Source organism: Procambarus clarkii, chromosome 88, assembly GCF_040958095.1.
Source record: "Procambarus clarkii isolate CNS0578487 chromosome 88, FALCON_Pclarkii_2.0, whole genome shotgun sequence".
Lineage (NCBI taxonomy): Eukaryota > Metazoa > Arthropoda > Malacostraca > Decapoda > Cambaridae > Procambarus > Procambarus clarkii.
Window position 1 is genome coordinate 1,702,114 of NC_091237.1, and position 123,969 is coordinate 1,826,082.

General features: G+C 44.6%; 1 protein-coding gene across 1 annotated transcript; it reads right to left on the reverse strand.

Moving 5' to 3' along the window:
• Positions 1-37,473: 37,473 nt before the first annotated feature.
• LOC138358970 (uncharacterized) lies at positions 37,474-121,133 on the reverse strand. Its single transcript, XM_069317463.1, has 3 exons — positions 120,893-121,133; positions 98,258-98,401; positions 37,474-38,113 (listed from the first exon to the last, which is right to left on the reverse strand). Exons 1-3 carry the CDS (start codon positions 121,019-121,021, stop codon positions 37,976-37,978), a joined length of 411 nt encoding a protein of 136 aa, XP_069173564.1. The 5' UTR covers positions 121,022-121,133; the 3' UTR covers positions 37,474-37,975.
• Between the last annotated feature and the right edge of the window lie 2,836 nt (positions 121,134-123,969).

Here is a 123,969-nt window from a genome sequence, read left to right on the forward strand (position 1 = left end):
TGGTATTGGTGTTATGTGAGGTAGTTCCTGCTGTTGGTGTGGTTGTTCATGTTACAGTTGAACAGGTTGCTGGTCATGTTCCCTACTTGACGACGTGGGGCGTCCTACCACACTAACTGATGCCTCCTGTCCAGCTCCCTGTATCCCCTGTTGGTATGGCGTCGATGTTATAGGTGGGGGAACCCAAGACGGCACCCCCCCACTCTTGGGACGAATCCTCGAATGATTCTACACTCATGTCTATAACCATGTCTGTACTTGAATGGGAAGATACCCTCGACTGCCCAGTCCTATGCATAACCCGTGACACCGTCGCCCCAGTCCCACTGACTCCACCTGTGACGTCAGCTAGGCTACCTGAGCGGTCCACCAGATCCCCCGTAGTATCGGAAGAGGTGCTCTCCTCTAAGCTTGCACTCCCCCTGGTCCCTTCTGACTGGTCACTGTCTGGGTTAAATATTCCCTGTAATTCCCGGTGCGCCATGCCTCTTGTAACTATCATTTAATTCACACTCGACAAGGATTCTCACTACAACCGAAATCTGACACAACTAACAAAAATTCACATCTCTTTTCCAAAAGAGAAAACTACTAAATTCCAAAAAACAGGAAATACACGATTAATCGAGAGAATCACTGAAGTGAATCCAATGAATGAGCGTCTGCCCCGCACTCGTGTCTAATCATGAAATAATCCGCAGTTCTATTACCGAAAACTAAACCTGTTACGTTAAAACAAAATAAAGAATATAATTTATATGAAACCAATTAAAATGATAAAGTAATTAACGCACAGCACTCGTGATGGATTAATAAAGAATATTTACTGTATACTGAATTGAATTTTCACCAAATTTAATTTTCACCAAAAACTGCGTTTTTACTCAATGCTGGACTGACAAATTTTCTGCACCCGGAAAAAATCTATCACCCAAATATCGCAAAACTCCCTTAATTCGCAAAAATGATTTTTTCGTTCACAGATATAAATAAGTTATTACTTAATACTGGCGATGTATACAGAACAATACTGACACTTCGGGCGGTTTCAACACTCATTAATTCGATTTTCCGTCAAAATCCGAGGTTTTCACCTCAACTGGACTCTAACAAAAAAGTATCACAACACGATTTTCTCGAAAAATAACGAAATTCGGCAAAAATGTAATTATCACTGTCTAATGCTTAAGAACAAAATTACGTCCCTTGCACGCACTAGAGAGTAATACTGGCCCTAGATTATACACAAAACATGCAAATTCGAATTTTCCCAAAAAGTCCGATTCTAGCACAAGCAGGACTTAAAAAAAATTCCACTTACGTTTCTACCAAAAAAAAAATCTGTCTAAAAATGCAATTCTAACGTCTTACTGGTAAAAACTAGAAACCTATCACTCGCATCGACTGGGGAATCCTAATGATGCCCAGATCATATACGTGATCTGCAAATACAAATTAATCACAGTTAACGACTTTCCGACGTTGACTCAGCCGAAAACTTATCCAAAAATACTTAGAAATATTTCCACGAACTGTTTCAAACATTTACAACGAAAATCACTATCCATTAACGTAAACTCCTTCACTAACTATGGGGACTGACATATAGTCCTAAGTCCAGAGGATTAACTACTCTCTAGAAACCACGCCTCTGACTTAGACTAATAGAATAGGGAATAGAAATAATAAATGTACGGACTTAGCCCAATGTACAAGAAAATTACTGAACACGTGGGAAAAATTTATAACAGGGGACTGAATTTAGGGGAAAACTTTAATCTCTAGAAAAATGCCATTAAGGGGAATTTCTTTATATAAATTTAACCTATACTTAATTAAAGATTCACTCGCCTTAATCTTATAATCGGCTAGGCGCGGTACGGCGAGCAACCATCTAGGTTCCAACAGAGCAACACGCAGCTTTCAGCCTAGATACGATTAAGACTAGATACGATTCAACCTCCACTAAGTGTGCGATCACTTAGTCGTTGAATCGCTGCTAAGTAGTATACTAGCCCGTCCCTCGGAAGCCACAACCCCCTTCACTGATTTAACGTTTTTTCCTAGCGTTTTGGGTCGTTTACAACGCCCTTGGATAAATCTCCTGGCGTCCCACAGATATATCCGCCCAGACAGCCCACAAGGAACTGCTGTTGAGAGTATGGTGGCTCCCAACACCTCTGAATCAATTGCAACTGGTCGAGTAAGGTACCCAGTCCAATCAACTCGGAGCGATCTCCTTAACCAATAAATCTTAACAGCCTAACATACTAACTAATCCTTAATCGTATCAGCCTCCACGACCCCAACACTCAACCGCACTGTTGTGAGGCGCACTGCTAATCCTGGCTCGCGACTGTCCGCCCTAACACCTACGCACGTGTCCAAATGGCAAGATGCATGAGCCTTTCAACAATTTCAAACAAAATTGTTGAAACCACCACTGTGCACCATTGTAACACGGGGAAGGGCTTCGCTCCTTCTCCACCCATCCGTATTCTTATTCAACTTTCTTCAAACCAAGGGACCCCAGGGCTATTACTCTAGCCGAATCCCATGCCACGTGGTCTTAAGCCGTTTGACTGGCTTAAGATTCTACAACATTTATGACATGGAAGTAGACCTCTAGCAAAACTCTAGAATCTCCTTGCGCTGCCACCACCAGATCATTAACACTTAGCAATAACCGAGGTCTGGATCGATTATGCTCTCAATAAACCTTAAGGCTTGATCCCCGACTAGTTCGTATGGGAGGGATGAATTACGTTAAAGTGTGGAAATATTACCAATCAAAGGGATAAAGAATTCTTAATTGGTGTTAGAATCTGCGGCCCAACGAAACTCGGCCTCATGGGAGCCACGTGGCCAGGACATGTATAATAGTACATAAAATGGAAATTAATAAAAAGGCAATTTACTAGCTAAATGATTTATTCCAAAACTAAACAAAATGTAATTCAAAGCACTCCCTGGCTTAACACTCCTTGTTTTAAAAGACAATGAGATGACTAATGTGGGAGTTTTCTTTTTTTGCTTTCACAACTGCATTGTGTACGTAGCCAATGTACATGTGGCAGATGCTTCGAAACTGTCGGAATTCGCAGAATAGAAAATACGAGAGCAACCGTACAGGGCCTGGGAGCAAGGTCGAGTTAGAGTCCTTGAGGGTCTCTTCTCAGACTAGTCTCACCTGGTCCTGCTCCACGTTGATCGTTGGAATCTCCTCAATGATTAAACACTTTAAGGGACTCCTAGGGTCCTCATCACATTTACAGTTTAGTGAATATAGGCAACTCGGTGTTGAAGACACCTAGAGCTGAAGGATTGAGTAATATTGGCAGTATTCAGAAGTGGTTCAACGGAAACACCACATAAAGCTTAACAGTAGTTTATTTACTAGCTTAACCACTAATACAAAGGGTGCTTGATTTACTTTCGATTGGCGTCAGAAAGTCCATGGTTGCATTAGCAAGACTCTTGACGTCTGGTTAAACGACTCGGATCCACTTGTGGAGTAACACCTAACTTAACACAGTTGACAGCCAATCATTAACACGGCAACCTAACTGCCGGTATGCAAAGGGATCACAAGAGTTCCAACCGGATACTCGGGTAATGATGATATGCAATAAATCACAAATACACTGTCAATGGGATAGGCAATAACATGCACAATAATAATCACACAAAATAACTAAATGTGTAGTGTATGTGAAGCTCACATTCACAGATGGGTGAAATGCCGTGATACCACACAGATAACCACGCATACACCGTCGATTCACCTATAACCTGTGACAGGTATGAGAAGGTGAGAACTGTGGTTGATCCCTCAGATCAACACAGACACAATAAAACAATGACAAGATCTTGTACTTACAGATGGGGGTACCTCTCTTTATTCACTCACTCACTCAGGCACATTTATGCCAGCACTCGTAGGTGGCCTGATAGCAGGTTTCGCTCGTAGACACGGAGGGTACTCGCAGTAGGGCGTGCGGTATGCTTAACAGACAGACACACGCATACACACTGGCACTGGCGGTGAGTTAGGTGGTGACGTCACGTAGTACAGTGACGGCGACGACGGGCGCTCGAGGCTACACACTCAGGACAGAGTGGCGGCTGGCGGCGGCTGTGGTACCATGCAGGTACACTTGTGGTAAAGTCACGCACAGGTTACTTAGGCGGCGGTACTGCCTTAGTTCACTCTAGGTCACTCACAACGATCTGTGTCACCAGGGGTTACCTGATACCAGTCTGTTTCGCTCTGGCGATTTGTCACTTTAGGCTTCTGAACAATATATTCACAATCGTGATTCTGGGCGAGTGTGGGTATATCGAAAAGACACTGAGTTAACTTGACGGTGAGGAATGGACGGTGTTCAGTCTATTGGCCGATAGACAGAACAGGACACGTCTTCTGTGTAGGAGCTTCCTCACGAGAATGCTTTTTCCTGAGGCTCAGAGCATTTTGTGGGGCACCATACAAAAGAGTTACAATTTGACCAATAGCATTGCAGCAAATGAGCAGGAACCAATCATAATGACCGTTTGATGATCAGTAGGAGAGGGGACGTCATGAACACGTCACGACCATGTCATAGCTGCTATTCTTCCAGCGCCGGTTGACCCCAGAGGTCAGACGGTAGCCTTGTTGGCGTCTCCCCTCTATGTCACGTTGGCACTTCCTGTGTGTATTCACTGACCCTTTGTTGTGGCAAGTATGCTTAATTAACTTCTCTGTATCTACTTCCTGCCTGGACATACGGCGGCCTCCGTATTATGAAAGTGTTCCTGGTTAAGTGGGCGTTCTAGAGATACCCAACATGCCAGGTCACTATCCAGGGTTAAGAGAGATGGGCTTGTGCATGAAAGTCTGTGCACTGTGCACTGCAATGAGCCATTCAAGTCAGCTGTGGGAGAATCTTGAGAAACCATTCTCTGACAACTAACTTCCTATACTCAAAACCATAGCAACTATACCTTTTATGACGACCAGCGGTGGTAGTGCTGGTCTAGGGGAGAGGTGGGTAGAGGTCACCTTCCCGCGTCATTGCTTTTTCCACACTGATCTTCCCTCTCGCTCCTCTATACAGAAGGCCAGATGGGTATCCCTACGCCTGGCTTCACTAAGTTCACTCATAGGGTTTTAGTTGAACAACTAATCTCTGTTGTACTGAACGACCCAGATGGTTGAATTCTTTTAACTGAAGGTAATTACACAGGCATCTTAGGGAAGAGCTATTTCCGATTACAAATTGACTATTTGACATTTGAGAAATACTGAATGTGGAAACTCTGATGACCCGTGACCGCCAGGTCGCTGAGGTCACTCCGCGCCAAGGCCTAGTCCCGGCTCGTGACGTCACTGATGGTGACTTACTCATTATGCTGACAATTAGGATACTCTTGATACTACTAACAGGAATACTATTGAATACAATTTGAATGAAGGCTAATATCTCTAAATTACTGAATTCATTATACGATACTATGAGACAAAGGCGCCCGTCATTTTGTATTTCAACTGCCAATTTCCAGGGGATGCCCCGTGCTCCCAGTCAGGTCCCTACACGTGACTCCAACTTCCCACTCCCATGTCTAAGAAAGAACATACTGGAACATTCCTACAACAACCTAGCTTGTTACAGCTGAGAGGTTCATATGTACTCTAAAAGATAAACTTTACAAGTTTATGACGGCGCACAACACTTCACACCTTACTCAAACCTTTAATATTGAAAAGGTATTTGGCTAACGCAGAGCCTCTGGTAAACTTCAGTATAAAGTCAGATACGCCAGATATGATCAAGTATTCGATCAATGGATCGATGCTGGTAACATTACATTTATAATGAAGAAGCCCTTAGTTTATAAATACAAGGAAATGATTCAGCTATTATCCAAGCTTCAGTATTCCACGAGAAAGCAGCTGATTGAAAAATTTAAGAAACCACATATAAATTGTTTATCAGAAATTTTTAATAACTTTTAAAAAAAGATTACCTGTGTCCGACAAGGCAATTAAGATGTTGGAAAAATATAAATTGCTTATTCGGTCACTAGCCTGCAAGAAGCCTTCTGTAACATGTAAGAAATAAATATTAATCAGAAAATTGGGGGGGGGGGGAGTATTTTATCCATTATCCTGCCGATATCAGCTAGCTTAATTACACTCTTGTTCAGCAAGTGAAAACAAAACAAAACTAACAAAGAAAGAGTATTATTTCATACCACGTAAAATAATAGACGGCAGGAAAGCCACACTCAGTCCTGCTCATCAAACTGTGAAACTCACTCCTCAGTTACATACCAACCCTTCCATAAAACATTTAATAGATTTGAAATTTAAAGTAAAAGACCATGAATATGTGAGATCCTTGTTAAATCATTATGATGGAAGTGGGATGGTTCGATGGGATCTGAATGGAAATTTATTGTCCCCCGTATCTGGCATTCATATAATAAACGACATCATACATAAAATGACAGTACTTAAATCAGTTTTTTACTTGATAAATTACCCATTGTTCAACTATTTTTCACACTAACTTCTACACCTCGAGATTTATTCCGCAATACTACAGCAAGCAGTCAAGTGTATGAGACTCCTTCAGTTAAGAGACAGGCAACTGGGAAGATTGATCCACACAGTAAAATGTAAGTAATCCAGTAAATATACTTCCTGGATCGCATATTAACAGGTGAGTGTATATATATGTGTATGTAAGTAGGTTTACTCGGTAAAAAGCATTCTAAGAGCGATGGACACTCACGTGATATATGCCACCAACGTATCAGATACGAATTTATTCCCAAATAACAATCCAGCATCTTTCCAAAATCGATTGTTTAATTGCCTAGAATTAGATCCGAGGAGATCTTATGAAATGTATGTACAAAAATTACTCCTCCCCCACATATCATTATATTATTAAGCGTAATAATCCTGAGGCATATATACGTATAGGGCTTACATATGAAAATGAGAGTTGGGAGAGTTATTTGTATTCAAAGTATGTCTTATCATCCAATGTTTTAGCTTGAACCATAAAAGAAATTAATAACATTATTAATTCAGAAATAGCCATCATATTTTCAAATAATGCCAAACTGAATTTTTAAGGAAAGACACTTAAAAAAATTTCACCTAAATACAAATTAAATTTTATTAAGTATGATTCTTCTTCCAATCGAAACAAGCTCATTATTGTGATTAGTGAGGAGAATATTAGCTCATCAATGGGGCATAGAAACGTCTGTAGAGTTTCATTATCATTTGGGACTACTCTTGGGAAAGTGCTAGGTGTATGTGCATATGACATATTCGCAAAAAAGACGGAATGCCTCGAGTTTAGTTGATACGTGCCTATTCACACCAATGCTTAGAGGAGGGGTTCATATTCTAGGCATTTATTGCGATAAGATCACTTCTACTAGATATGGGAATTAGTTCGTAAATATTTTGGATGTAATCCCCCTAAATGGAAATGACAACAGCAACAATAAAAAACTATACCTACGACTTAACACCAATATGATAGATAGAGTCAGTATCCCTATCAGGGATCAGGATGGTAACCCAATACATTTTGATGAACGTGGGTTTACCATAGCGGTCTTACATGTACGTCCTGTAGCAGGAGGTATATAACACAAACACATAACACCCACTAAACACTCGACAGAAACAAGCGGTGAAATGCATGTCAACTTTATTCCCCCCCTCTGTTGAGGAATTATACATTCTGTTAACCCCCTCCTAGAGGAGGTGGGACTAATGATATACGAGTTTTCAACAGTAGACGTTATACGCGTGTAGGAGGAATAGTATCCTTTTATACCATAGTATCCTTTTTATAACATAGGAATGTGCCTAAATGCCAACAGCGACTGCCCAGACAGGTACAAGCAGAGTGTTGTTAACGCTTATGTCGACCGTGCTCTCAGCCACAGCTCAGAATGGAAGCAAGTCGACAAAGAACTCTGTAGGGTAAGGCAGGTCCTAGTCAATAACGGCTTCTCCAATGGTTTCGTCGAAGACATCATAAGAAGGAAAGTGAAACGCCATGCAACCTCTGAAGAGACAACCAACACAACACCTATACCCCCTATTAGACTATTTTACAGGAACTTCTTTTCCACAGCTCATAAAACGGAGGAAAGGGTCCTGAAAGATATTGTTAATAGAAACGTTATCCCAACAGACAAAAATCAGAGGATACAACTGACGATTTACTATAAAACCAGAAAAACGGCCAGCCTACTCATGAGAAACTCTCCAGACACAAAGCAGAACGCTTTAAAGGAGACCAACGTCGTCTATGCCTTCAAATGCCCTCTTGGGGACTGTAAGCTCCAAAAAAACCAGTATATAGGCAAGACAACAACATCTCTTTCTAGGCGTTTAACGATGCATAAGCAACAGGGCTCCATTAAGGAACATATAATCTCTTCCCACAACCAAACCATCGCCAGAGAAATCCTAGTAAACAACACAGAAATCATCGACAGATACAGCGATAGCAGGCGGCTTGACGTCTGCGAGGCTCTACACATCAAGAAGTCAACACCAGCAATCAACAGCCAATTAATGCACAACTATATTCTACCCACCTCAAGACTCCGCTCCAATAGAGAAGCATCAAGAAATATGGACTAATAGGCTTTCTACAAATCACTTTCATTCAATACCCATTGTTTCGTGTTCTGTCTTGTGTTTAGGAATTTAATACCCTATTAATACCACCTCACCCCATCCACCTCACTCAAATGTAGATATAAACAAATCGAAGATGTGTAAGTTCTATTCAGTTGTGTATGTGTAAGCTAAAGTCTTTGAAAATGTAATATGTTTTACGAAACGCGCTCGTGTCGCGTCAGACTAGAAATAAAAATGAATTTTGGAGAATTGATTTTTGAATTACCACCAACAGTGAAAAGAAACGTACGAAAGATCGAGAAAATTCGTGTTAGAATTATTAATCTTACTTTTTCGGTCATATTTAATAATATATGTCTACAGGAAAGACTGCAACCAAAATATACTAATATATATATATATATATATATATATATATATATATATATATATATATATATATATATATATATATATATATATATATATATATATATCTATATATATATATATATATATATATATATATATATATATATATATCTATATATATATAGAGAGGTGAAATTCTTGGACCGTCGCAAGACGAACTACTGCGAAAGCATTTGCCAAGGATGTTTTCATTAATCATAAACAATTGTTTTCATTAATCATAAACATAAACAGAGTGGGCAGTCACTGCCCACTCAGCTAAAGACCTCCCACGGCTCATGACCCGCTTCAGCGAGGCCTCTCAGGCTTTCGAACTCACCATCAGTCTGAAGAAAACACAAGTCATGGGACAAGGAGTGGACTCCCCACCTGACATCGGCATCTCTGATTCCAAACTGGAAGTCGTTCACGACTTCGTGTACCTGGGCTCCACAATCTCTGACTCCCTCTCTCTTGATACGGAGCTAAACAAACGCATCGGTAAGGCATCTGCTACCATGTCCAGACTGACAAAGAGAGTGTGGGCCAACAATAGGCTAACTGAGTATACTAAGATTCAGGTTTACAGAGCCTGTGTCCTGAGCACTCTCCTTTATGGCAGTGAGTCTTGGACACTCCGCGTCCATCAGGAAAGACAGCTGAATGCCTACCACATGCACTGCCTTAGACACATCTTGGACATCACCTGGCAGGACAAGGTGACAAACAACAACGTCTTGGGGAGAACAAGAATCACCAGCATGTACACAATGCTGAAACAGAGACAAATGCGCTGGCTCGGGCACGTTGTGCGAATGGGCGACGGCAGGATCCCCAAGGATCTCCTGTATGGAGAGCTGAGGCAGGGAAAGCGTCCAACAGGCAAGCCCCAGCTACGGTACAAAGACGTATGCAAGAGGGACCTGAAAGCCATGGAAGTCGATCTTGCTATATGGGAGACACTGGCTGCAGACCGTTCAGCCTGGAGGCAGTCTGTTCAAAGAGGTCTCTCCAAGTTCAAGGAGTCACTTGCCAAGGAATCGGAGGCAAAGAGACAGAGAAGGAAAGCCGGTAGCCAGGAAGACAGACCAGAATCAGACTTCGATTGTGTTCGGTGTGGGATGGACTGCCACTCTCGGATTGGCCTCATCAGTCACACCAGACGCTGCACCAGGATTGACAACTAGGGCGCAACTCCATAGTCTCCCGAGACTGAAGGGAGATAATAACATATATATATATATATATATATATATATATATATATATATATATATATATATATATATATATATATATATATATATATATATATATATATATATATATATATATATATATATATATATATATATATATATATATATATATGTATATGTATATATATATATATATATATATATATATATATATATATATATATATATATATATATATATATATATATATATATATATATATAATATGTTATTAAATATGACCGAAAAAGTAAGATTAATAATTCTAACACGAATTTTCTCAATCTTTCGTACATTTCTTTTTACTGTTGGAGGTAATTCAAAAATCAATTCTCCAAAATTCATTTTTATTTCTAGTCTGACGCGACACGAGCGCGTTTCGTAAAACGTATTACATTTTCAAAGACTTTTGTTTACAAATACACAACTGAATAGAACTTACACATCTCCGATTTTGTTTATATCTACATTTGAGTGAGGTGGCATTAATAGGGTATTAATTTCATCAACACAAGACAGAACAAGAGGTGGCATTAATAGGGTATTAATTTCATCAACACAAGACAGAACAAGGCTGCAAGGCAGTTTGTGTCCAGGACTGTCAGAGAGGACAGTGTGTATGGATGGCAGGACAGTGAAGAAGAGGCCCTCCTGTGAGAGTGTGGGACTCCTGTCTTTTTGCCCAGTTGAAGGAGTGTTGGAGGTCGTGGAAGAAGAGGCTGACGATCTCCAGACTTATTATCCATATTTCCATATTCATGTATTACTTGTGATTGTGTGTGTGTTCATGTAATTTGCATCAGTAAATTCACACATTTTATCACTGTGTTTAAGTGTGCCTCCATTTATGATAATTCTCTATGAGCATACACGAAGGTTATCATAGTACCACCTAGGGGACACAACGCTCTCTATAGAAGTTCTTATCGCCTGGAGGGTGGTAAAGACAGCACAGACTTTCATAAAAGTGTACCCTTAGCCATCCGATCAGTATCAGTGCCTGAATGGTGGCAACTATTAACGTAGTGGCTAGAGAGAGGTAAAGCCACACAGACCTTCCTGGGAGAGTACCCTGGGTCGACAGTCTAGTAGCAGATCTATGGGAGTAGCAATCTTCTGGCTACAAACAGTATATAATACACCCACTGAACTGCATTGCTGGGGTGCAGATATAATAACCCAGCTGGCGACCTTGCTAAGAAGAAAATAGAGAAGACAGGCGGGAAAGGAGTTCCTGCAACCTTTTTTGTCTGGCAGGAAAGACTCAGGGAGGTTATGGTTATAAGGTAAGCCTGAGTCTTCCTTCACTCCCCCACGGGTCTAGGCCGGAACTGTTAACAGCAGTTTCCCCGTGTCTGACTGAAGGGCTTCCAGGGTGAATCAGTGGCACCCCTTTTGTGGTGGAAGCAAAGACCTGCGGAGGTGGGCATTGTTGGTCCTCTCTTGTGTGACCAAGGAGACTCCGGTGAATCCAGGGAGTCGGAGGGGCTGAGTATTTGGGCCTTTTGAGCCCCTAGCAGCTAAGTGTTAGCAGAGCCCCGGCCCGGACCACCCCCACGTGACAGAGAACTGGCGACCTTGCCAGGATTCGAACCCCGGTAGCCAAGAACTGGGAACTTCGCCAGGAAGCGCGGATCAAGCTACAGTGTGGCCCAAATTTCAAGACAAGTGTTGCCAGGGTACTAATACAGTGTGGCCAGTGAATTCAGTAGTACTGTTACTCAACCGGCTAAGGGACTGAAACGGTGAAATTAGTGCCTACTAACTTGTCTGTGCTGTCGTGTATGCTCAATGATATAGAGATGGAGGAGGACAAAGTAAAGACATTTATTGACACAAGGGACGAGAGAATTTTGGAGGAGTGTACCAAGGTCCAGCTCCAACAAGTGGCAAACCACTTTGGGATCAGGTTGAGGACGACTAAGGTAGCGGAGCGAAGGATAGAGATCATGGCACAGCTCACAGCTCGAGAGGAGGCGACGGGAGAGGAGCCATCTCAAGAGGAGCCGTCCCGAGGAGAGCCGTCGCAAGGTGAACCGTCCCGACTAGAGCCACCCCAAGCGCCTACCAGTGTGGAGAGAATTCACAGTGAACATGGGAGCAGTGGAAGGTCCAGCTGTAGTAAGAGGAGCCTGCAACTGGAAATAATGAAGATGCAACTGGAAGCCCAGCTGCGACGAGAGGAGAGAGAAGCGCAAATGCAGCGAGAGGAACGTGCGGCTGAGCTGCAGCGAGAGGAGCGTGAGCGAGAGGCACGGCTGCAGCGAGAGGAGCGTCAGAGAGAAGCTCGGCTGCAGCGGGAAGAAGGAGAGAGACAACTGCGACTGGAGGAGATAAAGGCAAAGAAAGAAGTCGAATTGCGTCGCGTTGAGCGTGGTCTGCCCTCACTACCTGCACGGCGAGATGACCTCAAGGTAAGGGAATGTGACTTACCTACGTTCGAACCACAAGAAGCTGAGGCGTTCTTCGAACACTTTGAACGGATAGCAACTCTGAAGGAGTGGCCAGAAGATGATTGGGCTGCTCTGGTCCAGGGCAGGTTGACTGGTGAGGCCCGGGAAGCCTATAACATGCTGAACCTAGAGGAGTGTACTAGTTACGACGCGATTAAGAATGCGGTGCTCCACTCATTCCGGCTGACTCCGGAGATGTACCGGAAGCGGTTCAGAGAGTATACAAGAGCGTCGGGAAAGACTTACGCCGAGACCGCCAGAGATATGGAACGGAAATTCCTACGATGGTTGAAGGCGGAGGAAGCGGAGTCGGTGGATGATATCAAACGACTGATAGTGATGGAGAAGTTTATGTCAGTGCTCCATCCTGAGTTGCGAGTAAGGTTGAGAGAAGCAGGTATTAAGGACCTGAAGGCTGCAGCGGACCGAGCCGACATGCTGGAGGAAGCACTACATCTCAGGAGGGAGGGGCCGCCCAGACACTCGCCTTACCCCAGGTCGGGAGTAGGGAGTAATCCTTAGGAGTTCAGGAGGAGCGAGGATGGGTGGGGACTCTACCAAGAGTAGTGTACCCAATGAGGTAACCCAGTTCAAGAGCTCAAGGGATGCGGGGAGGAAGCCCCAACCTGTGAGCAGTGGACCTAGCTCGGGAGCGAGTGCTGCTGCCCGGGAACCGACGACAGAGTCCTAGGAGGACTCAGGGAACCTCTACCATTGGTGCTACCAGGAAGACTGGTAGAGGATCGCCTAGGAGAGGCGGTCGGTGTTACAACTGTGGGGGACGAGGACACCTTGCAAGGGAGTGCGGTCGCCCCAGGCACGGTGGAAACGTGGCTTTCGCGAGGATGGAAAGCGGAGAAGCCAACGATTATTCAGGTGATATGCCGGTGATGAGGGAGAAGAGGATCCACCCCTTTGTGTGTGAGGGGACGGTGAAGATAAGGGGAGCTGATCCTGTGCCAGCGAGGATGCTGAGGGACACTGGGTCCGACTTCACCCTTGTTAGTGAATCCCTCTTCCCCGAGGACTATAGAAGTTCCAGTACAGGGGAGGCCCTGATAAGGACGTTGGGGGGGACAAGTGAGGATGCCCCTCCATAGGGTGACTCTTAATTCAGACTATGGTTGTCAGACTCTCTTGGCAGGGGTCTGTGCTTTACTGCCGAGGATGGACGCTCAGGTGATCCTAGGGAATGACTCCTGTGGGGGATGTGTTCTCCCGAATTTGATTAAGGGTGAGGAGTGTGTAGAACCCTATCGACAGAGCAGCAAGACGGGCGCCAGTAGTGGCGAAATGGAAATTGCGAGAGTGGCATTTCCGGTATGCGCAGTGACGTCAGGACGAGACGTCAATGAAGGTGATGTGAGCAGATCCAGTCACGCCGAAGAGAACATGCCGGGTGACTTGGGGCTCGATCATTTGTTCCAAGAGGAGGCCAGAGGATAAGCGACAGGTGAGGAAGCGTCGGATAAGAGTGTCCAAGTTACTCTCACCAGTCCTTTAGGTATTGACCGCACCCGTCTAGGTGAGCTGCAAAAGGAAGAGTTTCCTGAGTTGGTACGGGAGGCGGAAGGAGGTCTCGCAGGACCCAAGTCACCGACTCATTTCTTCGTGGAGAAGGGAGTGCTAATGAGGCAGTGGAGGCCGGTTAGGGAAGAAGCGGGCGATGATATGCTGAGAGTGAGGCGTCAGGTGGTGGTGCCAGCGCAGTACAGATGCGCGGTGCTAAAGCTTGCGCACACAGTGGATCCCGCGGGTCACTTGGGAGTAACCAAGACCTTAGGCAGGCTTCGGGAACATTTTTATTGGCCGGGCATGGACGCGGATGTAAGAAGAATTTGCAAGACGTGTTTCCCATGCCAGAGAGCGGGGAAGAACGTCCCTGCCATCCCGAAAGCACCTTTAGTTCCAGTTCCAGCATTTGGCCAGGCGTTTGAGCGCCTAATAATCGACGTCGTGGGGCCACTACCTAAGACAAGAAAAGGGAACAATTACTTATTGACTATCATGTGTGCTTCGACGAGATTTCCAGAGGCGATCCCAGTGCGGAAGGTGACATCGAAATGCGTCATGGGACACCTTCAGCGGTTCTTTGCTTGGGTAGGTGTGCCCAAGGAGATCCAGTCTGACTGTGGAAGTGTTTTCCAGTCGAGGTGGTTTAGGCAGGCTATTGCGAGCTGGGGAATGGCCCAACTACGATCGTCTCCTTATAGACCTCAATCGCAGGGAGCGATTGAGAGGTTCCATTCAACTCTGAAGACTATCTTAAGAGTGTATTGTGCTGAACAGGGAGCGGAATGGGATGAGGCTGTCTGTCCAGCCCTGTTAGCGATCCGAGATGCTATAGTTGAGTCTCTGGGATTCTCTCCATTCCAGCTAGTGTTTGGGCACGAAGTAAGGAGCCCGTTATTGATGCTGAAGGAGCGGATGACGGCGGAGAAGATATTAGTGACAGTGGAAGAGTATGTGCGAAGATCCCATGAACGATTGAAAACGGCGAAGGAGCTGGCTGCTGATCACTTGAAGACAGCGCAAGAGAAGATGTCGATCTGGTACGACAAGAAGGCTGTCCCAAGGGAGTTCGAGGCAGGAGCCAGAGTGATGATGTTGCTACCTGGGAGGGGTAGAGTGACGGAATCACGCTTTGGTGGTCCATACTCGGTTGTTCGGCGTATGGGTCCTGTAAATTATGAGATCAGCAAGCCGAATCGCCCTAACAAGACACAGGTGTGTCATATCAATCGTTTAAAGCCATACTTCCCAGAGGAGCAAGAGAGTGCGGGATTGAAGGGAGCAACACAGTCGCGAGAAGGGAAATTGGTTCTGTGTATGGAGATGGACCAAGTGTTGCCAGCGGAGGAGAGAAAGTGGGCCCGTGCCGATGGTACGCGCCTGTCGAATACAGAGAGTTTGACACACCTAGAAGACAGGCTGCGTCATCTGGATAAAGGGAAAAGGAGAGAACTAGTGACCCTGATAAGAAGGGACAAGTCGCTTTTCACGGATGTGCCCCGACGGCACAAGAGTGTGGTGCACGAGGTGGACGTGTGCGGAGGAAAGCCAATCAAGCAAAGTGCTTATCGGGTGAGTCCCGAGAAGAGGAAGATCATGCGACAGGAGGTGGAATATCTGCTAGCGAATGATCTCGCTGAGCCCAGCAACGGTGAGTGGAGCTCGCCCTGTGTGCTGGTCAAGAAGAGTGACGGATCATATCGTTTTTGCACTGACTATCGTAAAGTGAATGCCATAACCGTGTCAGATTCTCACCCGATGCCCCGAATAAGTGATTGCGTCGACTAAGTAGGAAATGCAAGGTTTGTCACCAAGGTCGACCTGCTGAAAGGGTATTATCAAATCCCTTTGTCTCCGAGTGCGAGCAAGATCTCAGCGTTTGCTACTCCAGACGGATTGTACCAGTACAAAGTGCTTCCGTTTGGTATGAAGAACAGCGGAAGTTGCTTTCAGAGGATGATGAACGAAGTGCTAAGAGGGATGGAAGGCTGCGCCATGTATATAGATGATATAGTGGTGTACGCCGATAGCTGGAAACAACACATGAATCGACTGACGGAGTTATTCCAACGGTTGGAAGAAGCAAACCTGACCGTTAATCTGGCCAAGAGCGAATTCGGAAAGGCCCGATTAGAATACTTAGGTTTAGTCGTGGGTCAAGGGGAAGTGACTCCACCCTCTGACTGAATTGCTATCTAAGAACGTTAGATGGAAGTGGGGGGAAGCATGCCAGGAGTCCTTTGAGAAGACTAAGAAGTTGTTGACTGAAGCGCCAGTGCTGATTTCGCCTGACTTTGAGTCAGACTTTATCTTATACGTCGACGCTAGCGACGTGGGGATTGGAGCCATGTTAGCTCAAGAGAAAGACGGAGTCCACCGTCCAGTGGCATTCTACTCGAAGAAATTCGAAAAGTACCAGAGGGCATATAGTACAGTGGAAAAGGAAGCCTTGGCCCTGATCCTGGCACTGAAGCATTTTGACATCTATGTGGGTGGAGGTACTAGACCGGTGCAAGTGTTCACCGATCATAACCCCTTGACGTTCGTGCACAGGATGAAGAACACGAACCAAAGGCTGACAAGATGGGCCCTACTGTTCCAAGAGTACTGGCTAGAAATCAGGCACATTAAAGGAAGGGAGAATGTGGTGGCAGATGCCCTCTCCCGGATTTACTAACCGATATGACTCTTATTTTAAGGGGAGGGGTATGTTACGGTGCCCTCTCCTATCTCTTTTGTTTGCCTGCTTTAAGAGTCATATCAGCTCTCCCTACTGATTCTCTGAGGTTCAGGGAGTCTAATGATATATGTGGCGACCAAACCGACTGCCAGTAAAGGGAAGGAAGTTACATTATAAGTTGTAAATAAAGGGAAATTGGCGCCCTGTTATAAAATGAAAGAGTATCCCCTAATGCAGATATGACCTTTTGGAAGGGATACTAGCCGATCGCGGATTGGCCGACTTAGGTCGCGGGCGACAAATCAGGGCCCGCCATGACGTCACCGAGTGCCCCGGGCGGCGCCAACGTCAGAAGTGACCCGACCTTGGAAGCGACAGGACGCACCTCGGTCTGCTCTCCAGGATTAGAGGCTCTACAAGCCTTCCTTAGTGGATTAGTGCTGGCTATTGCAGCCCATCGGATATATTGGAGACCCCGCGCTTCTGGGAAGCAAAAGGAACCAAGTTTATTGAGCGAAAGAGGGCCAAACTTGGAAAATATTCGGCGACGACGCAGGGCGGCGAGGTTGGACGTTGAGGGTCAGAAAAGGTGTGGCGGGCAAGCCTAGCTGTGACCGGGTCACATCCACTGAGGGTCTTGGAAGGACGACACCGTGCTTAGGACAAGGAGCAACGCCTTGTGGAAGGGGCGAGTGTGGGGAAAAATAGTGATTAGCTCAGCGCCCATCGATGAACCAGGATTGGGGCAGCTGAATCTCAGGGATTGGAACGGCGACGACGCGAAGGCTCCACGACACCTGAGGACCTGTGGAACGTCCTGGATCGTCAAGGATCGACCCAGGGAAGCGTGGGAACCTCACACCATCGAGGGACAGGCGTCGTGAGCCAGGAATGTAAGGTAGATTATTTTCCCTCCCATTACCCCTTGTGTGAGTAGGCTAGTTAGGCCACAATATTCACTTATGTATGTGGCAACAGGACTTTAATACTTTAGTAGTAGAGTAGGCTGCAAGGCAGTTTGTGTCCAGGACTGTCAGAGAGGACAGTGTGTATGGATGGCAGGACAGTGAAGAAGAGGCCCTCCTGTGAGAGTGTGGGACTCCTGTCTTTTTGCCCAGTTGAAGGAGTGTTGGAGGTCGTGGAAGAAGAGGCTGACGATCTCCAGACTTATTATCCATATTTCCATATTCATGTATTACTTGTGATTGTGTGTGTGTTCATGTAATTTGCATCAGTAAATTCACACATTTTATCACTGTGTTTAAGTGTGCCTCCATTTATGATAATTCTCTATGAGCATACACGAAGGTTATCATAGTACCACCTAGGGGACACAACGTTCTCTATAGAAGTTCTTATCGCCTGGAGGGTGGTAAAGACAGCACAGACTTTCATAAAAGTGTACCCTTAGCCATCCGATCAGTATCAGTGCCTGAATGGTGGCAACTATTAATGTAGTGGCTAGAGAGAGGTAAAGCCACACAGACCTTCCTGGGAGAGTACCCTGGGTCGACAGTCTAGTAGCAGATCTATGGGAGTAGCAATCTTCTGGCTACAAACAATATATAATACACCCACTGAACTGCATTGCTGGGGTGCAGATATAATAACCCAGCTGGCGACCTTGCTAAGAAGAAGATAGAGAAGACAGGCGGGAAAGGAGTTCCTGCAACCTTTTTTGTCTGGCAGGCAAGACTCAGGGAGGTTATGGTTATAAGGTAAGCCTGAGTCTTCCTTCACTCCTCCACGGGTCTAGGCCGGAACTGTTAACAGCAGTTTCCCCGTGTTTGACTGAAGGGCTTCCAGGGTGAATCAGTGGCACCCCTTTTGTGGTGGAAGCAAAGACCTGCGGAGGTGGGCATTGTTGGTCCTCTCTTGTGTGACCAAGGAGACTCCGGTGAATCCAGGGAGTCGGAGGGGCTGAGTATTTGGGCCTTTTGAGCCCCTAGCAGCTAAGTGTTAGCAGAGCCCCGGCCCGGACCACCCCCACGTGACAATATATATATATATATATATATATATATATATATATATATATATATATATATATATATATATATATATATATATATATATATATATATATATATATATATATATATATATATATATATATGCAAACAAGCCTGAATGGTCCCCAGGACTATATACAACTGAAAACTCACACCCCAGAAGTGACTCGAACCCATACTCCCACAACTGGTATGTACAGGGACGCCTTAATCCGCTTGACCATCACGACCGGACATAAGGAAGTGATAGCCGAGGCTATATGAACCACTTCCCCGCCGGCACTCGGATGGTAATCTTGGGCATAGCATTTTATCAAATCACCTCATTCTTTGGGGCACACGTGAGGAACACAAATGCAAACAAGCCTGAATGGTCCCCAGGACTATATACAACTGAAAACTCACACCCCAGAAGTGACTCGAACCCATACTCCCACAACTGGTATGTACAGGGACGCCTTAATCCGCTTGACCATCACGACCGGACATAAGGAAGTGATAGCCGAGGCTATATGAACCACTTCCCCGCCGGCACTCGGATGGTAATCTTGGGCATAGCATTTTATCAAATCACCTCATTCTTTGGGGCACACGTGAGGAACACAAATGCAAACAAGCCTGAATGGTCCCCAGGACTATATACAACTGAAAACTCACACCCCAGAAGTGACTCGAACCCATACTCCCACAACTGGTATGTACAGGGACGCCTTAATCCGCTTGACCATCACGACCGGACATAAGGAAGTGATAGCCGAGGCTATATGAACCACTTCCCCGCCGGCACTCGGATGGTAATCTTGGGCATAGCATTTTATCAAATCACCTCATTCTTTGGGGCACACGTGAGGAACACAAATGCAAACAAGCCTGAATGGTCCCCAGGACTATATACAACTGAAAACTCACACCCCAGAAGTGACTCGAACCCATACTCCCACAACTGGTATGTACAGGGACGCCTTAATCCGCTTGACCATCACGACCGGACATAAGGAAGTGATAGCCGAGGCTATATGAACCACTTCCCCGCCGGCACTCGGATGGTAATCTTGGGCATAGCATTTTATCAAATCACCTCATTCTTTGGGGCACACGTGAGGAACACAAATGCAAACAAGCCTGAATGGTCCCCAGGACTATATACAACTGAAAACTCACACCCCAGAAGTGACTCGAACCCATACTCCCACAACTGGTATGTACAGGGACGCCTTAATCCGCTTGACCATCACGACCGGACATAAGGAAGTGATAGCCGAGGCTATATGAACCACTTCCCCGCCGGCACTCGGATGGTAATCTTGGGCATAGCATTTTATCAAATCACCTCATTCTTTGGGGCACACGTGAGGAACACAAATGCAAACAAGCCTGAATGGTCCCCAGGACTATATACAACTGAAAACTCACACCCCAGAAGTGACTCGAACCCATACTCCCACAACTGGTATGTACAGGGACGCCTTAATCCGCTTGACCATCACGACCGGACATAAGGAAGTGATAGCCGAGGCTATATGAACCACTTCCCCGCCGGCACTCGGATGGTAATCTTGGGCATAGCATTTTATCAAATCACCTCATTCTTTGGGGCACACGTGAGGAACACAAATGCAAACAAGCCTGAATGGTCCCCAGGACTATATACAACTGAAAACTCACACCCCAGAAGTGACTCGAACCCATACTCCCACAACTGGTATGTACAGGGACGCCTTAATCCGCTTGACCATCACGACCGGACATAAGGAAGTGATAGCCGAGGCTATATGAACCACTTCCCCGCCGGCACTCGGATGGTAATCTTGGGCATAGCATTTTATCAAATCACCTCATTCTTTGGGGCACACGTGAGGAACACAAATGCAAACAAGCCTGAATGGTCCCCAGGACTATATACAACTGAAAACATTTGATAAATGTTTGCCCAAGATTACCATCCGAGTGCCGGCGGGGAAGTGGTTCATATAGCCTCGGCTATCACTTCCTTATGTCCGGTCGTGATGGTCAAGCGGATTAAGGCGTCCCTGTACATACCAGTTGTGGGAGTATGGGTTCGAGTCACTTCTGGGGTGTGAGTTTTCAGTTGTATATAGTCCTGGGGACCATTCAGGCTTGTTTGCATTTGTGTTCCTCACGTGTGCCCCAAAGAATGAGGTGATTTGATAAAATGCTATGCCCAAGATTACCATCCGAGTGCCGGCGGGGAAGTGGTTCATATAGCCTCGGCTATCACTTCCTTATGTCCGGTCGTGATGGTCAAGCAGATTAAGGCGTCCCTGTACATACCAGTTGTGGGAGTATGGGTTCGAGTCACTTCTGGGGTGTGAGTTTTCAGTTGTATATAGTCCTGGGGACCATTCAGGCTTGTTTGCATTTGTGTTCCTCACGTGTGCCCCAAAGAATGAGGTGATTTGATAAAATGCTATGCCCAAGATTACCATCCGAGTGCCGGCGGGGAAGTGGTTCATATAGCCTCGGCTATCACTTCCTTATGTCCGGTCGTGATGGTCAAGCGGATTAAGGCGTCCCTGTACATACCAGTTGTGGGAGTATGGGTTCGAGTCACTTCTGGGGTGTGAGTTTTCAGTTGTATATAGTCCTGGGGACCATTCAGGCTTGTTTGCATTTGTGTTCCTCACGTGTGCCCCAAAGAATGAGGTGATTTGATAAAATGCTATGCCCAAGATTACCATCCGAGTGCCGGCGGGGAAGTGGTTCATATAGCCTCGGCTATCACTTCCTTATGTCCGGTCGTGATGGTCAAGCGGATTAAGGCGTCCCTGTACATACCAGTTGTGGGAGTATGGGTTCGAGTCACTTCTGGGGTGTGAGTTTTCAGTTGTATATAGTCCTGGGGACCATTCAGGCTTGTTTGCATTTGTGTTCCTCACGTGTGCCCCAAAGAATGAGGTGATTTGATAAAATGCTATGCCCAAGATTACCATCCGAGTGCCGGCGGGGAAGTGGTTCATATAGCCTCGGCTATCACTTCCTTATGTCCGGTCGTGATGGTCAAGCGGATTAAGGCGTCCCTGTACATACCAGTTGTGGGAGTATGGGTTCGAGTCACTTCTGGGGTGTGAGTTTTCAGTTGTATATAGTCCTGGGGACCATTCAGGCTTGTTTGCATTTGTGTTCCTCACGTGTGCCCCAAAGAATGAGGTGATTTGATAAAATGCTATGCCCAAGATTACCATCCGAGTGCCGGCGGGGAAGTGGTTCATATAGCCTCGGCTATCACTTCCTTATGTCCGGTCGTGATGGTCAAGCGGATTAAGGCGTCCCTGTACATACCAGTTGTGGGAGTATGGGTTCGAGTCACTTCTGGGGTGTGAGTTTTCAGTTGTATATAGTCCTGGGGACCATTCAGGCTTGTTTGCATTTGTGTTCCTCACGTGTGCCCCAAAGAATGAGGTGATTTGATAAAATGCTATGCCCAAGATTACCATCCGAGTGCCGGCGGGGAAGTGGTTCATATAGCCTCGGCTATCACTTCCTTATGTCCGGTCGTGATGGTCAAGCGGATTAAGGCGTCCCTGTACATACCAGTTGTGGGAGTATGGGTTCGAGTCACTTCTGGGGTGTGAGTTTTCAGTTGTATATAGTCCTGGGGACCATTCAGGCTTGTTTGCATTTGTGTTCCTCACGTGTGCCCCAAAGAATGAGGTGATTTGATAAAATGCTATGCCCAAGATTACCATCCGAGTGCCGGCGGGGAAGTGGTTCATATAGCCTCGGCTATCACTTCCTTATGTCCGGTCGTGATGGTCAAGCGGATTAAGGCGTCCCTGTACATACCAGTTGTGGGAGTATGGGTTCGAGTCACTTCTGGGGTGTGAGTTTTCAGTTATATATATATATATATAATGACCAAGTCACCTCCATAAAATTTACTATGGAGACTGAAATTGATGTTTGCCATTCTTAGATGTGCTTATTCATAGGGAAGACTCTTCATTAAAGTTTAGTGTTTACAGAAAACCTACGAATAATTTATCTTGTTCATTATGGTTCAGGGCATAGATACAATGTAAAAAAGTCATTTTTTTCTTCAATGTATCTAAGAGCTCTTCGAGTTGTGAGTCCAGAATTCTTAGACGAAGAATTTAAGAATATTGATTCGATTGGTCTTAAGCTTTGTTACCCACTGAATTTTTTGGAAGTTTGTCGTAACAGAGCACGTCGTACATATTATAATAATGTATGCAGTGAAAGGATTCGCCCAAAGAATGTGTTATGTTTACCATATTTCTCTGGGTTTGAGAATATTGCAAGGCCTTGAAACTTTTTAATATAGATGTAATGTTTAGCTACGAAAACACTGTTGGTAAGCTATTAGTTAGGAACAGCCCTCGTAGTGATAATTGCGTCATTTATAAAATAACTTGTAAGGAATGTAATAAGTTCTATGTTGGGCAAACATCTAAAGATTTAAAATGTAGAATATCGCAACATAAATACTCTGTAAGACATGGCCAATTGTCTAATGCTTTGTGTGTTCATTTGTCAGAAAAAGCTCACCAAATTGATTGGGAGAGTGCTTCTTCAATAACAAATTGTAAAAGCACCTATAACAGAAACATAATTGAATCTGCTTTGATACAGATCACTAAAGATAGTAATTTGAATATTAGCAGTGGTCTATATAACTTAGATACATTTCTAATAGATCAGCTAAAGGGCGATTTAAGTAGGATCATTGGAAAACATTTGTCTCACTAATTCTTTGTATATATTTACCATTTTATGCTATAATTACCTATGTATTGTGCTTGTATGTTTGCTGTATCAGATGGGCCATTGGGCTACATCGGATGGGCCAATTGGCTGCATCTGATGGGCCAATGGGCCGTCTGCGTTGTCCAAGTATTGTACCTCACCCTACTTCACCACTCTCTCCTGCCCATTTATACCCATCACTCGATCTGTAAAATCACTCCTTCTGAAGATGTATTAATATACGAAAGTACTTAAGGAAATTCCTGTTTCATTTTTCCTCCGTGGTCTGACATTGTCATATATATATATGAAGATTCCTTCTGAAGATGTATTTAATATACGAAAGTACTTAAGGAAATTCCTGTTTCATTTTCCTCCGTGGTCTGACATTGTCACATTCTTAATCACGTGTTTATTTTCGTGATATACACACACACATATATATATATATATATAGATATATATATAGATATATATATATATATATATATATATATATATATATATATATATATATATATATATATATATATATATTTTTTTTTTTTTTGATAGGGAAGGAAGTACCACCTCTGGCTGGAAGAAGGGGGACCCATAGCCTCGGAGGAAACCACACATAACGCATTGGAGGGAATGTGGGTCCCCTCCAATACAGTTTCTGTGTGCTTTTCTCCTACCACCCCCTTCCATTTTTTTTTCCTTTATTGTGTTTTTAAAGGTTACAAAACATACAAGACAAATGCCTAAAGGTTATGGATCTCTTGAAGCTCCTCCGCTTCTGGACAGGAACCGAGGACGCAGCAAGCATTTCCCCTCTGGATCGCCACACTGAGACGCTGAAATAAAAAACTGGAAGCCCTTGGGTCTCTGGTGACGTCAATGAGCTTGGACCCCAATTCCTTGAGAAATCCCAAGGCACTCTTGCCCCAGGGGCCATGCGTCTCAGACGCTATGGGAACAAAGAGGTATTGACCTTCCAGTCGCCTGTGCTTGAGTGATTTTGCTGTTTCCCTGTGGTTGGCCGCCCCACCTGCTTGATCAGCTCCGAAGTGTACATAGGTGTCAGCCAGGGTGGATACACATGTGTAGTCCCACACCAACTGTCTACCCTCCTTCCATGAGTATATGGTGATGCCATCAGGGCGAAGTGCTGGGAAATCCGGGTTTTGGACCCCTAGGATGCGAGGTTCTCTCTCCGCTGGGCACCCAGCTGAGACGAGGCTTCTCTTGATGATGTCATTGACCTCGTTGTGTCTTGCATGCCAGCCCTTTGTGCTTCCGCAATGCAACCCATGCAGTCCGTATTGGTCTGCTTCCACCCTGTTGCAAATACACTTGTATTCAGTGTGAATTGGGGCACCAAGGCGGAGGGCCACTGCTACACGAAGGGATTCTGGATCTAGGCGCGTGCCCATTGCAGACATGGGTACTGCCAGGAGGAAGTCTCCTGCATGGGGGGCACGCACTGCTCTGAGGCGGGCTTTCTCCTTGTCTGATGTTGCGACGCTTAGCATGGCATCAGCTACTTTTTCCACTAGAGGGTGGTCCCAGCCGGACTGTTTGTGTTGTTTTGTTGGCTCTATAATGGTTGCTGGGGCTGCAAGAACATTCCACTGATTTGAACATTCAGTGAAAGCAGGATCGTGTATTCCTGCTGAATTTCTCAGGGTTGCAGGTAAAATATCTCTGACGAGGTCGTGCGATGCATGAGAGGAGGAAAGGAAGGCTGGTAGAGCAATTTGGGAGGCTGTGCGGACACCAAGGCCGCCGAGTCTTACAGGAAGGGTTGCTTGCTCCCACTGAGAGTCGTCCAATGGCAGGTTCAGGACTTTCACCAGCATGGACCTCAGAAGGGTGTCATAAACATTTAACTTAGGGCTGCTGTAGGATGGAGAACATCTCAGAAAGTAGGTCAACTTAGGGAGAGACAGGCATCTTGTAAGGAGAAAGAGAGCATCATGGGCATCAATCTTGTCAATCCTGTCCTGCATTCTCTTTAGGTCAGTGATTTTTGCAGCCAGGACCTCCTCGATTGCTCGTGGGCCAATGGGGGCACCCAGGAGAGTGCAGTCCGGTGGCTCGACAACGAGAATGTCTGGAAGAGCATTTTGTATTTGCCCAGTGATGTCTGGGTTGCGGGAGATTATTTCACATTTGGATGCATTGAGAATGAGGCCTAAGGCTGCTCCCTGCTCCTGGATTTTCCTTATATCCCCCAAAATGGTTTCCGGAGTTCCAGCTAGAGTGCCATCATCCAGGTACCAGATGTTTAGCTCGCTTGTCAGACTATCAGTGACCTCTTTGATAGCTAGGCAGAAAAGGAGGGGGGCTAAGGGGTCACCTTGTTGGACACCTTCACAGGAGTTTATTTCATGCTCCCCAAAAAGAAGCTTAGAGTCCCCACTGTAGCACGATCGGATGAATGGGTAAAGGAGACGGAAATGGTTGTGTACAGCCCTGAGGACAGCGTCTCGTCTGACTTGATTGAAGGCATTTTTGAAGTCAAGCTTTACTAGTGCCTTCTGGTCCGGGAGATCAACAATGTAAGCCCGCGCTGCATGTGCTGCAGCTTCACAACCTAGGGGAATCCCAAACCCGAGCTGATGAGGTTTCAGCAAGGTGGCTGCTTCCTGGCTGATAGATCTCACTGCAGCCTTAGCTACAAGGCGTCGGAGGGTGTTGCCAACGGCAATGGGCCTGATACCCCTATCCTTCTTCTTTAGAGCACAGAGTGCTGCTCCATAAAAGACAGGCCTGATGTCCTCAGGGATGCCGCCAGCCAAACACATGTTGGAGAATCTGGTAAGTTCCACTAGAAGGTCCTTTGCAGCATCTCCAAGCACCGGGTTCAGCATTTGTTTGATGTGCTGGGGTCTTAGGCCTGTAGAGCCCCCTGCTGAACCTGTTGGGAAAGACATGGCTGCTTTGTACACCTCAGATTCTCGAACAGTCAAGGGTTCTATGCCAACATTGTTTTCCTGGGGATCCCTGCTGCTGTCGGGGGCTCTGGGTGGGTGTTTGTCTTGAAGAGCCTCTGCTGTCGTGGCGTTCCTGGGGGCAATAGTGTCATCGCTGGTCATGATTCTGATGGCACCTGTGGTATTGCCCTCTTCTATTTTCCTGGTGATCTGTGCTCTCATTTTGTGGTTCTCAGATAAGTTATTGTTGGTCGTCCTGCGGCTGGTGTTCTTGGCACGAGGGGGGAGGCGGACCAGGTTGTCTGCTCTGGGGAATTCATTAAGAGCTCTGATTACAGAGGTTGCTAATGACTTGTCTCTCCTGGGCGGTAATGCTAGGCATGCATTCCCAAATAGAAGGAGATTGTGCCATGCTCCAATGGTTCTAGGAACATTGTTGACCTTTGTCAGCAGACTGGTGAGTTTGGCTGCTGCTTGATGACGGGCAGCCTTGGGGATGTGGGGCAAGGTCCTGGTGGACGTCGCTTTGATTGCTTCAAGCAGATTATCTGCTGAAATGTAGTTGAGGGAGGTATTGTTCCTCGCTCCTGCAGCAGGTTGTCCATCGTCACTGCCCCGGGGCAGGCGCCTAGACCCTAGACAACCACCTGAATTGAGAGAATGATAGCGGACAGTTCCATTTGAATTGAGACGATACCGTCTGTCACACACTTGACAGTTTCCTCTTGGGTGGTCATCATCTTGGCTGGAAAGAGGCTGTGTGTCAGGTGCGACATGTGCCATGCCTAGATGTGATGACGCCTGGCTGCCCACTGAGTGCACCCTCTCCTTCCCAGATGGAGAGTAACACGGCAAGCATTACCCTCCTGGGGGAGTTGGGCATGGCCTGGGCACCGTGTTTGGGTAGGCTGTGTGTTGATGGGCGGCTGGCTGGTATAGGGCGCAGGTAGCGGGGTGGGGGAAGATGGCGGGCGGGGGTGGTGGAGGGGGGCACACGAGGGAGGCTGCCGTCACACTTGTTACACACTATCAAACACTCGGGGAAATCTCTAGTGCACTTTGTTTTTAACACTACACTCACCGATTTGCTTATGAACGCACTAACTTTCCACTAACATCACTGTAGGCAGCTCGAGAGCCTCGCCCATCACTCCCCCCTTCCCCCCGTACCCCGCCTTGGGGGCTGGTGGGTGGCGGCACTGAGACGGCGGCGACCCTCCCCTCACCCTCACCCATACACTGTACCTGCCTCGCCATACACAAAGCTCAGACAACGCACCTTTCAACGTTCATAGTGTTGGAATGAAGGAGATACGGTTCTTCTTGTCACCCCCGGGGCCTTCAGCAGGTATTCATACCTACACAGGTCAAGTCTTGGCTGGCTCAGGCATCGTGATCCTCGTTGAAATTGGTTCAAGTGTAGGACCTTGCTCACCACGTGTCCGTCCCCCTCCTCCGTCCTCAAGGGTCCTCAAGGATATATATATATATATATATATATATATATATATATATATATATATATATATATATATATATATATATATATATATATATATATATAATATGTCGTACCTAGTAGCCAGAACTCACTTCTCAGCCTACTATTCAAGGCCCGATTTGCCTAATAAGCCAAGTTTTCCTGAATTAATATATTTACTATAATTTTTTTCTTATGAAATGATAAAGCAACCCTTTTCTCTATGTATGAGGTCAATTTTTTTTTAATTGGAGTTAAAATTAACGTAGATATATGACCGAACCTAACCAACCCTACCTAACCTAACCTAACCTATATTTATAGGTAAGGTTAGGTTAGGTAGCCAAAAAAAGCTAGGTTAGGTTAGGTTAGGTAGGTTAGGTAGACGAAAAAACATTAATTCATGAAAACTTGGCTTATTAGGCAAATCGGGCCTTGAATAGTAGGCTGAGAAGTGCGTTCTGGCTATTAGGTACGACATATGTATATATATATATATATATATATATATATATATATATATATATATATATATATATATATATATATATATATATATATATATATATATATATGACAATGTCAGACCACGAAGGAAAAATGAAACAGGAAATTTCCTTAAGTACTTTCGTATATTAAATACATCTTCAGAAGGTCCTTCTGAAGTACCTTCTGAAGATGTATTTAATATACGAAAGTACTTGAGGAAATTTCCTGTTTCATTTTTCCTTCGTGGTCTGACATTGTCACATTCTTAATCACGTGTTTATTTTCGTGATATACACACACACATATATATATATATATATATATATATATATATATATATATATATATATATATATATATATATATATATATATATATATATATATATATATATATATATATATATCAATCTTTGGACAACACCCACCAGTGGGACTCGAACCCAGAAAGCACAACTACCTTCCCGTAGATGCCATAACTAGTATGCTTTAACCCACAACACCATCAGACCCTACAAAAGAAGTAGAGACTTTCGATATATATATATATATATATACATCCCAAATATCTCCACTTCCTGAGGGCACCAGATGAGTGTGGGGTTAGTCTGCATTTTTCGTCAAGCCACTGTCAATGAGAGAGAACTCGTGTCCAGCTTATAAGCCTATACTTGCATAAACTACAAGTGAAGATTAACAATCTTTGGACAACACCCACCAGTGGGACTCGAACCCAGAAAGCACAACTACCTTCCAGTAGCTGCCATAACTAGTATGCTTTAACCCACTACACCATCAGACCCTACAAAAGAAGTAGAGACTTTCGAGATATATATATATACATCCCAAATATCTCCACTTCCCGAGGGCACCAGATGAGTGTGGGGTTAGTCTGCATTTTTCGTCAAGCCACTGTAAATGTGAGAGAACTCGTGTCCAGCTTATAAGCCTATACTTGCATAAACCACAAGTGAAGATTAACAATCTTTGGACAACACCCACCAGTGGGACTCGAACCCAGAAAGCACAACTACCTTCCAGTAGCTGCCATAACTAGTATGCTTTAACCCACTACACCATCAGACCCTACAAAAGAAGTAGAGACTTTCGAGATATATATATATACATCCCAAATATCTCCACTTCCCGAGGGCACCAGATGAGTGTGGGGTTAGTCTGCATTTTTCGTCAAGCCACTGTCAATGTGAGAGAACTCGTGTCCAGCTTATAAGCCTATACTTGCATAAACCACAAGTGAAGATTAACAATCTTTGGACAACACCTACCAGTGGGACTCGAACCCAGAAAGCACAACTACCTTCCAGTAGCTGCCATAACTAGTATGCTTTAACCCACTACACCATCAGACCCTACAAAAAAAGTAGAGACTTTCGAGATATATATATATACATCCCAAATATCTCCACTTCCTGAGGGCACCAGATGAGTGTGGCGTTAGTCTGCATTTTTCGTCAAGCCACTGTCAATGTGAGAGAACTCGTGTCCAGCTTATAAGCCTATACTTGCATAGGTTCCCACCAGTGGGTTCGAGTCCCACTGGTGGGTGTTGTCCAAAGATTGTTAATCTTCATAATATATATATATATATATATATATATATATATATATATATATATATATATATATATATATATATATATATATATATATATATTATGATTTATGAGCTGTGGAAAAGAAGTTCCTGTAAAATAGTTTCTTAGTCTATAATAGATAAAATTGTCTTAGTTTCTACACTAAGGAAACGAACATAGGAATGTGCCTAAATGCCAACAGCGACTGCCCAGACAGGTACAAGAGGAGTGTTGTTAACGCATATGTCGACCGTGCTCTCAGCCACAGCTCAGAATGGAAGCAAGTCGACGAAGAACTCTGTAGGGTAAGGCAGGTCCTAGTCAACAACGGCTTCTCCAATGGTTTCGTCGAAGACATCATAAGAAGGAAAGTGAAACGCCATGCAACCTCTGAAGAGACAACTAGCACAACACCTATACCCCCTATTAGACTATTTTACAGGAACTTCTTTTCCACAGCTCATAAAACGGAGGAAAGGGTCCTGAAAGATATTGTTAATAGAAACGTTATCCCTACAGACAAAAATCAGAGGATACAACTGACGATTTACTATAAAACCAGAAAAACGGCCAGCCTACTCATGAGAAACTCTCCAGACACAAAACAGAACGCTTTAAAAGAGACTAACGTCGTCTATGCCTTCAAATGCCCTCTTGGGGACTGTAAGCTCCAAAAAACCCAGTATATAGGCAAGACAACAACATCTCTTTCTAGGCGTTTAACGATGCATAAGCAACAGGGCTCCATTAAGGAACATATAATCTCTTCCCACAACCAAACCATCGCCAGATAAATCCTAGTAAACAACACAGAAATCATCGATAGATACAGCGATAGCAGGCGGCTTGATGTTTGCGAGGCACTACACATCAAGAAGTCAACACCAGCAATCAACAGCCAATTAATGCACAACTATATTCTACCCACCTCAAGACTCCGCTCCAATATAGAAGCATCAAGAAATATGGACCAATAGGCTTTCTACAAACACTTCTATTCAATACCCATTGTTTCGTGTTCTGTCTTGTGTTGATGAAATTAATACCCTATTAATGCCACCTCACCCCATCCACCTCACTAAAATGTAGATATAAAATCGGAGATGCGTAAGTTCTATTCAGTTGTGTATTTGTAAACTAAAGTCTTTGAAAGTGTAATAAGTTTTACGAAACGCGCTCGTGTCGCGTCAGACTAGAAATAAAAATGAATTTTGGAGAATTGATTTTTGATTTACCTCCAACAGTGAAAAGAAATGTACGAAAGATTGAGAAAATTCGTGTTAGAATTATTAATCTTACTTTTTCGGTCATATTTAATAATATATTTCTACAGGAAAGACTGCTACCAAAATATATATATATATATATATATATATATATATATATATATATATATATATATATATTATTAAATATGACCGAAAAAGTAAGATTAATAATTCTAACACGAATTTTCTCAATCTTTCGTACATTACGCTTCACTGTTGGAGGTAAATCAAAAATCACTTCTCCAAAATTCATTTTTATTTCTAGTCTGACGCGACACGGGCGCGTTTCGTAAAACTTATTACATTTTCAAAGACTTCACAAATACACAACTGATTAGAACTTACGTCTCTCTGATATTATATCTACATTTGAGTGAGGCGGGAAGGGTGATGTGGCATAACACAAGACAGAACAGGAGGGGATATTAATAGGGTATTAAAAGTATCAACACAAGACAGAACAGAAACAATGGGTATTGAATAGAAGTGTTTTGTAGAAAGCCTATTGGTCCATATTTCTTGATGCTTCTATATTGGAGCGGAGTCTTGAGGTGGGTAGAATATAGTTGTGCAATAATTGGCTGTTGATTGCTGGTGTTGACTTCTTGATGTGTAGTGCCTCGCAAACGTCAAGCCGCCTGCTATCGCTGTATCTATCGATGATTTCTGTGTTGTTTACTAGGATTTCTCTGGCGATGGTTTGGTTATGGGAAGAGATTATATGTTCCTTAATGGAGCCCTGTTGCTTATGCATCGTTAAACGCCTAGAAAGAGATGTTGTTGTCTTGCCTATGTACTGGGATTTTTGGAGCTTACAGTCCCCAAGTGGGCATTTGAAGGCATAGACGACGTTAGTCTCTTTTAAAGCGTTCTGTTTTGTGTCTGGAGAGTTTCTCATGAGTAGGCTGGCCGTTTTTCTGGTTTTATAGTAAATCGTCAGTTGTATCCTCTGATTTTTGTCTGTAGGGATAACGTTTCTATTAACAATATCTTTCAGGACCCTTTCCTCCGTTTTATGAGCTGTGGAAAAGAAGTTCCTGTAAAATAGTCTAATAGGGGGTATAGGTGTTGTGTTAGTTGTCTCTTCAGAGGTAGCATGGCTTTTCACTTTCCTTCTTATGATGTCTTTGATGAAACCATTGGAGAAGCCGTTATTGACTAGGACCTGCCTTACCCTACAGAGTTCTTCGTCGACTTGCTTCCATTCTGAGCTGTGGCTGAGAGCACGGTCGACGTATGCGTTAACAACACTCCTCTTGTACCTGTCGGGGCAGTCGCTGTTGGCATTTAGGCACATTCTTATGTTTGTTTCCTTAGTGTAGACTGCAGTGTGGAAACCTCCGCCCTTTTCCATGACTGTTACATCTAGAAAAGGCAGCTTCCCATCCTTTTCCGTCTCGTAAGTGAAACGCAGCACGGAACTCTGCTCAAATGCCTCCTTCAGCTCCCAGATGTGAAGGATGTAATATATATATTATATATATAATATATATATAATATATATATTATATATATATTATATATATATATTATATATATATATATATATATATATATATATATATATATATATATATATATATATATATATATATATATATATATATATATAATGCACACACTTGCCTAAACATGCAAGTTAGAAGTATAGAAACAATTGGACACACAACCCTCACCAGGGGACTTGAACCCTGGCCACCAAGATGGCAGGTACGCACTTATACCCACTGCACTACACTCAGAGCCCTCAGAGGTGGGAATTCTGGGGTATTTAACTCCTAGACAACCCATCCTCTCCAGGCAATGGAAAGTGAGAGGCAATTGACGTTTTTCATCAAGCCCTGTTATATGGGAGAACACGTGGTCCATGCTTAATGCAGCATTGCATTAAGAATGGACCACGTGTTCTCCCATATAACAGGGCTTGATGAAAAACGATTTGCTTGAAACTTATACACCTGACTGCACGTAAGCCAATCTGTATCGGTGCCAATTTTGTAGAAAATGGGTTGATGTCAACCTCAGCCACAGATTTTAGAACCTTAGACTTTATTATTTGCTGTTATTTTTTAATTGACCTAAACGTTCAAATAACTTTTTCATTTTTCATTCAAATTACATGAAAATTACACAGTATATGTAGAGTGCATGTCTCTAAATTTGGTTGATAGCTTTTTTCTCTAAGTTCAGTTATTGATTTTATAATAGCAATAAACATGCCATATTTGCATAATTTTGGGGGAACTTTGAAAATTTGTATTAGAAAAACTAAAGATGTTTTGTAAATTATCTGTCTACCGATCCTTTATTATATGCTAATGTGTCAGAAAAGTGTCACAGAATAATTATATCTGAAACGTATGTTTATTTATTAAGACTTGAAAATGTGTAAAAAACGTTAAAAAAAAATTCCCTTTCTCTTTACACTGCAGTACTGAAACTTGGGACAGTTGCAGCCCTTTTCATATACAACTAGTTAAAAAATATTGGTTGACATTGATCAACTTTTCTGTAACCGACCTAATGGCTCTAATTTAAGTGGTTATAGATAGGAGCTGCCTCGTATGAACCAATAGGCCTTCTGCAGTTATATAGGAACATAAGAACAAAGGTAACTGCAGAAGGCCAATTGCCCCATACGAGGCAGCTCCTATCTATAACCAGCCTCAGAACTTTATATTATCTGCATTTAACTGCATCTGCCAATATTTTGACCATTTCAAAACCATATTTAGATCAACTTGAAGTGATAGTGAGTCGTCTTCCGTGTTAATTTCCATACTGATTTTTGTATCATCGGCAAGTTTGCAAATGTTGCTACTCAAACCTGTATCTAAATCATTTATATATATTATAAACAACAGAAGTCCCAATACAGAGCCCTGAGGTACTCTAATTGCAACATTTTCCCACTCTGACTTAACCCCATTTATACTAACTCTCTGTTTCCTTTGGAATAGCCATGCCCTAATCCATCTTAATATAGCACCCCCAATACCATGAGCCTCTATCTTTTTAATCAGTCTTTCATGTAGTACTGTATCAAAAGCTTTGCTAAAGTCAAGGTACACAACATCGCCAACCTTACCACTATCAACTGCCTCAACTATGCTGGAATATAAAGATAGCAAATTTGTTACACTTGAACGGCCATTTGTAAAACCATGTTATGACTCGTTTATTAATCTGTTTTTCAAGATGAAAATGAATGGTATTTGCAATTATCGATTCAAGTAACTTTCCCACAATAGACGCTAGGCTGATTGGCCGATTGTTTGATGCAAGTGATCTATCTCCTTTCTTAAAAATTGGTGCCACATTAGCAACCTTCCACGACTAGCACTCTGCCTAACTCTAATGATTTATTAAATATGGTTGACAGTGGGTCACAAAGCTCCTCTTTGTATTCTTTAAGCACCCTGGCAAACACTTCATCCGGCCCTGGGGATTTGTTTGGTTTGAGTTTTACTATTTGTTTAAGAACATCCTCCCTGGTAACTGCTAAACTCGTCAACCTCTTCTCGTCCCCACCCACATAGACTTGTTCTCCTGAAGGCATAGAGTTCAGTTCTCCTTTAGTAAATACAAAGATAAAATATGTATGTCCAATGTATGGAGGCACCCGGGAATGTCCATGTATGGAGGCACCTGAGTATGTCCAGTGTATGGAGGCACTTGAGTATGTCCAGTGTATGGAGGCACTTGAGTATGTCCAGTGTATTAGGGCACCCGGGTATGTCTAGTGTATGGAGGCACCTGGGTATGTCCAGTGGGGCGTGTATGGAGGCACCCGGGTATGTCCAGTGGGGCGTGTATGGAGGCACCCGGGTATGTCCAGTGGGGCGTGTATGGAGGCACCCGGGTATGTCCAGTGGGGCGTGTATGGAGGCACCCGGGTATGTCCAGTATATGGAGGCACCCGGGTATGTCTAGTGTATGGAGGCACCCGAGTATGTCTAGTGAAAGGAGGCACCCGGGTATGTCCAGTGGGGCGTGTATGGAGGCACCCGAGTATGTCCAGTGGGGCGTGTATTAAGGCACCCAGGTATGTCCAGTGTATGGAGGAACCTGGGTATGTCCAGTGTATGGAGGCACCCGAGTATATTCCAGTGTATGGAGTCACCCGGGTATGTCCAGTGTATGGAGGCACCCGAGTATGTCCAGTGTATGGAGACACCCGTGTATGTCCAGTGTATGGAGGCACCCGGGTATGTCCAGTGTATGGAGGCACCTGGGTATGTCCAGTGTATGGAGGCACCTGGGTATGTCCAGTGTATGGAGGCACCCGGGTATGTCCAGTGGGGCGTGTATGGAGGCAACCGAGTATGTCCAGTGTATGGAGGCACCCGGGTATGACCAGTGTATGGAGGCACCCGAGTATGTCCAGTGTATGGAGGCACCCGGGTATGTCCAGTGGGGCGTGTACGGAGGCAACCGAGTATGTCCAGTGTATGGAGGCACCCGGGTATGTCCAGTGGGGCGTGTATGGAGTCACCCGGGTATGTCCAGTGGGGCGTGTATGGAGGCACCCGGGTATGTCCAGTGGGGCGTGTATAGGGGCACCCGGGTATGTCCAGTGGGGCATGTATGGAGGCCCCCGAGTATGTCCAGTGGGGCGTGTATGGAGCCCTTGTGTATGTCCAGTGGGGCGTGTATGGAGGCACCCGGGTATGTCCAGTGGGGCGTGTATGGAGGCACCCGGGTATGTCCAGTGGGGCGTGTATGGAGGCACCCGGGTATGTCCAGTGGGGCGTGTATGGAGGCACCCGGGTATATCCAGTGTATGGAGGCACCCATGTATGTCCAGTGTATGGAGGCACCCGGGTATATCCAGTGTATGGAGGCACCCATGTATGTCCAGTGTATGGAGGCACCCGGGTATATCCAGTGTATGGAGGCACCCATGTATGTCCAGTGTATGGAGGCACCCATGTATGTCCAGTGTATGGAGGCACCCGTGTATGTCCAGTGTATGGAGGCACCCGGGTATGTCCAGTGTATGGAGGCACCCATGTATGTCCAGTGTATGGAGGCACCCGGGTATATCCAGTGTATGGAGGCACCCATGTATGTCCAGTGTATGGAGGCACCCATGTATGTCCAGTGTATGGAGGCACCCGTGTATGTCCAGTGTATGGAGGCACCCGTGTATGTCCAGTGTATGGAGGCACCCGGGTATGTCCAGTGTATGGAGGCACCCGGGTATGTCCAGTGTATGGAGGCACCCGTGTATGTCCAGTGTATGGAGGCACCCGGGTATGTCCAGTGTATGGAGGCACCCGTGTATGTCCAGTGTATGGAGGCACCCGTGTATGTCCAGTGTATGGAGGCACCCGTGTATGTCCAGTGTATGGAGGCACCCGTGTATGTCCAGTGTATGGAGGCACCCGTGTATGTCCAGTGTATGGAGGCACCCGTGTATGTCCAGTGTATGGAGGCACCCGTGTATGTCCAGTGTATGGAGGCACCCGGGTATGTCCAGTGTATGGAGGCACCCGGGTATGTCCAGTGTATGGAGGCACCCGGGTATGTCCAGTGTATGGAGGCACCCGTGTATGTCCAGTGTATGGAGGCACCCGGGTATGTCCAGTGTATGGAGGCACCCGGGTATGTCCAGTGTATGGAAGCACCCGTGTATGTCCAGTGTATGGAGGCACCCGGGTACGTCCAGTGTATGGAGGCACCCAAGACATGATAGGCCTGGGAATAATGGACCAAACTTGCCTGTGTGTTTATATACAGTTGACGCCACCTCCGCCCGGAGTCCTGCTTGGCTGCTCTAACTCCTTGTATTACCTCAGTTGGCTCTCTGAAGTATTCACTTGGTCATCTCTTGCTCTCTCTCCATATGAAGCTCTTGGTGTTGCTCATATTTTTTCAATTTAATAATGAAATTGACTTGGTACAAATGTTTAATTATATATTTCTTCTGTGTTGTTATCGCTGACTAAATATTTTTATCCGTGTACAGCTTAGTAGAGTAGTCATAGGTTAATGTTGGAAGGAAACACACTGAAATTATGCAATTTAATTAATGTTAATTACAAGCTTAACCTTAGTGCACGTGTTAGGCATTGACGCCTACATTCTCTATTATAGTCTAGCATTAATATTTTACTTGAATTTGAGGTCTTAAATTGTTTATGTACTTTTTTGTTGTTTAGACACGAGTGTGCTGGTGAGACCAATGTTCTAACTTATAAGAACTTGTGCACTGTTTTGTGTTTAATTATATTATAATTCAAATAATTTTTTTTTAATATTATGGCCCCGGGTGTACTTATATTGAGATTATATATTTGAGAGCCGTCTACTGCACTAATGTAGAGGTTTATGATGAGAGAAAGGCACACAATATCACCTGCCCTCACAGCCACTTTAAGAAGTACTGGACACGCAGCTTATGTTATAGCTACTCTGAAATAAGTCATTTATCACGGGTGAAAGATTGAATTAGTCATCCTTGGGTCTGTAAATACAAACCGGGTTTACTTATTGCGATTCTAATTTGTATTAGAGTTTACACAATAAACTTTTCTGATGGCCTAAATGTTATCGCACAGCTGTGAAGGATCCCACCAAGTTCAGGCGACGACCAGAATTTTTAGAGTCAATCATGTTGCTGATCACTATGTTGTACTCTGATATGTTCCTTAGCTGAGGGTCCCCATCAGGCAGGTGCAGCAACACCTGCAAGGTAGAGGAGATACTTAGCAAGAGATTGAGATCTTGGAGATCACTTTGCCGTACTGGAACTGTCAATGGTGGCAGCAGGAGAAAGCCAAGTGAGCTTGTGACTAACATGGACCGACAAAAGTTGGGCCTGGAAATATGTAGGAAAGATCAGGTTAATAAAGTTCAATATCAACCAAGAACGTTTATACTATTCTTGCCACACCATAAGTAACCAAACACAGTAACATTCACGGTATTCTTGCCACACCATAAGTAACCAAACACAGTAACATTCACGGTATTCTTGCCACACCATAAGTAACCAAACACAGTAACATTCACGGTATTCTTCCCACACCATAAGTAACCAAACACAGTAACATTCACGGTATTCTTCCCACACCATAAGTAACCAAGCACAGTACCCTTCACGGTATTCTTGCCACCCCATAAGTAACCAAGCACAGTACCCTTTACGGTATTCTTGCCACCCCATAAGTAACCAAGCATATTGATATTTGTAGTATTCCTGCCACACCATATGTAACCAAGTATATTGTAATTACTAGCTTCTAACAGAAGACTTGCAATTGCACCTTGCAATATTCCACGTTGAGGTTCCCACAGAGCTAACAAGACGAGACTGACACGTCAGTGGCCGAGACAGTAACACCAACTAATGATCTCTCCCACTGTGACATCGTAATCTTGCATCATGGGTTGTCGTCCTGCCCAAACGACACTGGCTAGTGGGCCTAGTACACTGGGGGCCAAATGTACATGACGCAAGGCTGTGAAGCAGCTCTACCCTCGGGATGGTGTTGAGAATATGACGCAAGGCTGTGAAGCAGCTCTACCCTCGGGATGGTGTTGAGAATATGACGCAAGGCTGTGAAGCAGCTCTACCCTCGGGATGGTGTTGAGAATATGACGCAAGGCTGTGAAGCAGCTCTACCCTCGGGATGGTGTTGAGAATATGACGCAAGGCTGTGAAGCAGCTCTACCCTCGGGATGGTGTTGAGAATATGACGCAAGGCTGTGAAGCAGCTCTACCCTCGGGATGGTGTTGAGAATATGACGCAAGGCTGTGAAGCAGCTCTACCCTCGGGATGGTGTTGAGAATATGACGCAAGGCTGTGAAGCAGCTCTACCCTCGGGATGGTGTTGAGAATATGACGCAAGGCTGTGAAGCAGCTCTACCCTCGGGATGGTGTTGAGAATATGACGCAAGGCTGTGAAGCAGCTCTACTCTCGGGATGGTGTTGAGAATATGACGCAAGGCTGTGAAGCAGCTCTACTCTCGGGATGGTGTTGAGAATATGACGCAAGGCTGTGAAGCAGCTCTACCCTCGGGATGGTGTTGAGAATATAACGCAAGGCTGTGAAGCAGCTCTACCCTCGGGATGGTGTTGAGAATATAACGCAAGGCTGTGAAGCAGCTCTACCCTCGGGATGGTGTTGAGAATATAACGCAAGGCTGTTGTGATGGTGTCCTCTCTGATTTCTTCCGTATACCGGATTTAAGTCATATCAGCTTACCTGCAAGTTCTCTGAGATGCAGGGAATCTTTTGAGGTATGAGGCTACTGAAATGGTTACCGATTTATGGAGAAATTTGTATTATAATTATGTAGGTAAAGGGGAGAAGTCGCGCCCTAGGTACAACAAAATAGAGCTCCCTGCCACCATTTTGTGTGCGGCGCCCGTCGGCCGGTGATTGGTTGGCTGAGGTCACATGACTTGATTGACCAATCAGAGCCCGCCCCTGGGTCTGTGACGTCACCGGGAGACCTGACCCGGCGCCTGAAGAACGCCAGGCGCTCAGAGTTCGGGGACGCCTCACTGAGAGTAGACGTGCGCTGGTTGAGCTCTAGAGTTCCGAGGTCTAGGAGCCTCTTTCAGTGGATTTACACAGCCTGACAAGTTTATAGTGACTACCAAAGACTGCAGTCTTTCAGGGAAGTGCGAGAAAGCTGAGTTCCAGCGGTGTAAGAGCGCCGAGAACTGTGAGCTGATAGTCTTGGAAGAGTAATGAGAGTTACGACGGCTGGAGTAGTGAGTGGCTCGCCGTCAGTGGAACTCCAAGGTACTCAGAGCTGTTGTGATTGGATCACGCCCACTGGGAACTCAGAAGGGAGAAGACGCCTCCTGATCCAGGAGTGAATAGTCTCTGTGAATGAGTGCTTGAGGGATCGACGTGTGCAGTGACGACTGGACGAGCCAACGCCCAGGAACTTCACTCAGAGAACGAGTACGGAGATGACGAGAATCATCACGACGACTATGGACTGGTGACTGGTCACCATTATTATTTCCATTATAACATATATAGATATCTCATGTGTTTGTAGTTTGCTTTTGAGTAAACTTTATTATTTTATCACTGCTTTTGGTGTCACCTCCATCTCATTGAGCATTGTGGATTAATGATATATGATTATACTATACTAGTGCTGGCATTACATAGAGAGTAACCCAGGGTTGGCAACACGACAGTATATTTGAATTATAGTACTAGTATACTAGTACTATTATAGAATTCTAGTATCTAGTATTCTAGTATACTGAATTCTAGTAAACAAAGCTGGTACCTTTATATTGACTCCACACCCACGTCAGGACCTTTATATTGACCCCACACCCAAGCCAGGACCTGTATATTGACCCCACACCCAAGCCAGGACCTGTATATTGACCCCACACCCAAGTCAGGACCTGTATATTGACCCCACACCCAAGCCAGGACCTGTATATTGACCCCACACCCAAACCAGGACCTTTATATTGACCCCACACCCAAGCCAGGACCTGCATATTGACCCCACACCCAAGCCAGGACCTGCATATTGACCCCACACCCAAGTCAGGACCTGTATATTGACCCCACACCCAAGCCAGGACCTGCATATTGACCACAACCCACGCCCAAGTCAGGACATAAGGGTAATCGACAGTGACCGTCGAACGAAAATTTTGTGGGCGACCTAGAAGAGGTTAACTCCTCGCGCCATCTTGACATTGGGAAGCAAATGTCCTCACTCTTGCAATTTTGTGGTCAGAACCCTTTGATCAGCGTAGTTTACCTTGTTGCATGGAGGATTAGTGCCCAGTGATATGACATTGGTGTTTTGACACAAATTAGTCGTGCATGCTGTGAGTATGATGGAGGCAAGAGGGACACATGCTCGCTCAACGGTGGTCAACGGATAGGTCGTATACCAGCAAGTATACACGCCAGGAGGGGAGAGTACCCTTCGTGGTGCAGGCCAGCTGATGACATTAGGGTCCTGGAGTTTTATTTTAATCACTTAATATTTATTTATGGAAATATATTATTTTGTTGTGGTAAACTTGCAGGTTCGTGTATGGGAGCTGTTAGAGGTTTACACCTATTTGAGGACTAATTAATGGATGATTCTGCTGTTGGTTTACTTGAACATTAAGTGGCAAAGATGAATCTTGTCTGATTAAAACTGATATAAATTTGCAAAGGGATATATATGGAGGATCGTTTGGTCGCCTGGGTTTGTTTATGAGAGGAATGTATATGTTGGTGTACATGATGCAGTGAAAGAAAGTGAGAGTATTAATTCATTATTATTGATTTATATGTAGAAGCTTAGCTCTGGTGATAGTGATTTCTGCCCAGCGCATTGGCGGAGACGAGAGCAGTAGCCTTGTGATGAACAATTTGATAACTAGACTACATGGAAGATTAACGACATTTATTGAGGCAACGATCTCTGATGATGACAATGTTATATCTCCAGATAATTGGTGGTGTATGGAATTTGATGATTTGTGTATTGGTTTGATAAATATTTATGTGTGCCATAATTTTTTGAGCTGATATTACCTTAATTTTGTGAAGTGACTAAGAGAAGAGCTACAAGTTGAGGACCCCATCCAAGGCACCATCTAATCATTATATTATAAGTTCTTGTGTGTAATAAATGTCTTTTAGACAACTTTGTTTCCTCTTGTTCCTTTCAGGGCTTTAAGTGAGAGAAAGATAGTATTAAAATAACTCAATGTGAGAAGGAGACAGTAAAGAGAGACTAACGGAACTGTGAAGGAGGACGCCGGAGTTGAGGAGAGACGGGTAACACACCGGTGACTCAGTTCCTGGGTGTGACCACCTGACAACAGGTGGTTTCTGAGCCCGAGTTACCATCCTAATGACGTTAAGCCCCTTCTCTGCAGTGTGGTATTTGCGGGTAATTCTTCAGTGAGTGGTCTGACACAGTACAGTGTCAGAAGGTGAGTGGTCTGACACAGTGCAGTGTCGGCAGCAGGTGAGTGGTCTGACACAGTGCAGTGTAAGAAGGTGAGTGGTCTGACACAGTACAGTGTCAGCAGAAGGTGAGTGGTCTGACACAGAACAGTGTCAGAGGGTGAGTGGTCTGACACAGTGCAGTGTCAGAAGGTGAGTGGTCTGACACAGTACAGTGTCAGAAGGTGAGTGGTCTGACACAGTACAGTGTCAGAAGGTGAGTGGTCTGACACAGTACAGTGTCAGAAGGTGAGTGGTCTGACACAGTACAGTGTCAGCAGAAGGTGAGTGGTCTGACACAGTACAGTGTCAGAAGGTGAGTGGTCTGACACAGTACAGTGTCAGAAGGTGAATGGTCTGACACGGTGCAGTGTCAGCAGAAGGTGAGTGGTCTGACACAGTACAGTGTCAGCAGAAGGTGAGTGGTCTGACACAGTACAGTGTCAGAAGGTGAGTGGTCTGACACAGTACAGTGTCAGAAGGTGAGTGGTCTGACACAGTACAGTGTCAGAAGGTGAGTGGTCTGACACAGTACAGTGTCAGAAGGTGAGTGGTCTGACACAGTACAGTGTCAGCAGAAGGTGAGTGGTCTGACACAGTACAGTGTCAGCAGAAGGTGAGTGGTCTGACAATTCCTGTAAATGTTAACACAGTAACAAGTACAGGTCACCAAGACATTAGTAATACAGTTATATAACTGGTCCACTCACCACGTAACGAGTACGACAAAATACACTTGTCTAACTTGAGACAGTAAAGTTAATACCAATCAAGTCGCAGACACTAACTTGTGTGTGTGGCTTGGTCTCAGCTTCCACAGGTTAGAACCTGTCCCCAGAGGCCCACATCAAAAGGATATCATCAGCGGCATACGCTAGACTGGCCAACATAAGAACTGCCTTTAGAAACTTATATAAGGAATCGTTCAGGACCCTGTATACCACTTATGTCAGACCAATCCTGGAATATGCAGCTCCAGCTTGGAGTCCATACTTTGTTAAACACAAGACAAAGTTAGAGAAGATTCAGCAGTATGCCACCAGGCTCGTCCCGGAACTGAGAGGTATGAGCTACGAGGAAAGGCTAAAGGAGATGAACCTCACATCCCTGGAAGACAGAGGAGTAAAAGGAGACATGATAACCACAAACAAAATTCTCAGGGGAATTGGGAGGGTGGACAAAGACAAACTCTTCAGCACAGGTGGGACGCGAACAAGGGAACACAGGTGGAAACTGAGTACCCAGATGAGCCACAGGGACGTTAGAAAGAACTTTTTCAGTGTCAGAGTAGTTAACAAGTGGAATGCATTAAGCAGTGATGTCGTGGAGGCTGACTCCATATACAGTTTCAAATGTAGATATGATGGAACCCAGTAGGCTCAGGAACATGTACACAGTTAACTAGTTCACAACGTTACCTTAGCTAGGAGACGTTACCATGGCTAAGAGACGTTACCCCGGCTAGGAGACGTTACCCCGGCTAGGAGACATTACCCTAGCTAGGAAATGTTTCCCTGGCTAGGAGACGATACCCTGGCTAGGAGACATTACCCTGCCTAGGAGACGTTACCATGGCTAAGAGACGTTACCCTGGATAAGAGACGTTGCCTTAGCTAGGAGACATTATCTTGGCTAGGAGACGTTGCCTTAGCTAGGAGACATTATCTTGGCTAGGAGATGTTATCCTGCCTAGGAGACGTTACCATGGCTAGGAGACGTTACCTTGGCTAGGAGACGTTATCCTGGCTAGGAGACGTTACCTTGGCTAGGAGACGTTACCTTGGCTAGGAGACATTATCCTGACTAAGAGACGTTACCGCGGCTAGGACACGTTACCCCGGCTAGGAGACGTTACCTTGGCTAGGAGACGTTACCCTGGTTAGGAGACGTTACCACGGCTTGGAGACGTTAACCTGGCTAGGAGAAGTTACCTCTGGCTAGGAGACGTTAACTGGCTAGGGGACGTTAACTGGCTAGGAAAAGTTACCCCTAACTAGGAGACGTTAACTGGGTAGGAGACCTTAACTGGCTAGATGTTATCCTGGTTAGGAGACGTTTCCTTGGTTAGGAGACGTTACCCTGGCTATGAGACGTTACCCTGGTTAGGAGATGTCGGAAAATCCAACACCATTTAATAATAATATCATACAGACAGATAATATTTGCTGCTGTATTGTATACACAAGTTAACCCATAGAAAACGTAACTTGTAGTGGAATTACCGTCTATAGAAAACGGAATATCATTACCACATACTATTATAAAATCACCACCTATTATGGTGGGAATTATTCTTAAATACATTAGTCTTTGGACTTTACCATCATAAAAAACATCTCATATAAATTAACTTAATTATCAGAATTAAAATAGAGTAAATGTGACCCTTCTATCACTTACTGTCATCTGGACAATGTAGGCCAGTAGCGTCAGTAGTGGGGAGTGGTCAGGATTGTTTGTTAGACCACAGAGGCTCACGGGAGCAAATACGGCTCATGTTAATTTTACTTGGACGAAGTGCTATGGAAACCAAAGGTGTACCATCATCAACACACTGTCAACAAATTCAAGTTAAGTGTTCTGCCGAAACCCATTTATCTATCATTTATGGCCATTAATGTCATTAGGTAGGGTTGTCCGATTAGAGCACGAGATAGCCTCATACTAAAGGTAATTAAGCTCAGGTCTATATGGTTCCATGTACAGTGTTTTCTCTGATATAGCTGTCATATATTAGGATTCTGGCTTTACAGCTAGCGCCCTTTTGACAGGTCAAGACGAGGAAGCATGCTTTGTGCATCAGTTACCAGGGTTATGGAAGCTACCTCACACGAGGAAAATGTGGTGTCTACATCCTGGTTATACCTGGTGGACTAAGGCCTGCTGTACAAATAAGATAAGGAACCTCTTCAATATGTGTAGTTAATACTGTAGTTTGATTGGCTGCATATATATAAATTCAATTAATATAAACCCCCCTAATGTGTAGAGGACCGATTTGTGAGATTACGAGATTATTGCAGAAATACAGTCCACTTAACATCATACAAATTGCTATCGAAGTATATAAATTAACGTAAATATAAATTCTATATAAATTCATAAAAATAAATAAATATAAATCTCACAGGTCGGTTCCCACATTATATGGTCCTTCGAACCGGATTATTTGGTCCTTTGAAACCACATTTGGTCATCTTAGTACCGGATGAACCAGTTAACCAGTGGATTCATTAACCCTTAAAATTCTCAGTGTCTAATATCCTGCCATCCCCACAGGCGCATGTCATTTTGAAAAAAAAAAAAAAAAATTTTCTTTCTAACCTGTTAATTTGTGTTCACTGATCACGGGAAAAATAAAAAAAAATCGTAAGTGGCATATATTGCCCGCTATAGGGCGGGGAAGTCTGGCAAATTATAGGCGCTGACTCAGCATGCGTCCCAGGCGGTCTGTTGCTCGCAAGCTGTCAGGCCAGAGTTGCCACAAAGAGATAATTACCGAATTATTTCAATGTCTCTGATTGATTTTTCATACTTTTTTTGCTGTAATATTATTCAATAGTGTGTAGTTTGATATATTTATATAATAAAATGAGTGAATCGTTGGTGTACTCAAAAATATGGGGTGCATATTGTTGATTCAATTATGTTCATCAATCAGTGAACAAATACATTGTCAGTTATTACACTATAAGCACAGGTTATATATAAGTATTTGCATGTTTTGTTCACTATAACGAACCACTAAGTAGCTATTATGAGTCAAAAAGTAATGAGGAGTGACCGCCGTGTACCAGCCAGCCACTCCCGCCCTCCCTCCAGTCATCTGACTCACCCTCATTCTCCTCCCACTATAATGTTTTTGCTATAATTCACTGTATACAGACGTTATATATAAGTATCTACATGTTTTGTTCACCATAACTGTACATCTAAGCTTGTATGGTGAGTAAAGGCACAGAGATGTGGCTACTCACACAGTCAGCTGATCGGCGGCCGCCCTCAAGGCCAGACGCACTAATATTTCTCCTCCAACAACACTGTGTGGTGTTATTACGCTATATACACACATTATATATAAATATCTACCTGTTTTATTCATCATACTTGTACAAATAAACTGGTATGGTGCCCAAAGACCATCGTGGTAACCAGTAAACAACACCGTCGTCTGCACGGTGGTGTCGTGCAGACGACGCCACCGCTCTCACCAAAATGGCGGCTCCAAACCTTCTCTTGCTGTTTATACCCTCTATACGCACGTTATATATAAGTATCTACATTTGTGTTCACCATAGCGAACCACTAAGCTGGTATGGTGAGTGCAGTCAATAAAAGGTGTCTACACACAGTCAAAAGACATCGCCACCACCCTCCCTCCCACAGCATTACACCTCCTTCCATGGCGCACAGCGCTAAATATCACCACAATCCTGCTATTATCACAACCCTGGTCAGTTTTATCACAGTCAGGGGTCTTCTGTAATAATATCATCGCTACATAATAGCAAGTATAATTTGGCATTTTTAGGCGATGCTGTGGTCACAAGCTGAACAGCAGTGCTGTTAGCTCATGCTGCGTGCGTCAGGCTTGGTTGCTCACTCAATACTGAGGCCAATAACACCCGGGAGTTTGGCCCACGATTTTTTTTTAAAATGGCGTCTGTTTACAAGAGCCCTGATGAAGGTGTGGTGAACCCCGTGTATCCGCGGGCTGTTTAAATCTTGCGTAGTACTCCAACACATCATATGACGTGATGCACAGTTTACTGGTACAACGTCCAGCACGTCATATGACGTGATGCACACTTTAAGGGTTAAATAACTAGTGCAGTGTGATTTAAACAAAGGCCAGCAGTCAAAGACGGCGGCGTTGCCTCAAGCGAGTTCACGAGCCCGCTCAGTTCAGATCAGCCTCATCAGCGGTTTCATGCACACCCACAGATTTGGTGGCGTGTTATTCTGTGAAATGACAGCGCTAATATTGAAGCCAGCCAAATTAGTGGCTGTGTCGCGAGATTGTTCACGGATTTCGTGGTGTTAAATTTCGCGAGAGATTATTTATGAATTTTGTGGAGTTTATTTCGCGAGGTCACTAATAATATTTAATACTTCTTGATAATATTGGAAGTTTTATAGAGCTAATTAAGAGGCTATTATCAATAATTGTGTATATTATTTCTCCAAAATAGAGAATTATTTAATATATATTGCACTAGTGATCACAGTATAATATTAACTAATTGCCAACCCACAACAAGGTAGGATATTACCATTTACTAGTTGAACTATTATAGTTCATCCTAGTCCCATTACCATAGTCAGTTGTACTATATTGAACAACCTAACACCATTAATGAATGGTCCAGACCCTATTTTGGGTGTAATTTTTATCAACTCGAGTTGAGTTGTATATATAATAATTTACTTATGATCATTACACCTTTGAGTGATTAATTAGTGTCTATACCATCCTAGGGTGATATAGAAGAGCTAACCTAAAGGTACTTCCAATGACACTGGTTTATCACTCAAATCATTAGTGTGTATGATTGTATATATATAATGTGTATTAATTTTAAGTGCTAACCTCTAGTAGAGGTAGGATTACAGCCTAGTGAGTGCAGAAATTTTACCCTAGGCTACCATCAGTGCTTGTTCAGTATTATGAGCGACCCAAGTACAAGTCCCACAAGGCTTCACCAACTAGCCAGTATGGATAATGCAGGGAGAATGAAAAGAACCCTTGCAGGTCTTAAAGGCCACTTAACAAGACAGATCAAGAAATGTGATGATTTGTCACAACAATCTCAAGTTGATTATGCTGACCTGGAAAGCTATTATCAAGCAGCAGCAGGTAAATTTGAGCAAATCAAATGCCAAATAGCAACATATGTGGCTGAACTTGCCAACACTAATTTATCAGAAACAGAAATAGACGACATTATGGTTGATCTTGCGAATTATGAAGATCACACTCAGGCCACGTTACAGCCTTATGTCAAATTAATTGCCCAGAACAAGGCAACAGCAACAACAACAACAGTTGCATCTAATACGAGTCAAGCAGAAGCTCGACTCCCTCATATTAATTTACCCACTTTCTCAGGAAAAGATGAGGAAGATTGGGACGAATTTTGGAACAAATTCGTTGACCTTGTAGACTCAAAACAATCTTTACCAAAGAGTAGTAAATTCTCTTATTTGCAAGGCCAATTATCAGGTGAGGCTAAAACAGTAGTATCCCATCTGAGATTACCTAATGACGGCTATGATCTGGCAGTAAAACTCCTCAAGGATAATTATGCTGATCCAGAAGTAAGAACATCACATTTAGTTCATGAGCTGTTGCATTTACCCCCACCGGAGGCTTCAGCTGATTCACTCCAAGTCTTCAAGCTGGAGGTAGAATCATTGATCAATGCCCTCAGCCTGACAGCAGATACAAACGGGGCTGAGTGGGTCTTGAAAATAATTGTCCAGGAGAAAATACCTAGGGACATATTGAGAAAAATGAGTGCTCATTACAATAAAAGCATCTTATCCATGAATGAAATATCTGAAGGTTTAAAGTCAGTAGTTCATCAATTACGAACACATGACAAATTAAAACCACCAAGTAAACCCTCAGAAACCAATAATAGTAAACCACAGAGTACCAAAGGTACTCCAAATCAATCTAGACAATATAATTCAACACCAAAGTGGAACAGTAGCAGTGTGGGCGTATATGCAGTGGGACCCTCCAAGCCTATAGTTACTGTGTCTCCCAAGAACGTGACACCAAAGGGTACTGGAAGCTTTGGAACATGTTTGTTCTGCGATGAGAAACATTCAATGTACCACTGCTCTAATTTTCCTGATAGTGACGCCCGTGTTGAGCGACTCAAAGATTTGCAACATTGCACGAGGTGCCTCAGGAAACATAACATCAACGACTGTGATACCCAATTACACACCTGTAAAAGGTGTAACAAAGGTCAGCTCCATGCAGCATTGTGCAGAGACACCAAAACAACGTCTCCAAACCCCAAGGTGGAAGATAGCATTCCCACGACAGTACAGTACTGCAAGGTGCAACAAACAAAGAATGTCCAATCGGCAAAGTCTAAAGGTAATACGAATTTGCCTACTGCCCAAATTACCATCCTGAATAAGAGGGCCAAGGTCCATACCCGTGGGTTGTTTGACCAAGGATCCCAGAGAACATGTCACTAAAAAGTTGGCAGATGAACTACAATTAAGGCCTGTAGCCCAGATGTCATTCAATATCTCAGGGTTTGTAACAGATGCAGGACCTCAAGTCTACCAGGTGGTACAACCATCAATACGTTTAGGCAGGTACGTCTGTCGAGTACAAGCCATTGTGGTGGACAAAATACCAGTAGACCTACAAGTTCAAGGTCTGAGAGCAACAGCCAAATTCCTGAGAAATAGAGGAATAAAATTGGCAGATAATATTAAGTCTGATCACCTCACCGACTTCGGTCTCCTTGTAGGGACAGACTATTGCCATCGATTCATCGGTAGCCCTACTAAATATCAGGGTATAACCATGTTAAACTCTGCAGGAGGTAAATTACTCTCAGGCCCAGTATCAAGCCTGGGGAGACCTATGACTGCAGATAAACAATACCAGTAGAAATCTAAATTTGTCAGCTGATTATATTTCTCCAGTAGCATTATACTAAGGAGATTACAGCTGACTATACCAACAGAGGTTGATGTTAGTATCATCATTTGAAGCTGAAGATGAGTTCATGAGGCCTCAGTGGCAAATCAGTGAACAGTAGCCTAAACAGCTACAAGTCACTGCGACCAATGTCACTGAACCCACTGCAGTCTCAGAACCATACTTTACTTCAATGATGAGCTATTCAATCTTCTGAATCAATTAACTAAATTAAACCCCAATAAATCTGATGACTGATTTGATACATTTATTATTTAATCAAGATGTATTCCATGGGCCTCAGTGTTTACATATCAGTGACCAGTTACCTGAACAAACTTCAAGTTATATCTAATGTCATTGATCTCACTGCAGTCCCTGAATCATACTTGACTGTAGTACTTGATCACATTCAGTCTTCTGGGTTAAATAATATGTAATTAGGCTTGAATATTAGCCTTTCAAGAGTTTCAATAACAGGGAAATGAAATCGCATTAGATTTCTAACCCCTGCAACTCTAGTACGGGACATCCATCCTGTACGAACAGACGCACAAATGTGTGATTACTAACTACTAACAGCAAATTAATCAAAAATTCGAAGGAGGAGTATCGGTGTTCGTCTGTTCTAAATAGGACTTCGACCCGTGAGCAGCCCCCTGGGGAATTATGTCGGAAAATCCGACACCATTTAATAATAATATCATACAGACAGATAATAATTGCTGCTGTATTGTATACACAAGTTAACCCATAGAAAACGTAACTTGTAGTGGAATTACCGTCTATAGAAAACGGAATATCATTACCACATACTATTATAAAATCACCACCTATTATGGTGGGAATTATTCTTAAATACATTAGTCTTTGGACTTTACCATCATAAAAACATCTCATATAAATTAACTTAATTATCAGAATTAAAATAGAGTAAATGTGACCCTTCTATCACTTACTGTCATCTGGACAATGTAGGCCAGTAGCGTCAGTAGTGGGGAGTGGTCAGGATTGTTTGTTAGACCACAGAGGCTCACGGGAGCAAATACGGCTCCTGTTAATTTTACTTGGACGAAGTGCTATGGAAACCAAAGGTGTACCATCATCAACACGCTGTCAACAAATTCAAGTTAAGTGTTCTGCCGAAACCCATTTATCTATCATTTATGGCCATTAATGTCATTAGGTAGGGTTGTCCGGTTAGAACACGAGATAGCCTCATACTAAAGGTAATTAAGCTCAGGTCTATATGGTTCCATGTACAGTGTTTTCTCTGATATAGCTGTCATATATTAGGATTCTGACTTTACAGCTAGCGCCCTTTTGACAGGTCAAGACGAGGAAGCATGCTTTGTGCATCAGTTACCAGGGTGATGGAAGCTACCTCACACGAGGAAAATGTGGTGTCTACATCCTGGTTATACCTGGTGGACTAAGGCCTGCTGTACAAATAAGATAAGGAACCTCTTCAATATGTGTAGTTAATACTGTAGTTTGATTGGCTGCATATATATAAATTCAATTAATATAAACCCCCCTAATGTGTAGAGGACCGATTTGTGAGATTACGAGATTATTGCAGAAATACAGTCTACTTAACATCATACAAATTGCTATCGAAGAATATAAATTAACGTAAATATAAATTCTATATAAATTCATATAAATTAAATAAATATAAATCTCACAGGTCGGTTCCCACAGGAGACGTTACCCTGGCTAGGAGACGTTACCCAAGCTAGGAGACGTTACCCTGGCTAGAAGACGTTACCCTGGCTAGAAGACGTTACCCTGGCTAGGAGACGTCACCATGGCTAGGAGACGTCACCTTGGCTAGGAGACGTAACCTGTACTATGAGACGTTACCTTGGCTAGGAGACGTTACCCCTGGCTAGGAGACGTAACCCGTACTAGGAGACGTCACCTTGGCTAGGAGACGTCAACCTGGCTAGGAGACGTAACCCGTACTAGGAGACGTAACCCGTACTAGGAGACGTAACCCGTACTAGGAGACGTTACCTTGGCTAGGAGACGTTACCATTACACGGAGACGTTACCTTGGATAGGAGACGTAACCTGTACTATGAGACGTTACCTTGGCTAGGAGACGTTACCCTGGCTAGGAGAAAATACCCTGGCTAGGAGATGCTACCTTGGGTAGGAGACGTTACCCTGGTTAGGAGACGTTACCCTGGTTAGGAGACGTTACCCCGGCTAGGAGACGTTATCCTGGTTAGGACACGTTACCTTGGCTAGGAGACGTTACCGTAGCTAGGAAACGTTACCGTGGCTAGGAGACGTTACCCTGGCAAGAAGACGTTAACGTGGCTAGGAGACGTTACCCTGGCTAGGAGACGTTACCACGGCAAGGAGACGTTAATCTGGGTAGGAGACGTTACCCTTTCTAGGAGACTTTATCCTAGCTAGGAGACGTTACTTTGGCTAGAAGACGTTACCTTGGTTAGGAGACGTTACCTTGGCTAAGAGACGTCACCTTGGCTAGGAGACGTAACCTGTACTATGAGACGATACCTTGGCAAGGAGACGTTACCCTGGTTAGGAGACATTACCCTAGCTAGGAGACGTTACCTTAGCCAGGAGACGTTGCCCTGGCTAGGAGACGTTACCCTGGCTAGGAGACGTTACCCTGGCTAGGAGACGTTACCCTGGCTAGGAGATGTTACCCTGGCTAGGACACGTTACCTTGGCTAGGAGACATTACCTTGGTTAAAAGACGTTACCATGCCTATGAGATGTTATCTGGCTAAGAGACGTTACCCAGGGTAGGACATGTTACCCTGGCTAGGAGACGTTTCCCTGGCTAGGAGATGTTACCATGGCTATAAGACGTTACCTTGGATAGGAGACGTTACCTTGGATAGGAGACGTTATCTTGGCTAGGAAACGTTACCCCTAACTAGGAGACGTTACGCCTTGGTAGAAGATGATATCTTGGCTAGGAGACGTGACCCTTACTAGGAGACGTTACCCTGGCTAGGAGAAGTTGTGCTAGATAGGAGACGTCACCGTGGCTAGGAGACGTAACCTGTACTATGAGACGTTACCTTGGCTAGGAGACGTTAGCCTGGCTAGGAGACAATACCCTGGCTTGGAGATGCTACCTTGGCTAGGAGACGTTACCCTGGCTAGAAGATGGTTCTTTGGCTAGGAGACGTTATCCTGGCTAGGAGACGTTACCTTGTCTAGGAGACAATACCGTCGCTAGGAGACGTTACCGTGGCTAGAATACGTTACCCTGGCTAGGAGACGTTACCTTGGCTAGGAGACGTTACCCTGGTTAGGAGAAGTTACCCTGGCTAGAAGACGTTATCCTGGCTAGGAGACGTTACCTTGGCTAGAAGACGTTACCGTGGCTAGGAGACGTTTCCGTGGCTAGGAGACGTTACCCTGGCTAGGAGACGTTACCACGGCAAGGAGACGTTAATCTGGGTAAGAGACGTTACCCCGGCTAGAAGACGTTACCCTGGCTAGGAGATGTTACCCCGGCTAGGAGACGTTAATCTGGCTAGGAGACGTTACGCTTAGTTGGAGACGTTACCCTGGCTAGGAGACGTTACCTTGGTTAGGAGACGTTACCTTGGCTAAGAGACGTTACCCTGGCTAGGAAACGTTATTTTGGCTAGGAGACGTTACCTTGGCTAGGCGACGTTACGCTGGCAAAAGATGTTACCCCGGCTAGGAGACGTTAACCTGGCTAGGAGACGTTACCTTGGCTAGGAGACATTACCTTGGCTAAGAGACGTTACCCTGCCTTGGAGACGTTACCTGGCTAAGAGACGTTACCCAGGCTAGGAGACGTAACCTGTACTATACCTGGTTGATACCTGGTTGATGGGGTTCTGGGAGTTGTTCTACTCCCCAAGCCCGGCCCCAGGCAAGGCTTGATTTGTGAGAGTTTGGTCCACCAGGCTGTTGCTTGGAGCGGCCCGCAGGCCCACATACCCACCACAGCCCGGTTGGTCCGGCACTCCTTGGAGGAATAAATCTAGTTTCCTCTTGAAAATGTCCACGGTTGTTCCGGCAATATTTCTTATGGTTGCTGGGAGGACGTTGAACAACCGCGGACCTCTGATGTTTATACAGTGTTCTCTGATTGTGCCTATGGCACTTCTGCTCTTCACTGGTTCTATTCTACATTTTCTTCCATATCGTTCACTCCAGTACGTTGTTATTTTACTGCGTAGATTTGGTACTTGGCCCTCCAGTATCTTCCAGGTGTATATTATTTGATATCTCTCTTGTCTTCTTTCTAGTGAGTACATTTGGAGGGCTTTGAGACGATCCCAATAATTTAGGTGCTTTATTGCGTCTATGCGTGCCGTATATGTTCTCTGTATTCCCTCTATTTCAGCAATCTCTCCTGCTCTGAAGGGGGAAGTGAGTACTGAGCAGTACTCAAGACGGGACAACACAAGTGACTTGAAGAGCACATCCATTGTAATGGGATTCCTGGATTTTTTTCTGGCAGTTGCAATATTTGCTTGGATATGCTCCTTAAACGTTGGGTCGTCAGACATTATTATTCCCAAATCCTTTACATGCTGTTTTCCTACTATGGGTACATTTGATTGTGTTTTGTACTCTGTATTATGTTTAAGGTCCTCATTTTTACCGTACCTGAGTACCTGGAATTTATCACTGTTAAACATCATGTTATTTTCTGATGCCCAGTCGAAAACTTTATTAATATCAGCTTGAAGTTTTTCAATGTCTTCAGCCGAGGTAATTTTCATACTGGTTTTTGTGTCATCTGCAAAGGATGATACGAAGCTGTGACTTGTATTTTTGTCTATATCTGATATGAGAATAAGGAAAAGCAGCGGTGCAAGGACTGTACCCTGAGGTACAGAGCTTTTAACTGCACTTGGACTAGATTTTATATGGTTGACCGTTACTCGCTGAGTCCTGTTTGACAGAAAACTGAGTATCCAGCGTCCTACTTTACCGGTTATTCCCATTGACTTCATTTTGTGTGCTATCACGCCATGGTCACATTTATCGAAAGCCTTTGCGAAGTCCGTGTATATCACATCAGCATTCTGTTTTTCTTCTAATGCCTCAGTGACTTTGTCGTAGTGCTCAAGTAGCTGTGAGAGGCACGATCTTCCCGCTCGAAATCCATGTTGGCCTGGGTTGTGAAGGTCATTGGTCTCCATGAAATTGGTGACCTGACTCCTAATCACTCTCTCAAATACTTTTATGATGTGCGATGTTAGTGCAACTGGTCTATAATTTTTTGCCAATGCTTTGCTCCCTCCCTTGTGGAGAGGGGCTATGTATGCTACTTTAAGTGCATCTGGTATCTCCCCCGTGAGACGTTACCTAGGCTAGGAGACGCTATCCTGCCTAGGAGACGTTACCCTGGCTATGAGATGTTACCCTTGCTAGGAGATGTTACCCTGGCTAGGAGACGTTACCCTTGGGTAGAAGACGAAATCTTGGCTAGGAGACGTTACATAGGCTAGTAGACGTTACCCTGGCTAGGAGACAATATCCTGGCTAGGAGATGCTACCTTGGCTAGGAGACGTTACCCTGGCTAGGAGACATTACCTTGGCTAGGAGACGTTACCGTGGCTAGGAGACGTTACCGTGGCTAGGAGACGTTACCCTGGCTAGGAGACCTTACCCCGGCAAATAGACGTTATCCTGGCTAGGAGACGTTACCGTGGCTAGGAGACGTTACCCTGGCTAGGAGACCTTACCCCGGCAAATAGACGTTACCTTGGCTAGAAGACGTTACCTTGGTTAAGAGACGTTACCTGGCTAAGAGACGTTACCCAGGCTAGGAGACGTTATCCTGCCTAGGAGACGTTACCCTGGCTAGGAGACGTGAACCTTACTAAGAGACGTTACCCTGCCTAGGAGACGTTACCTGGCTAAGAAACGTTACACTGGCTAGGAGACGAAACCCTGGCTAGGAGATGTTTCCCTTGCTATGAGACGTTACCTTGGCTAGGAGACGTTATCTTGCCTAGGAGACGTTACCATTACTAATAGATGTTACGCTGGCTAGGAGACGTTACCATGGCTATGAGACGTTACCTTGGATAGGAGACGTTACCTTGGATAGAAGACGTTACCTTGGCTAGGAGACGTTACCCCTGGCTAGGAGACGTTACCCCTGGCTAGGAGACGTTACCCGTGGGTAGAAGACGTTATCTTGGCTAGGAGACGTGACCCTTACTAGGAGACGTTACCTTAGCTATGAGACGTTACCATGGCTATGAGACGTTACCTTGGATAGGAGACGTTACCCAGGCTCGGAGACGTTACCCTTACTAGGAGACGTTATCCTTTCTAGGAGACGTTACCCAGGCTCGGAGACGTTATCTTGCCTAGGAGACGTTACCATTACTAATAGATGTTACGCTGGCTAGGAGACGTTACCATGGCTATGAGACGTTACCTTGGATAGGAGACGTTACCTTGGATAGAAGACGTTACCTTGGCTAGGAGACGTTACCCCTGGCTAGGAGACGTTACCCCTGGCTAGGAGACGTTACCCGTGGGTAGAAGACGTTATCTTGGCTAGGAGACGTGACCCTTACTAGGAGACGTTACCTTAGCTATGAGACGTTACCATAGCTATGAGACGTTACCTTGGATAGGAGACGTTACCCAGGCTCGGAGACGTTACCCTTACTAGGAGACGTTATCCTTTCTAGGAGACGTTACCCAGGCTCGGAGACGTTACCCTTGCTAGGAGACGTTACCCTGGATAGGAGACGTTACAATTGCTAGGAGACGTTACCTTGGGTAGGAGACATTACCATGGCTATGAGACGTTACCTTGGCTAGACGTTTTCTTGGCTAGGAGACGTTACCTTGGCTAGGTGACGTTACCCCTTGCTAGGAGACGTTACCCATGGCTAGAAGACGTTACCTTCGCTAGGAGACATGACACTTACTAGGAGACGTTACCCTGGCTAGGAGACGTTACCTCTGGCTAGGAGACGTTACCTCTGGCTAGAAGACGTTACCCAGGCTCGGAGACGTTAACCTTACTAGGAAACGTTACCCTGGGTAGGAGACGTTACCTTGGCTAGGAGAAGTTACCCTGGGTAAGAGACGTTACCCTGGCTAGGAGACGTTACCCTGGGTAGGAGACGTTACCCTTACTACGAGACTTTACTCTGGCTAGGAGATGTTACCCTGGCTAGGAGACGTTACACCGTTTAGGAGACGTTAACCTGGCTAGGAGACTTTACCTTGGCTAGGAGACGTTACCTTGGCCAGGAGACGTCACCCTGGCTAGTATACGTTACCATGGCTAGGAGACGTTACCTTGGCTACGAGACGTTACAATGTCTATAAGACGTTACCCTGGCTGGGAGACGTTATCCTGGCTAGGAGACGTCATCTGGCTAGTATACGTTACCATAGCTAGGAGAAATTATCTTGGCAAGGAGACGTTACTATGTCTATAAGACGTTACCCTGGCTGGGAGATGTTATCCTGGCTAGGAGACGTTATCTGGGCTAGGAGGCCTCCATACATTACTGACGTTGGTGAAGTCTCACTTTTACCAGGAGGTCGACTCCAATGAACCAATCACTAGGTAATACGAACACAAATATATTTTACTCCTACAGTATTGCCAGGCAGTTACCCATTCATCCAGACACGGGTACACGTCACGTGTGATGTGTAAACTACGTGATGACCAAGTTTACACGTCACGTGTGATGTGTAAACTACGTGATGACCAAGTTTACACGTCACATGTGATGTGTAAACTACGTGATGACCAAGTTTACACGTCACGTGTGAGTAGCGTAAATTGAGACTAGAACCGTGCGCACCATCTGCCCAGGTGGGCCTAGTGGGCCCAGGTGGGCAGATGGTACAAGGTATGTAAGCATTCCGGTATGTGGGGGAATTTTTCCCGGATGTTTGGCGCGTGTCGGATGTATGTGAGCGTCCCGTGTCTTGTTACGCGGTAAGGATTGATGGGGGGGGGGTATGTTGGGGGGGGGTTGGAGGGTATGTGGGTAGAGTAATGAAGAGGAGGAGAATAGGAGAAAGGATTCTGGGGCTTCCCCGGATGTTTTGGGGCATGGCTGACGCGTCCGGCCAGGCGTTACTTGAGACAGCGTCATGTTGGGTAGGGGCTGGAAGCTATGTGGTTGGCATGCGGTCATGTAGGGAGGAGGAGGAGGAGAAGAGAAGGTGAATATGTATGAGTATGTGCCATAGAGTTATTCCTGTGTGTGTGTGTGTGTGTGTGTGTGTGTGTGTGTGTGTGTGTGTGTGTGTGTGTGTTTGTGTGTGTGTGTTTGTGTGTGTGTGTGTGTGTGTGTGTGTGTGTGTGTGTGTGTGTGTGTGTGTGTGTGTGTGTGTGTGTGTGTGTGTGTGTGTGTGTGTGTGTGTGTGTGTGTGTGTGTGTGTGTGTGTGTGTGTGTGTGTGTGTGTGTGTGTGTGTGTGTTGATAGATTGGAGTATGTTGTGTGAAGGAGAGCATAGTCTTAAGATGGGTATAGGAGTATGTAGGTTATGTTGTGGAGCGAGGAGGAGCCCCCATACCTGAGAGGAGATCAATGACGTCCATTAGTTCCACCAACATGGGCTGGAAGTGTTGAGGGGAGCATGAGAGTCCCGGGTCTTAAGATTGGAGGGGAGAAGGAGGAGGGGAAAGGGAGGTAACAGCTGGCAGAGGGTTTGTGTGTGAAAGTAGTCATTATTTTTTCTTAAAGAATGGCAGTTTTATGTACCCTCTCTGCTTCCAGAGCGCTAAGGATATGCGGGCCATACCTACCACATAGCTCTGAGGAGTGACACCACATGGCCACATGGGGTTACCTCTTCAAAGGTTGAGGCATAACTGTTGCGAATGTCATCATCAACCTCTACCATAGTCAGTCACGCCCTCCCCCCCCCCTCCATCCACATAGCAGGACATACCACATACCAACACCACCACCACACTGCTGGGAGTGACAGCAATACCGCGTACCATACTCCTGACACAGCTCACACCGGCACATAGCAGCAGGCAGACAACATAACGCAAGGTATGAGAACTGTACTAGGAGCGATGGGGCTCCTCCATGTCGTGCCCTGACGCTTGAGTGGTCTGTGTTCGCATTAAGGAGGTAAGGTTATATGACGCAGCCTCCCCCTCACCCTCCCATGCAGGTGACAGTCATCATCAATCAATCAATTGACAATTCCATACACTTCCTCAGTCCACACCCCCACACGTAGCTTCCAGAGCTGTACATACTCAGCAGCATCACACGACCACATAGACATGAGGTTCTCACCACATACCAGCAGACCACATAGGAGCCGTGAACTGTACTAGGAGCGGTGTGTACAAATGAGGGTGAGAATTTAGCCGAACGGTTTTGTAAACAGGGTGGGTGAGTGGGGCACCCGTCTCCCTCCCCTCCCTTACCTTCTAGAGTGGTACGGACCAGGACCACATACCGACACATAGACCTGAGAAGTGTCACCACATGGCACATCACTTAGTAAACTTAGTGGCTAGAAGACGTTACTGTCTTAATGTGTCTTAGACATTCAGTTTACCACTCAGTAAGTGTTCACTGAACGTGGAAAATCACTTCATGTGTGCTCATTTAGTTTAGTTTAAAGTTTCCCAATCTTAAAATATTACTCTCATCATCAACCATGTATTGGGTGACTTAGACATTCAGTTTACAACTCAGTAAGTGTTTACTGAACATGGGAATCACTTCATGTGTGCTGATTTTAGTTTAGTTTTAAGTTTCTCCATCTTAAATTAAATACTACTATCATCAACCGTGTATTGGATGGGTCAGGCATTCAGTTTACCACTCAGTAAGTGTTTACTGAACATAGAAATCACATCATGCGAGCTCATTTTTAGTTAAAAGTTTTTTCCATCGTAAAATAAAATACTACTACTAATATCATCAAGCCTATATTGACTGGCTCAGACATTCAGTTTACAATTTAGTAAGTGTTTACTAAACGTGGAAAACACTATATGTGTGATTATTTAGTTTAGTTTAAAGTTTCGACATCTTAAAATATTACTATCATCATCAACAACGTATTGGGTGTCTTAAATATTCAGTTTACAACTCATTAAGTGTTTACTGAATGTGTTTCGTAATAACTTATTACATTTTCAAAGACTTTAGTTTACACACACACAACTATAACCCGTAAACACTAAACAGAGTTTTATGCTATCATTTAAACAGCTTTCTGGGGACCATTCAGGCTTGTTCGGATATGTGTATATATATATAAATAATAGGGGTGGTAGGAGAGGAAAAGATTAAAGTATTCAGTGATAATCCACAAGGTCTTCTCTGAACACTATTTATTTTCTTCTTCGAGGATGTGGGTCCCTTTAATTAAACCAGTGGTGGTACCCCTATATATATATATATATATATATATATATATATATATATATATATATATATATATATATATATATATATATATATATATATATATATATATATATATATGTATGTATATATGTATATATATGTATGTATATATGTATATATATGTATATATGTATATATATATATGTATATATGTATATATATATATATATATATATGTATATATATATATATATATATATATATATATATATATATATATATATATATAAATATATATATATATGTCGTACCGAGTAGCCAGAACGCACTTCTCAGCCTACTATGCAAGGCAAGATTTGCCTAATAAGCCAAGTTTTCATGAATTAATTGTTTTTCGACGACCTAACCTACCTAACCTAACCTAACCTAACTTTTTCGGCTACCTAACCTAACCTAACCTATAAAGATAGGTTAGGTTAGGTTAGGTAGGGTTGGTTAGGTTCCGTCATATATCTACGTTAATTTTAACTACAATAAAAAAAAATTTACCTCATACATAATGAAATTGGTAGCTTTATTTTTTCATAAGAAAATAAATTGAGAATTGTTATGATCTCAGCCTGCAGGAGAAACGAGTCTCCCTTCTTGAGAGTTATTCGTCAAGCCTGACCTAACTAGAAGGTCTAGCAAATATTGAGGTGATAACCCATATGTAAAATGGCTGGTTGGATATGTAAAACAATTTAAGATTATGGGCAGTGAGTAAGGAAATAGATAAATGACTGGCTAGGAGATGTGGACATTTTGCTGGAGGCGTGAGGCTCGCTTCTGGAAGGGCTTTGACCTCACTTGAGTGCCAGACATTGCAGGGGAAAGCTGCGCTCCGTGAGCTCCCGTCAGAAGGGAACCCCTAGTGATATATCTCGAAGAGAAGAGAAGTGTGTAGACGTGCCAGCTGTGGAACCGAGCTGGGAACGTTGTGGTATCAAGTCCTGGTCGACGAGCAGAGTTTAATAAGCTACTCAGAGGCATTTTCGTGGGCTGTGTGGAGCGCCCTGACCAGACGCCGTCAGAGGGAAAGCGCCCTCGATCAGTTAATCTGTGGTAAGCACGATATACGCCAGTTCATAGTGATTGCTTGTAGTTGGTCGTGTGCCCAGCGACAGTAGCAATGTTTATTTATAAGTTAGACATGTTTTAATAAGGCAGAAGGCCTGAAATAGGAGAGTGAAGAGGGAGGATCACGGAGCGACGTCCGTCCTCTCTGAGCTCTGACGGACGACTGAGGGAGGAAGACCCTCCCAGCGAGTGAGGACCGCCGCCCTGCGAGGTGGAGTATGGACCCGCCCAAAACGGGGGAGTTCACTCTCACTGTATGTAGAGGACAGATAGAGGTTTGAGGCAAGCATATTGTGTGGTTATTTTTGTTTATGTGTTAAAGGGGAACATTTTATTGGAGTGTCGATGGGTTGCAGGTTTGTCTTTGGGGAAGAAGTTGCTGAGAACTTCGAAGCCAGCAGATGAAGTAGCTGATGAGACTCCAAGGTAGTGGAGCAGAGGACCTCGAGCTGTGAGGAGAAGCAGCAGTGAAGAGGAGTGTCACGTGCTTCTGTAGAGGTGGAGAAGCACCATAGTTGCTCGGGGAAACTTCGTGGTGTAGCAGCCAAGAGAGCTGTGGAGGAACCTAGCAGAAGGGTGAAGCACCGTAGTTACTCAAGGAAACTTCATGATAGCAGCCGGGAGAAGCTGCAGAGGATCCTGGTAGTGAAGCCCGGAAGAACCTAAGGATATTAGGGTAGTGAACTTCCAGAGGTGGAAGGGAAGTTCTGGTGGATTACTTATAGGGAGTTGATAGTGTTTGGTTGTCATTAGCGTGCAAGACGCAGTGAGAGGTGAGTGGCTGTTTGCATTCTTATGTCAAGGAGTGTTTTGTACTGAAGTTTAGAGTTGCAGTCGTAGGCTTGATTACCTACAGATGTATGTGCTCGAGAACTGACAGTGATCGATTAATCATTATTGTGTATCAATGAACATTTATACTGATATATGTTATTGCATTCAAATGCTGGTTTTCTATATATACATTATCTTGCTGATAGTGCAACAGTGTATGTAGGCTTGATCAACTTGAGGAGGTTAATAGTATCAGGTGGTGAACCAGGAGATAGGATACCACTTGATAAGCTGATAATAGAGTTCTGATGGTGTTGGAGTGCAACCTGATTGTGATATTATAGAGTATAGGATTCATTATTATTATATGTGTGTATGTATCGTGTATGTGCTTTGTCCAGTAAATGTGTCACAATTTGCTGGTGTTTGCCCTTGTCCTAGTGAGGCTTCCCAGGAGGTAGTAAAGAAGGAGAGAGAGAGAGAAAGAACCAAGAACCACTGCTGTGGACAGGGTAGGAGGTAATACTAGTAAGTCATAGGGGAGTGAGGAGATCATATCTCATAAGGAGAGAGTGGGGAGTCACAGCGGCTCGAGTGGGTGTGTGCACGTGACAACGAGGCTAAGTGTTGGAGCCGCATCCCCTAAACGTGTGACGTTGAGCCCCTCTCCAAGAGCCAGAAGCGCCAAGGGTGATCTCCTAGTATAAGCACTCTACCGAGTTGTGGGTTGGGTTGTCCATAGAGAAGGATCAACGACGACAACACCAACCAACCCACAGTCTATAATAAATTGGGGGCCTGTGTCCGGGAGAGTGAACTGACACACCCACACCCTGTCCAAGAGTGGATTTGTACACCCTTGCTGAAATAGATAAACTGTGTGACCGCAGGTGTATATTCTCTCTTGGGAAGACTCACAGGACAAGATGGATAAGGTGCAAGCATTTGTGGAGTCAGGCAAGCCTGAGGACTTAGAAGGTTGCACGAGGGATCAATTGAAACAAATAGCAGAAAAATGTGGCATCAGGTTGAAAGCATCTAAAGTAGCTGGGATGAAGGATGAGATCCTGAGGCAGTTAAGAGCCAAAAGTGAAGCGGCAGAGCAAGGAGCCCAAAAAGGAGCTGAAAGTGGAAAGGAGGATGATGGGCAGGATGACGTGAGATCCCAGGGATCGAATAGGAGCAGCAAGAGTAGCCGCAGTAGCAGGAGTAGCCGGAATAGGAGCTTGGAGAGATTCCAGTTAGAGCTCCAGATGCAGCAACAACGAGAGGACAAGGAGAGACAGTTCCAGCTGGAAAAGATGAAGTTAGAACTCCAGATGAAAAGGGAAGTAGAAAAAGAGAAAACCAGAGTAAGAGAACTGGAGTTGGAACAGGAGAAAGAAAAAGAGAAAGCAAGACTAGAGGTCGAAAAAGAAAAAGCCCAGGTCGAAAAAGAAAAAGCCCAGGTCGAAAAAGAAAAAGAGAGAACAAAACAAATGCAGATAGAAGCGAATAGAACCTTGGCTGAGCAAAGGATTGAACATGGGTTGCCAGAGAGCACCACCCAGGTATCACACCCACCAGATGTTAGGGTTAGGGAGAAGGACATTCCCTTGTTTGTTCCCGAAGAGGCAGAGAGCTTTTTCGAGCACTTTGAAAAAGTAGCCAGCATCAAGGAGTGGCCACAGGAGGAATGGGCCCAGCTGGTCCAGTTAAGATTGACCGGTGCAGCCAGGGAGGCATACATCCAATTGTCACTGGAAGAGTGCCAGGATTATGCCACAGTAAAGAGCAGCATATTGCGCTCGTTTCAGTTAACCCCAGAAGCTTATAGGAAGCGCTTCAGAGAGATGATCAAAGTTGGAGCATGTACGTTTGCTGAGACAGCAAGGGATCTGGAAAGACGATTCCAGAAGTGGATAGAGGCTGCTGGAGTTGGATCTTACGCTGACCTGAAGCAACTGATGGTCATGGAGAAGTTCTTGGAGATGATGCATCCCGAAACAAAGTTCAAGATCCAAGAAGCAGGGATAAAGGAGGTGAAAGATGCCGCAGATAGGGCGGATATGATTACTGAAGCATATAAGAGCTTGAGGGAGAACAGAGTGAGAAGCGAGGCGAGACGCAGCAATGGCAGATCCAATGGAGTCTGGGGAGGAAGAAATTATGAAAGACCCAGAAGAGTTTGGGGTGAGAAAAATTTTGATAAATGGGCAGATAAAAGTAAATACCCTAAAACTCAGAAGAGTAGGTCGCGCACTTCGTCTGAAAGTGAAGATGGAGGAGCTAAACGAGAAACTGATCGTTATCCGGGAAATCAAGAGTCCAGTAAAGCTCCACACAGTACGAGTAGTACGTCTGGCCCGAGGAACTCCAATACGAGTGGGCAGAGTCAGAGCTACTCTGGTACATATAGAAGAGACTTTTCCCAGATGAGATGTTACAATTGTAACGGATTGGGTCACGTGATGCGAGATTGTCGGCAGGGCAAGAGAGTTGTGACCCTGGCCATGTGCGACCCCGGAAGTAAATATACTAATGTGTTCCAAGACAAACCACAGAGATCAAACTTAGTGAACGAGAGGTATAGGCCGTTCATGAGCAAAGGTTGGATCAGTATAGGAGGCCAACCTGAGGTAGAAGTTGGTATCTTAAGAGATACCGGAGCTAATCAGAGCTTGATTGCGAGAAGCCTGATTGGGAATGGTCGACGGTTAGCTGGCAGTGGGAAGATGAAAGTATATGGGTTATTGTCGGAGAGTGACATGCCCGTTTGTACTGTCCAGCTAAGGTCGGAATATGTGTCGGCAGAGGTGATGTTGGGAGTGTGCCCCGACATACCTGTTCCAGGAGTCCAAGTGATCCTGGGGAATGACTTGTGCGGGACAAAGGTGTTGCCGAGAGTCGTAGCGGAGACTGTGCCAGAGGAGTGCCCAGAAGGTCACGGCACGGGTGGGACACCTGAGAGTGTGAACCTGACTGACATCCGAGGAGATGAGTCAGGAGACCGCCAAGCCATTGAGTACCCTGTCTCGGTAGTGACGAAGGCAGAGGTGGCCGACGAGGGAGACGCTGGAGAAGATGAGACAGTGTCGATTAAACCGGTAGAAGATATCGATGTAGATATAGCATGGCTGTTTGATGAAGGTCCAGCCCAGGAGAATGAAGTCTCGGTGAGGTCGAAAGTGAAGATGGCCCAGCCGAAGAAGAATACTGTGAAGGGAGTTGACCTGAAGAGAGCCCAGACTGCTGAAATTGAGAGTCGGAAGGCGAATGCAACTGTGCTGAGTAGGAATGAGGAAAGATGTGGACAGACTGAGGACGGGAATAGAGCGTCAAGTGGTCCACGAGCACAGAGGCATATGGATAGTGGAGTTAAGTTGTTTGAGATGTCAGGAGTCGACATGTTTCACAGAAAACGTGGAGGAGAGATAGTGAAGAAGAGTAATAGCCGGGAAAATGAAAGGAGAAGAGACAGTATGTGTGGAGAGATGCTTACGAGCACTCTGGGAGAGGCAAGACGACGCGTACGGTCGAATGCTGTTGGATGTAGTACAGCGCTCGAAGAAACTTTTAGGGAACGAAGAAGAGTTGAAGGAGAAGAAAGGGAATTGTATAAAGATGAAAAGTGTGGGAAGAGGATGATGAAGCAAGCATGGATGAATAGTAGAAAGCCGAGGACTCGATGGAAGTCAAACAGGATGATGTCTCGGATAAATGAGGAGACGAAAGGGAGGATCGTCGGTGAAGACGAGGGAGTGAAGTATGATGACAGGAGACGAAAGTATAATGGCAGTAGATGAAAGTGTGAAGACGACAGAGGAGGTACAGACAGTAGATGTCTGACTCTGGACGTGAAGAGAAGAAGACGAGGAAATGGAGGGTGGAGACAGTAAGTAGAGTGGACCGATGGAGTGCAGGCGTCCAAGGAGGACAGCCTAGCCAAGAGGTGCCAGATAAGTCAGATCGTTTATGAGAAGATCATGTTCCTGGAGAGTTGTGAGCCGGATGTTGCAAGGAGCAACGAACTAATTGTAGACTCCTAAGGGGGTACGTAAGCAGATCAACCGTTCGAATCAATCGGTTGAAGAAAGAGACAGTCTAGTGGCGGATGTATTATCCCGAGCTTTGCCACTGGAATAACTCTCAAAAATAAGGGGAGGGGAGTGTTATGATCTCAGCCTGCAGGAGAAACGAGTCTCCCTTCTTGAGAGTTATTCGTCAAGCCTGACCTAACTAGAAGGTCTAGCAAATATTGAGGTGATAACCCATATGTAAAATGGCTGGTTGGATATGTAAAACAATTTAAGATTATGGGCAGTGAGTAAGGAAATAGATAAATGACTGGCTAGGAGATGTGGACATTTTGCTGGAGGCGTGAGGCTCGCTTCTGGAAGTGCTTTGACCTCACTTGAGTGCCAGACATCGCAGGGGAAAGCTGCGCTCCGTGAGCTCCCGTCAGAAGGGAACCCCTAGTGATATATCTCGAAGAGAAGAGAAGTGTGTAGACGTGCCAGCTGTGGAACCGAGCTGGGAACGTTGTGGTATCAAGTCCTGGTCGACGAGCAGAGTTTAATAAGCTACTCAGAGGCATTTTCGTGGGCTGTGTGGAGCGCCCTGACCAGACGCCGTCAGAGGGAAAGCGCCCTCGATCAGTTAATCTGTGGTAAGCACGATATACGCCAGTTCATAGTGATTGCTTGTAGTTGGTCGTGTGCCCAGCGACAGTAGCAATGTTTATTTATAAGTTAGACATGTTTTAATAAGGCAGAAGGCCTGAAATAGGAGAGTGAAGAGGGAGGAACACGGAGCGACGTCCGTCCTCTCTGAGCTCTGACGGACGACTGAGGGAGGAAGACCCTCCCAGCGAGTGAGGACCGCCGCCAGGCGAGGTGGAGTATGGACCCGCCCAAAACGGGGGAGTCCACTCTCACTGTATGTAGAGGACAGATAGAGGTTTGAGGCAAGCATATTGTGTGGTTATTTTTGTTTATGTGTTAAAGGGGAACATTTTATTGGAGTGTCGATGGGTTGCAGGTTTGTCTTTGGGGAAGAAGTTGCTGAGAACTTCGAAGCCAGCAGATGAAGTAGCTGATGAGACTCCAAGGTAGTGGAGCAGAGGACCTCGAGCTGTGAGGAGAAGCAGCAGTGAAGAGGAGTGTCACGTGCTTCTGTAGAGGTGGAGAAGCACCATAGTTGCTCGGGGAAACTTCGTGGTGTAGCAGTCAAGAGAGCTGTGGAGGAACCTAGCAGAAGGGTGAAGCACCGTAGTTACTCAAGGAAACTTCATTATAGCAGCCGGGAGAAGCTGCAGAGGATCCTGGTAGTGAAGCCCGGAAGAACCTAAGGATATTAGGGTAGTGAACTTCCAGAGGTGGAAGGGAAGTTCTGGTGGATTACTTATAGGGAGTTGATAGTGTTTGGTTGTCATTAGCGTGCAAGACGCAGTGAGAGGTGAGTGGCTGTTTGCATTCTTATGTCAAGGAGTGTTTTGTACTGAAGTTTAGAGTTGCAGTCGTAGGCTTGATTACCTACAGATGTATGTGCTCGAGAACTGACAGTGATCGATTAATCATTGTTGTGTATCAATGAACATTTATACTGATATATGTTATTGCATTCAAATGCTGGTTTTCTATATATACATTATCTTGCTGATAGTGCAACAGTGTATGTAGGCTTGATCAACTTGAGGAGGTTAATAGTATCAGGTGGTGAACCAGGAGATAGGATACCACTTGATAAGCTCATAATAGAGTTCTGATGGTGTTGGAGTGCAACCTGATTGTGATATTATAGAGTATAGGATTCATTATTATTATATGTGTGTATGTATCGTGTATGTGCTTTGTCCAGTAAATGTGTCACAATTTGCTGGTGTTTGCCCTTGTCCTAGTGAGGCTTCCCAGGAGGTAGTAAAGAAGGAGAGAGAGAGAGAAAGAACCAAGAACCACTGCTGTGGACAGGGTAGGAGGTAATACTAGTAAGTCATAGGGGAGTGAGGAGATCATATCTCATAAGGAGAGAGTGGGGAGTCACAGCGGCTCGAGTGGGTGTGTGCACGTGACAACGAGGCTAAGTGTTGGAGCCGCATCCCCTAAACGTGTGACGTTGAGCCCCTCTCCAAGAGCCAGAAGCGCCAAGGGTGATCTCCTAGTATAAGCACTCTACCGAGTTGTGGGTTGGGTTGTCCATAGAGAAGGATCAACGACGACAACACCAACCAACCCACAGTCTATAATAAATTGGGGGCCTGTGTCCGGGAGAGTGAACTGACACATCCACACCCTGTCCAAGAGTGGATTTGTACACCCTTGCTGAAATAGATAAACTGTGTGACCGCAGGTGTATATTCTCTCTTGGGAAGACTCACAGGACAAGATGGATAAGGTGCAAGCATTTGTGGAGTCAGGCAAGCCTGAGGACTTAGAAGGTTGCACGAGGGATCAATTGAAACAAATAGCAGAAAAATGTGGCATCAGGTTGAAAGCATCTAAAGTAGCTGGGATGAAGGATGAGATCCTGAGGCAGTTAAGAGCCAAAAGTGAAGCGGCAGAGCAAGGAGCCCAAAAAGGAGCTGAAAGTGGAAAGGAGGATGATGGGCAGGATGACGTGAGATCCCAGGGATCGAATAGGAGCAGCAAGAGTAGCCGCAGTAGCAGGAGTAGCCGGAATAGGAGCTTGGAGAGATTCCAGTTAGAGCTCCAGATGCAGCAACAACGAGAGGACAAGGAGAGACAGTTCCAGCTGGAAAAGATGAAGTTAGAACTCCAGATGAAAAGGGAAGTAGAAAAAGAGAAAACCAGAGTAAGAGAACTGGAGTTGGAACAGGAGAAAGAAAAAGAGAAAGCAAGACTAGAGGTCGAAAAAGAAAAAGCCCAGGTCGAAAAAGAAAAAGCCCAGGTCGAAAAAGAAAAAGAGAGAACAAAACAAATGCAGATAGAAGCGAATAGAACCTTGGCTGAGCAAAGGATTGAACATGGGTTGCCAGAGAGCACCACCCAGGTATCACACCCACCAGATGTTAGGGTTAGGGAGAAGGACATTCCCTTGTTTGTTCCCGAAGAGGCAGAGAGCTTTTTCGAGCACTTTGAAAAAGTAGCCAGCATCAAGGAGTGGCCACAGGAGGAATGGGCCCAGCTGGTCCAGTTAAGATTGACCGGTGCAGCCAGGGAGGCATACATCCAATTGTCACTGGAAGAGTGCCAGGATTATGCCACAGTAAAGAGCAGCATATTGCGCTCGTTTCAGTTAACCCCAGAAGCTTATAGGAAGCGCTTCAGAGAGATGATCAAAGTTGGAGCATGTACGTTTGCTGAGACAGCAAGGGATCTGGAAAGACGATTCCAGAAGTGGATAGAGGCTGCTGGAGTTGGATCTTACGCTGACCTGAAGCAACTGATGGTCATGGAGAAGTTCTTGGAGATGATGCATCCCGAAACAAAGTTCAAGATCCAAGAAGCAGGGATAAAGGAGGTGAAAGATGCCGCAGATAGGGCGGATATGATTACTGAAGCATATAAGAGCTTGAGGGAGAACAGAGTGAGAAGCGAGGCGAGACGCAGCAATGGCAGATCCAATGGAGTCTGGGGAGGAAGAAATTATGAAAGACCCAGAAGAGTTTGGGGTGAGAAAAATTTTGATAAATGGGCAGATAAAAGTAAATACCCTAAAACTCAGAAGAGTAGGTCGCGCACTTCGTCTGAAAGTGAAGATGGAGGAGCTAAACGAGAAACTGATCGTTATCCGGGAAATCAAGAGTCCAGTAAAGCTCCACACAGTACGAGTAGTACGTCTGGCCCGAGGAACTCCAATACGAGTGGGCAGAGTCAGAGCTACTCTGGTACATATAGAAGAGACTTTTCCCAGATGAGATGTTACAATTGTAACGGATTGGGTCACGTGATGCGAGATTGTCGGCAGGGCAAGAGAGTTGTGACCCTGGCCATGTGCGACCCCGGAAGTAAATATACTAATGTGTTCCAAGACAAACCACAGAGATCAAACTTAGTGAACGAGAGGTATAGGCCGTTCATGAGCAAAGGTTGGATCAGTATAGGAGGCCAACCTGAGGTAGAAGTTGGTATCTTAAGAGATACCGGAGCTAATCAGAGCTTGATTGCGAGAAGCCTGATTGGGAATGGTCGACGGTTAGCTGGCAGTGGGAAGATGAAAGTATATGGGTTATTGTCGGAGAGTGACATGCCCGTTTGTACTGTCCAGCTAAGGTCGGAATATGTGTCGGCAGAGGTGATGTTGGGAGTGTGCCCCGACATACCTGTTCCAGGAGTCCAAGTGATCCTGGGGAATGACTTGTGTGGGACAAAGGTGTTGCCGAGAGTCGTAGCGGAGACTGTGCCAGAGGAGTGCCCAGAAGGTCACGGCACGGGTGGGACACCTGAGAGTGTGAACCTGACTGACATCCGAGGAGATGAGTCAGGAGACCGCCAAGCCATTGAGTACCCTGTCTCGGTAGTGACGAAGGCAGAGGTGGCCGACGAGGGAGACGCTGGAGAAGATGAGACAGTGTCGATTAAACCGGTAGAAGATATCGATGTAGATATAGCATGGCTGTTTGATGAAGGTCCAGCCCAGGAGAATGAAGTCTCGGTGAGGTCGAAAGTGAAGATGGCCCAGCCGAAGAAGAATACTGTGAAGGGAGTTGACCTGAAGAGAGCCCAGACTGCTGAAATTGAGAGTCGGAAGGCGAATGCAACTGTGCTGAGTAGGAATGAGGAAAGATGTGGACAGACTGAGGACGGGAATAGAGCGTCAAGTGGTCCACGAGCACAGAGGCATATGGATAGTGGAGTTAAGTTGTTTGAGATGTCAGGAGTCGACATGTTTCACAGAAAACGTGGAGGAGAGATAGTGAAGAAGAGTAATAGCCGGGAAAATGAAAGGAGAAGAGACAGTATGTGTGGAGAGATGCTTACGAGCACTCTGGGAGAGGCAAGACGACGCGTACGGTCGAATGCTGTTGGATGTAGTACAGCGCTCGAAGAAACTTTTAGGGAACGAAGAAGAGTTGAAGGAGAAGAAAGGGAATTGTATAAAGATGAAAAGTGTGGGAAGAGGATGATGAAGCAAGCATGGATGAATAGTAGAAAGCCGAGGACTCGATGGAAGTCAAACAGGATGATGTCTCGGATAAATGAGGAGACGAAAGGGAGGATCGTCGGTGAAGACGAGGGAGTGAAGTATGATGACAGGAGACGAAAGTATAATGGCAGTAGATGAAAGTGTGAAGACGACAGAGGAGGTACAGACAGTAGATGTCTGACTCTGGACGTGAAGAGAAGAAGACGAGGAAATGGAAGGTGGAGACAGTAAGTAGAGTGGACCGATGGAGTGCAGGCGTCCAAGGAGGACAGCCTAGCCAAGAGGTGCCAGATAAGTCAGATCGTTTATGAGAAGATCATGTTCCTGGAGAGTTGTGAGCCGGATGTTGCAAGGAGCAACGAACTAATTGTAGACTCCCAAGGGGGTACGTAAGCAGATCAACCGTTCGAATCAATCGGTTGAAGAAAGAGACAGTCTAGTGGCGGATGTATTATCCCGAGCTTTGCCACTGGAATAACTCTCAAAAATAAGGGGAGGGGAGTGTTATGATCTCAGCCTGCAGGAGAAACGAGTCTCCCTTCTTGAGAGTTATTCGTCAAGCCTGACCTAACTAGAAGGTCTAGCAAATATTGAGGTGATAACCCATATGTAAAATGGCTGGTTGGATATGTAAAACAATTTAAGATTATGGGCAGTGAGTAAGGAAATAGATAAATGACTGGCTAGGAGATGTGGACATTTTGCTGGAGGCGTGAGGCTCGCTTCTGGAAGTGCTTTGACCTCACTTGAGTGCCAGACATCGCAGGGGAAAGCTGCGCTCCGTGAGCTCCCGTCAGAAGGGAACCCCTAGTGATATATCTCGAAGAGAAGAGAAGTGTGTAGACGTGCCAGCTGTGGAACCGAGCTGGGAACGTTGTGGTATCAAGTCCTGGTCGACGAGCAGAGTTTAATAAGCTACTCAGAGGCATTTTCGTGGGCTGTGTGGAGCGCCCTGACCAGACGCCGTCAGAGGGAAAGCGCCCTCGATCAGTTAATCTGTGGTAAGCACGATATACGCCAGTTCATAGTGATTGCTTGTAGTTGGTCGTGTGCCCAGCGACAGTAGCAATGTTTATTTATAAGTTAGACATGTTTTAATAAGGCAGAAGGCCTGAAATAGGAGAGTGAAGAGGGAGGAACACGGAGCGACGTCCGTCCTCTCTGAGCTCTGACGGACGACTGAGGGAGGAAGACCCTCCCAGCGAGTGAGGACCGCCGCCAGGCGAGGTGGAGTATGGACCCGCCCAAAACGGGGGAGTCCACTCTCACTGTATGTAGAGGACAGATAGAGGTTTGAGGCAAGCATATTGTGTGGTTATTTTTGTTTATGTGTTAAAGGGGAACATTTTATTGGAGTGTCGATGGGTTGCAGGTTTGTCTTTGGGGAAGAAGTTGCTGAGAACTTCGAAGCCAGCAGATGAAGTAGCTGATGAGACTCCAAGGTAGTGGAGCAGAGGACCTCGAGCTGTGAGGAGAAGCAGCAGTGAAGAGGAGTGTCACGTGCTTCTGTAGAGGTGGAGAAGCACCATAGTTGCTCGGGGAAACTTCGTGGTGTAGCAGCCAAGAGAGCTGTGGAGGAACCTAGCAGAAGGGTGAAGCACCATAGTTACTCAAGGAAACTTCATTATAGCAGCCGGGAGAAGCTGCAGAGGATCCTGGTAGTGAAGCCCGGAAGAACCTAAGGATATTAGGGTAGTGAACTTCCAGAGGTGGAAGGGAAGTTCTGGTGGATTACTTATAGGGAGTTGATAGTGTTTGGTTGTCATTAGCGTGCAAGACGCAGTGAGAGGTGAGTGGCTGTTTGCATTCTTATGTCAAGGAGTGTTTTGTACTGAAGTTTAGAGTTGCAGTCGTAGGCTTGATTACCTACAGATGTATGTGCTCGAGAACTGACAGTGATCGATTAATCATTGTTGTGTATCAATGAACATTTATACTGATATATGTTATTGCATTCAAATGCTGGTTTTCTATATATACATTATCTTGCTGATAGTGCAACAGTGTATGTAGGCTTGATCAACTTGAGGAGGTTAATAGTATCAGGTGGTGAACCAGGAGATAGGATACCACTTGATAAGCTGATAATAGAGTTCTGATGGTGTTGGAGTGCAACCTGATTGTGATATTATAGAGTATAGGATTCATTATTATTATATGTGTGTATGTATCGTGTATGTGCTTTGTCCAGTAAATGTGTCACAATTTGCTGGTGTTTGCCCTTGTCCTAGTGAGGCTTCCCAGGAGGTAGTAAAGAAGGAGAGAGAGAGAGAGAGAACCAAGAACCACTGCTGTGGACAGGGTAGGAGGTAATACTAGTAAGTCATAGGGGAGTGAGGAGATCATATCTCATAAGGAGAGAGTGGGGAGTCACAGCGGCTCGAGTGGGTGTGTGCACGTGACAACGAGGCTAAGTGTTGGAGCCGCATCCCCTAAACGTGTGACGTTGAGCCCCTCTCCAAGAGCCAGAAGCGCCAAGGGTGATCTCCTAGTATAAGCACTCTACCGAGTTGTGGGTTGGGTTGTCCATAGAGAAGGATCAACGACGACAACACCAACCAACCCACAGTCTATAATAAATTGGGGGCCTGTGTCCGGGAGAGTGAACTGACACACCCACACCCTGTCCAAGAGTGGATTTGTACACCCTTGCTGAAATAGATAAACTGTGTGACCGCAGGTGTATATTCTCTCTTGGGAAGACTCACAGGACAAGATGGATAAGGTGCAAGCGTTTGTGGAGTCAGGCAAGCCTGAGGACTTAGAAGGTTGCACGAGGGATCAATTGAAACAAATAGCAGAAAAATGTGGCATCAGGTTGAAAGCATCTAAAGTAGCTGGGATGAAGGATGAGATCCTGAGGCAGTTAAGATCCAAAAGTGAAGCGGCAGAGCAAGGAGCCCAAAAAGGAGCTGAAAGTGGAAAGGAGGATGATGGGCAGGATGACGTGAGATCCCAGGGATCGAATAGGAGCAGCAAGAGCAGCCGCAGGAGTAGCCGGAATAGGAGCTTGGAGAGATTCCAGTTAGAGCTCCAGATGCAGCAACAACGAGAGGACAAGGAGAGACAGTTCCAGCTGGAAAAGATGAAGTTAGAACTCCAGATGAAAAGGGAAGTAGAAAAAGAGAAAACCAGAGTAAGAGAACTGGAGTTGGAACAGGAGAAAGAAAAAGAGAAAGCAAGACTAGAGGTCGAAAAAGAAAAAGCCCAGGTCGAAAAAGAAAAAGCCCAGGTCGAAAAAGAAAAAGAGAGAACAAAACAAATGCAGATAGAAGCGAATAGAACCTTGGCTGAGCAAAGGATTGAACATGGGTTGCCAGAGAGCACCACCCAGGTATCACACCCACCAGATGTTAGGGTTAGGGAGAAGGACATTCCCTTGTTTGTTCCCGAAGAGGCAGAGAGCTTTTTCGAGCACTTTGAAAAAGTAGCCAGCATCAAGGAGTGGCCACAGGAGGAATGGGCCCAGCTGGTCCAGTTAAGATTGACCGGTGCAGCCAGGGAGGCATACACCCAATTGTCACTGGAAGAGTGCCAGGATTACGCCACAGTAAAGAGCAGCATATTGCGCTCGTTTCAGTTAACCCCAGAAGCTTATAGGAAGCGCTTCAGAGAGATGATCAAAGTTGGAGCATGTACGTTTGCTGAGACAGCAAGAGATCTGGAAAGACGATTCCAGAAGTGGATTGAGGCTGCTGGAGTTGGATCTTACGCTGACCTGAAGCAACTGATGGTCATGGAGAAGTTCTTGGAGATGATGCATCCCGAAACAAAGTTCAAGATCCAAGAAGCAGGGATAAAGGAGGTGAAAGATGCCGCAGATAGGGCGGATATGATTACTGAAGCATATAAGAGCTTGAGGGAGAACAGAGTGAGAAGCGAGGCGAGCCGCAGCAATGGCAGATCCAATGGAGTCTGGGGAGGAAGAAATTATGAAAGACCCAGAAGAGTTTGGGGTGAGAAAAATTTTGATAAATGAGCAGATAAAAGTAAATACCCTAAAACTCAGAAGAGTAGGTCGCGCACTTCGTCTGAAAGTGAAGATGGAGGAGCTAAACGAGAAACTGATCGTTATCCGGGAAATCAAGAGTCCAGTAAAGCTCCACAGAGTACGAGTAGTACGTCTGGCCCGATGAACTCCAATACGAGTTCGCAGAGTCAGAGCTACTCTGGTACATATAGAAGAGACTTTTCCCAGATGAGATGTTACAATTGTAACGGATTGGGTCACGTGATGCGAGATTGTCGGCAGGGCAAGAGAGTTGTGACCCTGGCCATGTGCGACCCCGGAAGTAAATATACTAATGTGTTCCAAGACAAACCACAGAGATCAAACTTAGTGAACGAGAGGTATAGGCCGTTCATGAGCAAAGGTTGGATCAGTATAGGAGGCCAACTTGAGGTAGAAGTTGGTATCTTAAGAGATACCGGAGCTAATCAGAGCTTGATTGCGAGAAGCCTGATTGGGAATGGTCGACGGTTAGCTGGCAGTGGGAAGATGAAAGTATATGGGTTATTGTCGGAGAGTGACATGCCCGTTTGTACTGTCCAGCTAAGGTCGGAATATGTGTCGGCAGAGGTGATGTTGGGAGTGTGCCCCGACATACCTGTTCCAGGAGTCCAAGTGATCCTGGGGAATGACTTGTGCGGGACAAAGGTGTTGCCGAGAGTCGTAGCGGAGACTGTGCCAGAGGAGTGCCCAGAAGGTCACGGCACGGGTGGGACACCTGAGAGTGTGAACCTGACTGACATCCGAGGAGATGAGTCAGGAGACCGCCAAGCCATTGAGTACCCTGTCTCGGTAGTGACGAAGGCAGAGGTGGCCGACGAGGGAGACGCTGGAGAAGATGAGACAGTGTCGATTAAACCGGTAGAAGATATCGATGTAGATATAGCATGGCTGTTTGATGAAGGTCCAGCCCAGGAGAATGAAGTCTCGGTGAGGTCGAAAGTGAAGATGGCCCAGCCGAAGAAGAATACTGTGAAGGGAGTTGACCTGAAGAGAGCCCAGACTGCTGAAATTGAGAGTCGGAAGGCGAATGCAACTGTGCTAAGTAGGAATGAGGAAAGATGTGGACAGACTGAGGACGGGAATAGAGCGTCAAGTGGTCCACGAGCACAGAGGCATATGGATAGTGGAGTTAAGTTGTTTGAGATGTCAGGAGTCGACATGTTTCACAGAAAACGTGGAGGAGAGATAGTGAAGAAGAGTAATAGCCGGGAAAATGAAAGGAGAAGAGACAGTATGTGTGGAGAGATGCTTACGAGCACTCTGGGAGAGGCAAGACGACGCATACGGTCGAATGCTGTTGGATGTAGTACAGCGCTCGAAGAAACATTTAGGGAACGAAGAAGAGTTGAAGGAGAAGAAAGGGAATTGTATAAAGATGAAAAGTGTGGGAAGAGGATGATGAAGCAAGCATGGATGAATAGTAGAAAGCCGAGGACTCGATGGAAGTCAAACAGGATGATGTCTCGAATAAATGAGGAGACGAAAGGGAGGATCGTCGGTGAAGACGAGGGAGTGAAGTATGATGACAGGAGACGAAAGTATAATGGCAGTAGATGAAAGTGTGAAGACGACAGAGGAGGTACAGACAGTAGATGTCTGACTCTGGACGTGAAGAGAAGAAGACAAGGAAATGGAGGGTGGAGACAGTAAGTAGAGTGGACCGATGGAGTGCAGGCGTCCAAGGAGGACAGCCTAGCCAAGAGGTGCCAGATAAGTCAGATCGTTTATGAGAAGATCATGTTCCTGGAGAGTTGTGAGCCGGATGTTGCAAGGAGCAACGAACTAATTGTAGACTCCTAAGGGGGTACGTAAGCAGATCAACCGTTCGAATCAATCGGTTGAAGAAAGAGACAGTCTAGTGGCGGATGTATTATCCCGAGCTTTGCCACTGGAATAACTCTCACAAATAAGGGGAGGGGAGTGTTATGATCTCAGCCTGCAGGAGAAACGAGTCTCCCTTCTTGAGAGTTATTCGTCAAGCCTGACCTAACTAGAAGGTCTAGCAAATATTGAGGTGATAACCCATATGTAAAATGGCTGGTTGGATATGTAAAACAATTTAAGATTATGGGCAGTGAGTAAGGAAATAGATAAATGACTGGCTAGGAGATGTGGACATTTTGCTGGAGGCGTGAGGCTCGCTTCTGGAAGTGCTTTGACCTCACTTGAGTGCCAGACATCGCAGGGGAAAGCTGCGCTCCGTGAGCTCCCGTCAGAAGGGAACCCCTAGTGATATATCTCGAAGAGAAGAGAAGTGTGTAGACGTGCCAGCTGTGGAACCGAGCTGGGAACGTTGTGGTATCAAGTCCTGGTCGACGAGCAGAGTTTAATAAGCTACTCAGAGGCATTTTCGTGGGCTGTGTGGAGCGCCCTGACCAGACGCCGTCAGAGGGAAAGCGCCCTCGATCAGTTAATCTGTGGTAAGCACGATATACGCCAGTTCATAGTGATTGCTTGTAGTTGGTCGTGTGCCCAGCGACAGTAGCAATGTTTATTTATAAGTTAGACATGTTTTAATAAGGCAGAAGGCCTGAAATAGGAGAGTGAAGAGGGAGGAACACGGAGCGACGTCCGTCCTCTCTGAGCTCTGACGGACGACTGAGGGAGGAAGACCCTCCCAGCGAGTGAGGACCGCCGCCAGGCGAGGTGGAGTATGGACCCGCCCAAAACGGGGGAGTCCACTCTCACTGTATGTAGAGGACAGATAGAGGTTTGAGGCAAGCATATTGTGTGGTTATTTTTGTTTATGTGTTAAAGGGGAACATTTTATTGGAGTGTCGATGGGTTGCAGGTTTGTCTTTGGGGAAGAAGTTGCTGAGAACTTCGAAGCCAGCAGATGAAGTAGCTGATGAGACTCCAAGGTAGTGGAGCAGAGGACCTCGAGCTGTGAGGAGAAGCAGCAGTGAAGAGGAGTGTCACGTGCTTCTGTAGAGGTGGAGAAGCACCATAGTTGCTCGGGGAAACTTCGTGGTGTAGCAGCCAAGAGAGCTGTGGAGGAACCTAGCAGAAGGGTGAAGCACCGTAGTTACTCAAGGAAACTTCATGATAGCAGCCAGGAGAAGCTGCAGAGGATCCTGGTAGTGAAGCCCGGAAGAACCTAAGGATATTAGGGTAGTGAACTTCCAGAGGTGGAAGGGAAGTTCTGGTGGATTACTTATAGGGAGTTGATAGTGTTTGGTTGTCATTAGCGTGCAAGACGCAGTGAGAGGTGAGTGGCTGTTTGCATTCTTATGTCAAGGAGTGTTTTGTACTGAAGTTTAGAGTTGCAGTCGTAGGCTTGATTACCTACAGATGTATGTGCTCGAGAACTGACAGTGATCGATTAATCATTGTTGTGTATCAATGAACATTTATACTGATATATGTTATTGCATTCAAATGCTGGTTTTCTATATATACATTATCTTGCTGATAGTGCAACAGTGTATGTAGGCTTGATCAACTTGAGGAGGTTAATAGTATCAGGTGGTGAACCAGGAGATAGGATACCACTTGATAAGCTGATAATAGAGTTCTGATGGTGTTGGAGTGCAACCTGATTGTGATATTATAGAGTATAGGATTCATTATTATTATATGTGTGTATGTATCGTGTATGTGCTTTGTCCAGTAAATGTGTCACAATTTGCTGGTGTTTGCCCTTGTCCTAGTGAGGCTTCCCAGGAGGTAGTAAAGAAGGAGAGAGAGAGAGAAAGAACCAAGAACCACTGCTGTGGACAGGGTAGGAGGTAATACTAGTAAGTCATAGGGGAGTGAGGAGATCATATCTCATAAGGAGAGAGTGGGGAGTCACAGCGGCTCGAGTGGGTGTGTGCACGTGACAACGAGGCTAAGTGTTGGAGCCGCATCCCCTAAACGTGTGACGTTGAGCCCCTCTCCAAGAGCCAGAAGCGCCAAGGGTGATCTCCTAGTATAAGCACTCTACCGAGTTGTGGGTTGGGTTGTCCATAGAGAAGGATCAACGACGACAACACCAACCAACCCACAGTCTATAATAGAATATATATTAATTCAGGAAAACTTGTCTTATTAGGCAAATTTGGCCTTGCATAGTAGGCTGACAAGTGAGTTCTGGCTACTAGGTACGACATATATATATATATATATATATATATATATATATATATATATATATATATATATATATATATATATATATATATGTATATATATATATATATATATATATATATATATATATATATATATATATATATATATATATATATGTATATATGTATATATATATGTATATATATTAGTATATTTTGGTAGCAGTCTTTCCTGTAGACATATATTATTAAATATGACCGAAAAAGTAAGATTAATAATTCTAACACGAATTTTCTCAATCTTTCGTACATTACGCTTCACTGTTGGAGGTAAATCAAAAATCAATTCTCCAAAATTCATTTTTATTTCTAGTCTGACGCGACACGGGCGCGTTTCGTAAAACTTATTACATTTTCAAAGACTTTAGTTCACAAATACACAACTGATTAGAACTTACGTATCTCCGATTTTATATCTACATTTGAGTGAGGTGGGTGGGGTGATGTGGCATTAACACAAGACAGAACAAGAGGGGATATTAATAGGGTATTAAAAGTATCAACACAAGACAGAACACAAACAATGGGTATTGAATAGAAGTGTTTGTAGAAAGCCTATTGGTCCATATTTCTTGATGCTTCTATATTGGAGCGGAGTCTTGAGGTGGGTAGAATATAGTTGTGCAATAATTGGCTGTTGATTGCTGGTGTTGACTTCTTGATGTGTAGTGCCTCGCAAACGTCAAGCCGCCTGCTATCGCTGTATCTATCGATGATTTCTGTGTTGTTTACTAGGATTTCTCTGGCGATGGTTTGGTTAGGGATAACGTAGGGATAACGTTTCCCTACAACGTAGGTATTAACGTAGGTAATTATTCCCTGTAGGTATTAACGTTTGTTAATAGAAACGTTATCCCTACAGACAAAAATCAGAGGATACAACTGACGATTTACTATAAAACCAGAAAAACGGCCAGCCTTCTCATGAGAAACTCTCCAGACACAAAACAGAACGCTTTAAAAGAGACTAACGTCGTCTATGCCTTCAAATGCCCACTTGGGGACTGTAAGCTCCAAAAAACCCAGTATATAGGTAAGACAACAACATCTCTTTCTAGACGTTTAACGATGCATAAGCAACAGGGCTCCATTAAGGAACATATAATCTCTTCCCACAACCAAACCATCGCCAGAGAAATCCTAGTAAACAACACAGAAATCATCGATAGATACAGCGATAGCAGGCGGCTTGACGTTTGCGAGGCACTACACATCAAGAAGTCAACACCAGCAATCAACAGCCAATTATTGCACAACTATATTCTACCCACCTCAAGACTCCGCTCCAATATAGAAGCATCAAGAAATATGGACCAATAGGCTTTCTACAAACACTTCTATTCAATACCCATTGTTTGTGTTCTGTCTTGTGTTGATACTTTTAATACCCTATTAATATCCCCTCTTGTTCTGTCTTGTGTTAATGCCACATCACCCCTCCCACCTCACTCAAATGTAGATATAAAATCGGAGATACGTAAGTTCTAATCAGTTGTGTATTTGTGAACTAAAGTCTTTGAAAATGTAATAAGTTTTACGAAACGCGCCCGTGTCGCGTCAGACTAGAAATAAAAATGAATTTTGGAGAATTGATTTTTGATTTACCTCCAACAGTGAAGCGTAATGTACGAAAGATTGAGAAAATTCGTGTTAGAATTATTAATCTTACTTTTTCGGTCATATTTAATAATATATATGTATATATGTATATATATATATATATATATATATATATATATATATATATATATATATATATATAAATATATATATATATGTATATATATATATATATATATATATATATATATATATATATATATATATATATATATGAATATAAATATATATATATATATATATATATATATATATATATATATATACATATATATATATATATATATATATATATATATATATATATATATATATATATATATATATATATATATATATATATATATATGTATATATATATCAATGTGCATCCACATTGGCTGATACGTATCTACCTTACAGCGCAGCTGAGGGAGGCGGGGCGGCCACTTTCAGGGAGACCCAGAAAACTAACAAGTACAGGGACCTAGAACGTTGTTACAGGTTCGTGCCAATAGGCACGAACCTGTATATATATATATATATATATATATATATATATATATATATATATATATATATATATATATATATATATATATATATATATATATATATATATATGCACAGACTACCCTATTCCAGTAGCTGAAGTTTATAACTTTTTAGACACTCAACCCACCAGGAGACTCGAACACTGGCCAACAAGGTGGCAGTTGCATGCTGTATCCACTACGCTATACTTCAAAGCCATAAGAGAGGTAGGAATTCTGGGGTATTTAACCAACCAGAAATTCCAATCCTCTCCCAGGCGATGAGATAGTGTGGGACCTCGGATGCTCTTTCATCGGTTCCTGTTATATGGGAAAACTCAGTGCCAAATGCTTAATGCACAGACTACCCTATTCCAGTAGCTGAAGTTAACTTCAGCTACTGGAATAGGGTAGTCTGTGCATTAAGCATTTGGCACTGAGTTTTCCCATATAACAGGAACCGATGAAAGAGCATCCGAGGTCCCACACTATCTCATCGCCTGGGAGAGGATTGGAATTTCTGGTTGGTTAAATACCCCAGAATTCCTACCTCTCTTATGGCTTTGAAGTATAGCGTAGTGGATACAGCATGCAACTGCCACCTTGTTGGCCAGTGTTCGAGTCTCCTGGTGGGTTGAGTGTCTAAAAAGTTATATATATATATATATATATATATATATGTATATATGTATATATATATATATATATATATATATATATATATATATATGTATATATATATATATATATATATATATATATACATATATATATATATATATATATATATATATATATATATATATATATATATATATATATATATATATATATGTCGTACCTAGTAGCCAGAACTCACTTCTCAGCCTACTATGCATGGCCCGATTTGCCTAATAAGCGTAGTTTTCATGAATTAATGTTTTTTTCGACAACCTAACCTACCTAACCTAACCTAACCTAACGTTTTCGGCTACCTAACCTAACCTAACCTATAGATAGGTTAGGTTAGGTTAGGTAGGGTTGGTTAGGTTCGGTCATATATCTACGTTAATTTTAACTCCAATAAAAAAAATTTACCTCATACATAATGAAATGGGTAGCTTTATCATTTCATAAGAAAAAATTAGAGAAAATATATTAATTCAGTAAAACTTGGCTTATTAGGCAAATCGGGCCTCGCATAGTAGGCTGAGAAGTGAGTTCTGGCTACTAGGTACGACATATATATATATATATATATATATATATATATATATATATATATATATATATATATATATATATATATATATGTCGTACCTAGTAGCCAGAACGTACTTCTCTGCCTACTATGCAAGGACCGATTTGCGTAATAAGCCAAGTTTTCATGAATTTATTGCTTTTCGACTACCTAACCTACCTAACCTAACCTAACCTAACTTTTTCGGCTACCTAACCTAACCTAGCCTATAAAGATACGTTAGGTTAGATTAGGTATGGCTGGTTAGGTTCGGTCATATATCTACGTTAATTTTAACTCTAATAAAAAAAAAATTGACCTCATACATAATGAAATGGGTAGCTTTATCATTTCATAAGAAAAAAAATTGAGAAAATATGTTAATTCAGGAAAACTTGCCTTATTAGGCAAATCGGGCCTTGAATAGTAGGGGGAGAAGTGCGTTCTGGCTACTAGATACGACATATATATATATATATATATATATATATATATATATGTCGTACCTAGTAGCCAGAACGCACTTCTCGGCCTACTATTCAAGGCCCGATTTGCCTAATAAGCCAAGTTTTCCTGAATTAATATATTTTCTCACATTTTTTTCTTATGAAATGATAAAGCTACCCATTTCATTATGTATAAGGTCAATTTTTTTTTATTGGAGTTAAAATTAACGTAGATATATGACCGAACCTAACCAACCCTACCTAACCTAACCTAACCTATCTTTATAGGTTAGGTTAGGTAAGGTAGCCGAAAAAGTTAGGTTAGGTTTGGTTAGGTAGGTTAGGTTGTCGAAAAACAATTATTTCATGAAAACTTGGCTTATTAGGCAAATCGGGCCTTGCATAGTAGGCTGACAAGTGCGTTCTGGCTACTAGGTACGACATATATATATATATATATATATATATATATATATATATATATATATATATATATATATATATATATATATATATATATATATATATATATATATATATATATTTATGGTACCACCACTGGTTTAATTAAAGGGACCCACATCCACGAAGAAGAAAATAAATAGTGTTCAGAGAAGACCTTGTGGATTCTCACTGAATACTTTAATCTTTTCCTCTCCTACCACCCCTATTATTTTTGTTTTTTTTATTTGATTTTATTGCAATGCTACAGTTTACAGAAAACACACTTACATAACAATATACCAATCAGTGTTCGAAGACCTCGTCCAGTTCCTCGGGGGTAGGGTGCTCACCCAAGATACAGCACGCATTTCCCCTCTGAACAGCGACACTGAGGCGCTGGAACATAAAACTGGCCGCTCTTGGGTCTCTAGTCTTCCCAAGGAGTTCCTCGCCCAGCTCCTTCAGGAACTTAAGTGCACATTTACCCCAGGCGCCTAGAGTCTCAGAGCCTATTGGCACGAACCTGTAACAACGTTCTAGGTCCCTGTACTTGTTAGTTTTCTGGGTCTCCCTGAAGGTGGCCGCCCCGCCTCCCTCAGCTGCGCTGTAAGGTAGATACGTATCAGCCAATGTGGATGCACACGTGTAGTCCCACACGACCTGTTTACCTTCCCTCCACGGCTGCAGGGTGACTCCATCTGGGCGATTTTGGCTGTTGTCAGGTCAGCACAACTGAGGTTCCCTTTGTGCTGGGCATCCAGCTGAAGCCAAACTTCTCTTGACGATGTCATTGACTGCTTCATGTCTGGCAATCTTTCCCTGTGTCTTACGACAGATGAGACCATGGCTGCCGTATTGGTCTGCCCGTGTATGGCCGCAAATACACCGGTGCTCGGTGGAGATAGGGGCGGCAAGGCGCAGAGCAACACCAATACTTAGGGGCCGATGGTCCAGGCGGGTGCCCAAGGCGGAATTAGGGACTGCCAACAGGAAGTCCCCGGCATGGGGAGCTTGCACAGCTAGAAGACGCGCTTTGTCCTTCCTGGAAGCTACCTCCGGCAATGATGTGGCGATGTTCTCCACTATGGGGCTATCCCATTTGGACTGTTTGCAGTCATTTGGAAAAGTCGGTCGAGGATGAGAGTTGACAAGAGTGTCCCACTGACCGGCTCCTTCCGCGAATTTGGGATCATGAATCCCAATGAAGTCTCTTAGGTGTTCCGGTAGTATTTCCTTAACTAATTCACCTGTTGCACTGGTCGAGGATAAGAATGCCGACAATGCTAACTGTGTCGCCTTGCGAATACCTATCCCCCCGAGTCTAACTGGGAGCGTTGCTTGGTCCCATTGGTCATCTTGCAGGGAGAGGTTTAACACTTTCACGGTTATTGACCTAAGGAGTGTGTCATATTCTGTTAATTTTGGGCTGTCGAAGGAGGGAGCACACCTTAGGAAATAGGTCAGTCTGGGCAAAGCCAGGCACCTTGTGAGAAGGTACAGAGCATCGTGGGCGTCCAAAGCCCCTATTCTTCCCTCCATCCTCCTCAGGTCGTTCAGCTTTTCTTCGAGGACTACCTCAATGGCACTCGAGCCCAGAGGTGCCCCTAGCAGCACACTGTCGGTGGGAGCGATCACTTGGGCTCCTGGCAATATGATTCGCACTGCATCTATGGTTTGTTGGCTAGATGAGATGATTTCACACTTTGATGGGTTTAGGGTGAGTCCTAACTCCTCTCCCTTAGATTTCACCACCTGTAGATCTTCTAGCAAGGACTCCTGTGTCCCTGCCAGGGTGCCATCATCCAGGAACCAGATGTTGAGTTCGCTGGTCAACCTGCTTGTGACCTCTTTAACAGCCATGCAAAAAAGAAAAGGGGCAAGTGGGTCTCCCTGCTGGACACCTTCTGCAGAAACAACTTCATGTTCCCCAAACAGCAGCGTCGATTCCCTACTGTACCCTGCTGAGACGAAGGGGAGTAGAGAAGGAAAACTTGTTCGAACTGCTTCCAGTACCACATACCTTTTTACCTGGTTGAAGGCATTTTTAAAGTCTAATTTAATTAATGCCTAATTTTCTGGGAGGTGCTTGATATAGGCTCGTGCTGCATGAGTTGCTGCTTCACAGCCATGGGGGACACCAAAACCTAGTTGATGGGGGTCGAAGCATCGTTGCAGCGTCTATGCTAATTTTTCTGACAGCTGCCCTAGCAACAAGGCGCCGAAGTGTGTTACCCACGGCAATGGGTCTGACTCCAGCATCTTTCTTCTTGAGGGCACAAAGGGATGCTCTGAAGAAAAAGGGTTTAATTGTATCTGGGATCAACCCAGAGAGGAGGTCGTTGACAAACTTCGTGACCTCTGACAATAGTGTCTCGGCAACTTCTCCGAGAACTGGGTTTACCATCTCCTTGAGGTGCTGAGGTCTTACTCCAGTGTATCCCCCTGCCGAGCCTGGCGGAAATGACATGATGGCTTTGTATACCTCTGACGCTTGGAGGAATAGAGGTCCCATGTCTGGGACATTTGTGTCCTGAGCAGTGGGTTCCCATGGTACTCTAGGAGGGTGCTTCTCTCTCAGCGAGTTGGCAGTAGCGGTATTTCTAGGGGCGATTGTTTCTTCACTGGTAAGTAACCTAATTGCCCCTACTGTGTTGCCCTCTTCAATTTTCTTGGTCACTTGTGTTCCAAGCTTAAAATTATCATTGGAACTCTTGGGTCTGCCACGACGGTTTTTGCGTTGAGGAGGGATGGGGATCACGTTGTCAGCTCTGGGGAAATTATTTATTGCCCTAGTGACTGATGAGGCTAGTGACGTGCCTCCTCTTGCAGGTACGCCTAAGCAAATATGGCCAAACAGGAGCAAATTATGCCATGCTTTGATGGTGGCTGCAGCATTAAGATTGGCAGACCGTTCATTCACTTTCCTTAGAAGGTCTGTATATTTCCCTGCTGCAAATGGGCGCGCTGCTTTAGGAATGTGGGGAAGAGTTCTGGTGGTGGATGCTTTGATGGCCCCCAGGAGGTCATCTGATGACATGAAGTTTGCTGGGATGTGTGGGGGTGCCGGGGGGACCTGTGGGCCTTCTCTCTCTACAGGTACCGTCAATGAACCCTCACAGCCGTTGTGTTGACGTAGGGTTCCATCGTTTCTAAGGCTGTGAGATTCGTCACACACCCGACACGTTCCTCTGGGTCTGGGTCCTCTGGTTGCACGTCTGGGTACACTGTTCCCAGGACCCTGTTCATGGCTGTGGGGTTCCTGGTTAATTGGTGGAGTCCCCTCCATCCCCCAGGCGGCCGGCGTGGGAGGGATGACAGGGGTGGTGGCGGCAGGGGTGGCTAGCTGTCCCTCACACTCACCACTCCTATGAGTACTTGTGTCTCCCTCCCTTTTGGGAGGAACCTGAATGCCTGCTGTGACCTGTGCCATATCTGGGTGCATGGAGGGTAGCACATCCCTGCAACAAGCACAGTGAGGGCGGTGAATAGGTGGGTGGGAGACACCCAGGCGCAGGGTGGGCGCCTGGGTGTGGGATGGTGGGTGGTACTGTGGTGCGGTCAGGCCGGCGGGCAGAGAGGAGGTGGGGGTTGACCGGGCCTCGCTCAGCTTGAGGGGGGGTCTGGGTGACACTTAAACACTGGTATAATTTTCTTGTATATCACTGCACAATGGTGAATGAATCATACACTTGTAATCCGACACACTGTGAGCTCTATTAGCTCTGACCATGATTGCTGATTTTTATTTTCATTTTTCTTTCCCAAACGTATTTCTATAAACACTGGGTGGCACATGGGTGACCCCCTTTTGCCCGACCGAATAACAACACCCCCTCCTCCCCCACACCTTAGCCGTGGGAGGCCTAGAGGGCGCCAGCGTGGCCCTCACTGCCGTTGTACTCCATACACTGCACACCCACCTGTTTTTATCCGTTTTTGTTGAGATGGTCCACTCTGGGCACCTTCCGCCACTCCTGCACCTTCCCAGGACATTCACACAGCACTCTGTGAAGGCTAGGCACGTTGACGTCAGGATGTCCCTAGGTAATGGCTCAGTAAACAACAGAGCCTCCTCCACACGTCCTCCCTCCCCGGTAGCCCCAGTGTGTGACATATATATAAATATATACATACATATATATATATATATATATATATATATATATATATATATATATATATATATATATATATATATATATATATATATATATATGCGAACAAGCCTGAATGGTCCCCAGGACTATATGCGAATGAAAACTCACACCCCAGAAGTGATTCGAACCCATACTCCCAGAAGCAACACAACTGGTAACTACAGGGCGCCTTAATCCGCTTGACCATCACGGCCGTCAAAAGGAAGTGATAGCCGAGGCTATTTGAGCCACTTCCCCGACGGCAACTCGGATGGTAATCTTGGGCATAGCATTTCACCAAATCACCTCATTCTTTGGGGCACACGTGAGGAACACAAATGCGAACAAGCCTGAATGGTCCCCAGGACTATATGCGAATGAAAACTCACACCCCAGAAGTGATTCGAACCCATACTCCCAGAAGCAACACAACTGGTAACTACAGGGCGCCTTAATCTGCTTGACCATCACGGCCGTCAAAAGGAAGTGATAGCCGAGGCTATTTGAGCCACTTCCCCGACGGCAACTCGGATGGTAATCTTGGGCATAGCATTTCACCAAATCACCTCATTCTTTGGGGCACACGTGAGGAACACAAATGCGAACAAGCCTGAATGGTCCCCAGGACTATATGCGAATGAAAACTCACACCCCAGAAGTGATTCGAACCCATACTCCCAGAAGCAACACAACTGGTAACTACAGGGCGCCTTAATCCGCTTGACCATCACGGCCGTCAAAAGGAAGTGATAGCCGAGGCTATTTGAGCCACTTCCCCGACGGCAACTCGGATGGTAATCTTGGGCATAGCATTTCACCAAATCACCTCATTCTTTGGGGCACACGTGAGGAACACAAATGCGAACAAGCCTGAATGGTCCCCAGGACTATATGCGAATGAAAACTCACACCCCAGAAGTGATTCGAACCCATACTCCCAGAAGCAACACAACTGGTAACTACAGGGCGCCTTAATCCGCTTGACCATCACGGCCGTCAAAAGGAAGTGATAGCCGAGGCTATTTGAGCCACTTCCCCGACGGCAACTCGGATGGTAATCTTGGGCATAGCATTTCACCAAATCACCTCATTCTTTGGGGCACACGTGAGGAACACAAATGCGAACAAGCCTGAATGGTCCCCAGGACTATATGCGAATGAAAACTCACACCCCAGAAGTGATTCGAACCCATACTCCCAGAAGCAACACAACTGGTAACTACAGGGCGCCTTTTCATTCGCATATAGTCCTGGGGACCATTCAGGCTTGTTCGCATTTGTGTTCCTCACGTGTGCCCCAAAGAATGAGGTGATTTGGTGAAATGCTATGCCCAAGATTACCATCCGAGTTGCCGTCGGGGAAGTGGCTCAAATAGCCTCGGCTATCACTTCCTTTTGACGGCCGTGATGGTCAAGCGGATTAAGGCGCCCTGTAGTTACCAGTTGTGTTGCTTCTGGGAGTATGGGTTCGAATCACTTCTGGGGTGTGAGTTTTCATTCGCATATAGTCCTGGGGACCATTCAGGCTTGTTCGCATTTGTGTTCCTCACGTGTGCCCCAAAGAATGAGGTGATTTGGTGAAATGCTATGCCCAAGATTACCATCCGAGTTGCCGTCGGGGAAGTGGCTCAAATAGCCTCGGCTATCACTTCCTTTTGACGGCCGTGATGGTCAAGCGGATTAAGGCGCCCTGTAGTTACCAGTTGTGTTGCTTCTGGGAGTATGGGTTCGAATCACTTCTGGGGTGTGAGTTTTCATTCGCATATAGTCCTGGGGACCATTCAGGCTTGTTCGCATTTGTGTTCCTCACGTGTGCCCCAAAGAATGAGGTGATTTGGTGAAATGCTATGCCCAAGATTACCATCCGAGTTGCCGTCGGGGAAGTGGCTCAAATAGCCTCGGCTATCACTTCCTTTTGACGGCCGTGATGGTCAAGCGGATTAAGGCGCCCTGTAGTTACCAGTTGTGTTGCTTCTGGGAGTATGGGTTCGAATCACTTCTGGGGTGTGAGTTTTCATTCGCATATAGTCCTGGGGACCATTCAGGCTTGTTCGCATTTGTGTTCCTCACGTGTGCCCCAAAGAATGAGGTGATTTGGTGAAATGCTATGCCCAAGATTACCATCCGAGTTGCCGTCGGGGAAGTGGCTCAAATAGCCTCGGCTATCACTTCCTTTTGACGGCCGTGATGGTCAAGCGGATTAAGGCGCCCTGTAGTTACCAGTTGTGTTGCTTCTGGGAGTATGGGTTCGAATCACTTCTGGGGTGTGAGTTTTCATTCGCATATAGTCCTGGGGACCATTCAGGCTTGTTCGCATTTGTGTTCCTCACGTGTGCCCCAAAGAATGAGGTGATTTGGTGAAATGCTATGCCCAAGATTACCATCCGAGTTGCCGTCGGGGAAGTGGCTCAAATAGCCTCGGCTATCACTTCCTTTTGACGGCCGTGATGGTCAAGCGGATTAAGGCGCCCTGTAGTTACCAGTTGTGTTGCTTCTGGGAGTATGGGTTCGAATCACTTCTGGGGTGTGAGTTTTCATTCGCATATAGTCCTGGGGACCATTCAGGCTTGTTCGCATTTGTGTTCCTCACGTGTGCCCCAAAGAATGAGGTGATTTGGTGAAATGCTATGCCCAAGATTACCATCCGAGTTGCCGTCGGGGAAGTGGCTCAAATAGCCTCGGCTATCACTTCCTTTTGACGGCCGTGATGGTCAAGCGGATTAAGGCGCCCTGTAGTTACCAGTTGTGTTGCTTCTGGGAGTATGGGTTCGAATCACTTCTGGGGTGTGAGTTTTCATTCATATATATATATATATATATATATATATATATATATATATATATATTGTGACGATAATCTCCTTCAAGAGATTGAGCCTGCTCTTCCCTCCACAATTACGTCGTTTAAATTATATAAAACTACTATGGAAGAAATGTCCAACAACGACAACAACACCAGCAAGGTTTGCCAGAGCGCAAAACGTTGCAGCCAGAGACACCTGTTCAGACTCAAACCGCCAAACTACCTGTTGATCGCTACCGGCTCCGCTGATTGGTCGCCGGCCGGGCTGCTACTGCACTCGCCCCCCCCATACTACTTGATGTCTGGGGTCGCCACGACCTCAGACCTCAGAATGTTCAGTGCTTTCGTGGTTACCGCTCCTCCCGGCTAGACGTTAGCGTGTACTGAGAGAGGTGGTAGCTTAAAGCCAATATTCCAGCACCTTCCCTTTAATTTTGTATTGCACTTCCTGTTATTTTGCCTTAACGTAACTTTTCATTGTGTCATTTAATTATTCTTATTATTTTGATTGATTGATTTTATTATAAGAATTTGTTTGTCCATTTTTTCATGTTTTGATTTATTTAACGTAATTAAAATTTCATTGTTAAAGTTTACTTGTGTTTTGTGTGTCTTCTCCTTACCTTACCACAGACGAAGTTCCAGTTTTTTCTATTTTTTTTTATAACTATGTGACGAGGCCATACCCCTAGCCTTAAACAGCCGAACACCAACGCGTTACCGTCACAAGTTATATGGGGGCCTGTCCTAGGAGCTTCACTCAGGTACTGGTGCCAAGTGATAATTTATGGTAAGCGTATTTAACTTTGTTAACGTAGCTTTACTATTTTTCATATTCAATTTCATTTTTTATAAGGTGCGGTGTATTGTGCATTACGAGAGTAACATATGGTGAAGGTGAGACAACTTTGGATTACGTGGTGACTGTAGGCCGCAGTCATACTCTTAATTGGTCATCCCTCCCTCCGTGTTATTCCTCGTGTTTACCATCTATGTCCCTTGAATATTTCTCATTTTGACAGATCATCATATTGGTACCCTGGTACTGTGGTCTGCCCCGGGTCAAGAGTACCCAATCTTCTGCAATCTGACTGTAGGAGGACAAAGAGGGCCATAGTTCCTCTAGCTCGAACTTTAGTTGCTGAATTGGGACCTCAGCAGCAGTTCTCGTCACCAGTTGACACCTCGCACCCCTACACGTCAGTCAGAGATGATGATACATACAACGGTAGGGAATTAGCTTACTTTTCAGAGCACAAAAGTTCGCTAATTCTGTAAGTATCATATTAAATTCAGTAGGAAAAACTTGCTTTATGTCCTATAGAGACTTGGCAAGGTATGCCTACATCCTTGGACTACCAATTTTACTTTTGAAGCATTTAACTGTTTCATTTGTTTTCGAAACTCTGTTTCATTTGTTAGTAGGATTTTCTTGCCCTTATTCTCTTACATGAGTACCGGGTACAAGATTTCCTGCGCCCTTGATTTAATTTAATCATTTAACATCTTTTACTTAACTTTAATTGTTAAAGATCTCACAGGATAGGTACCAGTTGCCACGTTGTCCTGTTTCTGACATTCACTATTGAATATTCGTGTACCTTTATTTGCTAATTTCACCATGTTTCGTCTCCAAGCTTTCCGTACAAATCCAGCAGGTGAAATAGGGACTTTAAGTCGTGCCAAGAGGACTGAATTACAAACTCTTGCACATGAGTATCAATTAGAAGTTCCCTACCAAGCCAACAAAAATGACCTACACAACCTGTTGCTGGATTACTATTTAGAGCAAGGTAAGATAGACTCTGAAACTCATGAAACTTACTATATTACAGATAAAACTGATTTGGCGACGATGAAACTCAAACTAGAGCTGGCCAAGATTGAAGAACGAACAGCTGCCATACGGAGGGAAGAACAAGAACGAGAAATCACCCTCAGAGAACGCGAAGCTGCTTTGAGGAGAGAAGAACAAGAACGAGAAATCACCCTCAGAGAACGTGAAGCTGCCTTGAGGAGAGAAGAACACGAACGTGGACTCGCCCTCCAAGAACGTGAGGTTGCACTACTCCAGGAGCGGGAACGAGTACAGCTTGAAACCAAACGACGCGAGTTGGAGATGCAACGCGAACATGACAAGCAACAAGCGACTCTGGCTCTAGAGTCTCGTCAACGCGAAATCGCCTTGGAAACTTCACACTTCACTCAACGCCAGCAAGCTACTGCCAATCTTCCCGTCAGTTTTAATATATCACATGCAAGTAAGTTAATGCCATCCTTTGTAGAAGCAGAAGTTGATGTGTTTTTCACCACCTTTGAAACCCTTGCTAATCAACTCAGTTGGCCTGTCGACCAATGGGCCACACTTCTCAGAGTCCATCTTACAGGTAGAGCTGCAGTCACACTCAGTACTTTGGCGTCTGAGAATGACTACTACACTCTGAAACAAGCAGTGTTAGACGCCTACCTACTTTCCACCGAAAGTTATAGAAGGAAATTCCGTGACCACCTGAAGGCAAGCACCACTACCTTCCTTGAGTTTGCTAACACGAAACAGAGGTATTTCATGAAATGGCTGGAAGCAGCACATGTCTCTACTTTTACAGAACTCGTCAACCTGATGCTTGTTGAAGAATTCTTGAGACGTGTGCCACCTCCTGTCCGCCTCTACTTAGCAGATAAAGAAGAAACCGACTACCTGAAGTGTGCTAAGTCGGCTGACACTTACAGCCTCATCCACCGGCTGACACCCGAACCATCCTCCAGTAAGAAGTCGTGGTACAGTTACGAGAAGGTGAGCCCCGATCAAGCTGGTTCACAACTGTACTGCAAGTATTGTAGACTCTATGGACATACCATAGACAAGTGTGGTAAGTCTCAATACAAGGGAACCACTGAGCAACAAAGACCCAAACCAACTCCTCCTAAGTCCGGTAAGCCTGTGATGAATGTTGGTGTTGATGTTAATGATCTTTCTCTTTTCAGTAACCACCTGTATACTGGAACTGTCTCTGCCAACGGTTCAAATCCGGAGGGACGTTTCAAATTGAAGATCTTGAGGGACACAGCGGCTCTACAATCGATCATCTTGAAGTCGGCTGTGCCCAACATCGTCTACACCGGAGAAACTGTCTTCATCACTGACCTCACTGCTACCACTCCATACCCTCTCGCCAGAGTCCACCTGGATTGTCCCTACGTGAACGGGGAAGTCCAAGTCGCCGTCAGGGAAAAGCCTTTTCCCATGCCTGGAGTGCAACTTCTCCTAGGCAACGACTTGGCAGAAGACCTGCAACCGACCAACCTGATCGTCATGGACAAACCCCAGGTGTGTAACTCTGTGCCAATAAACCCTATTCTAGAGTATGTTCCAGCAGAGGTTCAAGAGAGTGATGAAGTTTCTCCTCCGGTTCTCGTGACCACCCGTGCACAAGCCGCACGTCCACAGCCAGCTGACTCTACTGCTACCGCTGTCCCTCAAGACCCTCAGAAACTACCCCCGCATCTGACCAAGTTGGAGTTCCGTAAGTTGCAGAGGGAAGATCTTACTTTAACACCATTGTTTTTCCAGGCTGAGACTCAACCCGACAGTATTCCTGGGTTCTTCCTAGAGAACGACTTGCTCTACCGCAGATATAGACCCAGTAAACTGAAGGAGGAGGACGATTGGGCCAACATCGAACAACTTGTGATTCCCACCAGCCTGCGGCCCACTATTCTACACCTGGCCCACGGAGCATTCTCCCACTACGGCTTCAACAAGACTTGCCATGGGATTCGTCAAGACTACTACTGGCCAGGTATGGTAAATAACGTCAAACAGTACGTAAAACAGTGTCATACATGTCAGATGGCAGGCAAACCGAACGTCTCCATTCCCAGAGCACCACTGATTCCCATACAGGTGCCTGCGGAACCTTTCCACAGACTCATAATAGACTGTGTTGGTCCTTTACCTCGGACCAGTTCAGGTAACGCCTACATCCTAACCATCCTGTGTCCTACCACCAGATTTCCCATAGCAGTTCCAGTGAAGAACATCACGGCTGCTACGGTTATAAAACATCTATTGAAGATCTTCACTCAATACGGATTTCCCAGGGAGATTCAAAGTGACTGTGGTACCAACTTCACCAGTGATCTCTTCAAAAGGACACTGGAGGAGTTCAACATCAAACAGGTATTGTCCAGCCCCTATCATCCTGCTTCACAGGGTTCTCTTGAACGTAGTCATCAGACCATCAAAGCACTCTTGAAAAAGTTTTGTAGTGAAACCTCGAAGGATTGGGATAAGCAGATTGACCTTATAATGTGTATTTTCAGAAGTCTCCCCAATGAGTCCCTAGGAGTATCTCCTTATGAAATGCTCTACGGCCGTAAGTGCCGTACTCCCCTTAAGGCTTTCAAAGACTCTCTCAGAGATGCCACCTTCAGTGAGCATCAGAATGTGCCCCAGTTTCTTCAAAACCTTCAACACATTCTAGAGAGAGTCCACCGCTTTGCCCATGATAATCTATTGAAAGCCCAGGTGAGAATGAAGACTCATTACGACCAGACCAGCAAAGTAAGAAAATTCAAGCCGGGAGACTTCGTCCTTGCCTATTTCCCTATCCCAGGTTCACCTTTACAAAACAGGTTTTCAGGACCCTACTGCGTCAAAGAGTGCAGGAATAATAACAACTACGTAATAGAGACTCCAGATAGGCGGCGGAAGACCCAGCTGTGCCACGTCAACCTCCTGAAGCAATATAATGGTACTCCTCCCACTGTCCTAACTAACTATTCCACCTTCACAGAACCCTACATCCACAGTGAGACCATCCCAGCTTCTAATCCCGAAAGCACTGACAAGGAGTCAGCGCTCTCTAATTCCGAAATCCTTAATGATCTTCCCAAATGCTTTCAGGATAATAATCGTGCTCCTTTGCCCTCTTCTAATTCCACTCTCACCTCGTCAGATAAACCCTTCATCCTCCATGTCGACGCCAGGGGTACCGACGTTGGTGGTGTCGTGATGCAGCAACGAGGCGAGAAGAACACACCTGTCAGCGACTACTGCTACAAGGAACTACGGAACAATTGGCAAGGAGCTACTCTTCCTCATCCTGAAGCTTCAGCACTTCACTCCACACCTGAAAAGTGCTCGGTCCACCATCAACACGGACCACACCACCCTACACCTCCTGCAGCACGCCCACTTCTCATCTCAACGTCTTCTACTATGGGCTTGCTAACTGCAGAAATTCAACCTGGAGACACGCTATACCAAGAGTCTGACAACATCTTAGCCCATGATCTCTCCAGAGTTTATGAAGTAGAAGCGACTCCATCCATTACTCCACCACATAACGACGTACTTCTTCCAGAACCGCAGGCTTCGGGGGAGAGTTGTGACGATAATCTCCTTCAAGAGATTGAGCCTGCTCTTCCCTCCACAATTACGTCGTTGAAATTATATAAAACTACTATGGAAGAAATGTCCAACAACGACAACAACACCAGCAAGGTTTGCCAGAGCGCAAAACGTTGCAGCCAGAGACACCTGTTCAGACTCAAACCGCCAAACTACCTGTTGATCGCTACCGGCTCCGCTGATTGGTCGCCGGCCGGGCTGCTACTGCACTCGCCCCCCCCATACTACTTGATGTCTGGGGTTGCCACGACCTCAGACCTCAGAATGTTCAGTGCTTTCGTGGTTACCACTCCTCCCGGCTAGACGTTAGCGTGTACTGAGAGAGGTGGTAGCTTAAAGCCAATATTCCAGCACCTTCCCTTTAATTTTGTATTGCACTTCCTGTTATTTTGCCTTAACGTAACTTTTCATTGTGTCATTTAATTATTCTTATTATTTTGATTGATTGATTTTATTATAAGAATTTGTTTGTCCATTTTTTCATGTTTTGATTTATTTAACGTAATTAAAATTTCATTGTTAAAGTTTACTTGTGTTTTGTGTGTCTTCTCCTTACCTTACCACAGACGAAGTTCCAGTTTTTTCTATTTTTTTTTTTTACTATGTGACGAGGCCATACCCCTAGCCTTAAACAGCCGAACACCAACGCGTTACCGTCACAATATATATGTCGTACCTAATAGCCAGAACGCACTTCTCGGCCTACTATGCAAGGCCCGATTTGCCTAATAAGCCAAGTTTTCCTGAATTAATATATTTTCTCTAATTTTTTCCTTATGAAATGATAAAGCTACCCATTTCATTATGTATGAGGTCAATTTTATTTTATTGAAGTTAAAATTAACGTAGATATATGACCGAACCTAACCAACCCTACCTAACCTAACCTAACCTATCTTTATAGGTTAGGTTAGGTTAGGTAGCCGAAAAAGTTAGGTTAGGTTAGGTTAGGTAGGTTAGGTAGTCGAAAAACAATTAATTCATGAAAACTTGGCTTATTAGGCAAATCGGGCCTTGCATAGTAGGCTGAGAAGTGCGTTCTGGCTACTAGGTACGACATATATATATATATATATATATATATATATATATATATATATATATATATATATATATATATATATATGTCGTACCTAGTAGCCAGAACTCACTTATCAGCCTACTATGCAAGGCCCGATTTGCCTAATAAGCCAAGTTTTACTGAATTAATATATTTTCTCAATTTTTTTTCTTATGAAATGATAAAGCTAACCATTTCATTATGTATGAGGTCAATTTTATTTTATTGAAGTTAAAATTATCGTAGATATATGACTGAACCTAACCAACCCTACCTAACCTAACCTAACCTATCGTTATAGGTTAGGTAGCCGAAGAAGTTAGGTTAGGTTAGGTTAGGTAGGTTAGGTAGTCGAAAAACTATTAATTCATGAAAACTTGGCTTATTAGGCAAATCGGGCCTTGCATAGTAGGCTGAGAAGTGCGTTCTGGCTACTAGGTACGACATATATATATATATATATACATTCAAAATGCAACTCCTGTGGTGAATAACTTATATTTTGACATCCATGTGGGGGACTTTTCATTTGTTTTCTTGGGACTTAGTCATTTTCATGCCAGTGCGAACTTTAACTTTTGAAAGGAAACTCCTGACTCGGTCATATTATCAGTCCTTGGGGATTGAGAAGACAGTTTTTAGACTTTGTTATTTGCCAGTCGAGTTGGGACTTAGTTTTCTGAAGGCATAGTGATAGTTCACTGACTTGTGTTATTGATGTTCATGCTGAGCTGAGACATTACCTCCCACTGTGGTTATATAACGTCACCACCCACCTTGTCCACAACTTTCCTGCCTGTCCCATGATGTCTAGTGAACACCATGTTGTTAAGTTAGTTCAGTTTTGTGACATCTAGCTGCTGTGACCTGTGCCATGTGTTAACTTAATTGATTTATAATTACTTTGTCTTGGTTATGTAATTACTGTAAATATAAGCTGTGTCATGTAGATAATTTCGCCCTGGTAAACTGGTGGTATTACCTTGACATTCAGTCAAACGTAGACATTCGTTTATAATATATTTGAGGCCAGGAGGCTCATAGATTAAGGGGAGAAAGTTCTTCAGCAGGAGCCTAACTTGGGGATCATGACATAACAAGCGCCCACCTGATAGTTGCCAAGAGGAGCGGTTTTGGGTAGCAGCATGGAGAACTTGAGGTTATGTTGTTTGCCAGGCAGCCACTTCCTGAGGTCCGTGCGAGCAAGTGGAGACTTGTACTCAGTCTTGGAGCTCACAGGACGCAACACTAACTGCAAAACCAACCACATTATTAATGACGTTGGGCGCAAATATCTATTTGGTTATCAATATCATTGGAATCTTTAATTAAATGGTAAGTTACAACTAAAAATTTAATGAACAAATATGTTAGTGACAGATAAATTATATAACTGTACGAAGTTGTTGAGCAGTTGAGTATGAGCATCTTAAGGGACCTTTAGCGACCAGTGTAGAGTGTATGATCGCAATGTACATCAGGCTCCGAACTGAGAAATTGTGTGTGCATCATATAAACGCAATAAAATTATATAATTGACTTGCAATTCAATGTGTCAAAGTAAGAGGTTCTCAACCACTCCAAATTGGAATTGGTTTGTGTTTTTGCCTAGGTTTCCCACAGGATAGAACAGGGCTCTGTGACACAGCAGGGCCAGAGGAGAGAACAGGGCTCTGTGACACAGCAGGGCCAGAGGAGAGAACAGGGCTCTGTGACACAGCAGGGCCAGAGGAGAGAACAGGGCTCTGTGACACAGCAGGGCCAGAGGAGAGAACAGGGCTCTCTGACACAGCAGGGCCAGAGGAGAGAACAGGGCTCTCTGACACAGCAGGGCCACAGAAGAGAACAGGGCTCTGTGACACAGCAGGGCCACAGAAGAGAACAGGGCTCTGTGACACAGCAGGGCCACAGAAGAGAACAGGGCTCTCTGACACAGCAGGGCCACAGAAGAGAACAGGGCTCTGTGACACAGCAGGGCCAGAGGAGAGAACAGGGCTCTGTGACACAGCAGGGCCAGAGGAGAGAACAGGGCTCTGTGACACAGCAGGGCCAGAGGAGAGAACAGGGCTCTGTGACACAGCAGGGCCAGAGGAGAGAACAGGGCTCTCTGACACAGCAGGGCCACAGAAGAGAACAGGGCTCTGTGACACAGCAGGGCCAGAGGAGAGAACAGGGCTCTGTGACACAGCAGGGCCACAGAAGAGAACAGGGCTCTCTGACACAGCAGGGCCACAGAAGAGAACAGGGCTCTGTGACACAGCAGGGCCAGAGGAGAGAACAGGGCTCTGTGACACAGCAGGGCCAGAGGAGAGAACAGGGCTCTGTGACACAGCAGGGCCACAGAAGAGAACAGGGCTCTGTGACACAGCAGGGCCAGAGGAGAGAACAGGGCTCTGTGACACAGCAGGGCCAGAGGAGAGAACAGGGCTCTGTGACACAGCAGGGCCAGAGGAGAGAACAGGGCTCTGTGACACAGCAGGGCCAGAGGAGAGAACAGGGCTCTGTGACACAGCAAGGCCAGAGGAGAGAACAGGGCTCTGTGACACAGCCAGGCCAGAGGAGAGAACAGGGCTCTGTGACACAGCCAGGCCAGAGGAGAGAACAGGGCTCTGTGACACAGCCAGGCCAGAGGAGAGAACAGGGCTCTGTGACACAGCCAGGCCAGAGGAGAGAACAGGGCTCTGTGCCGCAGCAAGGCCAGAGGAGAGAACAGGGCTCTGTGACACAGCAAGGCCAGAGGAGAGAACAGGGCTCTGTGACACAGCAAGGCCAGAGGAGAGAACAGGGTTCTGTGACACAGCAAGGCCAGAGGAGAGAACAGGGCTCTGTGACACAGCCAGGCCAGAGGAGAGAACAGGGCTCTGTGACACAGCCAGGCCAGAGGAGAGAACAGGGCTCTGTGACACAGCAAGGCCAGAGGAGAGAACAGGGCTCTGTGACACAGCAAGGCCAGAGGAGAGAACAGGGCTCTGTGACACAGCAAGGCCAGAGGAGAGAACAGGGCTCTGTGACACAGCAGGGCCACAAGAAAAAACAGGGCTCTGTGACACAGCAAGGCCACAGGAGAGAACAGGGCTATGTGACACAGCAAGGCCACAGGAGAGAATAGGGCTATGTGACACAGCAGGGCCAGAGGCGAGAACAGGGTTCTGTGACACAGCAAGGCCACAGGAGAGAACAGGGCTCTGTGACACAGCAGGGCCACAGGAGAGAACAGGGCTCTGTGACACAGCAAGGCCACAGGAGAGAACAGGGCTCTGTGACACAGCAGGGCCACAGGAGAGAACAGGGCTCTGTGACACAGCATGGGCATAGGTTACAGCAGACAGGTGATAAAAATCTAGGAGTATAATGTTATCGATAGTTTAAATGGAGTTTACCAAGAGTAAACTCCTAGCATTGGACGCCTCGTGTTGTCGCCAAGTAGGCCAGCAGCCAGCACCATCATGCCACACCACCAACAGTGTAGGTGAGCAGCCAGCACCATCATGCCACACCACCAACAGTGTAGGTGAGCAGCCAGCACCATCATGCCACACACCACCAACAGTGTAGGCCAGCAGCCAGCACCATCATGCCACACCACCAACAGTGTAGGTGAGCAGCCAGCACCATCATGCCACACCACCAACAGTGTAGGTGAGCAGCCAGCACCATCATGCCACACCACCAACAGTGTAGGTGAGCAGCCAGCACCATCATGCCACACACCACCAACAGTGTAGGTGAGCAGCCAGCACCATCATGCCACACCACCAACAGTGTAGGTGAGCAGCCGGCACCATCATGCCACACCACCAATAGTGTAGGTGAGCAGCCAGCACCATCATGCCACACCACCAACAGTGTAGGTGAGCAGCCAGCACCATCATGCAACACCACCAACAGTGTAGGTGAGCAGCCAGCACCATCATGCCACACCACCAACAGTGTAGGTGAGCAGCCAGCACCATCATTCCACACCACCAACAGTGTAGACCAGCAGCCAGCACCATCATTCCACACCACCAACAGTGTAGACCAGCAGCCAGCACCATCATGCCACACCACCAACAGTGTAGGTGAACAGCCAGCACCATCATGCCACACCACCAACAGTGTAGGCCAGCAGCCGGCACCATCATGCCACACCACCAACAGTGTAGGTGAACAGCCAGCAACATCTTGCCACACCACCAACAGTGTAGGTCAGCAGCCGGCACCATCATGCCACACCACCAACAGTGTCGACCAGCAGCCAGCACCATCATGCCACACCACCTACAGTGTAGGTCAGCAGCCGGCACCATCATGCCACACCACCTACAGTGTAGGTCAGCAGCCAGCACAATCATGCCACACCACCTACAGTGTAGGTAAGCAGCCAGCACCATCATGCCACACCACCAACAGTATAGGCCAGCAGCCGGCACCATCATGCCACACCACCAACAGTGTCGACCAGCAGCCAGCACCATCATGCCACACCACCTACAGTGTAGGTCAGCAGCCGGCACCATCATGCCACACCACCTACAGTGTAGGTCAGCAGCCAGCACAATCATGCCACACCACCTACAGTGTAGGTAAGCAGCCAGCACCATCATGCCACACCACCAACAGTATAGGCCAGCAGCCGGCACCATCATGCTACACACCACCAACAGTGTAGGCCAGCAGCCAGCACCATCATGCCACACACCACCAACAATGTAGGTTAGCAGCAGGCACAATCATGCCACTGTAATAACCCGTCCTACTTTACAGCCTTTCCTCACTCAATACCCCAGCTTAACACTGCTTGCAGATTAATGTGACCCCAATGAAGTACAGCTAATTATTGGGACTGGAATATTAAATGAGGTGGAAGCAACAAGTAGAGAGTTTTTTATTTTAAAATTAATGAATAAAATCTCATTAATCAATACCACCACCTCACTGTCCATAATCTGAATGCGTCTGTCATTGATCCCCCAGGAAGGAAAGAGATCAGTAATCATGAAACTCAAAGGGTAAGGGACCTGGGTAAGATGATTGGGAGTAGAAAAAATGTAATCATTACTTTACTGATTGAGAATTTAAGGACAACTCAAATATCCATAAATGGAGAACACGGGAATTTCTAGCACAGCAAATGAAACAACAAATAAGAATGAAAAACCCAGCATCAATCAGAGGGTACAGATAACTGAACACAAATTAATCTTAATACGCTTTAATTATTATTTAAACACGTTAATTGATATCAGATATTTAAATCAACATTGAAAATATATCCTACTCTAATAAAAACATTCCTAAGAGGCAAATGGAACACGGAGTGCAGTTTACTTAGATGTACAAAACTCAGACAACCACATTACCGTATCCCTGCAACCGGACCACATGTTGATTGGCTGTCCTCAGGTCATCTGACCTGTACCCCAGTTGAAGCCCCAAGACACATTAACTTTATTATTTTCTTAAACTCTACCAGTGGAAAACAAACTCCCCCTCCCTTCTAGTTCCTTAGGCCCAATAAGCCCCACCTCTCTAGGCCTATAGCCAATGGATTTAAATTCTTGCTCTAGGCCTGAGAGCCCAGCCAATGAGACGTCTGGCATTACCCTGGGGGACTCCCCCTCTCAAGGCACGGACCAATAAAAACAAAGACTTACTCTTAGGCCAGCCAAAACTCTGACTAGCACCACACCCTGGGTAGGCTAATCCTGAAAGTTATGTACTGGAAATAAGCAGTAACAACTAACTTCGTGGGAAGGTCGGTTGGCCACTCCTGGTAACTTGAGAAAACAAGTTTATGACACTGAATTGTACTGGTCCTAAAGGTTAGTGGAGGCAGGAGGAAGAGGGGGACGGAGGGGGGGGGGGTTAGAGAGGGAGAATGAGTGGTGATGGTGGGAACAGTGAGGACCAGAGATGAGAGGGACTCTGGGCCTCTAGGATATGACCATCGAGGGTCAGACTGTGACAAATGAGAGAGAGGAGGGGAACAAGGGAAAGGATGTTGACCAAGGCAAAGGGAGAGAGGAGGAAAAAGTGGAGGGGAGAAGGGAAGAAGCCATGGACTGAGTACAAGATCATAGCACCATATACCACCAACAGTGTAGGCCAGCAGCCGGCACCATCATGCCACACCACGAACAGTGTAGGCCAGCAGCCAGCACCATCATGCCACACACCACCAACAGTGTAGGTGAGCAGCCAGCACCATCATGCCACACACCACCAACAGTGTAGGTGAGCAGCCAGCACCATCATGCCACACACCACCAACAGTGTAGGTGAGCAGTGTTACCTATCGTTCGTTACGGCTCGTGACCCTACAGCAGCCAAACTTTAATAAGTCTAGGGATACGACACAACTGCTGTTCTCAATAGCGAATCACCAGTACAACCCCTTAATAAGTAATGAGCACATAATTAACAATCTTCGTTTAGGACTGAAGAATAGATCAATAATTTATATACATGTATATTCAAAACAGTATAATATAAAAACACAGATGGTAAAGTTAACTTATAGAATATATGCAAGTATTGTCATGGCACGTAATATATAATAGTAACTATGGCACAACAAAAATATAACAGACTTATCTCCAACATGTTACTCTCCTAGTCCCGTATCAGCTACTGAACTCTCGCTCTGTCGCCACCCACATTCTCACCTCCCGTCTGCCTCATCCCAGGATGAGGGATGGAAACTAAGGACTTTTTAATATTATAAACTAATTGAACAACCACTTGTTCTCAAAACACATAAGACTGCAAGTTACATATAATAGTTGCTTACAAAATATATAAGTATAATGACACCTGTTTAATTACAGTATATAAAACAATTTCTAACTAAAATAAAGTGACATCTGGAACTCTCAACTGAACAGGTCCAGCTTTCCCGTATCAATCAGGAAATAGACGTGTACAACGCAACCCCGCTCCTGTCTCCACTAACACTGCCAAACCATACGACAATTTACCCAAAACACAATGTGTGTACATATACATGCAATGATAAAATAAAATAATATTTATTTTAAATTTATATACGTATTCTGCTAGGAGTACGTAACACTTCCACCTCCAAGAAAAAAAATGCAATGGATTGAAGATCAATGGCATTTTTTCAAAGTAAAATGTATGACACTTGAGATTTATGGTATTAATTACACCAAACATGTAAAAGTACTTAGAACACATTTCTGGACAAAAATGAAAACACTCCAAATATAATCTTACAGGAAACTCAGAAATTTCAGTCTTATGACTATGTTCTACATATGTGTCACTGGAGTATGCAAATTTATCTCTCCAAGGTACTATCTCATTTATTTCACTTTGTTTTAGATCATATTTCACACTCCTATCTACAACAGTATCATTAGTAGCATGAATAGAATTGTCAATAAAGGTAGCTGCTTTCACACAGTTATCATGGCAATTTAGTTTTTCATATGTTTCTACTATTTCTTCAAGATCAGTTTCATTTTTCCATGTGATTCCTTTTCCACATGGTGAATTTTCCCAAGACAGCCTCGATTTTCCATTACTCCCTTTTTCTGGAGCTGAACTGCTTAATTGAAGCAGGCTGTATGTTGAGTTGAGTTGGGACTTCTCCTGGGTATGCTCTGACACAGACATCTGCTCATCACTCTTGATCCTCTGTGGAACACATACTCTCGCCCAATGGATACTAAAATTAGAGAAAGTAGCATTAAACCTCACAATTATGCATAAAACTTTCCCATTCATAGAACCTTCCGAAACACAAGACACCGACTTATCAAACCTTTGACCTTCCAACCAAGAAATACAACCCAAGACAAGTGCAAAGACTACCTGATCGAACTGACTCAGATGATCCATAAGGAACACAGAAATCAATTGCCTCATAACTCTGTCATAACGATCAGTGAAAGAAAACAGGCATATGCCTAGGCACCATATCTCAATCATAACTCTCAAGACAAGTTCACACCCTCTGATGGTGAACTTGAACACAACACACACGTTCATCAACCGTCTAGTCTTCAAAGAGACTAAATAAAACATGCCGAAAACTTTACAACCTTCACCATCACTTCCCAAGTGATTTATGTCTGATGACAACCAATCAACCAAGAGGTTTAAGGGTCTTAACATCTTGAAGATGAACAGCAGATTACCTGGGAAACGCCCAAGGACAATCTGAAACCCTTCACAATGATTAACTCTAGGTAGGATAACCTTATCCTCCAACTTGAATTTCACACCTGGAGCCTCAAACATCTGCTCCCCAGTATGATTTAATCCTTCACCCACAATATGACTCTGAAAGTCAACACCACACTTGAGTGGAACATACACTTTTATCACTCGTGCATCAAAATTACCTGGATCTGAATATAGAGACACTGCTCTAGCATAACTCACCACTTCCTCAGAACTGCTGGGTGCACAACCTACTTGAGTAAACTCTCTCTGCTCAACCACAAGGCTTGACAAAGATGTCCCACAGTCCATTACTTCACAAGAAAATGGCTGCAGAATAAAAGTAGATTTCAACATCCTACACACACTCTGACTCAATGTACACAATGAGAAATACTTACTCCACATAGAATAAGAATCACAACTCCGCCACTTAGATCCAAATGCTACTTTACCACTCTTAATGATTTTACCAAAATTTCCTCCCATGACTTCTGGAGCTGCTTGGAGTACTGTCTGCTCACAATCAATAATATCACTACCAAGCTGGGTCACATCCTCACAGACAACTGAAGAGGGAGGCTCAATGGGTCTCCATCTACTCAACAGAAGCTGATCCTCTGGCTGCTTTCCCACACTCTCCAAAACTGGATCTACAGTACAGACTGTCTCCTTGCTTCTCTCTGAAATCTTAGGGTCAGTTCTACTCAAAGCACTTAAATGAAGGGAATCTGAAACGAGCGGGCAAGTAACAGGTAGTTTGACCTCCTCCCCTATTATATCACCTTGACTAGGGTGAGGCGGGGCCTCCACAACGGACTTACTCTCGACAACTGATTCTAAACTTGGAGTGAGCGGGAATACTTCTGCCAACCCGACATCTTGTCCTAAACCATTCACTTGGCTGGAATACAGAGTCGTGGCTTTTAAGTTTCTCTCAACTCCTGGCACAACGTTCGTAGTGAGCGGGCAAGACAATGGTACATGGACATCCTTTCCCAATTTATTGGAATAAAGCAGAGTCATAGTATCAGGCTTACTCTCAACAACTAAATCGGCCACACAGGAATCTGGAACAACCACATCCCACTTCTCCACTGAAGGGGTACTGGTTACTGGCACAAATGCTTGAGTAACAACATCAGAACTGACAACTGGATTTATATTAGTACTGACATCAGCACAGGTAGAAGGGACAAAACCATCTTCTACAACAGGTTCATTCATAGAACTAACTTCAGCACAGGCAGAATAAACATGGTCTGCAACTGGCTGTTTACACAAACGGGGATCAATCTCACCCACAACATGATTTATGGCCACATCATTACCCAATATAACATCCACACTTGGGATGGGCAACTGTGTACTAACACCCACAGTGCATAAACGTGGTGTAATGGTGGATCTGAAATTAATATCTATTAGAGGTACAGTTTTACATCCTGCAACACTCTGAAGAACAACAAACTTTCCTGTCTCTCTCTTTTCAACATCAGAAAGAATACTGGATGAAATTATGGTTTGGGAAGCACCTGTATCACGAAGAATAACCACTGGCTTCCACTTCCCATTAATACACAAGACTTCACCTGAAGACATATATGGTGAATACTGTTTCACCCAATTGGGGTTTACAGTTACATGTTTATTAGTAAGTTTATTTTGCACACCTCTGCAATAAATGAGACCAGTCGGTCGTAACTCAGGGTGCAATATAAAACATGAATGAATTCCATGGCCTTTTCTCTTACAATGGGAACAGGACCTTACAGTGGACACACCTGTGGAACCAACTGTAGGTTTAGAAATAACATTATTATTTGACATTCCTGACAATGAAGTAGCAGGGTTAGGTTTTGTAAGAGAAGAGCTCATGGGAGTAACTGGAGTACTAGGACTGGATGGATTCTGATAAGGAGTTCGGTGAGCATTATAATTTACTCTACGACTAGACTTAGGTGAAGTGGCCGTAAACGGGGCCTTAGTCAACAACTCATGCTCATCCGCGAGCTTTGACAGCTCATAAATGTCTGTTACATTCTTTTGTTCTGCCATAAAAGTAGACAACTGGTCTGGGAGACATGACAATACTTCTTCCATTATAAGAAGATTCTTTAGAGCATCAAAATCAGTGACTGAAAGTGACTTTAACCATCTGTTGCAAAATTTCGTCTTCTGACGAGTAAAATCTGCTATTGTCTGATCACTTGTCCTCCTTAGATTTCTGAACTTTTGCCTGTGTGCCTCTGGATTTAATTGATAAGCATTTAGGATGCTTTTCTTTACAAATTCATAATCAAAGCTATGAGCGTCAGGTAGGGATGTGAAAACCTCCTGACTACGCCCCTTAAATTGAGACTGCATAATGGCTACCCACTGATCCCTTGGCCAGTTCATACTGATGGCAATTTTATAAAAATGTGCAAAGAAAACCTCAGGATCTTCCTCATTGAACTTGGGCAACTCTATATACTTATTCATCCTGATGGGATTATTATCACTATTTGTTGAAACATTACTAGTATTTCCATGCCCAGCTGCCATACGCTGTGATTCAAGCCTGAAGTTAGTGTCAGCCATTTGTTGTTGAATCTCTAATTGTTGCTTCTTTGTGGCTTCAAGTTGCAACTCAATTAAACCTCTCTGGTTTTGTGCCGCAATTTCTAAACGCCTAGTCTCCAGCTCCCTTTGCTGAGCTTCAGCCTCTAATATTTGCTGTTGCTGTTGAGCTTCAATCTCTCTTTGACGAGCTTCCGCCTCTAATATTTTCTGTTCCCTTTGAGCTTCAAGCTTAGCATTGGCTATTTGCGCTTCTAACTCAAGACGCTTTAACGTCATCTGATCACTCGACTCCTCTCTTAACTCTTCTAGAATTTCTTCCTCTAAATCCCCATTCTCAACAAAATGCGTCACAATGACTTTCAATATTTGGGCTTTAACCATTCTATTGCTGGCGGTCAAATCCAAATGATTTGCCATTTGTATTAACTCAGTCTTTTTAAGGTTCTGAATCCCTTCAAAGTCTGGGTGAGCCACCAACGCTGCAACTTTCTCCTCCATCGTTACTAACACTTGGCACTTAATTCACAACAATAATTAAAACAATGGCACTGCACTACACTTCACTGTAATATTGTCACCACACTGAAAATTCGCTTGGCCTCACTGCACAAACAAAATATATAGGATGACTTACCTCAAAATCGTGAAACGTTGTTACTTGACACACAGGAAGGCTTGCTTGGCACATGGAATAGTTCTTAAGAAACACACAGAGACACTTGACACTGGTACCTAGGAAGGCAAGGTTAGATTAGCATAGTTAAGTTAAAGTGGGACAATATTTCCCGGCACAGGCCCCCATAACTCTTTGTTACCTATCGTTCGTTACGGCTCGTGACCCTACAGCAGCCAAACTTTAATAAGTCTAGGGATACGACACAACTGCTGTTCTCAATAGCGAATCACCAGTACAACCCCTTAATAAGTAATGAGCACATAATTAACAATCTTCGTTTAGGACTGAAGAATAGATCAATAATTTATATACATGTATATTCAAAACAGTATAATATAAAAACACAGATGGTAAAGTTAACTTATAGAATATATGCAAGTATTGTCATGGCACGTAATATATAATAGTAACTATGGCACAACAAAAATATAACAGACTTATCTCCAACATGTTACTCTCCTAGTCCCGTATCAGCTACTGAACTCTCGCTCTGTCGCCACCCACATTCTCACCTCCCGTCTGCCTCATCCCAGGATGAGGGATGGAAACTAAGGACTTTTTAATATTATAAACTAATTGAACAACCACTTGTTCTCAAAACACATAAGACTGCAAGTTACATATAATAGTTGCTTACAAAATATATAAGTATAATGACACCTGTTTAATTACAGTATATAAAACAATTTCTAACTAAAATAAAGTGACATCTGGAACTCTCAACTGAACAGGTCCAGCTTTCCCGTATCAATCAGGAAATAGACGTGTACAACGCAACCCCGCTCTGGTCTCCACTAACGCTGCCAAACCATACGACAATTTACCCAAAACACAATGTGTGTACATATACATGCAATGATAAAATAAAATAATATTTATTTTAAATTTATATACGTATTCTGCTAGGAGTACGTAACAAGCAGCCACCACCATCATGCCACACACCACCAACAGTGTAGGTGAGCAGCCAGCACCATCATGCCACACACAACCAACAGTGTAGGCCAGCAGCCAGCACCATCATGCCACACTACCAACAGTGTAGGCCAGCAGCCAGCACCATTATGCCACACTACCAACAGTGTAGGCCAGCAGCCAGCACCATTATGCCACACTACCAACAGTGTAGGCCAGCAGCCAGCACCATCATGCCACACTACCAACAGTGTAGGCCAGCAGCCAGCACCATCATGCCACACTACCAACAGTGTAGGCCAGCAGCCGGCACCATCATGCCTCACACAACCAACAGTGTAGGCCAGCAGCCGGCACCATCATGCCACACACCATCAACAGTGTTGGTGCAACCCGTCCTCTTAAAAATAACGTCACTTTTCGCTCGTATGCGCGCTATGGCCAAATTTGGACGTACTTTGAAATTAAATCTCACAAAAGTGACGTACTGTTCCGTTTTCTGTTTCAGTCGTCCGGGTTACTCGGCAAGCTTTGAAAAGAAAACTTTCCATTAACGTTTTTCATAACGTTTTAAAACTTTATGAGAATTTCCTACTCACCTATCCTATCAGAGGACCCTTAACTTACTCTTGTTGAAAAAAAAAATCCTAAATTTATTTTCATTTTTTCATTTTCAAATTATGTCTATATTCGGCCATACGGGCAAACGGCCAAAAGCAACGTTCTTTTTAAGAGGACAGGTTGAAGGTGAGCAGGCAGCACCATCATGCCACACCACTAACAATGTATGTGACAGATTTCGGCGCCATCTACGATCCGGGTGCCGAACTATACAAGTCGACCCTCCCAGTAATAATAGCTTCCCATATTTCAGTCTGCCAGGCTGAAAGGTGACGAGAGACCAGAGGCAGGCTAGGGAAGGCAGTTAAGTCAGGACAGTGGACGACAGAGGTCGTCCTGGATGGCCTAGCTAAGTGGGCTGGTCGAGCGCTGTGGACTTTACTCCTGGATGGACTAGCTAAGTGGGCTGGTCGAGCGCTGTGGACTTTACTCCTGTATGGACTAGCTAAGTGGGCTGGTCGAGCGCTGTGGACTTTACTCCTGGAGGTGCTCGCCAGTGGGGCTAGAAGAGCGCTGTGGACTTCGGTTCTGGAAGGTACTAGCCAGTAGGGATGTTCGAGTGTTGCAGGCTTTGTTGCTTGGGCGCACCAGCGAGTACGCAAAGAAGACCTTGGCAGAAGCAGTTTGTGATTGTCAATCGGGAAGCAGGCTAGCGTAAGGGCTAGCAACGCCAATCCTTTTGATCTCTCATAGCGTTGTATATATTATATTTATGGATTCTTATGGTGGTGGGAATTAATAATGGGATATTTTAAGTGTCTTTCTTTTAAAATTACCTTTTTAAACATTACACTACATTTCCGCCAAGATTAGGGTCCTCTGAACTTGAATAGGATCGGTTTTTAAAGAACCCGGTTACAAAGGATTCGTACCAGTGTAAGTCAGCAGCCGGCACCATCATGCCACACCACCAACAGTGTAGGCGAGCAGCCGGCAACATCGTGCCATACACCACCAACAATAGCTTTCATTTGATCTAATATTTATAAATCTATTACTTATAAAATGTCTTTATTTAGTGTTAAGGTATTAACTAGAATTAATAGGTATATTGCTAATCAACTAAGCCAACTAACCAGCATACATATCTAATGTTAAAGACTACCTAAGGGGAAACTATCCAGAGTCACTTTACCTAACTCCTACTAATTCCACTGACGTTGATATAATCTTTTCTCTTTAAACACCCCCTCCCCGTTCAGCTCATTGATGCTGTGAGGTGGGCTTGGTGGACGGCTGCCGGAGTGTGATGCTCCTTGGGACAGTCCTGTCCTTTTGTACCTTTGTGCTCCTGCTGCTGTCCTCTCAAATTTTGGTGAACAACTTTTCCTTTTCCTTCTGTTTCGTTTTTCTCCCCCTCTTCTCCTATCTGCTGACCTTTTGAGTGTTTTGATTATTCCTTTGGACTTCTATTTTGACGCAAGGGTGCTTGAGGAGGCATACTCTAGCACCCGTAGAACTGTGGTACCCAACGTAGAGAGCGAGGGGAACCTTTTGTCAATCCCCCTTTCGTCACTGAACCCAATCTCGACAGACTGACAGTTCTTAAGGTGGCGCTTGTGGGGCGTATACTCACGACACACCCCTAGGAGGCCCCGGCATGATCGGCGATAGCATGATTGTTGGGTGTCCTGCCTCTAATTGTGGCTCCATGGTGGGTGTGGGGGCACATTCGTCAATGAATGTTTATGGTTCGTACTTATGTTGTGTTCTGTTCCTCCTTTACCTTCTCAGGCTCGTGGGGTGAGCGACCAAGCCCCCGAGTCGATCTGTGTTGGAAGACCGGGCTCTGTAGCCTTCGCTGCATTGGGCCCCGACCTTGCTCCTCCTTTGGCCTCTCTGACTCCTTCCCCTCGGCTCCCCTCTCTCCTCTGTGGTTGGGTCGAGCCCCCAGTAGTGACTACCACCTACCCTGGCATGGCTCCGTCTCTAGTTTTAACTACTGCGCCTTTTAACTCTCTCTCTCGGGGTTCTCAACGCCGTCCTCGACACAGCCTCACTAGATTCCTTCCCATTCTGATGCCTATCAAGCCTTGTTTGGTCCCGCTTCGTGAGCCAAATACTTTGATCTCCTCCCTCTTGATTCTGCACCTCATGACTATTTCTCCCTCCATCAACATCTTGTTGATTCCGTGGATGCGTCTGTTACCTTCAACCCCACTCGTCTCGGTACACGTGTTGTTGCTGCTCCTTCTCAGGATGCAGCTTCCCGCTTGGCTGCCTTATCCTGCCTTGGCGAGACCCCTGTTCAGGTCTCAAAGAACGCTCAGTTGAATGCCAGTGTTGGCACTATTCTCCTCTCACCCCATGTTGTGACCGGTGTTCGGAATCTACAAGACTGCCACGATGATATTTGGCATATCCATGATGCCCAGGGCCATTCTGTCCTCCGGGTTGATACGTTTACTCGTCCCCCTCGTGGTCGTCGCCGTCAACCCCTTCGGGTTGTGAAGATCACCTTTGATTGTAGGACCCTTCCACCCTCTGTCATTCTTGCTGGTGCTAGGTGCTCTGTCCAGGAGTACATTCCTTCTCCTCGGCTCTGTAACAAGTGCTGGAGGTTTGGGCATGATGCCCTCAGGTGCTCTGGGACTGTCTGTCTGTCCTTTGTGTGGTGGCGAAGGTCACTCTAAGTCGGAGTGCACTTCTCACCAGGTTCGCTGCCTTAACTGCGGTGAGGCCCATCCTACCTTCTCCCGTGCGTGTGTCCATTACAAGCTTGAGGCAGCCGTCCTCAACTTGAAGCACCGGGGGCGTTCATCTTTTCCTGAGGCGAGGCGCCAGGTTCGCCGGCTCCCGCCCTAGGCTAACGTCTCTTATGCTCGCGTGTTGAACTCTTCCTCTCCTCGTCCTTCCCACCTTCCTCAGACTCTCAATCGGTTCCAGGCCTTGGACCCTGATGCGCCCACTGCCCCCTCCTCTGTTCCTTCGAGTTCTGTCCCGAAGGGTCCCCCTCCTGGTCCTCTGTCTGGGGTTCCCCTTCTTTCTACCTGGTCTGTCATGTCTCCTGTGTCTTCTTTTCTCCCTCCGATCCTCCTTCCCATCCTTCTCCTCCATCTATTGACTCTCCCTGTCGGTGCGGGCTGATGTCCATCGCTCTCCCAACGACCATCGTGTGTGTGTGCTCTTGTTCAGCTTCTCCTGTCGAGACGCTGGAATCCGTTGCCCGGTTCGTAGTTGCTGGGACACCGGTCTCTTTAAGTCAGAAGCGTAAGCCTGGCTCCTCTCTTTCCTCCTCCCCGGCGGGTAAGAAGGCTTCGCTCTCTTCCTCGGCCCCTACTACTGACACTGTTGCTCCTTCCCCTCCCGTTTCGGTGGTTGTGCCCCGTTCCTGCTATGGAGGTTTCTTTGGCCCCTGCTTCCCTCTCGGTTGCTGCCCTTGTTGAGGTGCACTCCACTCTTTCTACTCCCCCCCCCCCCCCCCTCCCCCCTCCTCCTGCTACTGTCCTTGACTGCTCCTCTCCGTTGTCTCTTCCTCCTCCTCCTCCGGACCCTGCCCGCCCACCTCTGGTCTGTTATCCCGCTTCCTTCCCTCCGTCTTTGCTCAGTTTGCCCATGCCCCCTAACCCTGACTTTGCTGACCCTGATCTTCTTTAACGTGCTGTGTTGCTCTTTCGCCTGTTTCTTCCTTGTTCTCTGTTGTTCTTTCCCTTCTCGTCGATATCTATTTTTCAATGGAACGTTCGAGGTTATTACGCCAATTTCCTCGAACTCCAACTTCTGATTTCGCGGTTTTCGCCCCTTTGTCTGTTTCCAAGAGCCGATGCTTCCTTTCTCCCCTCCCCCCTTTCCCCCAGCTATTGCTGGGGCTCCTAACTCTTCTGCTCTCTTGATTCGCTCTGATGTTCCCTTTGTCCCCTTACTTTTTCCTTCGCCTCTCCATTGTTCTGCTGCTCGTATCTTTGTGGGGAAATGATACACTGTTTGTTCCATTTATCTCTCCCCGAGTGTCCTGCTTTCTCTTCCTGATCTGAAACACTTACTGGGCTCCTTGCCAGAGCCTGTGCTCCTGCTGGGTGATTTAAATTGTCGTCATTCCCTTTGGGGTGATGTTCTGACGAACACCCGGGGTTGCCTTCTTGAGCCATTTATTTTCTTCTTCCCTGTCTCTTATGAATTCCGATGAGCCCACGCATTTGGACTCTCGAACTCGCACCCTCTCCTGTCTTGATCTTTCTCTTTGCTCTTCTTCTCTTTACTTGGATTTCATGTCAGGTTCTTGATGACCTCCATGGCAGTGACCATTTCTCCATCCTTGTTACCTTTTTCTCTTTTTGCCCTCCCCTCTCCTTCCCTAGATGGCAATTTGTGGGACCTCTTTACCCACAGCGCTACTCTCTCTGACCTCTCCTTCGCTCTCTCCTCCTTTTTTCATGACACTGTCTTCAACGCTGCCCTCCGCTCTATTCCTCGCTCTTCCTCTCAGGGTCCACGGAAGTGCGTTCCCTGGTGGAAGGCAGACTGTGCTCGGGCTGTCCGCTGTAAGCGTGCAGCCTGGAAGAGGCACCGCCGTCGGCAGCCGGCCGATTCTTTTCTTTTCTTTCGGAAGGCGAGTGCGGTGGACCGTAGGGCCATCCGTACTGCTAAACATGAATGTTGGGCATCTTATGTCTCCACCATTATGTCCGAAACTTCTCTGCCACAGATCTGGAAGCATATCCTCAAGATAGTGGGTAGGTTTGTACCCGATGTTTCACCGGTCCTTCACCTCCATGATACTCTTGTGGCGGACCCGTTGCAGGTCGCTTCCGAACTGGGTTCCCACTTTTCTTCTGTTAGCTCTGGTCTTCATCTTCCCCAATCTTTCCTTCTTAAACCTGTCCTTGAGTCTAAAACTTTAGATTTCTGCACTCGTCTTCGTTTCCCCTATAACGATCCCTTATCTCTCTGAACTTCGTTCTGCTCTGGCCCTCTGCAGTTCTACGGCGGCGGGCTCCGATGGTATTCATTATGAGATGCTTCGCCATCTCACCCCGTGCACGTCTCGGTATTTACTGAGTTTGTATAATCAGATCTGGGAGTCGTAGTCAGAGGACTGGCTCAATGCCGTTGTCCTCCCTGTTCGCAAACCAGGGTCTCTGGGGAAAATCCCCTAAGAACTTTCGCCCTATTGCCCTCACAAGTGGTGTCTGCAAACTCTTTGAACGTATGGTTACCGTTTGTCTGATGTGGTTCCTGGAACACCATCACCTCCTCTCCCCTTCTCAATTTGGTTTCTGCAAGTGCCGCAGCACGACAGATGTCTTGGTGAGCTTGGTCTATATTCATACTGCTTTTGCTGCAAAGACCTCCATTGTTGCCGTCCTTTTTGACCTGGAAAAGACTTACGACACCACTTGGCGATATCATATTCTATCCCAGTTGCATTCTTTTGGCTTTCGTGATCTCCCTCTCTTTCTCCGCAGCTTCCTCTTGTTGGAAATTTCCAACACTAATACAATACTATTGTATTATAATAAATCAGTATTATTAGACACTAACTACAGTAGTCACTAAAACTTACTAACATAATGGTTAGTTTGTGAACATTACTATCTACATATGGATGCTGGAATTCTTACGAAATCAAGCACCAGTATTGCGTCAGCTTATATCTAGTTAAACACATTTATTGCCAGTGTGTTAGAGAATTGAATGTGGTTCTCTAAAATCATCAATATTCCGTGTGATAATTATTTATGGATAACATAACTCCCAAATAATTCTAAATAGAGAGTTTTTAGTTACAATTGTTATCAAGTAAGTCTTTCTATCACGCGTGAATGCCATGGAGAAAACTAAAATCTTCTCCATTTCTCGTTTACCACCATAAGACGAGAAAGCAATAATATTTAAATCCCTAGAATCACAACCCAGTCTTTATTAAAGTATTTCAACCACAGTTGCGCGAAATGGTATTATTCGTGATAAATAATTTCTGTGGTGAATGCGGGACGCGGGTTGAGGAGGGAGAGATGCCATTGTGTGTGTGTATAGCTCGTGTTGCGGAGTGAGCAACGAGAGCATACGTTTTTTGACAGGAAAGTCATGGCGTCAGAGTCTGAGACACGTGACGTTGGGATTATCAGCAAGAATTACACTGATACTCAGCTTAGAACGAATAATTATTCTTCTACGTGATCTACAGTGCTCGGTCAAATAATAACGCGTCGATATTCAAGCCAAACTCTCAACCACGTGTGCAACATTGTGGAAGTTTGAGACTGAGACGCGATACCGGCAGACTTCAGCATACACTGCACTCACCAATAAGTATATATTTCTTTCTTGATGCATCATTAGAGATTGCATATTTCGTGGGCAGTCTGTCGTTACATCGTAAGACGACTAAAAATCCAATGTTAGTACCGCACTAATCTTTATTTTCTATTTCATTAATATTGAGAATTAAGTAGCCTAGTTCAATGCTACGTAATATCCTTTAAATTACAGCTCGTATGTGAGGAGTCAACGAGTCGTTAACTACATTCGTGTTATTCACCTCTAAGGGCTTCTATGTGGAGATCCTGAGATCACGAGGACGAGGCACGAACGATGTCATAGAAATCGTCTTAAAGCTAAGACTTTTTGTACACATTTAATTGCTCCAATTTATTCTATATATCCATATTATCATATTGAATGCTTGTCATGTGAACTGGAGATGGATGTGTTTACTTAGATGATTGCTCTCTAATTCTAACAATCATTAATATTTTCTATTTGTATTTACCTATTGATTCTATAATAATTTGGTCACAATATTCTTTATTAAACAATGAACTGGTGCACGAACCACACTAGTTCCTAGACGTATATGAAGTTCTAGCAATACCCCCCCAATGTAGGTGTTTGAGACTCTGACTTTAGTTAATTAACCATACAGTCCATTATTTATTTAAGTGATTATTCTTTCTAATATTTATCCATAGCCACTGGTTCTTCCTTGTTTCTAATGATCACTTTTTATTAGTTTCCCTCTTTTCTTAAGAGTGGGTGGTCCTTCGTTATTAATTTCATTAATTAAATAATTGAGTCAAGCCCCAGATATCCCACACCTATCTCGTCGTTCCTTTCGGGTGCGCCTTGGTACCGCTCTCTCTGCCACTTTTCAGCAATACGAAGGTGTGCCCCAGGGTAGTGTTCTGAGCACTACTCTCTTTCTGGTTGCCCTCAACGGTCTTCTTTCCTCTCTTCCTTCAGGTGTCTTCTCCGCTCTCTATGTCGATGATCTTACCCTTTGCTGTCAGGGTGGTGATTCGCCTCTCCTTCAACGCCGGCTTCAACCTGTGATTGATGCCGTGTCGTCTTGGGCCACTGATCATGGCTTAGTTCTCTACTACTAAGACTTGTGCCATGACTTACTCGGAAACGGGTTGTTCTTTGTCCCTCTTTGTCACTTTATGGTCATCCCCTTGAGTACAAAGATTCCGCAAAGCTTTTGGGGTTATTCCTTGACACTAGTTTGTCTTGGTCTCCCCATGTCTCTTACCTCTGTGTTGAGTGCTCTAAGGCCCTTACCCTCCTTAGGGTATTGTCCCATACTTCTTGGGGGGGCGGATAGGCGCACACTCCCTGCTTTACATTCCTTTCTTGTCCTGTCTAAGCTCGGTTATGGTTGCCCTGCTTACTTGTCTGCTTCTCCTTCTACTCTTCGCTATCTTGATGCTTTGCACCATACTGGGTTGCGCCTCAGTTCTGATGCCTTCATTCGACTCCCGTCCTTAGCTTGTATGTTGACACTGGCTTCCTGTCTCTCTAGGACCGCTGCGATCGCTACTGTCTTCGCTATTTTGCGCAGACCTAACATCCTTCCTCTTACCTCTGTCGTGCTATAACTTTTACCCCTCCTGCGGTTCCTGTTCCTCTTCACCACCTCCCTCTTTCTGTCCGGTTATCTCGCCTACAGGATTCTCTTTCCGTTTGTATTTCTAATGTTTCTCCTCGTGGTGTTCCTTCTTTGCCCCCGTGGAGGGTCCCTCTTCCGCGGTTTTGTACATCCTTGACTCTTATCACTAAAGCTTTTACCCCTCCTACGGTTCTAAAATGCCTTTTCCTTGAGCATTTTTCTTCTCACTCCCGCTCCGTTTCTCTCTTCACCGATGGGTCTAAGTCTGCGGACGGTGTTGGCTTCTCTGTTGTTTTTCCTAAATCGCACTTATGTGTCGCTTGCCTCCGGAGACTAGCATCTTTACAGCGGAGCTTTATGCTATTCTCTGTTCTTCGTCTCCTGCTTTCTCGTTGTCAGTCTTCCTTTGTAGTTGTTGTAGACTCTCGTAGTGCACTCATGGCTCTCGGGTCCTTTAATCCGGTTCATCCAGTAGTTGTCGAGATCCAGCATTGGCTGTTTCTTGTTCACAATTAATTTAAGTCGGTTGAGTTTTGTTGGGTTCCCAGCCATATTGATGTCTTTAAATGAGCGTGCTGATGCCGCCGCCAAGGAAGCTGTCCGCTCTTGTCCCATCTCTTGTAAAGTATTTCATATTCCGACTTTTACCTGGTTATCCATTCCTCCATCCTTACCCGTTGGCAGGCTTCTTGGTCGTCTGTTACTGGTAACAAACTACGTACTCTTAAGTGTTGTGTTTCCTCGTGGCCGTCCTCCTTCCACCGTAACCGGCGATGGGAAACAGCTCTGGTGAGGTTGCGTATTTGCCATACTCGCTTAACCCATGGTCACTTGATGGCGCTCCGCCCAGCTCCTTATTGTCCTAATTGCATTGTCCCTCTTACCGTCGTGCATGTCCTTCTTGAATGTCCTGACTTCCAGGACGAGTGTGTCTTGCTTTCCGACCGCCCCTCGCGGTCACCTGTCCCTCAATAGAATTCTTGGTGACTCGGATACTTTTGATATCGTACTGGCATCTTTGGTAATATATAGCGCCCTCTGATTATTCCGCACATTTGATGGTGCTACATAACCTTCCCGGTTTGGTGCCTTCTTTTGATAATTACTTTCTTTCTCTTTAAACAGTAAAGTGCCCTTGCTGAGATACCAACTCTAATTTACAAAAAAGCCTCTAGATATTTAGCTCCAGCTATTACATCGCTTTACAACAAATCATTTGAACTTCAAACCTTTCCTGATATTAAAAAAAAGCATGACTAACCACAGTCCATAAAAGTGGTGATCTCACTGATGTTACCAATTACAGACCAATATAAATCCTGCCATCCTTGTCTAAAATATTTGAGAAGCTAATCTACAAGCAGCTTTAGTCTTATCTAGCTAAACACAATACACTTAGGTCTTGCCAATATGGATTCAAACCCAAAAAACACACCAACGTTGCAGCAATTAGTATGATTTACTTGATACATGCAGATCTTGACAAAAAGGAGTTTCTTGATGGGTTATTTATTGACCTATGTAAGGCTTTTGACACTGTTAGACACAATAACCTGCTTCTTAAATTACATCATTATGGAGTCAGAGTTAACTCCCTCCAATACCTTCAGTCGTACCTTAGTCACAGGCTCCAGTATGTTTCTGTGAATGATTTAAATTCTCCCACCCTACCCATCAACATTTGTGTTCCACAGGGCAACGTACTTGACCCTCTCCTCTCTCATCTACATTAATGAACTTCCAAATGACTCTCAACATCTCAAGCCAGTTTTATTTGCTGATTACATAACCTTCATTTTCTCCAGTTCTAACCCTCTTATTTCTGAAGGACACGTTGAATACTGAACTAAATAAAGTCTAACTTTAGCTAACTGCTAACAAACTCTTACTTAACATTTGATATTACCAAACGAAATGTAATTTTATAAGTCCTCTACTCAAATTAATAATCTAAGAATAAACAATATCCTAATTAGTAACAAAGTAATGGTAAATTCCTTGGTGTTCTCATTGATAACAAGCTGAATTTCCAGCACCTCATTCAAAATATAGCTAAAAAAGTTTCTAAAACAGATGGCATTCGTTCCAAGATCAGATATTATGTACCTCGCCCTGCCCTGGTATTACTCTCTCATCTATCATTATATCAATTATGGCATATCTACCTGGGGTTCTAGTACCCAAAATCATCTACATTCTTTAATTATTTAACACAAATCAGCTTTTAGAACAATAACAAACTCTAGCCCCCAGACACCACTCGGTACCCTTAAATCTTTGAATATATTATATATTAAATCATTGCACATCCTCTCGAGTGTACTTTTATATATATAAAACTATAAACTATAATGCTAATTCTGACATTAAGTAAGATCACGTTAGTTAAGATTGTTGAGACATTTAAGGGAAGAGACAGGGAAAGGAAGAAAGGGAAACGGAAAAGGAATAGGAAGAGCTTACTGTGAAAGGGAAGAATCAACAGCAAAAAAGCCAGGACTAAGGTTCAGGTTGGGTAGGTTGTGTATCGGAGCCCAGTCGACAAGACGGTGTCTGTGTAGAGTAGAGGCAGGAATTTTTTTTAGAAGACCAATTAATAGGATGATTATAATCCCTCACATGACAGAAGAGATCATTGTTGGTGTCTGCAGACTTAACACTACTTTTGTGTTCCTTAAGTCTGGCATTAAGTGTACAGCCAGTTTCCCCTTAGTATTGGAGAGGACAAGACGAACAGGAATTAGAGTAGACACCAGCAGCATTAGAAACAGGAGGAGCAGTGTAAACCAGATTACTACGAAAAGTGTTAGTTTGTCGAAAGGAGAGCGTTATGTCAAGAGGATGAAGGGTATTAGTGAGAGTTTTGGGTTCAGATATGAAGGGAAGGTAGAGCACAGTGGTACTTGTGTTGGAAACAGGTCTGCAATGAAAGAATTAAATAGAAATAGCCTGTTGATAGTTCTGCTTACCATAGCTGACCGATAATTGATTGGCGCCGCCCAACCTTTGTTGGCGATTCGAATCCCGACCTTCAGCTGACATCCAACAGATACCTTTTTAGGTAACTGCGCCTGCACGCCCATGAAATTGTATCCCATTGATGACCGAATCTGCCGATAACGAACATTAACTAAATATGTTCAGATCATAGTCCCTACATAAAACATCTTATAATAAAAATCAGAAGCACAAATGGTTGTCACTGGGTTACACTGCTCAGTATCAACTATAGGGGAGCATAATAAATAAACCTTAGATTTATGATCCTACAGATGTTGTTGTTTAAAATTCAGCTAATGGGCTATGGTGAGCCCTTAGTGGACTTGTCCCCTGTAGTGGACTTCATCATACAAGTACTATCAGTCTTAAGTCAATACGAGGAGGATCTCTCAAGGCAATACTAGCATATCGTAGGTTGCTAATTAGTAGAGTACTTTTCCTAATTTAAAACTTTTAACATCGTTAGGTTGCACTAGTTTAGGTTAGGTGGTGTCGAATTTAATTTGGTAGATACTGAAATCAGGTAACGATCTATTATGTGTACAATATTACTAGTACCTTTTCTTTTTTGTTATAGGGATAAGAAAGCTAAGTTTGCAACAGTACTTCAAACTATCATACCTTCCTTATAGCAAGCATGTAAATGGGTAAGCCCCACTTGAAATAGACAAATTAACCTTCAGACTTCACAGCAAAACAACGATATACAACCTTATAAATACACTTCACAATATAAACTTGGAATCTGAACTAAATAATACACATGGCATACAATAATTAATCGACATCTTCCTCGCCATAACACTAAGTTCTCTACAACATACACTGTCCTCTCCTCACCAAGCAAGTAACTGTCAAAAGATTAAACAGCCTTTGACTCAGAAACAGCATACTTATGGATAATATATTCAACAAATATGTCCAACACAATCAAAACAAAACAAATGGGTTAAGGATAATATATACCACAAATATGTCCAACACAATAAACAAAACAAAACAAATAAACTATATCTCTAACGTCGGAGCCGGTCGGCCGAGCGGACAGCATGCTGGACTGGTGGTCCTGGGTTCGATCCCAGGCGCCGGTGAGAAACATTGGGCAGAGTTTCTTTCACCCTATGCCCCTGTTACCTAGCAGTAAAATAGGTACCTAGGTGTTAGCTGTCACAGGTGCTTCCTGGGGGGTGGAGGCCTGGTCGAGGACCGGGCCGCGGGGACACTAAAAAGCCCAGAAATCATCTCAAGATAACCTCAAGATAAGGTGAGGTGAAAAAACAAAAATATGTCAAACACAAAAAATTACATCTGAAAGGTTAGGTTAATGGTCAAAGAATAAGAACAAATTATATCAAAGACAATAAATACAACTTATGAGAGACTTCATGAACTTTAAGTAAAAAAATGTACAAATAGCTTAAACTCACATCACTAACAAATATTCCTTGAACTGAACAAATGCCTATATATAATAAATACCTTGAAAATGCATGAAACACCTATCTTTAACAAAACCTCATGAAATGCACGAAATACCCCATCTTTAACAAATAACTATTGATAACGCTTAAATACCCTATCCTTAATAAAGACCCCTTGAAATGACTAAACACCTGTCTTTAACAAAATCCTTTGAAAGACTTGCACATATCTTTAATAAACACACATTTCAAATGCTTAAATACCCAATCTTTAGCAAATATCCCATAAAATGACAAAACATCCCATCTTTAATACAAGCCTCTTGAGAACGAACCAATCCCTATATATAACAAAAAATCCTATGAAATTAAACAAATGTATTTGAAACACAGATTGATAAACTTGAATGTCCTGAAGAAAAACATACATACATATGATAAGATGTTTAATGTATTAAGAATATATGTAAAGACTAGATGTGGTAAAAATAGACATTCCTATATATTATATGGAAAGTATGAGGAAATATAAATAAGTAAAGGTTAGGTGGGGTGTGTTAGGTTTGGGTCAGGATTGGTTGGGGAAGGTTAAGGTATTTTGCTCTGTAAGAGAGGAATGCTTAAACAACACTTTACCAAGAATAAAAGTAATAAGAATCAGCTAAGATAAATTAGTTGGATATGCGTTTTATATAACGTTCTGAAACTAGTAATGTGTAAGAGTTTCTCAAAGTGACTAAGTCTTTGAGAGAGTTGTGCTAGACTGTCTAAGAGTGCATATGGTTTGTGTTAGTACATAAATGTATTTACTTGTTTTGACTGTTTATGAATTTAGTGCAAGTTTGAGAACGAGAGTATGTTAATGAACAAACATTAAGTGTGCATGTGCCAGTCTGTGTTTGTTTGTGTAAGTGAATGAACTGAGTATTCGTTTAAGTTTTGCATATGTGTGCAAGTTTGTATAAGTTTGTGAGTGTAATTGAAATGTAAATGAGTGTTGTTTGGGTAAATAAATGAAGAGTTGATGTTTCAGAGAGAATAAGATGATGCTTTAAATAAGTTATGTTAGGTGAGTTATGTAAGTCAGTTATTTTGGTAAGTTGTGCAAGTTAGGATATGTCAGGACAGATAAGGTATATTAGGTAAGTTAGGTTAAGTAAATTACATCAGGTAAGTTTGGCTAGGTAAGGGGGGATAGGTAAGTTACGTTGTGCAAGTTATGTTATGTTAGGTCATGAGAAGGTAAGGAAATTAGGTAGGCTAGGTTATGTAAGTTATATTAGGTAGTAGAGGTTAGGTAAGTTATGATAATAAGTTAGATCACGTCAGGATGGGTATTACATGAGGTAAATTAGGTTACGTAAGTGAAATTAGGATAGGCTAATACAGATAAATCAAGATAGGTAAGTTACATTATTAAGTTATGTAAGTTAGACCAAGTTAGGATGGGTAAGTTATGTCAGGTACGATAGGTTGTGTAAGTTCTATCAGGTAGGTGAGGATATGCAAGTTGGAATATGTAAGTTACATTAGGATAGGTTAGCTGAGGTAACTCAGGATAGGTAGGATAATGAATTGTTGATCAGAGATTAGTTTAAGTTAAAGCGGATAAGCAAATACAGTTT

What these genes read in the sequence shown, in the direction of transcription:
- LOC138358970 (XM_069317463.1), bottom strand. Translation starts at nt 121,021, where the DNA reads ATGGGATACAATTTCATGGGCGTGCAGGCGCAGTTACCTAAAAAGGTA. An exon ending in TCAATTATCGGTCAGCTATG is followed by an intron (nt 98,402 to 120,892) that starts GTAAGCAGAACT and finishes TTGGTTTTGCAG; the next exon opens with TTAGTGTTGCGTCCTGTGAG. An exon ending in CTCCTCTTGGCAACTATCAG is followed by an intron (nt 38,114 to 98,257) that starts GTGGGCGCTTGT and finishes TCTACCTTGCAG; the next exon opens with GTGTTGCTGCACCTGCCTGA.